Source organism: Schistocerca gregaria, chromosome 9 (genome assembly GCF_023897955.1).
Source record: "Schistocerca gregaria isolate iqSchGreg1 chromosome 9, iqSchGreg1.2, whole genome shotgun sequence".
Taxonomy (NCBI): Eukaryota; Metazoa; Arthropoda; class Insecta; order Orthoptera; family Acrididae; genus Schistocerca; species Schistocerca gregaria.
Window position 1 is genome coordinate 312,747 of NC_064928.1, and position 144,179 is coordinate 456,925.

The 144,179-nt window shown below is 42.0% G+C and overlaps 2 long non-coding RNA genes and 1 other non-coding gene across 3 annotated transcripts; 2 read left to right on the forward strand and 1 right to left on the reverse strand.

Annotated features, from left to right (window-relative positions):
- Positions 1-53,225: 53,225 nt before the first annotated feature.
- LOC126291648 (uncharacterized) lies at positions 53,226-69,324 on the reverse strand. The gene is made up of 2 exons (XR_007551833.1): positions 69,238-69,324; positions 53,226-53,688 (listed from the first exon to the last, which is right to left on the reverse strand). It is a non-coding gene; the product is annotated as an uncharacterized LOC126291648 (long non-coding RNA).
- Positions 69,196-85,021, forward strand: LOC126291647 (uncharacterized). Its single transcript, XR_007551832.1, has 2 exons — positions 69,196-69,286; positions 84,871-85,021. It is a non-coding gene; the product is annotated as an uncharacterized LOC126291647 (long non-coding RNA).
- A 26,523-nt stretch (positions 85,022-111,544) lies between these two features.
- Trnaa-ggc (transfer RNA alanine (anticodon GGC)) lies at positions 111,545-111,616 on the forward strand. The gene has a single exon. It is a non-coding gene; the product is annotated as a tRNA-Ala (tRNA).
- Positions 111,617-144,179: the final 32,563 nt, after the last annotated feature.

The window sequence follows — 144,179 nt, forward strand, 5'->3', positions numbered from 1 at the left end:
AAGCACAGGTGACATAGGTGCGAACACAGGAAGCTTGCAGACCCTCGCTGCCTGCAGACACCGAGCAGACACACTAGGAGGGCGGCCTAAGCCGTAGGCGAAATGTGCTCATTCGCTTTGGCGCGACGTCGAACTATAAATAATGCTGTCACTAGCGTGAGCGTCGTAGAAAGTCGGAAAAGTCGGCTGCGAGGGTGAGTGCCAAGTTTGGGGAGCGTTTCGTAGTAAGCGCTGTGCAATGGAGACGCGGAAACTTGTTGTGGCCCAGTGTTTTGCAGTTGGACGACAAGATTGGTAGAAAGTAGTAAAGAGCGAGGCACTGAGTTGGCATGAATAATGGAGTGCACAATGGGGCTCGAGATGTGTTTGTTACCTCAGGTGCTGTATGATTGTCGACAAGGAGTGAAAACAGAGCAATTTGTGATGGCTCTTTCAATTTAAGACGTTAAAAACAGACGGAATTTGCATTTGTAATGCCAGAGCATCGAAACTACTTGGAAGTTTTGTGTATATGAACGGGTCCGCGCCTTTGTACTCTGCTCCCTTCACCGCTACGAACCAACCAACCATCGTGTCAGTGCGCATCTGAGTCGCAAAGAATGGGGAATAGCGCAGATTGCTCGTGCATGAGGCGTAGCTCAGTTGGTAGAGCGTTCGCTTGGCATGTGAAAGGTCTAGGGTTCAAGCCGCGGCGCCTCCATTTTTTGTGGTCAGTGCATGGTAAGTGTTGGTCGCGGCGAACCTAAAGGCACGCAAGATGTTGCAAAGCCAGCGTCGCAGACTGATATGATGTATACTGACGTAAGGAGAGCAAGATGTAAGTGTGGGGACCGGCTGTTATCGAGGTGTCATCGAGTGCAGATCTGTCTTAGGTATCGCGGCTTAACCTCATTGAAGTCTAGAGGGTGGACAACACGTTGGTCTTACTCAGAGCGGTGTCCGAATTCTATTTTCGACGTTATACGTACCACTTTCATTGTGGCCAACTACGATTCGATACAGAATGCACGAAACCTGAAAGACACCCTAACGGATACATAGAGAGTAGTGTTTGTCTGCTGAATAATGGGAGTGCAAGGGTCTGTGTCGTCTATATGGCTGTATGTAGCACCATTAGTCTTCGGGGGGGCGGGCGTAGCTCAGATGGTAGAGCGCTCGCTTAGTATGCGAGAGGTACTGGGATCTATACCCAGTATCTCCAGAACTTTTAACACACCTACATGCGCACCTTGCCATGCAAGTGGAATAATTCACAACCAGCAGATGTGTCTAGGAAGATACAAGCGAATGATTAGCATCCATAATTGACAAGCGTGCTGTTATTAGTGCGCAGGAAGCACCCTCCTCCCACGCCTACACTTAATTTAGAAACACTACAAGTGTTCCCGTAAGATTCTGAAGCCTATGTCGGAAAGATCTGCCTTCCGCTGAGTTCACGTAAATCCCACTGCACATTCCTATTCTTTGCGTGCAGTCAGCTGCTACTGGTGTTGCTAGTTGTGACTGCTGATAACAGATGCCGTAGCAATGAATTCATGGAGTGAGTTGTATGTTTTGCGATAGTCTGTCTCTGACAAGCAGGCACAGGTGACATAGGTGCGAACACAGGAAGCTTGCAGACCCTCGCTGCCTGCAGACACCGAGCAGCCACACTAGGAGGGCGGCCTAAGCCGTAGGCGAAATGTGCTCATTCGCTTTGGCGCGACGTCGAACTATAAATAATGCTGTAACTAGCGTGAGCGTTGCGTGAGCTTCGTGGAAAGTCGGAAAAGTCGGCTGCGAGGGTGAGTGCCAAGTTTGGGGAGCGTTTCGTAGTATGCGCAGTGCAATGGAGACGCGGAAACTTGTTGTGGCCCAGTGTTTTGCAGTTGGACGACAAGATTGGTAGAAAGTAGTAAAGAGCGAGGCACTGAGTTGGCATGAATAATGGAGTGCACAATGGGGCTCGAGATGTGTTTGTTACCTCAGGTGCTGTATGATTGTCGACAAGGAGTGAAAACAGAGCAATTTGTGATGGCTCTTTCAATTTAAGACGTTAAAAACAGACGGAATTTGCATTTGTAATGCCAGAGCATCGAAACTACTTGGAAGTTTTGTGTATATGAACGGGTCCGCGCCTTTGTACTCTGCTCCCTTCACCGCTACAAACCAACCAACCATCGTGTCAGTGCGCATCTGAGTCGCAAAGAATGGGGAATAGCGCAGTTTGCTCGTGCATGGGGCGTAGCTCAGTTGGTAGAGCGTTCGCTTGGCATGTGAAAGGTCCAGGGTTCAAGCCGCGGCGCCTCCATTTTTTGTGGTCAGTGCATGGTAAGTGTTGGTCGCGGCGAACCTAAAGGCACGCAAGATGTTGCAAAGCCAGCGTCACAGACTGATATGATGTATACTGACGTAAGGAGAGCAAGATGTAAGTGTGGGGACCGGCTGTTATCGAGGTGTCATCGAGTGCAGATCTGTCTTAGGTATCGCGGCTTAACCTCATTGAAGTCTAGAGGGTGGACAACACGTTGGTCTTACTCAGAGCGGTGTCCGAATTCTATTTTCGACGTTATACGTGCCACTTTCATTTTGGCCAACTACGATTCGATACAGAATGTACGAAACCTGAAAGACACCCTAACGGATACATAGAGAGTAGTGTTTGTCTGCTGAATAATGGGAGTGCAAGGGTCTGTGTCGTCTATATGGCTGTATGTAGCACCATTAGTCTTCGGGGGGGCGGGCGTAGCTCAGATGGTAGAGCGCTCGGTTAGTATGCGAGAGGTACTGGGATCTATACCCAGTATCTCCAGAATTTTTAACACACCTACATGCGCACCTTGCCATGCAAGTGGAATAATTCACAACCAGCAGATGTGTCTAGGAAGATACAAGCGAATGATTAGCATCCACAATTGACAAGCGTGCTGTTATTAGTGCGCAGGAAGCACCCTCCTCCCACGCCTACACTTAATTTAGAAACACTACAAGTGTTCCCGTAAGATTCTGAAGCCTATGTCGGAAAGATCTGCCTTCCGCTGAGTTCACGTAAATCCCACTGCACATTCCTATTCTTTGCGTGCAGTCAGCTGCTACTGGTGTTGCTAGTTGTGACTGCTGATAACAGATGCCGTAGCAATGAATTCATGGAGTGAGTTGTATGTTTTGCGATAGTCTGTCTCTGACAAGCAAGCACAGGTGACATAGGTGCGAACACAGGAAGCTTGCAGACCCTCGCTGCCTGCAGACACCGAGCAGCCACACTAGGAGGGCAGCCTAAGCCGTAGGCGAAATGTGCTCATTCGCTTTGGCGCGACGTCGAACTATAAATAATGCTGTCACTAGCGTGAGCGTTGCGTGAGCTTCGTGGAAAGTCGGAAAAATCGGCTGCGAGGGTGAGTGCCAAGTTTGGGGAGCGTTTCGTAGTATGCGCAGTGCAATGGAGACGCGGAAACTTGTTGTGGCCCAGTGTTTTGCAGTTGGACGACAAGATTGGTAGAAAGTAGTAAAGAGCGAGGCACTGAGTTGGCATGAATAATGGAGTGCACAATGGGGCTCGAGATGTGTTTGTTACCTCAGGTGCTGTATGATTGTCGACAAGGAGTGAAAACAGAGCAATTTGTGATGGCTCTTTCAATTTAAGACGTTAAAAACAGACGGAATTTGCATTTGTAATGCCAGAGCATCGAAACTACTTGGAAGTTTTGTGTATATGAACGGGTCCGCGCCTTTGTACTCTGCTCCCTTCACCGCTACAAACCAACCAACCATCGTGTCAGTGCGCATCTGAGTCGCAAAGAATGGGGAATAGCGCAGTTTGCTCGTGCATGGGGCGTAGCTCAGTTGGTAGAGCGTTCGCTTGGCATGTGAAAGGTCCAGGGTTCAAGCCGCGGCGCCTCCATTTTTTGTGGTCAGTGCATGGTAAGTGTTGGTCGCGGCGAACCTAAAGGCACGCAAGATGTTGCAAAGCCAGCGTCACAGACTGATATGATGTATACTGACGTAAGGAGAGCAAGATGTAAGTGTGGGGACCGGCTGTTATCGAGGTGTCATCGAGTGCAGATCTGTCTTAGGTATCGCGGCTTAACCTCATTGAAGTCTAGAGGGTGGACAACACGTTGGTCTTACTCAGAGCGGTGTCCGAATTCTATTTTCGACGTTATACGTGCCACTTTCATTGTGGCCAACTACGATTCGATACAGAATGCACGAAACCTGAAAGACACCCTAACGGATACATAGAGAGTAGTGTTTGTCTGCTGAATAATGGGAGTGCAAGGGTCTGTGTCGTCTATATGGCTGTATGTAGCACCATTAGTCTTCGGGGGGGCGGGCGTAGCTCAGATGGTAGAGCGCTCGGTTAGTATGCGAGAGGTACTGGGATCTATACCCAGTATCTCCAGAATTTTTAACACACCTACATGCGCACCTTGCCATGCAAGTGGAATAATTCACAACCAGCAGATGTGTCTAGGAAGATACAAGCGAATGATTAGCATCCACAATTGACAAGCGTGCTGTTATTAGTGCGCAGGAAGCACCCTCCTCCCACGCCTACACTTAATTTAGAAACAGTACAAGTGTTCCCGTAAGATTCTCAAGCCTACGTCGGAAAGATCTGCCTTCCGCTGAGTTCACGTAAATCCCACTGCACATTCCTATTCTTTGCGTGCAGTCAGCTGCTACTGGTGTTGCTAGTTGTGACTGCTGATAACAGATGCCGTAGCAATCAATTCATGGAGTGAGTTGTATGTTTTGCGATAGTCTGTCTCTGACAAGCAAGCACAGGTGACATAGGTGCGAACACAGGAAGCTTGCAGACCCTCGCTGCCTGCAGACACCGAGCATCCACACTAGGAGGGCGGCCTAAGCCGTAGGCGAAATGTGCTCATTCGCTTTGGCGCGACGTCGAACTATAAATAATGCTGTCACTAGCGTGAGCGTTGCGTGAGCTTCGTGGAAAGTCGGAAAAGTCGGCTGCGAGGGTGAGTGCCAAGTTTGGGGAGCGTTTCGTAGTATGCGCAGTGCAATGGAGACGCGGAAACTTGTTGTGGCCCAGTGTTTTGCAGTTGGACGACAAGATTGGTACACAGTAGTAAAGAGCGAGGCACTGAGTTGGCATGAATAATGGAGTGCACAATGGGGCTCGAGATGTGTTTGTTACCTCAGGTGCTGTATGATTGTCGACAAGGAGTGAAAACAGAGCAATTTGTGATGGCTCTTTCAATTTAAGACGTTAAAAACAGACGGAATTTGCATTTGTAATGCCAGAGCATCGAAACTACTTGGAAGTTTTGTGTATATGAACGGGTCCGCGCCTTTGTACTCTGCTCCCTTCACCGCTACAAACCAACCAACCATCGTGTCAGTGCGCATCTGAGTCGCAAAGGATGGGGAATAGTTCAGTTTGCTCGTGCATGGGGCGTAGCTCAGTTGGTAGAGCGTTCGCTTGGCATGTGAAAGGTCCAGGGTTCAAGCCGCGGCGCCTCCATTTTTTGTGGTCAGTGCATGGTAAGTGTTGGTCGCGGCGAACCTAAAGGCACGCAAGATGTTGCAAAGCCAGCGTCACAGACTGATATGATGTATACTGACGTAAGGAGAGCAAGATGTAAGTGTGGGGACCGGCTGTTATCGAGGTGTCATCGAGTGCAGATCTGTCTTAGGTATCGCGGCTTAACCTCATTGAAGTCTAGAGGGTGGACAACACGTTGGTCTTACTCAGAGCGGTGTCCGAATTCTATTTTCGACGTTATACGTGCCACTTTCATTGTGGCCAACTACGATTCGATACAGAATGCACGAAACATGAAAGACACCCTAACGGATACATAGAGAGTAGTGTTTGTCTGCTGAATAATGGGAGTGCAAGGGTCTGTGTCGTCTATATGGCTGTATGTAGCACCATTAGTCTTCGGGGGGGCGGGCGTAGCTCAGATGGTAGAGCGCTCGCTTAGTATGCGAGAGGTACTGGGATCTATACCCAGTATCTCCAGAATTTTTAACACACCTACATGCGCACCTTGCCATGCAAGTGGAATAATTCACAACCAGCAGATGTGTCTAGGAAGATACAAGCGAATGATTAGCATCCACAATTGACAAGCGTGCTGTTATTAGTGCGCAGGAAGCACCCTCCTCCCACGCCTACACTTAATTTAGAAACAGTACAAGTGTTCCCGTAAGATTCTCAAGCCTATGTCGGAAAGATCTGCCTTCCGCTGAGTTCACGTAAATCCCACTGCACATTCCTATTCTTTGCGTGCAGTCAGCTGCTACTGGTGTTGCTAGTTGTGACTGCTGATAACAGATGCCGTAGCAATCAATTCATGGAGTGAGTTGTATGTTTTGCGATAGTCTGTCTCTGACAAGCAAGCACAGGTGACATAGGTGCGAACACAGGAAGCTTGCAGACCCTCGCTGCCTGCAGACACCGAGCAGCCACACTAGGAGGGCGGCCTAAGCCGTAGGCGAAATGTGCTCATTCGCTTTGGCGCGACGTCGAACTATAAATAATGCTGTCACTAGCGTGAGCGTTGCGTGAGCTTCGTGGAAAGTCGGAAAAGTCGGCTGCGAGGGTGAGTGCCAAGTTTGGGGAGCGTTTCGTAGTATGCGCAGTGCAATGGAGACGCGGAAACTTGTTGTGGCCCAGTGTTTTGCAGTTGGACGACAAGATTGGTACACAGTACTAAAGAGCGAGGCACTGAGTTGGCATGAATAATGGAGTGCACAATGGATCTCGAGATGTGTTTGTTACCTCAGGTGCTGTATGATTGTCGACAAGGAGGGAAAACGGAGCAATTTGTGATGGCTCTTTCAATTTAAGACGTTAAAAACAGACGGAATTTGCATTTGTAATACCAGAGCATCGAAACTACTTGGAAGTTTTGTGTATATGAACGGGTCCGCGCCTTTGTACTCTGCTCCCTTCACCGCTGCAAACCAACCAACCATCGTGTCCGTGAGCATCTGAGTCGCAAAGAATGGGGAATAGCGCAGTTTGCTCGTGCATGGGGCGTAGCTCAGTTGGTAGAGCGTTCGCTTGGCATGTGAAAGGTGCAGGGTTCAAGCCGCGGCGCCTCCATTTTTTGTGGTCAGTGCATGGTAAGTGTTGGTCGCGGCGAACCTAAAGGCACGCAAGATGTTGCAAAGCCAGCGTCACAGACTGATATGATGTATACTGACGTAAGGAGAGCAAGATGTAAGTGTGGGGACCGGCTGTTATCGAGGTGTCATCGAGTGCAGATCTGTCTTAGGTATCGCGGCTTAACCTCATTGAAGTCTAGAGGGTGGACAACACGTTGGTCTTACTCAGAGCGGTGTCCGAATTCTATTTTCGACGTTATACGTGCCACTTTCATTGTGGCCAACTACGATTCGATACAGAATGCACGAAACCTGAAAGACACCCTAACGGATACATAGAGAGTAGTGTTTGTCTGCTGAATAATGGGAGTGCAAGGGTCTGTGTCGTCTATATGGCTGTATGTAGCACCATTAGTCTTCGGGGGGGTGGGCGTAGCTCAGATGGTAGAGCGCTCGCTTAGTATGCGAGAGGTACTGGGATCTATACCCAGTATGTCCAGAATTTTTAACACACCTACATGCGCACCTTGCCATGCAAGTGGAATAATTCACAACCAGCAGATGTGTCTAGGAAGATACAAGCGAATGATTAGCATCCACAATTGACAAGCGTGCTGTTATTAGTGCGCAGGAAGCACCCTCCTCCCACGCCTACACTTAATTTAGAAACAGTACAAGTGTTCCCGTAAGATTCTCAAGCCTATGTCGGAAAGATCTGCCTTCCGCTGAGTTCACGTAAATCCCACTGCACATTCCTATTCTTTGCGTGCAGTCAGCTGCTACTGGTGTTGCTAGTTGTGACTGCTGATAACAGATGCCGTAGCAATCAATTCATGGAGTGAGTTGTATGTTTTGCGATAGTCTGTCTCTGACAAGCAAGCACAGGTGACATAGGTGCGAACACAGGAAGCTTGCAGACCCTCGCTGCCTGCAGACACCGAGCAGCCACACTAGGAGGGCGGCCTAAGCCGTAGGCGAAATGTGCTCATTCGCTTTGGCGCGACGTCGAACTATAAATAATGCTGTCACTAGCGTGAGCGTTGCGTGAGCTTCGTGGAAAGTCGGAAAAGTCGGCTGCGAGGGTGAGTGCCAAGTTTGGGGAGCGTTTCGTAGTATGCGCAGTGCAATGGAGACGCGGAAACTTGTTGTGGCCCAGTGTTTTGCAGTTGGACGACAAGATTGGTACACAGTACTAAAGAGCGAGGCACTGAGTTGGCATGAATAATGGAGTGCACAATGGATCTCGAGATGTGTTTGTTACCTCAGGTGCTGTATGATTGTCGACAAGGAGGGAAAACGGAGCAATTTGTGATGGCTCTTTCAATTTAAGACGTTAAAAACAGACGGAATTTGCATTTGTAATACCAGAGCATCGAAACTACTTGGAAGTTTTGTGTATATGAACGGGTCCGCGCCTTTGTACTCTGCTCCCTTCACCGCTGCAAACCAACCAACCATCGTGTCCGTGAGCATCTGAGTCGCAAAGAATGGGGAATAGCGCAGTTTGATCGTGCATGGAGCGTAGCTAAGTTGGTAGAGCGTTCGCTTGGCATGTGGAAGGTCCAGGGTTCAAACTGCGGCGCCTCCATTTTTTGTGGTCAGTGCATGGTAAGTGTTGGTCGCGGCGAACCTAAAGGCACGCAAGATGTTGCAAAGCCAGCGTCACAGACTGATATGATGTATACTGACGTAAGGAGAGCAAGATGTAAGTGTGGGGACCGGCTGTTATCGAGGTGTCATCGAGTGCAGATCTGTCTTAGGTATCGCGGCTTAACCTCATTGAAGTCTAGAGGGTGGACAACACGTTGGTCTTACTCAGAGCGGTGTCCGAATTCTATTTTTGACGTTATACGTGCCACTTTCATTGTGGCCAACTACGATTCGATACAGAATTCACGAAACCTGAAAGACACCCTAACGGATACATAGAGAGTAGTGTTTGTCTGCTGAATAATGGGAGTACAAGGGTCTGTGTCGTCTATATGGCTGTATGTAGCACCATTAGTCTTCCGGAGGGCGGTCGTAGCTCAGATGGTAGAGCGCTCGCTTAGTATGCGAGAGGTACTGGGATCAATACCCAGTGCCTCCAGAATTTTTAACACACCTACATGCGCACCTTGCCATGCAAGTGGAATAATTCACAACCAGCAGATGTGTCTAGGAAGATACAAGCGAATGATTAGCATCCACAATTGACAAGGGTGCTGTTATTAGTGCGCAGGAAGCACCATCCTCCCACGCCTACACTAAATTTAGAAACACTACAAGTGTTCCCGTAAGATTCTCAAGCCTATGTCGGAAAGATCTGCCTTGCGCCGAGTTCACGTAAATCCCACTGCACATTCCTATTCTTTGCGTGCAGTCAGCTGCTACTGGTGTTGCTAGTTGTGACTGCTGATAACAGATGCCGTAGCAATCAATTCATGGAGTGAGTTGTATGTTTTGCGATAGTCTGTCTCTGACAAGCAAGCACAGGTGACATAGGTGCGAACACAGGAAGCTTGCAGACCCTCGCTGCCTGCAGACACCGAGCAGCCAAACTAGGAGGGCGGCCTAAGCCGTAGGCGAAATGTGCTCATTCGCTTTGGCGCGACGTCGAACTATAAATAATGCTGTCACTAGCGTGAGCGTCGTGGAAAGTCGGAAAAGTCGGCTGCGAGGGTGAGTGCCAAGTTTGGGGAGCGTTTCGTAGTATGCGCAGTGCAATGGAGACGCGGAAACTTGTTGTGGCCCAGTGTTTTGCAGTTGGACGACAAGATTGGTACACAGTAGTAAAGAGCGAGGCACTGAGTTGGCATGAATAATGGAGTGCACAATGGGGCTCGAGATGTGTTTGTTACCTCAGGTGCTGTATGATTGTCGTCAAGGAGTGAAAACGGAGCAATTTGTGATGGCTCTTTCAATTTAAGACGTTAAAAACAGACGGAATTTGCATTTGTAATACCAGAGCATCGAAACTACTTGGAAGTTTTGTGTATATGAACGGGTCCGCGCCTTTGTACTCTGCTCCCTTCACCGCTACAAACCAACCAACCATCGTGTCCGTGCGCATCTGAGTCGCAAAGAATGGGGAATAGCGCAGTTTGCTCGAGCATGGGGCGTAGCTCAGTTGGTAGAGCGTTCGCTTGGCATGTGAAAGGTCCAGGGTTCAAGCTGCGGCGCCTCCATTTTTTGTGGTCAGTGCATGGTAAGTGTTGGTCGCGGCGAACCTAAAGGCACGCAAGATGCTGCAAAGCCAGCGTCACAGACTGATATGATGTATACTGACGTAAGGAGAGCAAGATGTAAGTGTGGGGACCGGCTGTTATCGAGGTGTCATCGAGTGCAGATCTGTCTTAGGTATCCCGGCTTAACCTCATTGAAGTCTAGAGGGTGGACAACACGTTGGTCTTACTCAGAGCGGTGTCCGAATTCTATTTTCGACGTTATACGTGCCACTTTCATTGTGGCCAACTACGATTCGATACAGAATGCACGAAACCTGAAAGACACCCTAACGGATACATAGAGAGTAGTGTTTGTCTGCTGAATAATGGGAGTGCAAGGGTCTGTGTCGTCTATATGGCTGTATGTTGCACCATTAGTCTTCGGGGGGGCGGGCGTAGCTCAGATGGTAGAGCGCTCGCTTAGTATGTGAGAGGTACTGGGATCTATACCCAGTGCCTCCAGAATTTTTAACACACCTACATGCGCACCTTGCCATGCAAGTGGAATAATTCACAACCAGCAGATGTGTCTAGGAAGATACAAGCGAATGATTAGCATCCACAATTGACAAGCGTGCTGTTATTAGTGCGCAGGAAGCACCCTCCTCCCACGCCTACACTTAATTTAGAAACAGTACAAGTGTTCCCGTAAGATTCTCAAGCCTATGTCGGAAAGATCTGCCTTCCGCTGAGTTCACGTAAATCCCACTACACATTCCTATTCTTTGCGTGCAGTCAGCTGCTACTGGTGTTGCTAGTTGTGACTGCTGATAACAGATGCCGTAGCAATCAATTCATGGAGTGAGTTGTATGTTTTGCGATAGTCTGTCTCTGACAAGCAAGCACAGGTGACATAGGTGCGAACACAGGAAGCTTGCAGACCCTCGCTGCCTGCAGACACCGAGCAGCCACACTAGGAGGGCGGCCTAAGCCGTAGGCGAAATGTGCTCATTCGCTTTGGCGCGACGTCGAACTATAAATAATGCTGTCACTAGCGTGAGCGTTGCGTGAGCTTCGTGGAAAGTCGGAAAAGTCGGCTGCGAGGGTGAGTGCCAAGTTTGGGGAGCGTTTCGTAGTATGCGCAGTGCAATGGAGACGCGGAAACTTGTTGTGGCCCAGTGTTTTGCAGTTGGACGACAACATTGGTACACAGTAGTAAAGAGCGAGGCACTGAGTTGGCATGAATAATGGAGTGCACAATGGGGCTCGAGATGTGTTTGTTACCTCTGGTGCTGTATGATTGTCGACAAGGAGTGAAAACGGAGCAATTTGCGACGGCTCTTTCAATTTAAGACGTTAACAACAGACGGAATTTGCATTTGTAATACCAGAGCATCGAAACTACTTGGAACTTTTGTGTATATGAACGGGTCCGCGCCTTTGTACTCTGCTCCCTTCACCGCTACAAACCAACAACCATCGTGCCCGTGCGCATCTGAGTCGCAAAGAATGGGGAATAGCGCCGTTTGCTCGTGCATGGGGCGTAGCTCAGTTGGTAGAGCGTTCGCTTGCCATGTGAAAGGTCCACGGTTCAAGCTGCTGCGCCTCCATTTTTTGTGGTCAGTGCATGGTAAGTGTTGGTCGGAGAGCAAGATGTAAGTGTGGGGACCGGCTGTTATCGAGGTGTCATCGAGTGCAGATCTGTCTTAGGTATCGCGGCTTAACCTCATTGAAGTCTAGAGGGTGGACAACACGTTGGTCTTACTCAGAGCGGTGTCCGAATTCTATTTTCGACGTTATACGTGCCACTTTCATTGTGGCCAACTACGATTCGATACAGAATGCACGAAACCTGAAAGACACCCTAACGGATACATAGAGAGTAGTGTTTGTCTGCTGAATAATGGGAGTGCAAGGGTCTGTGTCGTCTATATGGCTGTATGTAGCACCATTAGTCTACGGCCGCGGCGGGCGTACCTCAGATGGTAGAGCGCTCGCTTAGTATGCGAGAGGTACTGTGCTCAATACCCAGTGCCTCCACAATTTTTAACACACCTACATGCGCACCTTGCCATGCAAGTGGAATAATTCACAACCAGCAGATGTGTCTAGGAAGATACAAGCGAATGATTAGCAGCCACAATAGACAAGCGTGCTGTTATTAGTGCGCAGGAAGCACCCTCCTCCCACGCCTACACTTAATTTAGAAACACTACAAGTGTTCCCGTAAGATTCTCAAGCCTATGTCGGAAAGATCTGCCTTGCACTGAGTTCACGTAAATCCCACTGCACATTCCTATTCTTTGCGTGCAGTCAGCTGCTACTGGTGTTGCTAGTTGTGACTGCTGATAACAGATGCCGTAGCAATCAATTCATGGAGTGAGTTGTATGTTTTGCGATAGTCTGTCTCTGACAAGCAAGCACAGGTGACATAGGTGCGAACACAGGAAGCTTGCAGACCCTCGCTGCCTGCAGACACCGAGCAGCCACACTAGGAGGGCGGCCTAAGCCGTAGGCGAAATGTGCTCATTCGCTTTGGCGCGACGTCGAACTATAAATAATGCTGTCACTAGCGTGAGCTTCGTGGAAAGTCGGAAAAGTCGGCTGCGAGGGTGAGTGCCAAGTTTGGAGAGCGTTTCGTAGTTTGCGCAGTGCAATGGAGACGCGGAAACTTGTTGTGGCCCAGTGTTTTGCAGTTGGACGACAAGATTGGTACACAGTAGTAAAGAGCGAGGCACTGAGTTGGCATGAATAATGGAGTGCACAATGGGGCTCGAGATGTGTTTGTTACCTCAGGTGCTGTATGATTGTCGTCAAGGAGTGAAAACGGAGCAATTTGTGACGGCTCTTTCAATTTAAGACGTTAAAAACAGACGGAATTTGCATTTGTAATACCAGAGCATCGAAACTACTTGGAACTTTTGTGTATATGAACGGGTCCGCGCCTTTGTACTCTGCTCCCTTCACCGCTACAAACCAACCAACCATCGTGTCCGTGCGCATCTGAGTCGCAAAGAATGGGGAATAGCGCAGTTTGCTCGTGCATGGGGCGTAGCTCAGTTGGTAGAGCGTTCGCTTGGCATGTGAAAGGTCCAGGGTTCAAGCCGCGGCGCCTCCATTTTTTGTGGTCAGTGCATGGTAAGTGTTGGTCGCGGCGAACCTAAAGGCACGCAAGATGTTGCAAAGCCAGCGTCACAGACTGATATGATGTATACTGACGTAAGGAGAGCAAGATGTAAGTGTGGGGACCAGCTGTTATCGAGGTGTCATCGAGTGCAGATCTGTCTTAGGTATCGCGGCTTAACCTCATTGAAGTCTAGAGGGTGGACAACACGTTGGTCTTACTCAGAGCGGTGTCCGAATTCTATTTTCGACGTTATACGTGCCACTTTCATTGTGGCCAACTACGATTCGATACAGAATGCACGAAACCTGAAAGACACCCTAACGGATACATAGAGAGTAGTGTTTGTCTGCTGAATAATGGGAGTGCAAGGGTCTGTGTCGTCTATATGGCTGTATGTAGCACCATCACTCTTCGGGGGGGCGGGCGTAGCTCAGATGGTAGAGCGCTCGCTTAGTATGCGAGAGGTACTGGGATCTATACCCAGTGCCTCCAGAATTTTTAACACACCTACATGCGCACCTTGCCATGCAAGTGGAATAATTCACAACCAGCAGATGTGTCTAGGAAGATACAAGCGAATGATTAGCATCCACAATTGACAAGCGTGCTGTTATTAGTGCGCAGGAAGCACCCTCCTCCCACGCCTACACTAAATTTAGAAACAGTACATGTGTTCCCGTAAGATTCTCAAGCCTATGTCGGAAAGATCTGCCTTGCGCCGAGTTCACGTAAATCCCACTGCACATTCCTATTCTTTGCGTGCAGTCAGCTGCTACTGGTGTTGCTAGTTGTGACTGCTGATAACAGATGCCGTAGCAATCAATTCATGGAGTGAGTTGTATGTTTTGCGATAGTCTGTCTCTGACAAGCAAGCACAGGTGACATAGGTGCGAACACAGGAAGCTTGCAGACCCTCGCTGCCTGCAGACACCGAGCAGCCACACTAGGAGGGCGGCCTAAGCCGTAGGCGAAATGTGCTCATTCGCTTTGGCGCGACGTCGAACTATAAATAATGCTGTCACTAGCGTGAGCGTCGTGGAAAGTCGGAAAATTCGGCTGCGAGGGTGAGTGCCAAGTTTGGGGAGCGTTTCGTAGTATGCGCAGTGCAATGGAGACGCGGAAACTTGTTGTGGCCCAGTGTTTTGCAGTTGGACGACAAGATTGGTACACAGTAGTAAAGAGCGAGCCACTGAGTTGGCATGAATAATGGAGTGCACAATGGGGCTCGAGATGTAATTGTTACCTCAGGTGCTGTATGATTGTCGTCAAGGAGTGAAAACGGAGCAATTTGTGATGGCTCTTTCAATTTAAGACGTTAAAAACAGACGGAATTTGCATTTGTAATACCAGAGCATCGAAACTACTTGGAAGTTTTGTGTATATGAACGGGTCCGCGCCTTTGTACTCTGCTCCCTTCACCGCTACAAACCAACCAACCATCGTGTCCGTGCGCATCTGAGTCGCAAAGAATGGGGAATAGCGCAGTTTGCTCGAGCATGGGGCGTAGCTCAGTTGGTAGAGCGTTCGCTTGGCATGTGAAAGGTCCAGGGTTCAAGCTGCGGCGCCTCCATTTTTTGTGGTCAGTGCATGGTAAGTGTTGGTCGCGGCGAACCTAAAGGCACGCAAGATGTTGCAAAGCCAGCGTCACAGACTGATATGATGTATACTGACGTAAGGAGAGCAAGATGTAAGTGTGGGGACCGGCTGTTATCGAGGTGTCATCGAGTGCAGATCTGTCTTAGGTATCGCGGCTTAACCTCATTGAAGTCTAGAGGGTGGACAACACGTTGGTCTTACTCAGAGCGGTGTCCGAATTCTATTTTCGACGTTATACGTGCCACTTTCATTGTGGCCAACTACGATTCGATACAGAATGCACGAAACCTGAAAGACACCCTAACGGATACATAGAGAGTAGTGTTTGTCTGCTGAATAATGGGAGTGCAAGGGTCTGTGTCGTCTATATGGCTGTATGTAGCACCATTAGTCTACGGCCGCGGCGGGCGTACCTCAGATGGTAGAGCGCTCGCTTAGTATGCGAGAGGTACTGTGCTCAATACCCAGTGCCTCCACAATTTTTAACACACCTACATGCGCACCTTGCCATGCAAGTGGAATAATTCACAACCAGCAGATGTGTCTAGGAAGATACAAGCGAATGATTAGCAGCCACAATAGACAAGCGTGCTGTTATTAGTGCGCAGGAAGCACCCTCCTCCCACGCCTACACTTAATTTAGAAACACTACAAGTGTTCCCGTAAGATTCTCAAGCCTATGTCGGAAAGATCTGCCTTGCACTGAGTTCACGTAAATCCCACTGCACATTCCTATTCTTTGCGTGCAGTCAGCTGCTACTGGTGTTGCTAGTTGTGACTGCTGATAACAGATGCCGTAGCAATCAATTCATGGAGTGAGTTGTATGTTTTGCGATAGTCTGTCTCTGACAAGCAAGCACAGGTGACATAGGTGCGAACACAGGAAGCTTGCAGACCCTCGCTGCCTGCAGACACCGAGCAGCCACACTAGGAGGGCGGCCTAAGCCGTAGGCGAAATGTGCTCATTCGCTTTGGCGCGACGTCGAACTATAAATAATGCTGTCACTAGCGTGAGCTTCGTGGAAAGTCGGAAAAGTCGGCTGCGAGGGTGAGTGCCAAGTTTGGAGAGCGTTTCGTAGTATGCGCAGTGCAATGGAGACGCGGAAACTTGTTGTGGCCCAGTGTTTTGCAGTTGGACGACAAGATTGGTACACAGTAGTAAAGAGCGAGGCACTGAGTTGGCATGAATAATGGAGTGCACAATGGGGCTCGAGATGTGTTTGTTACCTCAGGTGCTGTATGATTGTCGTCAAGGAGTGAAAACGGAGCAATTTGTGACGGCTCTTTCAATTTAAGACGTTAAAAACAGACGGAATTTGCATTTGTAATACCAGAGCATCGAAACTACTTGGAACTTTTGTGTATATGAACGGGTCCGCGCCTTTGTACTCTGCTCCCTTCACCGCTACAAACCAACCAACCATCGTGTCCGTGCGCATCTGAGTCGCAAAGAATGGGGAATAGCGCAGTTTGCTCGTGCATGGGGCGTAGCTCAGTTGGTAGAGCGTTCGCTTGGCATGTGAAAGGTCCAGGGTTCAAGCCGCGGCGCCTCCATTTTTTGTGGTCAGTGCATGGTAAGTGTTGGTCGCGGCGAACCTAAAGGCACGCAAGATGTTGCAAAGCCAGCGTCACAGACTGATATGATGTATACTGACGTAAGGAGAGCAAGATGTAAGTGTGGGGACCAGCTGTTATCGAGGTGTCATCGAGTGCAGATCTGTCTTAGGTATCGCGGCTTAACCTCATTGAAGTCTAGAGGGTGGACAACACGTTGGTCTTACTCAGAGCGGTGTCCGAATTCTATTTTCGACGTTATACGTGCCACTTTCATTGTGGCCAACTACGATTCGATACAGAATGCACGAAACCTGAAAGACACCCTAACGGATACATAGAGAGTAGTGTTTGTCTGCTGAATAATGGGAGTGCAAGGGTCTGTGTCGTCTATATGGCTGTATGTAGCACCATCACTCTTCGGGGGGGCGGGCGTAGCTCAGATGGTAGAGCGCTCGCTTAGTATGCGAGAGGTACTGGGATCTATACCCAGTGCCTCCAGAATTTTTAACACACCTACATGCGCACCTTGCCATGCAAGTGGAATAATTCACAACCAGCAGATGTGTCTAGGAAGATACAAGCGAATGATTAGCATCCACAATTGACAAGCGTGCTGTTATTAGTGCGCAGGAAGCACCCTCCTCCCACGCCTACACTAAATTTAGAAACAGTACATGTGTTCCCGTAAGATTCTCAAGCCTATGTCGGAAAGATCTGCCTTGCGCCGAGTTCACGTAAATCCCACTGCACATTCCTATTCTTTGCGTGCAGTCAGCTGCTACTGGTGTTGCTAGTTGTGACTGCTGATAACAGATGCCGTAGCAATCAATTCATGGAGTGAGTTGTATGTTTTGCGATAGTCTGTCTCTGACAAGCAAGCACAGGTGACATAGGTGCGAACACAGGAAGCTTGCAGACCCTCGCTGCCTGCAGACACCGAGCAGCCACACTAGGAGGGCGGCCTAAGCCGTAGGCGAAATGTGCTCATTCGCTTTGGCGCGACGTCGAACTATAAATAATGCTGTCACTAGCGTGAGCGTCGTGGAAAGTCGGAAAATTCGGCTGCGAGGGTGAGTGCCAAGTTTGGGGAGCGTTTCGTAGTATGCGCAGTGCAATGGAGACGCGGAAACTTGTTGTGGCCCAGTGTTTTGCAGTTGGACGACAAGATTGGTACACAGTAGTAAAGAGCGAGCCACTGAGTTGGCATGAATAATGGAGTGCACAATGGGGCTCGAGATGTAATTGTTACCTCAGGTGCTGTATGATTGTCGTCAAGGAGTGAAAACGGAGCAATTTGTGATGGCTCTTTCAATTTAAGACGTTAAAAACAGACGGAATTTGCATTTGTAATACCAGAGCATCGAAACTACTTGGAAGTTTTGTGTATATGAACGGGTCCGCGCCTTTGTACTCTGCTCCCTTCACCGCTACAAACCAACCAACCATCGTGTCCGTGCGCATCTGAGTCGCAAAGAATGGGGAATAGCGCAGTTTGCTCGAGCATGGGGCGTAGCTCAGTTGGTAGAGCGTTCGCTTGGCATGTGAAAGGTCCAGGGTTCAAGCTGCGGCGCCTCCATTTTTTGTGGTCAGTGCATGGTAAGTGTTGGTCGCGGCGAACCTAAAGGCACGCAAGATGTTGCAAAGCCAGCGTCACAGACTGATATGATGTATACTGACGTAAGGAGAGCAAGATGTAAGTGTGGGGACCAGCTGTTATCGAGGTGTCATCGAGTGCAGATCTGTCTTAGGTATCGCGGCTTAACCTCATTGAAGTCTAGAGGGTGGACAACACGTTGGTCTTACTCAGAGCGGTGTCCGAATTCTATTTTCGACGTTATACGTGCCACTTTCATTGTGGCCAACTACGATTCGATACAGAATGCACGAAACCTGAAAGACACCCTAACGGATACATAGAGAGTAGTGTTTGTCTGCTGAATAATGGGAGTGCAAGGGTCTGTGTCGTCTATATGGCTGTATGTAGCACCATTAGTCTTCGGCCGGGGCGGGCGTACCTCAGATGGTAGAGCGTTCGCTTAGTATGCGAGAGGTACTGTGATCAATACCCAGTGCCTCCACAATTTTTAACACTCCTACATGCGCACCTTGCCATGCAAGTGGAATAATTCACAACCAGCAGATGTGTCTAGGAAGATACAAGCGAATGATTAGCAGCCACAATAGACAAGCGTGCTGTTATTAGTGCGCAGGAAGCACCCTCCTCCCACGCCTACACTTAATTTAGAAACACTACAAGTGTTCCCGTAAGATTCTCAAGCCTATGTCGGAAAGATCTTCCTTGCACTGAGTTCACGTAAATCCCACTGCACATTCCTATTCTTTGCGTGCAGTCAGCTGCTACTGGTGTTGCTAGTTGTGACTGCTGATAACAGATGCCGTAGCAATCAATTCATGGAGTGAGTTGTATGTTTTGCGATAGTCTGTCTCTGACAAGCAAGCACAGGTGACATAGGTGCGAACACAGGAAGCTTGCAGACCCTCGCTGCCTGCAGACACCGAGCAGCCACACTAGGAGGGCGGCCTAAGCCGTAGGCGAAATGTGCTCATTCGCTTTGGCGCGACGTCGAACTATAAATAATGCTGTCACTAGCGTGAGCTTCGTGGAAAGTCGGAAAAGTCGGCTGCGAGGGTGAGTGCCAAGTTTGGGGAGCGTTTCGTAGTATGCGCAGTGCAATGGAGACGCGGAAACTTGTTGTGGCCCAGTGTTTTGCAGTTGGACGACAAGTTTGGTACACAGTAGTAAAGAGCGAGGCACTGAGTTGGCATGAATAATGGAGTGCACAATGGGGCTCGAGATGTGTTTGTTACCTCAGGTGCTGTATGATTGTCGTCAAGGAGTGAAAACGGAGCAATTTGTGACGGCTCTTTCAATTTAAGACGTTAAAAACAGACGGAATTTGCATTTGTAATACCAGAGCATCGAAACTACTTGGAACTTTTGTGTATATGAACGGGTCCGCGCCTTTGTACTCTGCTCCCTTCACCGCTACAAACCAACCAACCATCGTGTCCGTGCGCATCTGAGTCGCAAAGAATGGGGAATAGCGCAGTTTGCTCGTGCATGGGGCGTAGCTCAGTTGGTAGAGCGTTCGCTTGGCATGTGAAAGGTCCAGGGTTCAAGCCGCGGCGCCTCCATTTTTTGTGGTCAGTGCATGGTAAGTGTTGGTCGCGGCGAACCTAAAGGCACGCAAGATGTTGCAAAGCCAGCGTCACAGACTGATATGATGTATACTGACGTAAGGAGAGCAAGATGTAAGTGTGGGGACCGGCTGTTATCGAGGTGTCATCGAGTGCAGATCTGTCTTAGGTATCGCGGCTTAACCTCATTGAAGTCTAGAGGGTGGACAACACGTTGGTCTTACTCAGAGCGGTGTCCGAATTCTATTTTCGACGTTATACGTGCCACTTTCATTGTGGCCAACTACGATTCGATACAGAATGCACGAAACCTGAAAGACACCCTAACGGATACATAGAGAGTAGTGTTTGTCTGCTGAATAATGGGAGTGCAAGGGTCTGTGTCGTCCATATGGCTGTATGTAGCACCATTAGTCTTCGGGGGGGCGGGCGTAGCTCAGATGGTAGAGCGCTCGCTTAGTATGCGAGAGGTACTGGGATCTATACCCAGTGCCTCCAGAATTTTTAACACACCTACATGCGCACCTTGCCATGCAAGTGGAATAATTCACAACCAGCAGATGTGTCTAGGAAGATACAAGCGAATGATTAGCATCCACAATTGACAAGCGTGCTGTTATTAGTGCGCAGGAAGCACCCTCCTCCCACGCCTACACTAAATTTAGAAACAGTACAAGTGTTCCCGTAAGATTCTCAAGCCTATGTCGGAAAGATCTGCATTGCACTGAGTTCACGTAAATCCCACTGCACATTCCTATTCTTTGCGTGCAGTCAGCTGCTACTGGTGTTGCTAGTTGTGACTGCTGATAACAGATGCCGTAGCAATCAATTCATGGAGTGAGTTGTATGTTTTGCGATAGTCTGTCTCTGACAAGCAAGCACAAGTGACATAGGTGCGAACACAGGAAGCTTGCAGACCCTCGCTGCCTGCAGACACCGAGCAGCCACACTAGGAGGGCGGCCTAAGCCGTAGGCGAAATGTGCTCATTCGCTTTGGCGCGACGTCGAACTATAAATAATGCTGTCACTAGCGTGAGCGTCGTGGAAAGTCGGAAAATTCGGCTGCGAGGGTGAGTGCCAAGTTTGGGGAGCGTTTCGTAGTATGCGCAGTGCAATGGAGACGCGGAAACTTGTTGTGGCCCAGTGTTTTGCAGTTGGACGACAAGATTGGTACACAGTAGTAAAGAGCGAGGCACTGAGTTGGCATGAATAATGGAGTGCACAATGGGGCTCGAGATGTGTTTGTTACCTCAGGTGCTGTATGATTGTCGTCAAGGAGTGAAAACGGAGCAATTTGTGATGGCTCTTTCAATTTAAGACGTTAAAAACCGACGGAATTTGCATTTGTAATACCAGAGCATCGAAACTACTTGGAAGTTTTGTGTATATGAACGGGTCCGCGCCTTTGTACTCTGCTCCCTTCACCGCTACAAACCAACCAACCATCGTGTCCGTGCGCATCTGAGTCGCAAAGAATGGGGAATAGCGCAGTTTGCTCGAGCATGGGGCGTAGCTCAGTTGGTAGAGCGTTCGCTTGGCATGTGAAAGGTCCAGGGTTCAAGCTGCGGCGCCTCCATTTTTTGTGGTCAGTGCATGGTAAGTGTTGGTCGCGGCGAACCTAAAGGCACGCAAGATGTTGCAAAGCCAGCGTCACAGACTGATATGATGTATACTGACGTAAGGAGAGCAAGATGTAAGTGTGGGGACCGGCTGTTATCGAGGTGTCATCGAGTGCAGATCTGTCTTAGGTATCGCGGCTTAACCTCATTGAAGTCTAGAGGGTGGACAACACGTTGGTCTTACTCAGAGCGGTGTCCGAATTCTATTTTCGACGTTATACGTGCCACTTTCATTGTGGCCAACTACGATTCGATACAGAATGCACGAAACCTGAAAGACACCCTAACGGATACATAGAGAGTAGTGTTTGTCTGCTGAATAATGGGAGTGCAAGGGTCTGTGTCGTCTATATGGCTGTATGTAGCACCATTAGTCTACGGCCGCGGCGGGCGTACCTCAGATGGTAGAGCGCTCGCTTAGTATGCGAGAGGTACTGTGATCAATACCCAGTGCCTCCACAATTTTTAACACACCTACATGCGCACCTTGCCATGCAAGTGGAATAATTCACAACCAGCAGATGTGTCTAGGAAGATACAAGCGAATGATTAGCAGCCACAATTGACAAGCGTGCTGTTATTAGTGCGCAGGAAGCACCCTCCTCCCACGCCTACACTTAATTTAGAAATAGTACAAGTGTTCCCGTAAGATTCTCAAGCCTATGTCGGAAAGATCTGCATTGCACTGAGTTCACGTAAATCCCACTGCACATTCCTATTCTTTGCGTGCAGTCAGCTGCTACTGGTGTTGCTAGTTGTGACTGCTGATAACAGATGCCGTAGCAATCAATTCATGGAGTGAGTTGTATGTTTTGCGATAGTCTGTCTCTGACAAGCAAGCACAGGTGACATAGGTGCGAACACAGGAAGCTTGCAGACCCTCGCTGCCTGCAGACACCGAGCAGCCACACTAGGAGGGCGGCCTAAGCCGTAGGCGAAATGTGCTCATTCGCTTTGGCACGACGTCGAACTATAAATAATGCTGTCACTAGCGTGAGCTTCGTGGAAAGTCGGAAAAGTCGGCTGCGAGGGTGAGTGCCAAGTTTGGGGAGCGTTTCGTAGTATGCGCAGTGCAATGGAGACGCGGAAACTTGTTGTGGCCCAGTGTTTTGCAGTTGGACGACAAGATTGGTACACAGTAGTAAAGAGCGAGGCACTGAGTTGGCATGAATAATGGAGTGCACAATGGGGCTCGAGATGTGTTTGTTACCTCAGGTGCTGTATGATTGTCGTCAAGGAGTGATAACGGAGCAATTTGTGACGGCTCTTTCAATTTAAGACGTTAAAAACAGACGGAATTTGCATTTGTAATACCAGAGCATCGAAACTACTTGGAACTTTTGTGTATATGAACGGGTCCGCGCCTTTGTACTCTGCTCCCTTCACCGCTACAAACCAACCAACCATCGTGTCCGTGCGCATCTGAGTCGCAAAGAATGGGGAATAGCGCAGTTTGCTCGTGCATGGGGCGTAGCTCAGTTGGTAGAGCGTTCGCTTGGCATGTGAAAGGTCCAGGGTTCAAGCCGCGGCGCCTCCATTTTTTGTGGTCAGTGCATGGTAAGTGTTGGTCGCGGCGAACCTAAAGGCACGCAAGATGTTGCAAAGCCAGCGTCACAGACTGATATGATGTATACTGACGTAAGGAGAGCAAGATGTAAGTGTGGGGACCGGCTGTTATCGAGGTGTCATCGAGTGCAGATCTGTCTTAGGTATCGCGGCTTAACCTCATTGAAGTCTAGAGGGTGGACAACACGTTGGTCTTACTCAGAGCGGTGTCCGAATTCTATTTTCGACGTTATACGTGCCACTTTCATTGTGGCCAACTACGATTCGATACAGAATGCACGAAACCTGAAAGACACCCTAACGGATACATAGAGAGTAGTGTTTGTCTGCTGAATAATGGGAGTGCAAGGGTCTGTGTCGTCCATATGGCTGTATGTAGCACCATTAATCTTCGGGGGGGCGGGCGTAGCTCAGATGGTAGAGCGCTCGCTTAGTATGCGAGAGGTACTGGGATCTATACCCAGTGCCTCCAGAATTTTTAACACACCTACATGCGCACCTTGCCATGCAAGTGGAATAATTCACAACCAGCAGATGTGTCTAGGAAGATACAAGCGAATGATTAGCATCCACAATTGACAAGCGTGCTGTTATTAGTGCGCAGGAAGCACCCTCCTCCCACGCCTACACTAAATTTAGAAACACTACAAGTGTTCCCGTAAGATTCTGAAGCCTATGTCGGAAAGATCTGCCTTGCGCCGAGTTCACGTAAATCCCACTGCACATTCCTATTCTTTGCGTGCAGTCAGCTGCTACTGGTGTTGCTAGTTGTGACTGCTGATAACAGATGCCGTAGCAATCAATTCATGGAGTGAGTTGTATGTTTTGCGATAGTCTGTCTCTGACAAGCAAGCACAGGTGACATAGGTGCGAACACAGGAAGCTTGCAGACCCTCGCTGCCTGCAGACACCGAGCAGCCACACTAGGAGGGCGGCCTAAGCCGTAGGCGAAATGTGCTCATTCGCTTTGGCGCGACGTCGAACTATAAATAATGCTGTCACTAGCGTGAGCGTCGTGGAAAGTCGGAAAATTCGGCTGCGAGGGTGAGTGCCAAGTTTGGGGAGCGTTTCGTAGTATGCGCAGTGCAATGGAGACGCGGAAACTTGTTGTGGCCCAGTGTTTTGCAGTTGGACGACAAGATTGGTACACAGTAGTAAAGAGCGAGCCACTGAGTTGGCATGAATAATGGAGTGCACAATGGGGCTCGAGATGTGTTTGTTACCTCAGGTGCTGTATGATTGTCGTCAAGGAGTGAAAACGGAGCAATTTGTGATGGCTCTTTCAATTTAAGACGTTAAAAACAGACGGAATTTGCATTTGTAATACCAGAGCATCGAAACTACTTGGAAGTTTTGTGTATATGAACGGGTCCGCGCCTTTGTACTCTGCTCCCTTCACCGCTACAAACCAACCAAAAATCGTGTCCGTGCGCATCTGAGTCGCAAAGAATGGGGAATAGCGCAGTTTGCTCGTGCATGGGGCGTAGCTCAGTTGGTAGAGCGTTCGCTTGGCATGTGAAAGGTCCAGGGTTCAAGCTGCGGCGCCTCCATTTTTTGTGGTCAGTGCATGGTAAGTGTTGGTCGCGGCGAACCTAAAGGCACGCAAGATGTTGCAAAGCCAGCGTCACAGACTGATATGATGTATACTGACGTAAGGAGAGCAAGATGTAAGTGTGGGGACCGGCTGTTATCGAGGTGTCATCGAGTGCAGATCTGTCTTAGGTATCGCGGCTTAACCTCATTGAAGTCTAGAGGGTGGACAACACGTTGGTCTTACTCAGAGCGGTGTCCGAATTCTATTTTCGACGTTATACGAGCCACTTTCATTGTGGCCAACTACGATTCGATACAGAATGCACGAAACCTGAAAGACACCCTAACGGATACATAGAGAGTAGTGTTTGTCTGCTGAATAATGGGAGTGCAAGGGTCTGTGTCGTCTATATGGCTGTATGTTGCACCATTAGTCTTCGGGGGGGCGGGCGTAGCTCAGATGGTAGAGCGCTCGCTTAGTATGTGAGAGGTACTCCAGAATTTTTAACACACCTACATGCGCACCTTGCCATGCAAGTGGAATAATTCACAACCAGCAGATGTGTCTAGGAAGATACAAGCGAATGATTAGCATCCACAATTGACAAGCGTGCTGTTATTAGTGCGCAGGAAGCACCCTCCTCCCACGCCTACACTAAATTTAGAAACAGTACAAGTGTTCCCGTAAGATTCTCAAGCCTATGTCGGAAAGATCTGCCTTGCGCCGAGTTCACGTAAATCCCACTGCACATTCCTATTCTTTGCGTGCAGTCAGCTGCTACTGGTGTTGCTAGTTGTGACTGCTGATAACAGATGCCGTAGCAATCAATTCATGGAGTGAGTTGTATGTTTTGCGATAGTCTGTCTCTGACAAGCAAGCACAGGTGACATAGGTGCGAACACAGGAAGCTTGCAGACCCTCGCTGCCTGCAGACACCGAGCAGCCACACTAGGAGGGCGGCCTAAGCAGTAGGCGAAATGTGCTCATTCGCTTTGGCGCGACGTCGAACTATAAATAATGCTGTCACTAGCGTGAGCGTCGTGGAAAGTCGGAAAAGTCGGCTGCGAGGGTGAGTGCCAAGTTTGGGGAGCGTTTCGTAGTATGCGCAGTGCAATGGAAACTCGGAAACTTGTTGTGGCCCAGTGTTTTGCAGTTGGACGACAAGATTGGTACACAGTAGTAAAGAGCGAGGCACTGAGTTGGCATGAATAATGGAGTGCACAATGGGGCTCGAGATGTGTTTGTTACCTCAGGTGCTGTATGATTGTCGACAAGGAGTGAAAACGGAGCAATTTGTGATGGCTCTTTCAATTTAAGACGTTAAAAACAGACGGAATTTGCATTTGTAATACCAGAGCATCGAAACTACTTGGAACTTTTGTGTATATGAACGGGTCCGCGCCTTTGTACCCTGCTCCCTTCACCGCTACAAACCAACCAACCATCGTGTCCGTGCGCATCTGAGTCGCAAAGAATGGGGAATAGCGCAGTTAGCTCGTGCATGGGGCGTAGCTCAGTTGGTAGTCCGTTCGCTTCGCATGTGAAAGGTCCAGGGTTGAAGCCGCGGCGCCTCCATTTTTTGTGGTCAGTGCATGGTAAGTGTTGGTCGCGGCGAACCTAAAGGCACGCAAGATGTTGCCAAGTCAGCGTCACAGACTGATATGATGTATACTGACGTAAGGAGAGCAAGATGTAAGTGTGGGGACCGGCTGTTATCGAGGTGTCATCGAGTGCAGATCTGTCTTAGGTATCGCGGCTTAACCTCATTGAAGTCTAGAGGGTGGACAACACGTTGGTCTTACTCAGAGCGGTGTCCGAATTCTATTTTCGACGTTATACGTACCAACTACGATTCGATACAGAATGCACGAAACCTGAAAGACACCCTAACGGATACATAGAGAGTAGTGTTTGTCTGCTGAATAATGGGAGTGCAAGGGTCTGTGTCGTCTATATGGCTGTATGTAGCACCAACAGTCTTCTGGGGGGCGGGCGTAGCTCAGATGGTAGAGCGCTCGCTTAGTATGTGAGAGGTACTGGGATCTATACCCAGTGCCTCCAGAATTTTTAACACACCTACATGCGCACCTTGCCGTGCAAGTGGAATAATTCACAACCAGCAGATGTGTCTAGGAAGATACAAGCGAATGATTAGCAGCCACAATAGACAAGCGTGCTGTTATTAGTGCGCAGGAAGCACCCTCCTCCCACGCCTACACTTAATTTAGAAACACTACAAGTGTTCCCGTAAGATTCTCAAGCCTATGTCGGAAAGATCTGCCTTGAGCTGAGTTCACGTAAATCCCACTGCACATTCCTATTCTTTGCGTGCAGTCAGCTGCTACTGGTGTTGCTAGTTGTGACTGCTGATAACAGATGCCGTAGCAATCAATTCATGGAGTGAGTTGTATGTTTTGCGATAGTCTGTCTCTGACAAGCAAGCACAAGTGACATAGGTGCGAACACAGGAAGCTTGCAGACCCTCGCTGCCAGCAGACACCGAGCAGCCACACTAGGAGGGCGGCCTAAGCCGTAGGCGAAATGTGCTCATTCGCTTTGACGCGACGTCGAACTATAAATAATGCGTAGCTCAGATGGTAGAGCGCTCGCTTAGTATGCGAGAGGTACTGGGATCAATACCCAGTGTCTCCAGAATTTTTAACACACCTACATGCGCACCTTGCCATGCAAGGGGAATAATTCACAACCAGCAGATGTGTCTAGGAAGATACAAGCGAATGATTAGCATCCACAATTGACTAGCGTGCTGTTATTAGTGCGCAGGAAGCACCCTCCTCCCACGCCTACACTTAATTTAGAAACAGTACAAGTGTTCCCGTAAGATTCTCAAGCCTATGTCGGAAAGATCTGCCTTGCACTGAGTTCACGTAAATCCCACTGCACATTCCTATTCTTTGCGTGCAGTCAGCTGCTACTGGTGTTGCTAGTTGTGACTGCTGATAACAGATGCCGTAGCAATCAATTCATGGAGTGAGTTGTATGTTTTGCGATAGTCTGTATCTGACAAGCAAGCACAGGTGACATAGGTGTGAACACAGGAAGCTTGCAGACCCTCGCTGCCTGCAGACACCGAGCAGCCACACTAGGAGGGCGGCCTAAGCCGTAGGCGAAATGTGCTCATTCGCTTTGGCGCGACGTTGAACTATAAATAATGCTGTCACTAGCGTGAGCGTCGTGGAAATTCGGAAACGTCGGCTGCGAGGGTGAGTGCCAAGTTTGGGGAGCGTTTCGTAGTATGCGCAGTGCAATGGAGAAGCTGAAACTTGTTGTGGCCCAGTGTTTTGCAGTTGGACGACAAGATTGGTACACAGTAGTAAAGAGCGAGGCACTGAGTTGGCATGAATAATGGAGTGCACAATGGGGCTAGAGATGTGTTTGTTACCTCAGGTGCTGTATGATTGTCGTCAAGGAGTGAAAACGGAGCAATTTGTGACGGCTCTTTCAATTTAAGACGTTAAAAACAGACGGAATTTGCATTTGTAATACCAGAGCATCGAAACTACTTGGAACTTTTGTGTATATGAACGGGTCCGCGCCTTTGTACTCTGCTCCCTTCACCGCTACAAACCAACCAACCATCGTGTCCGTGCGCATCTGAGTCGCAAAGAATGGGGAATAGAGCAGTTTGCTCGTGCATGGGGCGTAGCTCAGTTGCTAGAGCGTTCGCTTGGCATGTGAAAGATCCAGGGTTCAAGCCGCGGCGCCTCCATATTTTGTGGTCAGTGCATGGTAAGTGTTGGTCGCGGCGAACCTAAAGGCACGCAAGATGCAAAGCCAGCGTCACAGACTGATATGATGTATACTGACGTAAGGAGAGCAAGATGTAAGTGTGGGGACCGGCTGTTATCGAGGTGTCATCGAGTGCAGATCTGTCTTAGGTATCGCGGCTTAACCTCATTGAAGTCTAGAGGGTGGACAACACGTTGGTCTTACTCAGAGCGGTGTCCGAATTCTATTTTCGACGTTATACGTGCCACTTTCATTGTGGCCAACTACGATTCGATACAGAATGCACGAAACCTGAAAGACACCCTAACGGATACATAGAGAGTAGTGTTTGTCTTCTGAATAATGGGAGTGCAGGGGTCTGTGTCGTCTATATGGCTGTATGTAGCACCATTAGTCTTCGGGGGGCGGGCGTAGCTCAGATGGTAGAGCGCTCGCTTAGTGTGCGAGAGGTACTGGGATCAATACCCAGTGCCATCAGAATTTTTAACACACCTACATGCGCACCTTGCCATGGAAGTGGAATAATTCACAACCAGCAGATGTGTCTAGGAAGATACAAGCGAATGATTAGCATGCACAATTGACAAGCGTGCTGTTATTAGTGCGCAGGAAGCACCCTCCTCCCACGCCTACACTTAATTTAGAAATAGTACAAGTGTTCCCGTAAGATTCCCAAGCCTATGTCGGAAAGATCTGCATTGCACTGTGTTCACGTAAATCCCACTGCACATTCCTATTCTTTGCGTGCAGTCAGCTGCTACTGGTGTTGCTAGTTGTGACTGCTGATAACAGATGCCGTAGCAATCAGTTCATGGAGTGAGTTGTATGTTTTGCGATAGTCAGTCTCTGACAAGCAAGCACAGGTGACATAAGTGCGAACACAGGAAGCTTGCAGACCCTCGCTGCCTGCAGACACCAAGCAGCCACACTAGGAGGGCGGCCTAAGCCGTAGGCGAAATGTGCTCATTCGCTTTGGCGCGACGTCGAACTATAAATAATGCTGTCACTAGCGTGAGCGTCGTGGAAAGTCGGAAAAGTCGGCTGCGAGGGTGAGTGCCAAGTTTGGGGAGCGTTTCGTAGTATGCGCAGTGCAATGGAGACGCGGAAACTTGTTGTGGCCCAGTGTTTTGCAGTTGGACGACAAGATTGGTACACAGTAGTAAAGAGCGAGGCACTGAGTTGGCATGAATAATGGAGTGCACAATGGGGCTCGAGATGTGTTTGTTACCTCAGGTGCTGTATGATTGTCGTCAAGGAGTGAAAACGTAGCAATTTGTGACGGCTCTTTCAATTTAAGACGTTAAAAACAGACGGAATTTGCATTTGTAATACCAGAGCATCGAAACTACTTGGAACTTTTGTGTATATGAACGGGTCCGCGCCTTTGTACTCTGCTCCCTTCACCGCTACAAACCAACCAACCATCGTGTCCGTGCGCATCTGAGTCGCAAAGAATGGGGAATAGAGCAGTTTGCTCGTGCATGGGGCGTAGCTCACTTGGTAGAGCGTTCGCTTGGCATGTGAAAGGTCCAGGGTTCAAGCCGCGGCGCCTCCATTTTTTGTGGTCAGTGCATGGTAAGTGTTGGTCGCGGCGAACCTAAAGGCACGCAAGATGTTGCAAAGCCAGCGTCACAGACTGATATGATGTATACTGACGTAAGGAGAGCAAGATGTAAGTGTGGGGACCGGCTGTTATCGAGGTGTCATCGAGTGCAGATCTGTCTTAGGTATCGCGGCTTAACCTCATTGAAGTCTAGAGGGTGGACAACACGTTGGTCTTACTCAGAGCGGTGTCCGAATTCTATTTTCGACGTTATACGTGCCACTTTCATTGTGGCCAACTACGATTCGATACAGAATGCACGAAACCTGAAAGACACCCTAACGGATACATAGAGAGTAGTGTTTGTCTGCTGAATAATGGGAGTGCAGGGGTCTGTGTCGTCTATATGGCTGTATGTAGCACCATTAGTCTTCGGGGGGGGCGGGCGTAGCTCAGATGGTAGAGCGCTCGCTTAGTATGCGAGAGGTACTGGGATCAATACCCAGTGCCTTCAGAATTTTTAACACACCTACATGCGCACCTTGCCATGCAAGTGGAATAATTCACAACCAGCAGATGTGTCTAGGAAGATACAAGCGAATGATTAGCATCCACAATTGACAAGCGTGCTGTTATTAGTGCGCAGGAAGCACCCTCCTCCCACGCCTACACTTAATTTAGAAACAGTACAAGTGTTCCCGTAAGATTCTCAAGCCTATGTCGGAAAGAACTGCCTTGCACTGAGTTCACGTAAATCCCACTGCACATTCCTATTCTTTGCGTGCAGTCAGCTGCTACTGGTGTTGCTAGTTGTGACTGCTGAGAACAGATGCCGTAGCAATCAATTCATGGAGTGAGTTGTATGTTTTGCGATAGTCTGTCTCTGACAAGCAAGCACAAGTGACATAGGTGCGAACACAGGATGCTTGCAGACCCTCGCTGCCTGCAGACACCAAGCAGCCACACTAGGAGGGCGGCCTAAGCCGTAGGCGAAATGTGCTCATTCGCTTTGGCGCGACGTCGAACTATAAATAATGCTGTCACTAGCGTGAGCGTCGTGGAAAGTCGGAAAAGTCGGCTGCGAGGGTGAGTGCCAAGTTTGGGGAGCGTTTCGTAGTATGCGCAGTGCAATGGAGACGCGGAAACTTGTTGTGGCCCAGTGTTTTGCAGTTGGACGACAAGATTGGTACACAGTAGTAAAGAGCGAGGCACTGAGTTGGCATGAATAATGGAGTGCACAATGGGGCTCGAGATGTGTTTGTTACCTCAGGTGCTGTATGATTGTCGTCAAGGAGTGAAAACGGAGCAATTTGTGACGGCTCTTTCAATTTAAGACGTTAAAAACAGACGGAATTTGCATTTGTAATACCAGAGCATCGAAACTACTTGGAACTTTTGTGTATATGAACGGGTCCGCGCCTTTGTACTCTGCTCCCTTCACCGCTACAAACCAACCAACCATCGTGTGCGTGCGCATCTGAGTCGCAAAGAATGGGGAATAGCGCAGTTTGCTCGTGCATGGGGCGTAGCTCAGTTGGTAGAGCGTTCGCTTGGCATGTGAAAGGTCCAGGATTCAGGCCGCGGCGCCTCCATTTTTTGTGGTCAGTGCATGGTAAGTGTTGGTCGCGGCGAACCTAAAGGCACGCAAGATGTTGCAAAGCCAGCGTCACAGACTGATATGATGTATACTGACGTAAGGAGAGCAAGATGTAAGTGTGGGGACCGGCTGTTATCGAGGTGTCATCGAGTGCAGATCTGTCTTAGGTATCGCGGCTTAACCTCATTGAAGTCTAGAGGGTGGACAACACGTTGGTCTTACTCAGAGCGGTGTCCTAATTCTATTTTCGACGTTATACGTGCCACTTTCATTGTGGCCAACTACGATTCGATACAGAATGCACGAAACCTGAAAGACACCCTAACGGATACATAGAGAGTAGTGTTTGTCTGCTGAATAATGGGAGTGCAAGGGTCTGTGTCGTCTATATGGCTGTATGTAGCACCATTAGTCTTCGGGGGAGCGGGCGTAGCTCAGATGGTAGAGCGCTCGCTTAGTATGCGAGAGGTGCTGGGATCAATACCCAGTGCCTCCAGAATTTTTAACACACGTACATGCGCACCTTGCCATGCAAGTGGAATAATTCACAACCAGCAGATGTGTCTAGGAAGATACAAGCGAACGATTAGCATCCACAATTGACAAGCGTGCTGTTATTAGTGCGCAGGAAGCACCCTCCTCCCACGCCTACACTTAATTTAGAAACAGTACAAGTGTTCCCGTAAGATTCTCAAGCCTATGTCGGAAAGATCTGCCTTGCGCTGAGTTCACGTAAATCCCACTGCACATTCCTATTCTTTGCGTGCAGTCAGCTGCTACTGGTGTTGCTAGTTGTGACTGCTGATAACAGATGCCGTAGCAATCAATTCATGGAGTGAGTTGTATGTTTTGCGATAGTCTGTCTCTGACAAGCAAGCACAAGTGACATAGGTGCGAACACAGGAAGCTTGCAGACCCTCGCTGCCTGCAGACACCGAGCAGCCACACTAGGAGGGCGGCCTAAGCCGTAGGCGAAATGTGCTCATTCGCTTTGGTGCGACGTCGAACTATAAATAATGCTGTCACTAGCGTGAGCGTCGTGGAAAGTCGGAAAAGTCGGCTGCGAGGGTGAGTGCCAAGTTGGGGGAGCGTTTCGTAGTATGCGCATTGCAATGGAGACGCGGAAACTTGTTGTGGCCCAGTGTTTTGCAGTTGGACGACAAGATTGGTACACAGTAGTAAAGAGCGAGGCACTGAGTTGGCATGAATAATGGAGTGCACAATGGGGCTCGAGATGTGTTTGTTACCTCAGGTGCTGTATGATTGTCGTCAAGGAGTGAAAACGGAGCAATTTGTGACGGCTCTTTCAATTTAAGACGTTAAAAACAGACGGAATTTGGATTTGTAATACCAGAGCATCGAAACTACTTGGAACTTTTGTGTATATGAACGGGTCCGCGCCTTTGTACTCTGCTCCCTTCACCGCTACAAACCAACCAACCATCGTGTCCGTGCGCATCTGAGTTGGAAAGAATGGGGAATAGAGCAGTTTGCTCATGCATGAGGCGTAGCTCAGTTGGTAGAGCGTTCGCTTGGCATGTGAAAGATCCAGGGTTCAAGCCGCGGCGCCTCCATTTTTTGTGGTCAGTGCATGGTAAGTGTTGGTAGCGGCGAACCTAAAGGCACGCAAGATGTTGCAAAGCCAGCGTCACAGACTGATATGATGTATACTGACGTAAGGAGAGCAAGATGTAAGTGTGGGGACCGGCTGTTATCGAGGTGTCATCGAGTGCAGATCTGTCTTAGGTATCGCGGCTTAACCTCATTGAAGTCTAGAGGGTGGACAACACGTTGGTCTTACTCAGAGCGGTGTCCGAATTCTATTTTCGACGTTATACGTGCCACTTTCATTGTGGCCAACTACGATTCGATACAGAATGCACGAAACCTGAAAGACACCCTAACGGATACATAGAGAGTAGTGTTTGTCTGCTGAATAATGGTAGTGCAGGGGTCTGTGTCGTCTATATGGCTGTATGTAGCACCATTAGTCTTCGGGGGGGCGGGCGTAGCTCAGATGGTAGAGCGCTCGCTTAGTGTGCGACTGGTACTGGGATCAATACCCAGTGCCTTCAGAATTTTTAACACACCTACATGCGCACCTTGCCATGCAAGTGGAATAATTCACAACCAGCAGATGTGTCTAGGAAGATACAAGCGAATGTTTAGCATGCACAATTGACAAGCGTGCTGTTTTTAGTGCGCAGGAAGCACCCTCCTCCCACGCCTACACTTAATTTAGAAATAGTACAAGTGTTCCCGTAAGATTCTCAAGCCTATGTCGGAAAGATCTGCATTGCACTGAGTTCACGTAAATCCCACTGCACATTCCTATTCTTTGCGTGCAGTCAGCTGCTACTGGTGTTGCTAGTTGTGACTTTTGATAACAGATGCCGTAGCAATCAATTCATGGAGTGAGTTGTATGTTTTGCGATAGTCTGTCTCTGACAAGCAAGCACAAGTGACATAGGTGCGAACACAGGATGCTTGCAGACCCTCGCTGCCTGCAGACACCAAGCAGCCACACTAGGAGGGCGGCCTAAGCCGTAGGCGAAATGTGCTCATTCGCTTTGGCGCGACGTCGAACTATAAATAATGCTGTCACTAGCGTGAGCGTCGTGGAAAGTCGGAAAAGTCGGCTGCGAGGGTGAGTGCCAAGTTTGGGGAGCGTTTCGTAGTATGCGCAGTGCAATGGAGACGCGGAAACTTGTTGTGGCCCAGTGTTTTGCAGTTGGACGACAAGATTGGTACACAGTAGTAAAGAGCGAGGCACTGAGTTGGCATGAATAATGGAGTGCACAATGGGGCTCGAGATGTGTTTGTTACCTCAGGTGCTGTATGATTGTCGTCAAGGAGTGAAAACGGAGCAATTTGTGACGGCTCTTTCAATTTAAGACGTTAAAAACAGACGGAATTTGCATTTGTAATACCAGAGCATCGAAACTACTTGGAACTTTTGTGTATATGAACGGGTCCGCGCCTTTGTACTCTGCTCCCTTCACCGCTACAAACCAACCAACCATCGTGTGCGTGCGCATCTGAGTCGCAAAGAATGGGGAATAGCGCAGTTTGCTCGTGCATGGGGCGTAGCTCAGTTGGTAGAGCGTTCGCTTGGCATGTGAAAGGTCCAGGATTCAAGCCGCGGCGCCTCCATTTTTTGTGGTCAGTGCATGGTAAGTGTTGGTCGCGGCGAACCTAAAGGCACGCAAGATGTTGCAAAGCCAGCGTCACAGACTGATATGATGTATACTGACGTAAGGAGAGCAAGATGTAAGTGTGGGGACCGGCTGTTATCGAGGTGTCATCGAGTGCAGATCTGTCTTAGGTATCGCGGCTTAACCTCATTGGAGTCTAGAGGGTGGACAACACGTTGGTCTTACTCAGAGCGGTGTCCGAATTCTATTTTCGACGTTATACGTGCCACTTTCATTGTGGCCAACTACGATTCGATACAGAATGCACGAAACCTGAAAGACACCCTAACGGATACATAGAGAGTAGTGTTTGTCTGCTGAATAATGGGAGTGCAGGGGTCTGTGTCGTCTATATGGCTGTATGTAGCACCATTAGTCTTCGGGGGAGCGGGCGTAGCTCTGATGGTAGAGCGCTCGCTTAGTATGCGAGAGGTGCTGGGATCAATACCTAGTGCCTCCAGAATTTTTAACACACCTACATGCGCACCTTGCCATGCAAGTGGAATAATTCACAACCAGCAGATGTGTCTAGGAAGATACAAGCGAACGATTAGCATCCACAATTGACAAGCGTGCTGTTATTAGTGCGCAGGAAGCACCCTCCTCCCACGCCTACACTTAATTTAGAAACAGTACAAGTGTTCCCGTAAGATTCTCAAGCCTATGTCGGAAAGATCTGCCTTGCGCTGAGTTCACGTAAATCCCACTGCACATTCCTATTCTTTGCGTGCAGTCAGCTGCTACTGGTGTTGCTAGTTGTGACTGCTGATAACAGATGCCGTAGCAATCAATTCATGGAGTGAGTTGTATGTTTTGCGATAGTCTGTCTCTGACAAGCAAGCACAGGTGACATAGGTGCGAACACAGGAAGCTTGCAGACCCTCGCTGCCTGCAGACACCGAGCAGCCACACTAGGAGGGCGGCCTAAGCCGTAGGCCAAATGTGCTCATTCGCTTTGGCGCGACGTCGAACTATAAATAATGCTGTCACTAGCGTGAGCGTCCATCTTCGGCGTAACTCGAGAGGGTTGCGCCCTTCGATATTATTGTCGTTAATATCGAAGTGCTAGGAGTTTCAGTGATCGCTGCAGCTGCCGTTGTCCCGAGCCTTTGCCGCCGTTGGTCCCAGCCGCCGCTGCCGCCGCCGCCGGTTCCCACCGCCGCCGCCGCCGCCGCCGCCGGTCTCCCGCCGCCGCCGGTTGCCGCCATCGTATCAGGTTCCTGCCGCTGCTGCTGTTGCCGACCGCCGCCGACGCCGCCGCCGCCGCCGCCGCCGCCGCTGGCGCCGCATCTGGTTCCTGCCGCCGCTGCCGCTGCTCGCCGCCGACGCCGCCGCCGTTTCCCGCCGCCGCCGCCGGTTTCCGCCGCCGCCGCCGGTTCCCGCCGCCGCCGCCGCCGCCGCCGCCGCCGCCGCCGCCGCCGCCGGTCTCCCGCCGACGCCGCCGCCGGTTGCCACCACCGTATCCGGTTCCTGCCGCTGCTGCTTTTGCCGACCGCCGCCGCCGCCGCCGCCGCCGCCGCCGCCGCTCCCTGCCCGTCTTTCGTTCTGTCGTCTCTGCTTACGTCTTACCCTTCCTCTTCGTCAGTCTCTTGTCCTTGTCCTTTGACTGTCCCCTGTTATTTTCCCTCTTTTCCCCTCTCCCACTTATCCTCTCACCATGACAACCCCCACAACTACCGCCACTACCACTGCAATCGTGTACACGTCCCCCTCACTTGCTGCCACCACCATCACGTGGTGTGCTCAATCACCGCCTCCCCCATATATTCCCCCCTCCTCACTCTTCCCACCCCCGCTCCTTTTGTTGCTCCCTCCCCTGTTCCTACCCCCCATGCCTCACGTGACCCATTCCCTCCCCTCCCACATGTAACTCATGCCACCCCCGCCAGGGTTGTTGCCCGTCAGGCCACCACCCACGCCACACCATCATCATCGTCATCACCATCACCATCACCATCGCCCTCGCCATCGCCAGTGCCAACCACTGCCACTGCATCTTCTGTGGCGCCAGCTCCAGCTCCAGCGCCAGCACCAGCACCACCACCAGTGCCTGCACCGCCGGTGGGACCTGCCATCTCCCGCCATCTCCCGGTCGTCCCCATCCCCCACACCTCTTCCCATCCCTCTCCCGCTGTGAAACGTCCCAGCGGCACCCCAGCCTCTTCTGCTCCCAAGAAGTTGCAGACTCTCCCCCCTCCAACCCCCCAGGATGCCATGGATACCACCCCACCTGCCCTATCTACTCCCTCCTCTACCTCCCCCTCCTACAGGTACCTCCTTTCTCACCCTGATCCCTCTCTCCTGGAGGCCCGCAATCTTACCCTTCTCCTCCGCCAGCACTTCCCCGGAGCCCCGATGTCCCTTCTCACCCCCCGTCGGGACTCCGTCCTGATCACATCCCCCAGCCCCACCCTCCACTCCGACGTCCTCTCCCGCATTCCCCTCACCCGGTTTGGTCCCCATGCCTCCCTTGCCCCTGCTCCCTCCCCCTCCTCATCCCGACAACCCCAGCCGCCCCGTCGCCCACCGACCCTCACTGCCGTGATCACTCGGCTTAGCCCGATGATCACGGAGGAGGAGGTGTTGGCGGAGCTGAAGGCCCATCCCTATCTAGAGGTTCGAGCTGTCCGCCGGATTCACAATCCAGCCGGCCCCACCCGCCTCATGCGGGTGTTCTCCGAGCATGCTCCCTCCATAGACCTCCTCCTCAAGGAGGGTGCCCTCCTTTTCAACCGCCGTTATAAGGTCGACCCCTCCCGCTCCCTTCCACAGTCCATCCGCTGCCAGAGGTGCTTGCGCTATAATGCACATCCTACATCTGAGTGCGCGAGGCCCCCGTCTGCCCGCACTGCAAAGAAGCACACTTCCTCCGGCAGTGCCCCAACCTTCAGTCCCCCCCCTCCTGTAACACCTGAAACCTCCAACACCCAACCTACTCCCAAAAGTGCAAGGCCCGACCCCCTCCCTCCGCTCCTGAACTCACTGTCCCTGGCCGCCCCTTGGATGCCCCCACCCCTCCCGGCAATTCCCTCCGTCCCCCCCCCACAGCTGAGGACATCATCCGCTTTGTAACCGTTGTCCTTCAGAACATCCACCCCTTTCAGCGCCCCCACACCCTCCAGCAGATATCCCTTGCCGCCCGTTCCGTCTTCCAGCTCAACACTTACGCCACCTACTCCCATAACCAGGCCCATTTTACCTTCTCCCGTCTCGACACCCTCGTCTAAATTCCCACTATGGCGCGACAGCAACGTATCCTGTTTAACAACATCCGTTCCCTTCCTGTCAACAAGAATCTCCTTATGCATACCCTCACCACCCACCGCGTGGATGCCTTCCTCCTAAACGAAACATTTCTCCAGCCCCACCATACTGTCCATACCTCGCCCTACCTCCTTCACCGCTCTGACAACCCCCTCCCGATAGCGCGTGGCGGAGTTGCCATTGGCCACCATCGCCGGATCCCTGTTCGGCTCCAACCCCTCCTTCCCAACCCCACAGAACACCTGATCCTTAGTCTATTCTTCCCCGGCCTCACCGTTACCTGCGCCACCATCTATGTCCGCCCCTCTGCCCCTATTCCTTTTGACTTCCTTTCCCACATCGACCGTACCTTCTCCTCCTACGTGATTGCCGCAGATCTCAATATCCATAGTCGCTCCGCCACCCAGTTACGGCGGTGGCATCGGTTCCTCGCCACCATCCAAGGAGATGTCCTTCCTCTTCCCCAACACACCCGCCCTGAATCCAATACCACACCCGATGTCGTCCTAGCCTCCCCCAACCTCCTTGGCCGCATAGCGGTGGACGTCCTCGACCCTATTGGCAGTGACCATCTCCCTGTCCTTCTTACCATATCAGACGGTCGTCGCCCCCGTCCCGATCCTCGCCTTGACCCTCCCCCCAAGTATGTCCATGATTACTCCCGTGCCGACTGGAATGCATACCGGGATACCCTTACTACCCGAGTCGATAGCCACCCCCTCACCTACCACCGCCCACATGACATAACCCATGCTGCATCCTTTCTCCAGCAGACCATGTCTGAGGCCGTGGAGGCCCACATCCCTACCGTCGCCATCCACCCGCACCGTCCCACTTTACCCCCACAGGCCGTCCTCCTCCTTCGAGAATCCCGTCGTCTCTACCGTGCCTTCATCCACACGCGTGACCGGGACACACTACAACGCCACCGGCAACTCCAGAGACACATCCGGAACTTGCTCGCGGCTAAGAAACGCCGGGACTGGCGACAGACATGCACCCGTCTTAATGCTACCCTACCTATTAACTCATCCAAATACTGGTCAGCCTTCCGCCGCCTTACTGGATCAAAACCCCCCCCTTACTATCCTCTCCTTCATAATGACAATCCCTTTCCTGACAACCTTAGTAAGGCCTACCATTTTGCCTCCTACCTCACCGATGTCTTTACCATCCCTGACGATCCCCAGTTCGATTATTCCCTCTTCCCCGATGTCCGTGATCGAACTGACACCTCTATCCCTCCACTAGCTCCTGGCTTCCAGTACTTGGACAACATTACAGACACTGAACTCAATAACCCTATAACTACTCAAGACATCATCGATATACTCCGCACCAAACGCAACACTGCTCCTGGTCACGACCGTGTTACTTACCGTCACCTCCGTGAAGCTCCCGCCCCCTTCCTCTCCACCCTGGCCAGGCTGTACAATGTGGTCTTGTCCACCGGCTTCTACCCCGACCTGTGGAAAACCTCCCGGATCCTGATGTTCCTCAAACCCGATAAACCACCTTCCGCTGTCTCCTCCTACCGTCCTATAAGCCTTACCTCGGTCTTCAGCAAGGTCCTGGAATCCATTCTAACCCGCCGCATCCACCAGCATCTCCACCGGCACCGCTTCCTTCCCTCCACCCAATGTGGCTTTCGACCATCCTTCTCTGCCGATGACCTTCTCCTTCACCTCACTCACCTCCTCTCCGAACAACTCAACTCCCGTCGCTCCGCCATATTCCTCTCCCTTGACCTTGAACGCGCCTATGACCGTGTGTGGCATTCTGGTCTCCTCTTCAAGCTCCAAACCTTTGCTCTTCCTATTAACTACGTCTGATCGCCTCCTTCATTTCCCACCGCCCTTCCTATGTCACTATCCACAACACTGATTCCTACACCTTCTACCCCTCTGCCGGTGTGCCCCAAGGTTCCGTCCTTTCCCCTCTTCTTTACCTTCTTTATACGGCGGACATGCCTCCACCTGCACCCCCCCTTCACCTTCTCCATTACGCCGATGACACCGCCTTCCTTGCCCTTGCCCCCACCCTGCAACGCTCCCAACGCCTTCTCCAATCCCATCTGGACCGGTTCACCTCTTGGTGTAACCAGTGGTTGCTCAAGGTCAATCCTTCCAAGACCCAGGCAATCATCGTAGGCAAAACCACCCCTTCCTTCCGTCTCCTTGATTTCTATCTTACCATTTATGGCCGTCCTATTAACCTCACACCCACCCTCAAGTACCTTGGCGTCACCCTTGACCGTCGCCTCTCCTGGACCCCTCATCTCCAGACAATCCAAGCCAAGGCACGCTCCTGACTCCACCTCCTGAAGCTCCTTTCTGGCCGCACATGGGGTCTGGACCCCTCCACCGTCCTCCACACCTATAAATCTCTCATCCGCCCTATCCTCTGTTATGCCCATCCCGCCTGGATCTCTGCCCCGCCGACCTTTTACAAATCCCTTCAAATCCTTGAACGGCATGCACTCCGCCTCCCCTATCGCATCCGCCTCCCTTCCCCCACGCGGCTCCTCTATGAACTCATCAGCTTCCCACACCTCCTCCTCTTCCTCCAACGGATACGGATCCTCTACACCTCCCGCAAGCTGGATCCTCCCCACCCGCTTGTCTCTTCCATCCTCTCCCACCCCAACCCACTGCCGCGCCTGTACTCCTGTATCCCACCTGCTCTCCATCTTCACACTCTCCACACCCTCTCCCAAGGTGGCTTCCGCCGACTCCCCCTCCCGGATGATGCCCTCCTCCCCTCCATCTACCCCTCCTACCAACTTTGAGCCTTGCCTTCCCCTCTCCTCTCATTTTCCTGTGGGCACCCTCTCTCCCTTCTCTCCCTCCCTCTCTCCCTCCTTCCATCCTTACCTCCCCTCCCCCTATCCCTGGGCTTCCACCCCCCTCTTTTCGGTTTCTCCCCTCCTCCTCCCTGGCATCCTATCTCCCCCTCCCTCCTTCCCTCCCCCTGTTTTTTCCCTTGGCAGGCCCCCAGCTTTTCGGTGTGGACAGTGCCCCTGCAAGCGCCGAAGCCCATCTCCGCAGTGTCCGTGTCTTTCGTCCCGTCTGTGCCTCGAGTGTTTCTTCGTTTTCTGCTCCACCGTTCACCTGTGCTAGTGTTCTCTGTTCCGTGCTGTGCTGCCGGTTTTTTTTTTTTTTAAACTGAAACAGTGCTGCGTCGGTGAACGACTTCAATTCTTTTTATTCTCTGTTGTTTTCTGATATTTGTCCTCCATGTCTGTGTTTTGAGATTATGTCTTCCTGTTTTTATCTCTTGTATGGTTCTTGTGGCCGAAGAGCGGCATATTAGGCCGCTGCCGGCCTACATTTGTAGGTATAAAATGACAATAAAGGAAAAAAAAAAACGTGAGCGTCGTGGAAAGTCGGAAAAGTCGGCTGCGAGGATGAGTGCCAAGTTTGGGGAGCGTTTCGTAGTATGCACAGTGCAATGGAGACGCGGAAACTTGTTGTGGCCCAGTGTTTTGCAGTTGGACGACAAGATTGGTACACAGTAGTAAAGAGCGAGGCACTGAGTTGGCATGAATAATGGAGTGCACAATGGGGCTCGAGATGTGTTTGTTACCTCAGGTGCTGTATGATTGTCGTCAAGGAGTGAAAACGGAGCAATTTGTGACGGCTCTTTCAATTTAAGACGTTAAAAACAGACGGAATTTGCATTTGTGATACCAGAGCATCGAAACTACTTGGAACTTTTGTGTATATGAACGGGTCCGCGCCTTTGTACTCTGCTCCCTTCACCGCTACAAACCAACCAACCATCGTGTCCGTGCGCATCTGAGTCGCAAAGAATGGGGAATAGCGCAGTTTGCTCGTGCATGGGGCGTAGCTCAGTTGGTAGAGCGTTCGCTTGGCATGTGAAAGGTCCAGGGTTCAAGCTGCGGCGCCTCCATTTTTTGTGGTCAGTGCATGGTAAGTGTTGGTCGCGGCGAACCTAAAGGCACGCAAGATGTTGCAAAGCCAGCGTCACAGACTGATATGATGTATACTGACGTAAGGAGAGCAAGATGTAAGTGTGGGGACCGGCTGTTATCGAGGTGTCATCGAGTGCAGATCTGTCTTAGGTATCGCGGCTTAACCTCATTGAAGTCTAGAGGGTGGACAACACGTTGGTCTTACTCAGAGCGGTGTCCGAATTCTATTTTCGACGTTATACGTGCCACTTTCATTGTGGCCAACTACGATTCGATACAGAATGCACGAAACCTGAAAGACACCCTAACGGATACATAGAGAGTAGTGTTTGTCTGCTGAATAATGGGAGTGCAAGGGTCTGTGTCGTCTATATGGCTGTATGTAGCACCATTAGTCTTCGGGGGGGGGGGGGGGGGGGGGGGCGGGAGTAGCTCAGATGGTAGAGCGCTCGCTTAGTATGTGAGAGGTACTGGGATCAATACCCAGTGCCTCCAGAATTTTTAACACACCTACATGCGCACCTTGCCATGCAAGTGGAATAATTCACAACCAGCAGATGTGTCTAGGAAGATACAAGCGAATGATTAGCATCCACAATTGACAAGCGTGCTGTTATTAGTGCGCAGGAAGCACCCTCCTCCCACGCCTACACTTAATTTAGAAACAGTACAAGAGTTCCCGTAAGATTCTCAAGCCTATGTCGGAAAGATCTGCCTTGCGCTGAGTTCACGTAAATCCCACTGCACATTGCTATTCTTTGCGTGCAGTCAGCTGCTACTGGTGTTGCTAGTTGTGACTGCTGATAACAGATGCCGTAGCAATCAATTCATGGAGTGAGTTGTATGTTTTGCGATAGTCTGTCTCTGACAAGCAAGCACAAGTGACATAGGTGCGAACACAGGAAGCTTGCAGACCCTCGCTGCCTGCAGACACCGAGCAGCCACAAAGGGGGGCGGCCTAAGCCGTAGGCGAAATGTGTTCATTCGCTTTGGCGCGACGTCGAACTATAAATAATGCTGTCACTAGCGTGAGCGTTGCGTGAGCGTCGTGGAAAGTCGGAAAAGTCGGCTGCGAGGGTGAGTGCCAAGTTTGGGGAGCGTTTCGTAGTATGCGCAGTGCAATGGAGACGCGGAAACTTGTTGTGGCCCAGTGTTTTGCAGTTGGACGACAAGATTGGTACACAGTAGTAAAGAGCGAGGCACTGAGTTGGCATGAATAATGGAGTGCACAATGGGGCTCGAGATGTGTTTGTTACCTCAGGTGCTGTATGATTGTCGACAAGGAGTTAAAACGGAGCAATTTGTGACGGCTCTTTCAATTTAAGACGTTAAAAACAGACGGAATTTGCATTTGTCATACCAGAGCATCGAAACTACTTGGAACTTTTGTGTATATGAACGGGTCCGCGCCTTTGTACTCTGCTCCCTTCACCGCTACAAACCAACAAACCATCGTGTCCGTGCGCATCTGAGTCGCAAAGAATGGGGAATAGCGAAGTTTGCTCGTGCATGGGGCGTAGCTCAGTTGGTAGAGCGTTCTCTTGGCATGTGAAAGGTCCAGGGTTCAAGCCTCGGCGCCTCCATTTTTTGTGGTCAGTGCATGGTAAGTGTTGGTCGCGGCGAACCTAAAGGCACGCAAGATGTTGCAAAGCCAGCGTCACAGACTGATATGATGTATACTGACGTAAGGAGAGCAAGATGTAAGTGTGGGGACCGGCTGTCATCGAGGTGTCATCGAGTGCAGATCTGTCTTAGGTATCGCGGCTTAACCTCATTGAAGTCTAGAGGGTGGACAACACGTTGGTCTTACTCAGAGCGGTGTCCGAATTCTATTTTTGACGTTATACGTGCCACTTTCATTGTGGCCAACTACGATTCGATACAGAATGCACGAAACCTGAAAGACACCCTAACGGATACATAGAGAGTAGTGTTTGTCTGCTGAATAATGGGAGTGCAAGGGTCTGTGTCGTCTATATGGCTGTATGTAGCACCCTTAGTCTTCGGGGGGCGGGCGTAGCTCAGATGGTAGAGCGCTCGCTTAGTATGCGAGAGGTACTTGGATCAATACCCAGTGCCTCCAGTGCTCAATACCCAGTGCTGATATAGCAGCTCCTACTCTTGTTTCTGCTTTAGTTCATTCTTCTACTCTTGTTACTGCTGGTGTTTATTTATTAATTCGTTTTAGACCAATATTAGATACTTATAATTGTGGTTGATTTTTACTTTTAATTGGTTGTATAACTATATTTATGGCTGGATTGGGCGCTAATTTTGAATTTGATTTGATGAAGATTATTGCTCTTTCTACTTTAAGACAACTTGGTTTAATAATAAGAATTTTGGCTATGGGTTAATTAATTGTTTAATTGTTTAATTTTTTTTCTTTATTTTTTTTCTACTGGTTTAACTGCTTCTTATTCTTTTCGTTTGTTTTATTATTCAATATCTGGTGATAATAATTTTTATTCTAGATTTTCTTTTGATGATAAGCGTTATTATATTTCATTTGGAATAATTGGTCTATTGTTTGTTGCTGTTTTTGGTGGTAGTCTTTTATCTTGATTAATTTTTCCTATTCCTCATGTGATTGCTTTACCTTATTATTTAAAGTTTTTAACTATTACAGTTGTTATTTCAGGTGCTTATTTAGGTTATCTTATTTCTAATTTTGATTTTTCTCATAATTTATTTTCTTTAAGTATACTTTCTTTTGTCAGATTTGCTGGTTCTATATGATTTATACCTTTTCTTTCAACTAAGTTTATTAGATATATTCCTTTAAAAATAGGTTATTATTCATCTAAGTCATTTGATAATGGTTGGAGTGAATTACTTGGTGGTCAAGGTTTATATAGATTATTTATTTATTTAATTGGTTATATTCAAGGTTGATATGATTCTAATTTCAAGATTTATCTTTTAACTTTTATTTTTTGAATATTTATTTTGGTAATATTATTTTTCGTTTACTTAAATAGCTTATAATTAGAGCGTGACACTGAAGATGTTAAGGAAGTATTTTTACTTTTAGGTATTTATAAATATAGATATATTATTTTTACAGTGAAAATGTAATGTTTTATTTAAACTATATAAATTTTAGAAATGTTAACGGAGTGTAACCGCTAATATAAAAAGTTAGCAGCTTTCATATTGGCTTTACATTTCCTTAATTGGAACTATTATAGTTCAATTATATTATTAACAGTAATACGCCTCTTTTTGGCTTCAATTAATAAGAATAAGGGTAGTATATACCAATCTTCCAGGTCGAAACTGACTGCAATATTTCGCTTCTTATTCTATTTAAGGTTGATTGATATTATCAATACTTTTTGAATGCAACCCAAATGTTATGTTTAACTACAACCCTTTATTCTGCTCATTGTAATGCTCCTTGATTTCATTCATGGTATAGTCCACCTAGTAGAACTAGAATAAAAAATATTGTTGATACTGTTCAGATTATAATGTCTGATGTTCTAAAAATAATTACAATTGGTAGAATTTGTGCAATTTCTACATCAAAAATTAAAAAGATTACTGCGATTAGGAAGAATCGTAGTGAGAATGGTATTCGTGCTGATCTTTTTGGATCAAACCCACATTCAAATGGTGATCTTTTTTCTCGATCATTAATTAATTTTTTTGATAGTGTTGTTGCCAGGATTATAACAATTATTGGAATAATAAATCTAATGAAAACTCTTGTGGATAGAATTCGAATTGTTTTTCTTGATTTATATCAAGCTGTCTGATTGGAAGTCAAATGTACTATTTATACTAGAAAAACAATTATCTACCTCATCAATAAATAGAGATATATAAGAATAATCATACTACGTCTACGAAGTGTCAGTATCATGCTGCTGCTTCAAATCCAAAGTGGTGTCTTGGTGAGATTTGATTTATTGAGTGTCGAAGTAGACATGTTGATAAAAAGATTGTTCCAATAATTACGTGTAAACCATGGAATCCTGTTGCAACAAAGAATGTTGACCCATAAACTGCATCTGCAATGGTAAAAGGTGCTTCTCAATATTCATATGCTTGGAGTATTGTAAAGTATAGTCCTAATAACACTGTGAAGAATAATCCTTGTAGTGCTTGAGTATGATTAGATTCCATTAAACTATGATGTGCTCATGTTACTGTTACTCCTGATGCTAAAAGAATAGCTGTATTAAGTAATGGAATTTGTATAGGGTTAAAGGGTTGAATTCCTATTGGAGGTCATAGTATTCCTAGTTCAATTGTTGGTGCTAATCTTCTTCTAAAGAATGCTCAAAAAAAAGAAACGAAAAATAATACCTCTGATGCAATAAATAAAATTATTCCTTATCGTAATCCAATTGATACAAATCCTGTATGTAATCCTTGATATGTTCCTTCTCGTACTACATCTCGTCATCATTGAATTATGGTTAGTAGGGTAATTCCAAATCCAATTATAAATAAGTTAATATTAAATAGGTAGAATCATTTTGCTAGTCCTGATACTAGGACTATTGCTCCAATTGCTCCTGTTAATGGTCAAGGTCTATAGTCTACTAAGTGGAATGGGTGGTTTGAGTGAGTTGTTAACATAGGTTTAATATACTTCTCTAGAATATAGAGTTCTTAGAATTGAGAAAACATAGGCTTCAATTATTGCTACTGCTGATTCTAGAATTAATAGAAGTATTTGTCCAATAATTAGTAATGAGATTAAGTTTATTGCTATAGATGGTCCTGTGTTTCCTAATAAGGTTAATAATAAGTGTCCTGCAATTATATTTGCTGCTAACTGTACTGCTAATGTACCTGGTCGAATAACATTACTAATTGTTTCAATTAGTACTATAAATGATATTAATGCGTGCAGTGTACCTTGTGGTACAAGGTGTGTAAATATATGATTAGTATGTTTAATTCATCCAAATAATATAAATCTTAGTCATATAGGTAGGACAATTGCAAATGTTAATGCTAAATGTCTTGTTCTAGTAAAAATATAAGGGAATAATCCTATGAAATTGTTAAATAGTATTATAATAAGAATTGAGATGAAAATGAATGTTGTTCCATTAAATGATTTTGGTCCAAGTAGTGTTTTAAATTCATTATGTAAGGTTAAATTTAGTTTATTTCAGATAATGTTAATTCGTGATGGTGTAAGTCAAAATAGTGATGGGATTAATAATAGTCCTAGAAATGTTCTAGTTCAATTTAATGATAAATTAAAGATGTTAGTTGATTGGTCAAATGTTGAGAATAGATTTGTTATCATTTTCAATTTAAGTTTTTTATTTCAATTGTTCCTTTTTCTGCTCTTTTAATAAGGTTAGGTTTAAATGAGAAGAAGTTTATTTGATGAAACAAGATTAATGTAGCTGAAAATATAATGAATAGTGAGAATCATATAAGAGGGGATATTTGAGGGATTTGGATATAATTTCCCCATCAGAAGTAGTCGTTAATTTACTATTATTTGGTTTAAGAGACCATTACTTACTTTCAGTCATCTGATGAATTTAAAGGTGTACTAATTTTTTTAGTTACTTTAGATTGACACTCTAATGTTATTTATTTTAACTAACTCCTTAAATTATCTTAAATAATCACTTAATTTACTGAAGTTCTTTCAATTACAATTGGTATAAATCTGTGGTTTGCTCCACAGATTTCTGAGCATTGTCCAAAGAATAATCCAGGTCGATTTATTGTGAATGTTCCTTGATTTAACCGACCTGGCGTTGCATCAATTTTAACCCCTAATGCAGGAACTGCTCATGAGTGTAGAACATCTGATGCTCTTGTTAATACTCGTACTTCTGTATTTATTGGTAGGATTGTTCGGTTATCTACATCTAGCAGTTGAAATCCATCATTTTCTAGGTCTTGTTCTTGTGTTATATAAGTGTCAAATTCTACGTCTATGAAGTCTGAATATTCATATCTTCAATATCATTGTCGTCCAATGGTTTTAATTGTGATGATTGCATCTACTGAATCATCAAGTAAATATAATAGTCGTAATGATGGAAGAGCAATAAAAATGAATATAATTGCTGGTAAAGCTGTGCAGATTGTTTCAATTAAATGTCCATGAAGTATATTACGGTTAGTATAGGCAATAAATAATATATAACTTAAGGCATAACCTACAATTACTGTAATTAATAATAATACGACCATAGTATGATCATGAAAGAATGATAATTGTTCCATTAATGGTGAAGCTCCATCTTGAAGAGATAAATTTGATCATGTTGCCATTAATAAATATTTTCTAATAAAAGGTCAAACCTTTATTTGTAGAGCTTAAATCTACTGCACTAATCTGCCATATTAGAATCTAGAGATTAATGGTAATTCTGAGTAACTATGTTCTGCAGGAGGGTTATTTTGTAGTCATTCTGTTGATCTTCTTATGTTAGCTCTAAATATAATTGCTCGGTTTGTAACCATTCTTTCTCATATAATTACAATGAATATAATGATTCCTACAATAGAAATTGTAGACCATATTCTTGATACTACGTTTCATGATGTATATGCGTCTGGGTAGTCTGAGTATCGTCGAGGTATTCCTGCTAATCCTAGGAAGTGTTGAGGAAAGAATGTTAAGTTTACTCCAATGAATATAATTGTAAATTGGATTTTTCATCATGTATTATTTATAGTTAATCCTGTAAATAGTGGATATCATTGAATGACACCTCCTATAATTGCGAATACTGCTCCTATAGATAATACATAATGAAAGTGGGCTACTACATAATATGTATCATGTAATACAATATCAAGTGATGAATTTGCTAATACTAATCCTGTTAATCCACCAATTGTAAATAGGAAAATAAATCCTAGAACTCATAATAATGGTGGATTGAACTTGAATTTAGTTCCATATAATGTAGCTAATCATCTAAATACCTTAATTCCTGTAGGTACAGCAATAATTATTGTTGCTGATGAAAAATATGCTCGTGTGTCAACATCCATTCCTACTGTAAATATATGATGTGCTCATACAATAAATCCTATTAGTCCAATTGATAGTATAGCATAAATTATACCTAATGTTCCAAATGATTCAATTTTTCCTCTTTCTTGACATACAATATGTGAAATAATTCCGAACCCCGGTAGAATTAAAATATAAACTTCTGGGTGTCCAAAGAATCAAAATAGATGTTGATATAGAATTGGGTCACCCCCTCCTGCAGGGTCAAAGAATGATGTATTTAAATTTCGATCTGTTAATAATATAGTAATAGCTCCTGCTAAAACTGGAAGTGAAAGAAGGAGAAGTAATGCTGTAATAGCTACTGATCATACAAATAAAGGTGTTTGATCTAAAGTTATACTTTCTGATCGTATATTAATTGCTGTTGTAATGAAATTTACTGCACCAAGAATAGATGATACACCTGCTAAGTGTAGTGAAAAAATAGCTAGATCTACAGATGCACCCCCGTGTGCAATAGCTCCTGCTAGAGGAGGGTAAACTGTTCATCCTGTACCAGCACCATTATCTACTATAGAAGATGTAAGAAGAAGGGTTAGTGAAGGTGGTAGTAATCAAAAACTTGTATTATTTATTCGTGGAAATGCTATATCTGGTGCACCAATTATTAGTGGAACAAGTCAATTACCAAATCCACCAATTATAATAGGTATTACTATAAAGAAAATTATTACGAATGCGTGAGCTCTAATAATAACATTATAAATCTGGTCATCCCCAATTAGAGATCCGGGTTGACCAAGTTCTGCACGAATAAGTATTCTTATTGATGTTCCTACTATTCCTGCTCATGCTCCAAATAGAAAATATAAAGTACCAATGTCCTTATGGTTTGTTGAGAATAATCATTTTTGCGGTAAGATGGCTGAATTTTAGGTGGTAGACTGTAAATCTACTTATGAGATGTTTTCTCTCTTATCATATTTAGGTCTTATATTCAATTATGATTCTAGACTGCAATTCTAGAGGTGTAAAATTTTACTAAGGCCTAAAAGATTATTCTTTTAATTATAACTTTGAAGGTTATTAGTTTGATTAACTTAAGTCCTTAGTATAATGAAATTAAGGTTGATGTTGAAATCAATCCTATTGTTGAAATTATTACTGTTATAGGAAGAATGATTCTTGATTTTTGGGACTTTATCTTTATAGATCACGAATTTTCTGTGTATGATATAATTAGAGCTGAGAATCTAATACGTATATAGTAATAGAGTGTAATTGTAGTTAATACAACTATAATAGTTATAATAGTTGTTATATTGTTTTCTATTAACGATTGTATTACAATTCATTTTGGTAAGAATCCAAGGAATGGTGGTAGTCCACCTAAAGATAATAAAGATAAGAATATTATGAATTTAATTTCGGTTTTTATATTTCTGGCTGAATAAATTTGATTTATGAAAAATAAATTAATTTGCTTAATAATAAAACTATAATTAATCTTAATAGTGAGTAAATAATGAAGTATAGTTCTCAGATGTTTTCTCTGACTGTTAATGATCTAATTATTCAACCTAGATGTCTGATTGATGAATATGCTAAAAGTTGTCGTAAGGATGTTTGATTTAAACCTCCTATTGCCCCAATAATAATTCTTAAGATAATAATTGTTCAAATAAAAGTTCTTAATTGAATACAATAGGATAAGACCATTATTGGGGCGATTTTTTTGTCATGTTATTAATGTTAAACAATTATTTCATCTTGATGCTCCTATAACTTCTGGAAATCAGAAATGGAAAGGTGCAGCTCCAATCTTTAATAATAGTCTAGATCTAATTATTATTGATGGGATAAATTCTGTTTCCCATCCCATGGGATATTTTATTTGAATCAGCAAAATTGAAAATAATAATATTGTCGATGCTATTGCTTGGACAATAAAATATTTAATTGATGATTCGTTTATTATTATATTATTATTTCTTGTTAGGAGCGGAATAAATGAAAGTAAGTTGATCTCAAGTCCTATTCAAACCCCAAATCAGGAATTTGATGAAATGGATAGGATCGTTCCTATCATTAATGTTGATAGGAAGAGAAGTTTTGTAGAGTTGTTGGTCATTAAAAAGGAGAGGATTGATACCTCTATAAATGGGGTATGAACCCATTAGCTTGTTTAGCTTACCTTTTTACATTAAGGTGTATGATGCACGTTAGTTTTTGATACTAAAGGAGGTAGTTTAATTCTATCTTATGTAATTTTAATGAAGGTAATTTTATTTACTTTATTTACCCTATCAAGGTAACCCTTTAATCAGGCACTTCATTTATTTAATATATAAATCGAAAGTTTTTTTTGAAATTCTTTTATGTATTATTTTGTTTAATTAGAATTAATTTATCCTGCTCCTTTTATTTTTTATATATATATATAATAAATAATTTATATTAATATATTACATTTAATTAAAATTAGAAGACTATAAGTTCATCTTATTATTATTAATTGATTATTATAATACATTCATTTACCTAGGATTATAGCTACTTATGTTTTTAGCTTAAAATAGGTTATTATAATATAATATATATAATAATATGTAATTTAAAATTTAATATTATTATAAATGGATATAATAAATAAAATTATTAATTTTAAATATAAAATATTATAATAATATAAATAATTATATTAATTATAATAATATAATTAACATAATTTATCTGTAATTAGATTATTTAACTAATATATATATATAAGTTAACTTAATATAAAAAAGAATTCATATTAATAACATATTATATTAAATTACATAATTGTATAAAATATATTTATTATATTATTTAATCTTTCTTTATTTATTAGTGAGAAGAAAGATTAAATAAGAAAGAATATAATACATTTATTGCTATACATGTTCCATATTAATCTTTAATTATAGATAATAGAGAAGTTGTTGTGGTCATACAGTCGAGCGTTTCTTTTTTTTGTTAATGTTTGTGGTTTTTTTCTTTTTTTTCTCTAAATATTTGAATCTTTTATTTTTTCCTGATTTAATAAATTTAAAAATTTCTTATTATTTATTTTTAAAAGTTTTATTCTTGCTTGTTTATTCACTTTTTCTTTGTATTATATGTAAGTTTTGTTAGACTAAATGTTCTTTTTGCAGTAATTTGATTTAATTATCAAGTGATTTTGGATTTAGCAATTGATTTAGTATCGGCATAATTCGTGCCAGCAGCCGCGGTTATACGATTGATACAAGTGAATATTATTGGTTAAAACAGTTGTTTATACTATTAGGGTTGAAATATAAATTTGTAAGGTGAAATGTTAAAATTTATTTGTGGCCCTTTTTATGAATCTGTGAAATTTAAATAATAAACTAGTATTAGATACCCTATTATTTTAAATGTTAATTATATTTACCAGGGTACTATTAGTTAAGGTCTTTAAACCCAAAGAATTTGGCGGTATCTCATTCCATTCAGAGGAACCTACCCCATGATTGATAATACACGATTTACTCTACTTAATTTATTTGTTTGTATATCTCCGTTATCAGAGAATCTTTTTAGAGTTATAATTCTCAAGATTTATAATTATAACATATTTCAGGTCAAGGTACAGCTTATAGTTAAGAGGAGGTGGGTTACAATAGATTTTTGTTTATAACGGATTTGATAGTGAAATACTGTTAATGAAGGTGGATTTGATAGTAATTTAATTTATTTAATTTAACTGATATTGGCTCTGAGATGTGTACACATCGCCCGTCGTTATCATTATTGATTATTCTATTCTATTTTAAAGTAGCTTCAATTTAGATGAGATAAGTCGTAACATAGTAGATGTACTGGAAAGTGTATCTAGGAAGAGTTTCAAGATATAACTTATTAGTAAAGTGTTTCATTTACACTGAAAATTTTTCTGTGCAAATCAGGATATCTTGATTATTTATTTTATTATATTTATTTTTGTTTATTTAATTATTTAATATAAATAATTTTATAGTATTTTTGTCTTAGTATATTTTATAGAATTGATTTTTTAAATTATAGTGTATTGGTAATGTAAGTGTTTTATGAAATATTATTTTAAATTTTTTTATGTAGATTTTATTTATTGTACCTTTTGTATCAGGGTTTATCAAAATTTTAGTATTTATTTTACTTGTCTCGATTTGGGTTGATTTATAAATAATTTATAGTTAATGTATCATAATTATTATTAAATTATTTATAGAAATGACATGTTAATCGTTTCCCAAGATATCTAGTTTCTTAAGAAAAAATTTAATTTTTTAAAGTTATTTGTTTTTATTTAATTTTTTAAGTAAAAATATTAACTTATTTATTCTTTAAGGGATAAGCTTTGAAGTTAATAATCTATAATTGATTTTATAGAAATATAATAGTAAGCTTTAAACCAGCTATCTTTAAGATTACGTTTTAGTTCATTATATTTTATCTTGATTTTATAAATATTTTATGTTTTTTATTAAGATTATTAATTTAATTTTAAAATTTTTGTAATAATGATAGAATTAGTATATTTATTTGTATGAAATTTTTACCTTGTGAACTTATTATAAGGAACTAGGCAAAATTGATTTCCGCCTGTTTATCAAAAACATGTCCTCTTGTTTATACTTTGAGGTCTGGCCTGCTCACTGAGCGTATTTTTAGAGAGCCGCGGTATTTTGACCGTGCAAAGGTAGCATAATCATTAGTCTCTTAATTAGTGGCTGGAATGAATGGCTTGACGGGAAATCAACTGTCTCGTAATAAATTTTTGAACTTAACTTTTGAGTCAAAAGGCTTAAATTCTTCTTTAGGACGAGAAGACCCTATAGAGCTTGACCATTTTACTTTTATATAGTTTTTTGTTTGTCTTTCTATATTTAATGATGATTTTTGTTGGGGTGACATGAAGAATAGATAAACTCTTCATTATTATATCATTTATTTATGTTTGTTATTTTGATCCATAATTTATGATCATAAGATTAAGTTACCTTAGGGATAACAGCGTAATTGTTTTTGAGAGCTCATATCGACAAAGCAGATTGCGACCTCGATGTTGGATTAAGAAAAATTTTGGGTGCAGGAGCCCAATGATTAGGTCTGTTCGACCTTTAAATTCTTACTTGATCTGAGTTCAGACCGGCGTGAGCCAGGTCGGTTTCTATCCTAAGATTATTAATCCATATTAGTACGAAAGGACCATATGGTTAAAATATTTTTTGTTATATTGATTAATATTAATTTATTTACTATTTTGACAGATTAATGTGTTGAATTTAGAATTCGTTTATGTAGATTTTTTTCTACAAATAGTATTGATACTTTATGATTTATTTATATTTATTTTGAATTTTCTTTTATTGGTTATTTGTGTTTTAATTAGTGTTGCCTTTTTAACTTTATTAGAGCGTAAGGTTTTAGGTCATATTCAGATTCGAAAGGGTCCAAATAAGGTAGGTTTTGTTGGAATTCCTCAGCCATTTAGGGATGCTATTAAGTTAATTTGTAAGGAGCAGCCAATTCCTATTATATCTAATTACCTACTTTATTATTTTTCCCCTGTTTTTAATTTAATGATTTCTTTAGCCGTTTGAGTAATTTTTCCTTATTTAACTTCTATGTGTTCTTTTTCTTATGGATTTTTATTTTTTTTATGTTGTACTAGGTTAGGTGTTTATACTGTTATAATTGCTGGTTGATCTTCTAATTCAAATTATTCATTATTAGATAATCTTCGTTCTGTTGCTCAAACAATTTCTTATGAAGTTAGTTTAGCTTTAATTTTATTGTCTTTAATTATTTTAATTGGTAGTTTTAATATGTTTGATTTTATAAACTATCAGCTTTATTGTTGATTTATTATTATTTCTTTTCCTTTAGCTTTAGCTTGTTTTGCTTCTTGTTTAGCTGAAACTAATCGTACTCCTTTTGATTTTGCTGAAGGGGAATCTGAGTTAGTTTCAGGATTTAATATTGAGTATGGTGCGGGTGGTTTTACTTTAATTTTTTTAGCTGAATATACTAGAATTGTCTTCATAAGAATATTATTGGCTTTAATTTTTTTAGGTGGTGATTTTTATTCTTTTATATTTTTTATTAAGCTTGCTATTATATCTTTTGGTTTTATTTGGGTTCGTGGAACATTACCACGGTTTCGTTATGATAAATTAATGTACTTAGCTTGAAAAAGTTTTTTACCTTTATCTTTCAATTTTTTTATTTTCTTTGTTGGTTCAAAGATTTTATTTATATCATTTGTTACGTGAAATTTTTTGAGAAAAGTTAATAGAAGAGTTAAACTTCTAATTTTATGTTTTCAAAACATATGCTTTTCCTAAGCTAATTAACTTTATTGACTTAATTAATTTATCTCATGCGTTTGCGACATGGACATTAATTAAGAAATATGTAAAGTAGATAGTTGTTAAGATTTGACCTGTTATAATATAAGGTTCTTCAACAGGTCGTTTACCAATTCACGTTAGTAAGCATACAACAACTACTATAATTCAGAATAAAATTTGATTAATAGGGTAAAATTGAATGCCTCGGAATGGTGTTTTATTATAAAATGGTAAAATTATTAAGATTCTAATTGATAAAAGTAATGCAATAACACCTCCTAATTTATTAGGGATAGTAGATCGTAGAATTGCATATGCAAATAGGAAATATCACTCTGGTTGAATGTGAACTGGTGTTACTAATGGGTTGGCAGGTACAAAGTTATCTGGATCTCCTAATAGGTAAGGATTGATTAAACATAGTATAATTAATAATGATGTTATTATTACAAATGTAATAGAATCCTTAAAGGTAAAGTATGGATGGAATGGAATTTTTTCAATATCTCCTTTTAGTCCAAGAGGATTATTAGATCCTGTTTGGTGAAGAAAAAATAAATGAATTGCTGCTATAGCAGCAATAATAAATGGTAATACAAAATGGAATGTGAAGAATCGATTTAATGTTGGATTATCAACAGCGAATCCTCCTCATACTCATTGGACTAAATCTGTTCCTAAGTATGGGATTGATGATAATAAATTAGTAATTACTGATGCACCTGAAAATGATATTTGGCCTCAGGGTAAGACATATCCCATAAATTCAGTTGCTATAACTAAAAATAAAATCACTGTACCAATTATTCAGGTATGTATATATATATAAGATCCGTAGTAAATTCCCCTTCCTACATGTAAGTAAATACAAATAAAAAATATAGATGCTTCATTTGCATGTAAGGTTTGGATAATTAAACCATTATTTACGTCTCGGCAGATGTGTACTACACTACTGAATGCTATTTCAATATTTGATGTATAATGTATAGCTAAAAATAGTCCAGTTACGATTTGAATTACCAAACATAACCCTAATAGGGATCAAAAATTTCATCAAAATGAAATATTTGTTGGGGCAGGTAAGTCAATTAAAGAGTTATTAATAATTTTAATTAAAGGATGTCTTAATCGTAAGGGTTTATTCATTAGTAATTATCTTATTTTACGAATAGGTCCCTGATTAATATTAGTGATTTTAACAACTGGTAGTAGTGCTAAAAATAAATAAATTATTATTATTATTGTAATAATGAATGTTGGTCTGTTATATAATTTTTCTAAAGATATTGTTATTTCTTGATAATTGATTGAATTATCAATATTTATAGTTTTGGTGTTTTTGAAAAAGTCTATAAATATAGATATATCTAGAATAATTAATATTGATATGATAAATATTCACATTATTAATGTAATAATTATAGTAATTGATTTAGGCTGAAATATTTCGTTTGATGCAATTCTTGTAATGTAAATAAATAATACTAGTATACCACCAAGAAATGTTAAAAATAAAATATATGATAATCAATATCTTTCTATTATTGTTCCTGTTATTAATCCAACTAGGAAGGTTTGAAGGATAATAAAAAGCATTATTGATATTGGGTGTCTTAATTTAATTAAATTAATATTTATTACATTTGATAATGATATAATTATTATTATGATCATTTCAGGGGTTAGTTTATTTAAAATATCGGTTTTGGGGACCGATGATGGAAGCTTTTCCACCTCTGAAGTTTTAAAAGTGGGGGCTGGACCTATTTCCGGTTTACAAGACCGGCGTTTTTTTTAAACTATTAAAACTAATGTTTATATTCTCTATTTTTACTTCTTTATTGATTTATTTTGCTGGTGTTTATGTTTTTTCTTCTAAACGTAAACATTTATTAATGGTTCTTTTGAGATTAGAATATATTGTTCTTTCTTTATTTATATTAGTTATTGTTTTTCTTATTGAGTTTGATTATGATTATTATTTTCCTGTTATTTTTTTAGTTTTTTCTGTTTGTGAGGGTGCTTTAGGTCTTTCTATTTTAGTTTCAATAATTCGTTCTCATGGTAATGATTTTTTTAATTCTTTTGGTTTATCTTAATGTTAAAGTATTTATTTATAACTATTTTTTGATCCCTCTTTGTTTATTAAATAACTGTTGATGGTTGGTTCATTCTTTAATGTTTCTGTCGAGTTTTGTGTTTATAATTTGTGTTTATTCATATGCTGATTTGAATATAATAAGATATTATTTTGTATTGATTATTTTTCTTTTAGTTATATTTTGCTTAGTTTTTGGATTTGTTCTTTAATAATCACTGCTAGAGGTTCAGTTTATTTAAGTTCATATCATACTAATTTTTTTGATTTTAATAATTATGCTTTACTGTTCATTTGCTAGATTAAGTCTTCTTTCTTTTTATATTTTTTTGGGGGCTAGATTAGTTCCTACTTTACTTTTAATTTTGGGTTGGGGTTATCAACCTGAGCGTTTGCAGGCTGGTGTTTATTTAATTTTTTATACTTTGGTTGCTAGATTACCTTTATTATTAGTTTTATTTAAGGTTTATGATTTTTCTAATACTTTATGTTTTCCTTTATTAGTTGATTTTGGTTCTTATTATTTTATGTTTTATGTATTTATAATTTTGGTTTTTTTAGTTAAGATACCTATGTTTTTGGTTCATTTATGACTTCCTAAGGCTCATGTAGAGGCCCCTATTTCAGGTAGAATGATTCTTGCTGGTGTTTTATTAAAGTTAGGTGGTTATGGTATTTTTCGTGTTATAAAGGTTATTTCTTATTTGAGTTTAAAGTTTAATTATTTTTGATTATCTTTGGGTTTATCTGGGGGTGTTATTGTAAGATTTATTTGTTTTCGTCAGGTTGATTTAAAGTCTTTAATTGCATATTCTTCTGTTCTCTTTCTCTAATGGTTGGTCATGGTTTATGTTCTTCTGGTTTATTTTGTTTATATAATATTATTTATGAACGTTTAGGTAGACGAAGATTATTAATTAACAAGGGTATAATTAATTTGATGCCAAGAATGGCTTTATGATGATTTCTTTTAAGATCATCAAATATGGCTGCTCCTCCTTCTTTAAATTTGTTAGGTGAAATTAGATTATTAAATAGAATTATATCTTGATCTTCTTTTAGATTCTTTGCTTGATTTTTTTATCTTTTTTTAGTGCTGTTTATACTTTGTATATATATTCTTATTCTCAGCATGGAAATTATTATTCTGGTGTTTACACTTGTTCTCTTGGTTATTTTCGTGAATATCATCTTTTACTTTTACATTGATTGCCTTTAAATATTCTCTGTTTAAAGGGTGAATATTTCTTTGTTTAGTTTGCTTAAGTATTTTAATTAAAAATATTGTTTTGTGGAATCAATGATATGAAGTTTTTCATCTTAGGCCGTGAATTTATTTTCTATTTGTTCTTTGAGTTTTTTTTCTTTGTTTTTTTCGAGAACTATAATTTTTATTTTAGGTATTTATTATTTAATAATTGATTATAGAGTTTTTGTTGAGTGAGAGCTTTTCAATTTAAATGGTTCTATAGTTGTTATAACTTTAATTTTGGATTGAATATCTCTTATTTTTATATCTTTTGTTATATATATTTCTTCTTTGGTTATTTATTATAGAGAGGATTATATATCTGGTGAAAAGAATATAAATCGTTTTATTATTATTGTTTTAATATTTATTCTTTCTATAGGTTTTTTAATTATTAGTCCTAATTTAATTAGAATTTTATTAGGTTGAGATGGTTTAGGTTTAGTTTCTTATTGTTTAGTTATTTATTATCAAAATGTAAAATCTTATAGTGCTGGTATATTAACTGCACTTTCTAATCGTATTGGTGATGTTGCTATTTTAATTTCTATTGCATGAATGTTAAATTTTGGTGGTTGCAATTATATTTATTATTATGATTTTATTTCTAATTCTTTTGAAATAAAGCTCATTACTATATTAATTGTTTTAGCAGCTATAACTAAGAGAGCTCAGATTCCTTTCTCTTCATGACTTCCTGCTGCTATAGCAGCTCCTACTCCTGTTTCTGCTTTAGTTCATTCTTCTACTCTTGTTACTGCTGGTGTTTATTTATTAATTCGTTTTAGACCAATATTAGATACTTATAATTGAGGTTGATTTTTACTTTTAATTGGTTGTATAACTATATTTATGGCTGGATTGGGCACTAATTTTGAATTTGATTTGAAGAAGATTATTGCTCTTTCTACTTTAAGACAACTTGGTTTAATAATAAGAATTTTGGCTATGGGTTATCCAAAGCTTGCATTTTTTCATTTATTGGCTCATGCTTTATTTAAGGCATTATTATTTATATGTGCAGGTTCAATAATTCATAATTTGAAGGATTCTCAGGATATTCGTTTTATAGGATCAATTGTTAATTTCATACCTTTAACTTCAGTTTGTTTTAATGTTTCTAGTTTATCTTTGTGTGGAATACCTTTTTTAGCGGGATTTTATTCAAAGGATTTAATTCTTGAGATGGTTTGTTTAAGATGAATTAATTGTTTAATTTTTTTTCTTTATTTTTTTTCTACTGGTTTAACTGCTTCTTATTCTTTTCGTTTGTTTTATTATTCAATATCTGGTGATAATAATTTTTATTCTAGATTTTCTTTTGATGATAAGGGTTATTATATTTCATTTGGAATAATTGGTCTATTGTTTGTTGCTGTTTTTGGTGGTAGTCTTTTATCTTGATTAATTTTTCCTATTCCTCATGTGATTGCTTTACCTTATTATTTAAAGTTTTTAACTATTACAGTTGTTATTTTACGTGCTTATTTAGGTTATCTTATTTCTAATTTTGATTTTTCTCATAATTTGTTTTTTTAAGTATACTTTCTTTTGTCAGATTTGCTGGTTCTATATGATTTATACCTTTTCTTTCAACTAAGTTTATTAGATATATTCCTTTAAAAATAGGTTATTATTCATCTAAGTCATTTGATTTTGGTTGGGGTGAATTACTTGGTGGTCAAGGTTTATATAGATTATTTATTTATTTAATTGGTTATATTCAAGGTTGATATGATTCTAATTTCAAGATTTATCTTTTAACTTTTATTTTTTGAATATTTATTTTGGTAATATTATTTTTCGTTTACTTAAATAGCTTATAATTAGAGCGTGACACTGAAGATGTTAAGGAAGTATTTTTACTTTTAGGTATTTATAAATATAGATATATAATTTTTAAAGTGAAAATGTAATGTTTTATTTAAACTATATAAATTTTAGAAATGTTAACGGAGTTTAACCGCTAATATAAAAAGTTAGCAGCTTTCATATTGGCTTTACATTTCCTTAATTGGAACTATTATAGTTCAATTATATTATTAACAGTAATACGCCTCTTTTTGGCTTCAATTAATAAGAATAAGGGTAGTATATACCAATCTTCCAGGTCGAAACTGACTGCAATATTTCGCTTCTTATTCTATTTAAGGTTGATTGATATTATCAATACTTTTTGAATGCAACCCAAATGTTATGTTTAACTACAACCCTTTATTCTGCTCATTGTAATGCTCCTTGATTTCATTCATGGTATAGTCCACCTAGTAGAACTAGAATAAAAAATATTGTTGATACTGTTCAGATTATAATGTCTGATGTTTTAAAAATAATTACAATTGGTAGAATTAGTGCAATTTCTACATCAAAAATTAAAAAGATTACTGCGATTAGGAAGAATCGTAGTGAGAATGGTATTCGTGCTGATCTTTTTGGATCAAACCCATATTCAAATGGTGATCTTTTTTCTCGATCATTAATTAATTTTTTTGATAGTGTTGTTGCCAGGATTATAACAATTATTGGAATAATAAATCTAATGAAAACTCTTGTGGATAGAATTAGAATTGTTTTTCTTGATTTATATCAAGCTTTCTGATTGGAAGTCAAATGTACTATTTATACTAGAAAAACAATTATCTACCTCATCAATAAATAGAGATATATAAGAATAATCATACTACGTCTACGAAGTGTCAGTATCATGCTGCTGCTTCAAATCGAAAGTGGTGTCTTGGTGAGAATTGATTTATTGAGTGTCGAAGTAGACATGTTGATAAAAAGATTGTTCCAATAATTACGTGTAAACCATGGAATCCTGTTGCAACAAAGAATGTTGACCCATAAACTGCATCTGCAATGGTAAAAGGTGCTTCTCAATATTCATATGCTTGGAGTATTGTAAAGTATAGTCCTAATAACACTGTGAAGAATAATCCTTGTAGTGCTTGAGTATGATTAGATTCCATTAAACTATGATGTGCTCATGTTACTGTTACTCCTGATGCAAAAAGAATAGCTGTATTAAGTAATGGAATTTGTATAGGGTTAAAGGGTTGAATTCCTATTGGAGGTCATAGTATTCCTAGTTCAATTGTTGGTGCTAATCTTCTTCTAAAGAATGCTCAAAAAAAAGAAACGAAAAATAATACCTCTGATGCAATAAATAAAATTATTCCTTATCGTAATCCAATTGATACATATCCTGTATGTAATCCTTGATATGTTCCTTCTCGTACTACATCTCGTCATCATTGAATTATGGTTAGTAGGGTAATTCCAAATCCAATTATAAATAAGTTAATATTAAATAGGTGGAATCATTTTGCTAGTCCTGATACTAGGACTATTGCTCCAATTGCTCCTGTTAATGGTCAAGGTCTATAGTCTACTAAGTGGAATGGGTGGTTTGAGTGAGTTGTTAACATAGGTTTAATATACTTCTCTAGAATATAGAGTTCGTAGAATTGAGAAAACATAGGCTTGAATTATTGCTACTGCTGATTCTAGAATTAATAGAAGTATTTGTCCAATAATTAGTAATGAGATTAAGTTTATTGCTATAGATGGTCCTGTGTTTCCTAATAAGGTTAATAATAAGTGTCCTGCAATTATATTTGCTGCTAACCGTACTGCTAATGTACCTGGTCGAATAACATTACTAATTGTTTCAATTAGTACTATAAATGATATTAATGCGGGCGGTGTACCTTGTGGTACAAGGTGTGTAAATATATGATTAGTATGGTTAATTCATCCAAATAATATAAATCTTAGTCATATAGGTAGGGCAATTGCAAATGTTAATGCTAAATGTCTTGTTCTAGTAAAAATATAAGGGAATAAACCTATGAAATTGTTAAATAATATTATAATAAGAATTGAGATGAAAATGAATGTTGTTCCATTAAATGATTTTGGTCCAAGTAGTGTTTTAAATTCATTATGTAAGGTTAAATTTAGTTTATTTCAGATAATGTTAATTCGTGATGGTGTAAGTCAAAATAGTGATGGGATTAATAATAGTCTTAGAAATGTTCTAGTTCAATTTAATGATAAATTAAAGATGTTAGTTGATGGGTCAAATGTTGAGAATAGATTTGTTATCATTTTCAATTTAAGTTTTTTATTTCAATTGTTCCTTTTTCTGCTCTTTTAATAAGGTTAGGTTTAAATGAGAAGAAGTTTATTTGATGAAACAAGATTAATGTAGCTGAAAATATAATGAATAGTGAGAATCATATAAGAGGGGATATTTGAGGGATTTGGATATAATTTCCCCATCAGAAGTAGTCGTTAATTTACTATTATTTGGTTTAAGAGACCATTACTTACTTTCAGTCATCTGATGAATTTCAAGGTGTACTAATTTTTTTAGTTACTTTAGATTGACACTCTAATGTTATTTATTTTAACTAACTCCTTAAATTATCTTAGATAATCACTTAATAAATAAATTTACTGAAGTTCTTTCAATTACAATTGGTATAAATCTGTGGTTTGCTCCACAGATTTCTGAGCATTGTCCAAAGAATAATCCAGGTCGATTTATTGTGAATGTTCCTTGATTTAACCGACCTGGCGTTGCATCAATTTTAACCCCTAATGCAGGAACTGCTCATGAGTGTAGAACATCTGATGCTCTTGTTAATACTCGTACTTCTGTATTTATTGGTAGGATTGTTCGGTTATCTACATCTAGCAGTCGAAATCCATCATTTTCTAGGTCTTGTTCTGGTGTTATATAAGTGTCAAATTCTACGTCTATGAAGTCTGAATATTCATATCTTCAATATCATTGTCGTCCAATGGTTTTAATTGTGATTATTGCATCTACTGAATCATCAAGTAAATATAATAGTCGTAATGATGGAAGGGCAATAAAAATTAATGTAATTGCTGGTAAAGCTGTTCAGATTGTTTCAATTAAATGTCCATGAAGTATATTACGGTTAGTATAGGCAATAAATAATATATAACTTAAGGCATAACCTACAATTACTGTAATTAATAATAATATGACTATAGTATGATCATGAAAGAATGATAATTGTTCCATTAATGGTGAAGCTCCATCTTGAAGAGATAAATTTTATCATGTTGCCATTAATAAATATTTTCTAATAAAAGGTCAAACCTTTATTTGTAGAGCTTAAATCTACTGCACTAATCTGCCATATTAGAATCTAGAGATTAATGGTAATTCTGAGTAACTATGTTCAGTAGGAGGGTTATTTTGTAGTCATTCTGTTGATCTTCTTATGTTAGCTCTAAATATAATTGCTCGGTTTGTAACCATTCTTTCTCATATAATTACAATGAATATAATGATTCCTACAATAGAAATTGTAGACCCAATTCTTGATACTACGTTTCATGATGTATATGCGTCTGGGTAGTCTGAGTATCGTCGAGGTATTCCTGCTAATCTTAGGAAATGTTGAGGAAAGAATGTTAAGTTTACTCCAATGAATATAATTGTAAATTGGATTTTTCATCATGTATTATTTATAGTTAATCCTGTAAATAGTGGATATCATTGAATGACACCTCCTATAATTGCAAATACTGCTCCTATAGATAATACATGAAAGTGGGCTACTACATAATATGTATCATGTAATACAATATCAAGTGATGAATTTGCTAATACTAATCCTGTTAATCCACCAATTGTAAATAGGAAAATAAATCCTAGAGCTCATAATAATGGTGGATTGAACTTGAATTTAGTTCCATATAATGTAGCTAATCATCTAAATACCTTAATTCCTGTAGGTACAGCAATAATTATTGTTGCTGATGTAAAATATGCTCGTGTGTCAACATCCATTCCTACTGTAAATATATGATGTGCTCATACAATAAATCCTATTAGTCCAATTGATAGTATAGCATAAATTATACCTAATGTTCCAAATGATTCAATTTTTCCTCTTTCTTGACATACAATATGTGAAATAATTCCGAACCCCGGTAGAATTAAAATATAAACTTCTGGGTGTCCAAAGAATCAAAATAGATGTTGATATAGAATTGGGTCACCCCCTCCTGCAGGGTCAAAGAATGATGTATTTAAATTTCGATCTGTTAATAATATAGTAATAGCTCCTGCTAAAACTGGAAGTGAAAGAAGGAGAAGTAATGCTGTAATAGCTACTGATCATACAAATAAAGGTGTTTGATCTAAAGTTATACTTTCTGATCGTATATTAATTGCTGTTGTAATGAAATTTACTGCACCAAGAATAGATGATACACCTGCTAAGTGTAGTGAAAAAATAGCTAGATCTACAGATGCACCCCCGTGTGCAATAGCTCCTGCTAGAGGAGGGTAAACTGTTCATCCTGTACCAGCACCATTATCTACTATAGAAGATGTAAGAAGAGGGTTCATGAAGGTGGTAGTAATCAAAAACTTATATTATTTATTCGTGGAAATGCTATATCTGGTGCACCAATTATTAGTGGAACAAGTCAATTACCAAATCCACCAATTATAATAGGTATTACTATAAAGAAAATTATTACAAATGTGTGAGGTGTAATAATAACATTATAAATCTGGTCATCCCCAATTAGAGATCCGGGTTGACCAAGTTCAGCACGAATAAGTATTCTTATTGATGTTCCTACTATTCCTGCTCATGCTCCAAATAGAAAATATAAAGTACCAATGTCCTTATGGTTTGTTGAGAATAATCATTTTTGCGGTAAGATGGCTGAATTTTAGGTGGTAGACTGTAAATCTACTTATGAGATGTTTTCTCTCTTATCATATTTAGGTCTTATATTCAATTATGATTCTAGACTGCAATTGTAGAGTTGTAAAATTTTACTAAGGCCTAAAAGATTATTCCTTTAATTATAAGTTTGAAGGTTATTAGTTTGATTAACTTAAGTCCTTAGTATAATGAAATTAAGGTTGATGTTGAAATCAATCCTATTGTTGAAATTATTACTGTTATAGGAAGAATGATTCTTGATTTTTGGGACTTTATCTTTATAGATCACGAATTTTCTGTGTATGATATAATTAGAGCTGAGAATCTAATACGTATATAGTAGTAGAGTGTAATTGTAGTTAATACAACTATAATAGTTATAATAGTTGTTATATTGTTTTCTATTAACGATTGTATTACAATTCATTTTGGTAAGAATCCAAGGAATGGTGGTAGTCCACCTAAAGATAATAAAGATAAGAATATTATGAATTTAATTTCGGTTTTTATATTTCTGGCTGAATAAATTTGATTTATGAAAAATAAATTTATTTGCTTAAATAATAAAACTATAATTAATCTTAATAGTGAGTAAATAATGAAGTATAGTTCTCAGATGTTTTCTCTGACTGTTAATGATCTAATCATTCAGCCTAGATGTCTGATTGATGAATATGCTAAAAGTTGTCGTAAGGATGTTTGATTTAAACCTCCTATTGCCCCAATAATAATTCTTAATATAATAATTGTTCAAATAAAAGTTCTTAATTGAATACAATAGGATAAGACCATTATTGGGGCGATTTTTTGTCATGTTATTAATGTTAAACAATTATTTCATCTTGATGCTCCTATAACTTCTGGAAATCAGAAATGGAAAGGTGCAGCTCCAATCTTTAATAATAGTCTAGATCTAATTATTATTGATGGGATAAATTCTGTTTCCCATCCCATGGGATATTTTATTTGAATCAGCAAAATTGAAAATAATAATATTGTCGATGCTATTGCTTGGACAATAAAATATTTAATTGGTGATTCGTTTATTATTATATTGTTATTTCTTGTTAGGAGTGGAATAAATGAAAGTAAGTTGATCTCAAGTCCTATTCAAAAACCAAATCAGGAATTTGATGAAATGGACAGGATCGTTCCTATCATTAATGTTGATAGGAAGAGAAGTTTTGTAGAGTTGTTGGTCATTAAAAAGGAGAGGATTGATACCTCTATAAATGGGGTATGAACCCATTAGCTTGTTTAGCTTACCTTTTTACATTAAGGTGTATGATGCACGTTAGTTTTTGATACTAAAGGAGGTAGTTTAATTCTATCTTATGTAATTTTAAATGAAGGTAATTTTATTTACTTTATTTACCCTATCAAGGTAACCCTTTAATCAGGCACTTCATTTATTTAATATATAAATCGAAAGTTTTTCTTTGAAATTCTTTTATGTATTATTTTGTTTAATTGGAATTAATTTATCCTGCTCCTTTTATATATATATATATATATATATATATATATATATATATATATATATATATAATAAATAAATTATATTAATATATTACATTTAATTACAATTAAAAGATTATAAACTCATCTTATTATTATTAATTGATTATTATAATACATTCATTTACCTAGGATTATAGCTACTTATGTTATTAGCTTAAAATAGGTTATTATAATATAATATATATAATAATATGAAATTTAATATTTAATATTATTATAATTGGATATAATAATAAAATTATTAATTTTAAATATAAAATATTATAAATATATAAATAATTATATTAATTATAATAATATAATTAACATAAATTATCTATAATTAGATTATTTTACTAATATATATATAAGTTAACTTAATATAAAAAAAGAATTCATAATAATAACATATTATATTAAATTACATAATTGTATAAATATATTTATTATATTATTTAATCTCTCTTTATTTATTAGTGAAAAGAAAGATTAAATAAGAAAGAACATAATACATTTATTGCTATACATGTTCCATATTAATCTTTAATTATATATAATAGAGAAGTTGTTGTGGTCATACAGGGGAGCGTTTTTTTTGTTAATGTTTGTGGTTTTTTCTTTTTTTTAAATATTTGAATCTTTTATTTTTTCCTGTTTTAATAAATTTAAAAATTTCTTATCTTTTATTTTTAAAAGTTTTATTCTTGCTTGTTTATTCACTTTTTCTTTGTATGATATGTAAGTTTTGTTAGACTAAATGTTCTTTTTGCAGTAATTTGATTTAATTATCAAGTGATTTTGGATTTAGCAATTGATTTAGTATCGGCATAATTCGTGCCAGCAGCCGCGGTTATACGATTGATACAAGTGAATATTATTGGTTAAAACAGTTGTTTATACTATTAGGGTTGAAATATAAATTTGTAAGGCGAAATGTTAAAATTTATTTGTGGCCCTTTTTATGAATCTGTGAAATTTAAATAATAAACTAGGATTAGATACCCTATTATTTTAAATGTTAATTATATTTACCAGGGTACTATTAGTTAAGGTCTTTAAACCCAAAGAATTTGGCGGTATCTCATTCCATTCAGAGGAACCTACCCCATGATTGATAATACATTATTTACTCTACTTAATTTATTTGTTTGTATATCTCCGTTATCAGAGAATCTTTTTAGAGTTATAATTCTCAAGATTTATAATTATAAAATATTTCAGGTCAAGTTGCAGCTTATAGTTAAGAGGAGGTGGGTTACAATAGATTTTTGTTTATAACGGATTTGATAGTGAAATACTGTTAATGAAGGTGGATTTGATAGTAATTTAATTTATTAAATTTAACTGATATTGGCTCTGAGATGTGTACACATCGCCCGTCGCTCTCATTATTGATTATTCTATTCTATTTTAAAGTAGCTTCAATTTAGATGAGATAAGTCGTAACATAGTAGATTGACTGGAAAGTGTATCTAGGAAGAGTTTCAAGATATAACTTATTAGTAAAGTGTTTAATTTACACTGAAAATTTTTCTGTGCAAATCAGGATATCTTGATTATTTATTTTATTATTTTTATTTTTTGTTTCTTTAATTATTTAATATAAATAATTTTATTGTATTTTTGTCTTAGTATATTTTATAGAATTGATTTTTTAAATTTGAGTGTATTGGTAATGTAAGTGTTTTATGAAATATTATTTTAAATTTTTTTAAGTAGATTTTATTTATTGTACCTTTTGTATCAGGGTTTATCAAAATTTTAGTATTTATTTTACTTGTCTCGATTTGGGTTGATTTATAAATAATTTATAGTTAATGTATCATAATTATTATTAAATTATTTATAGAAATGAGATGTTAATCGTTTCCCAAGATATCTAGTTTCTTAAGAAAAAATTTAATTTTTTAAAGTTATTTGTTTTTATTTAATTTTTTAAGTAAAAATATTAACTTATTTATTCTTTAAGGGATAAGCTTTGAAGTTAATAACCTATAATTTATTTTATAGAAATATAATAGTAAGCTTTAAACCAGCTATCTTGAAGATTACATTTTAGTTCATTATTTTTTATTTTGATTTTATAAATATTTTAGGTTTTTTATTAAGATTATTAATTTAATTTTAAAATTTTTGTAATAATGATAGAATTTGTATATTTATTTGTATGAAATTTTTACCTTGTGAACTTATTATAAGGAACTAGGCAAAATTGATTTCCGCCTGTTTATCAAAAACATGTCCTCTTGTTTATACTTTGAGGTCTGGCCTGCTCACTGAGCGTATTTTTAAAGAGCCGCGGTATATTGACCGTGCAAAGGTAGCATAATCATTAGTCTCTTAATTAGTGGCTGGAATGAATGGCTTGACGAGAAATCAACTGTCTCTTAATAAATTTTTGAATTTAACTTTTGAGTCAAAAGACTTAAATTCTTCTTTAGGAAGAGACGACCCTATAGAGCTTGACATTTTACTTTTATATAGTTTTTTGTTTGTCTTTCTATATTTAATGATGATGTTTTGTTGGGGTGACATGAAGAATAGATAAACTCTTCATTATTATATCATTTATTTATGTTTGTTATTTTGATCCATAATTTATGATCATAAGATTAAGTTACCTTAGGGATAACAGCGTAATTGTTTTTGAGAGCTCATATCGACAAAGCAGACTGCGACCTCGATGTTGGATTAAGATAAATTTTGGGTGCAGGAGCCCAATGATTAGGTTTGTTCGACTTTTAAATTCTTACTTGATCTGAGTTCAGACCGGCGTGAGCCAGGTCGGTTTCTATCCTAAGATTATTAATCCATATTAGTACGAAAGGACCATATGGTTAAAATATTTTTTGTTATATTGATTAATATTAATTTATTTACTATTTTGACAGATTAATGTGTTGAATTTAGAATTCATTTATGTAGATTTTTTTCTACAAATAGTATTGATACTTTATGATTTAATTATATTTATTTTGAATTTTCTTTTATTGGTTATTTGTGTTTTAATTAGTGTTGCCTTTTTAACTTTATTAGAGCGTAAGGTTTTAGGTTATATTCAGATTCGAAAGGGTCCAAATAAGGTAGGTTTTGTTGGAATTCCTCAGCCATTTAGAGATGCTATTAAGTTAATTTGTAAGGAGCAGCCAATTCCTATTATATCTAATTACCTACTTTTTTATTTTTCCCCTGTTTTTAATTTAATGATTTCTTTAGCCGTTTGAGTAATTTTTCCTTATTTAACTTATATGTGTTCTTTTTCTTATGGATTTTTATTTTTTTATGTTGTACTACATTAGGTGTTTATACTGTTATAATTGCTGGTTGATCTTCTAATTCAAATTATTCATTATTAGGTTCTCTTCGTTCTGTTGCTCAAACAATTTCTTATGAAGTTAGTTTAGCTTTAATTTTATTGTCTTTAATTATTTTAATTGGTAGTTTTAAAATGTTTGATTTTATAAACTATCAGCTTTATTGTTGATTTATTATTATTTCTTTTCCTTTAGTTTAGCTTGTTTTGCTTCTTGTTTAGCTGAAACTAATCGTACTCCTTTTGATTTTGCTGAAGGGGAATCTGAGTTAGTTTCAGGATTTAATATTGAGTATGGTGCGGGTGGTTTTACTTTAATTTTTTTAGCTGAATATACTAGAATTGTCTTCATAAGAATATTATTGGCTTTAATTTTTTTAGGTGGTGATTTTTATTCTTTTATATTTTTTATTAAGCTTGCTATTATATCTTTTGGTTTTATTTGGGTTCGTGGAACATTACCACGGTTTCGTTATGATAAATTAATGTACTTAGCTTGAAAAAGTTTTTTACCTTTATCTTTCAATTTTTTTATTTTCTTTGTTGGTTCAAAGATTTTATTTATATCATTTGTTACGTGAAATTTTTTGAGAAAAGTTAATAGAAGAGTTAAACTTCTAATTTTATGTTTTCAAAACATATGCTTTTCCTAAGCTAATTAACTTTATTCCTTAATTAATTTATCTCACGCGTTTGCGACATGGACATTAATTAAGAAATATGTAAAGTAGATAATTGTTAAGATTTGACCTGTTATAATATAAGGTTCTTCAACAGGTCGTTTACCAATTCACGTTAGTAAGCATACAACAACTACTATAATTCAGAATAAAATTTGATTAATAGGGTAAAATTGTTGCCTCGGAATGGTGTTTTATTATAAAATGGTAAAATTATTAAGATTCTAATTGATAAAAATAATGCAATAACACCTCCTAATTTATTAGGGATAGATCGTAGAATTGCATATGCAAATAGGAAATATCACTCTGGTTGAATGTGAACTGGTGTTACTAATGGGTTGGCAGGTACAAAGTTATCTGGATCTCCTAATAGGTAAGGATTGATTAAACATAGTATAATTAATAATGATGTTATTATTACAAATGTAATAGAATCCTTAAAGGTAAAGTATGGATGGAATGGAATTTTTTCAATATCTCCATTTAGTCCAAGAGGATTATTAGATCCTGTTAGGTGAAGAAAAAATAAATGAATTGCTGCTATAGCAACAATAATAAATGGTAATACAAAATGGAATGTGAAGAATCGATTTAATGTTGCATTATCAACAGCAAATCCTCCTCATACTCATTGGACTAAATCTGTTCCTAAGTAAGGGATTGCTGATAATAAATTAGTAATTACTGTTGCACCTCAAAAAGATATTTGGCCTCAGGGTAAGACATATCCTATAAATGCAGTTGCTATAACTAAAAATAAAATCACTGTACCAATTATTCAGGTATGTATATATATATAAGATCCGTAGTAAATTCCCCGTCCTACATGTAAGTAAATACAAATAAAAGATATAGATGCTCCATTTGCATGTAAGGTTCGGATAATTCAACCATTATTTACGTCTCGGCAGATGTGTACTACATTACTGAATGCTATTTCAATATTTGATGTATAATGTATAGCTAAAAATAGTCCAGTTACGATTTGAATTACCAAACATAACCCTAATAGGGATCCAAAATTTCATCAAAATGAAATATTTGTTGGGGCAGGTAAGTCAATTAAAGAGTTATTAATAATTTTAATTAAAGGATGTCTTAATCGTAAGGGTTTATTCATTAGTAATTATCTTATTTTACGAATAGGTCCCTGATTAATATTAGTGATTTTAACAACTGCTAGTAGTGCTAAAAATAAATAGATTATTATTAATATTGTAACAATGAATGTTGGTCTGTTATATAATTTTTCTAAAGATATTGTTATTTCTTGATAATTGATTGAATTATCAATATTTATAGTTTCGGTGTTTTTGAAAAAGTCTATAAATATAGATATATCTAGAATAATTAATATTGATATGATAAATACTCACATTATTAATGTAATAATTATAGTAATTGATTTAGGCTGAAATATTTCGTTTGATGCAATTCTTGTAATGTAAATAAATAATACTAGTATACCACCAAGAAATGTTAAAAATAAAATATATGATAATCAATATCTTTCTATTATTGTTCCTGTTATTTATCCAACTAGGAAGGTTTGAAGGATAATAAAAAGCATTATTGATATTGGGTGTCTTAATTTAATAAAATTAATATTTATTACATTTGATAATGATATAATTATTATTTTGATCATTTCATGGGTAAGTTTATTTAAAATATCGGTTTTGGGGACCGATGATGGAAGCTTTTCCACCTCTGAAGTTTTAAAAGTGGGGGCTGGACTTATTTCCGGTTTACAAGACCGGCGTTTTTTTTTAAACCATTAAAACTAACGTTTATATTCTCTATTTTTACTTCTTTATTTATTTATTTTGCTGGTGTTTATGTTTTTTCTTCTAAACGTAAACATTTATTAATGGTTCTTTTGAGATTAGAATATATTGTTCTTTCTTAATTTATATTAGTTATTGTTTTTCTTATTGAGTTTAATTATGATTATTTTTTTCCTGTAATTTTTTTAGTTTTTTCTGTTTGTGAGGGTGCTTTAGGTCTTTTTATTTTAGTTTCAATAATTCGATCTCATGGTAATGATTTTTTAATTCTTATGGTTTATCTTTATGTTAAAGTATTTATTTATAACTATTTTTTTGATCCCTCTTTGTTTATTAAATAATTGTTGATGGTTGGTTCATTCTTTAATGTTTCTGTCGAGTTTTGTGTTTATAGTTTGTGTTTATTCATATGCTGATTTGAATATAATTAGATTTTATTTTGGTATTGATTATTTTTCTTTTAGTTTAATTTTGCTTAGTTTTTGGATTTGTTCTTTAATAATCACTGCTAGAGGTTCAGTTTATTTAAGTTCATATCATTCTAATTTTTTTGTTTTTATGGTTTTGATTTTAATAATTATGCTTTACTGTTCATTTGCTAGATTAAGTCTTCTTTCTTTTTGTATTTTTTTTGAGGCTAGATTAGTTATTACTTTACTTTTAATTTTGGGTTGGGGTTATCAACCTGAGCGTTTGCAGGCTGGTGTTTATTTAATTTTTTATACTTTGGTTGCTAGATTATCTTTATTATTAGTTTTATTTAAGGTTTACGATTTTTCTAATACTTTATATTTTCCTTTATTAGTTGATTTTGGTTCTTATTATTTTATGTTTTATGTATTTATAATTTTGGCTTTTTTAGTTAAGATACCTATGTTTTTGGTTCATGTAGAGGCCCCTATTTCAGGTAGAATGATTCTTGCTGGTGTTTTATTAAAGTTAGGTGGTTATGGTATTTTTCGTGTTATAAAGGTTATTTCTTATTTGGGTTTAAAGTTTAATTATTTTTGATTATCTTTGGGTTTATCTGGGGGTGTTATTGTAAGATTTATTTGTTTTCGTCAGGTTGATTTAAAGTCTTTAACTGCATATTCTTCTGTTGCTCATAAAAGAATGGTTATTGGTGGATTGATGACTATGAATTGATGAGGTTGTGTAGGTTCTCTTTCTCTAATGGTTGGTCATGGTTTATGTTGTTCTGGTTTATTTTGTTTATCTAATATTATTTATGAACGTTTAGGTAGACGAAGATTATTAATTAACAAGGGTATAATTAATTTGATGCCAAGAATGGCTTTATGATGATTTCTTTTAAGATCATCAAATATGGCTGCTCCTCCTTCTTTAAATTTGGTAGGTGAAATTAGATTATTAAATAGAATTATATCTTGATCTTCTTTTAGATTCTTTGCTTTGATTTTTTTATCTTTTTTTAGAGCTGTTTATACTTTGTATATATATTCTTATTCTCAGCATGGAAATTATTATTCTGGTGTTTATACTTGTTCTCTTGGTTATTTTCGTGAATATCATCTTTTACTTTTACATTGATTGCCTTTAAATATTCTCTGTTTAAAGGGTGAATATTTCTTTGTTTAGTTTGCTTAAGAATTTTAATTAAAAATATTGTTTTGTGGAATCAATGATATGAAGTTTTTCATCTTAGGCCGTGAATTTATTTTCTATTTGTTCTTTGAGTTTTTTTTCTTTGTTTTTTTCGAGAACTATAATTTTTATTTTAGGTATTTATTATTTAATAATTGATTATAGAGTTTTTGTTGAGTGAGAGCTTTTCAATTTAAATGGTTCTATAGTTGTTATAACTTTAATTTTGGATTGAATATCTCTTATTTTTATATCTTTTGTTATATATATTTCTTCTTTGGTTATTTATTATAGAGAGGATTATATATCTGGTGAAAAGAATATAAATCGTTTTATTATTATTGTTCTAATATTTATTCTTTCTATAGGTTTTTTAATTATTAGTCCTAATTTAATTAGAATTTTATTAGGTTGAGATGGTTTAGGTTTAGTTTCTTATTGTTTAGTTATTTATTATCAAAATGTAAAATCTTATAGAGCTGGTATATTAACTTCACTTTCTAATCGTATTGGTGATGTTGCTATTTTAATTTCTATTGCATGAATGTTAAATTTTGGTGGTTGAAATTATATTTATTATTATGATTTTATTTCTAATTCTTTTGAAATAAAGCTCATTACTATATTAATTGTTTTAGCAGCTATAACTAAGAGACCTCAGATTCCTTTTTCTTCATGACTTCCTGCTGCTATAGCAGCTCCTACTCCTGTTTCTGCTTTATTTCATTCTTCTACTCTTGTTACTGCTAGTGTTTATTTATTAATTCGTTTTAGACCAATATTAGATACTTATAATTGTGGTTGATTTTTACTTTTACTTGGTTGTATAACTATATTTATGGCTGGATTGGGCGCTAATTTTGAATTTGATTTGAAGAAGATTATTGCTCTTTCTACTTTAAGACAACTTGGTTTAATAATAAGAATTTTGGCTATGGGTTATCCAAAGCTTGCATTTTTTCATTTATTGGCTCATGCTTTATTTAAGGCATTAATATTTATAAGTGCAGGTTCAATAATTCATAATTTGAAGGATTCTCAGGATATTCGTTTTATAGGATAAATTGTTAATTTCATACCTTTAACTTCAGTTTGTTTTAATGTTTCTAGTTTATCTTTGTGTGGAATACCTTTTTTAGCGGAATTTTATTCAAAGGATTTAATTCTTGAGATGGTTTGTTTAAGATGAATTAATTGTTTAATTTTTTTTCTTTATTTTTTTTCTACTGGTTTAACTGCTTCTTATTCTTTTCCTTTGTTTTATTATTCAATATCTGGAAATAATAATTTTTATTCTAGATTTTCTTTTGATGATAAGGGTTATTATATTTCATTTGGAATAATTGGTCTATTGTTTGTTGCTGTTTTTGGTGGTAGTCTTTTATCTTGATTATTTTTCCTATTCCTCATGTGATTGCTTTACCTTATTATTTAAAGTTTTTAACTATTACAGTTGTTATTTTAGGTGCTTATTTAGGTTATCTTATTTCTAATTTTGATTTTTCTTATAATTTATTTTCTTTAAGTATACTTTCTTTTGTCAGATTTGCTGGTTCTATATGATTTATACCTTTTCTTTTAACTAAGATTATTAGATATATTCCTTTAAAAATAGGTTATTATTCATCTAAGTCATTTGATTATGGTTGGGGTGAATTACTTGGTGGTCAAGGTTTATATAGATTATTTATTTATTTAATTGGTTATATTCAAGGTTGATATGATTCTAATTTCAAGATTTATCTTTTAACTTTTATTTTTTTAATATTTATTTTGGTAATATTGTTTTTCGTTTACTTAAATAGCTTATAATTAGAGCGTGACACTGAAGATGTTAAGGAAGTATTTTTACTTTTAGGTATTTATAAATATAGATATATTATTTTTACAGTGAAAATGTAATGTTTTATTTAAACTATATAAATTTTAGAAATGTTAACGGAGTTTAACCGCTAATATAAAAAGTTAGCAGCTTTCATATTGGCTTTACATTTCCTTAATTGGAACTATTATAGTTCAATTATATTATTAACAGTAATACGCCTCTTTTTGGCTTCAATTAATAGGAATAAGGGTAGTATATACCAATCTTCCAGGTCGAAACTGACTGCAATATTTCGTTTCTTATTCTATTTAAGGTTGATTGATATTATCAATACTTTTTGAATGCAACCCAAATGTTATGTTTAACTACAACCCTTTATTCTGTTCATTGTAATGCTCCTTGATTTCATTCATGGTATAGTCCACCTAGTAGAACTAGAATAAAAAATATTGTTGATACTGTTCAGATTATAATGTCTGATGTTTTAAAAATAATTACAATTGGTAGAATTAGTGCAATTTCTACATCAAAAATTAAAAAGATTACTGCGATTAGGAAGAATCGTAGTGAGAATGGTATTCGTGCTGATCTTTTTGGATCAAACCCACATTCAAAACACTAGATCGCGTGTTGATCATTAATTAATTTTTTTGATAGTGTTGTTGCCAGGATTATAACAATTATTGGAATAATAAATCTAATGAAAACTCTTGTGGATAGAATTAGAATTGTTTTTCTTGATTTATATCAAGCTTTCTGATTGGAAGTCAAATGTACTATTTATACTAGAAAAACAATTATCTACCTCATCAATAAATAGAGATATATAAGAATAATCATACTACGTCTACGAAGTGTCAGTATCATGCTGCTGCTTCAAATCCAAAGTGGTGTCTTGGTGAGAATTGATTTATTGAGTGTCGAAGTAGACATGTTGATAAAAAGATTGTTCCAATAATTATGTGTAAACCATGGAATCCTGTTGCAACAAAGAATGTTGACCCATAAACTGCATCTGCAATGGTAAAAGGTGCTTCTCAATATTCATATGCTTGGAGTATTGTAAAGTATAGTCCTAATAACACTGTGAAGAATAATCCTTGTAGTGCTTGAGTATGATTAGATTCCATTAAACTATGATGTGCTCATGTTACTGTTACTCCTGATGCTAAAAGAATAGCTGTATTAAGTAATGGAATTTGTATAGGGTTAAAGGGTTGAATTCCTATTGGAGGTCATAGTATTCCTAGTTCAATTGTTGGTGCTAATCTTCTTCTAAAGAATGCTCAAAAAAAAGAAACGAAAAATAATACCTCTGATGCAATAAATAAAATTATTCCTCATCGTAATCCAATTGATACAAATCCTGTATGTAATCCTTGATATGTTCCTTCTCGTACTACATCTCGTCATCATTGAATTATGGTTAGTAGGGTAATTCCAAATCCAATTATAAATAAGTTAATATTAAATAGGTGGAATCATTTTGCTAGTCCTGATACTAGGACTATTGCTCCAATTGCTCCTGTTAATGGTCAAGGTCTATAGTCTACTAAGTGGAATGGGTGGTTTGAGTGAGTTGTTAACATAGGTTTAATATACTTCTCTAGAATATAGAGTTCTTAGAATTGAGAAAACATAGGCTTGAATTATTGCTACTGCTGATTCTAGAATTAATAGAAGTATTTGTCCAATAATTAGTAATGAGATTAAGTTTATTGCTATAGATGGTCCTGTGTTTCCTAATAAGGTTAATAATAAGTGTCCTGCAATTATATTTGCTGCTAACCGTACTGCTAATGTACCTGGTCGAATAACATTACTAATTGTTTCAATTAGTACTATAAATGATATTAATGCGGGCGGTGTACCTTGTGGTACAAGGAGTGTAAATATATGATTAGTATGGTTAATTCATCCAAATAATATAAATCTTAGTCATATAGGTAGGGCAATTGCAAATGTTAATGCTAAATGTCTTGTTCTAGTAAAAATATAAGGGAATAATCCTATGAAATTGTTAAATAATATTATAATAAGAATTGAGATGAAAATGAATGTTGTTCCATTAAATGATTTTGGTCCAAGTAGTGTTTTAAATTCATTATGTAAGGTTAAATTTAGTTTATTTCAGATAATGTTAATTCGTGATGGTGTAAGTCAAAATAGTGATGGGATTAATAATAGTCCTAGAAATGTTCTAAATCAATTTAATGATAAATTAAAGATGTTAGTTGATGGGTCAAATGTTGAGAATAGATTTGTTATCATTTTCAATTTAAGTTTTTTATTTCACTTGTTCCTTTTTCTGCTCTTTTAATAAGGTTAGGTTTAAATGAGAAGAAGTTTATTTGTTTAAACAAGATTAATGTCGCTGAAAATATAATGAATAGTGAGAATCATATAAGAGGGGATATTTGAGGGATTTGGATATAATTTCCCCATCAGAAGTAGTCGTTAATTTACTATTATTTGGTTTAAGAGACCATTACTTACTTTCAGTCATCTGATGAATTTAAAGGTGTACTAATTTTTTTAGTTACTTTAGATTGACACTCTAATGTTATTTATTTTAACTAACTCCTTAAATTATCTTAGATAATCACTTAATAAATAAATTTACTGAAGTTCTTTCAATTACAATTGGTATAAATCTGTGGTTTGCTCCACAGATTTCTGAGCATTGTCCAAAGAATAATCCAGGTCGATTTATTGTGAATGTTCCTTGATTTAACCGACCTGGCGTTGCATCAATTTTAACCCCTAATGCAGGAACTGCTCATGAGTGTAGAACATCTGATTCTCTTGTTAACACTCGTACTTCTGTATTTATTGGTAGGATTGTTCGGTTATCTACATCTAGCAGTCGAAATCCATCATTTTCTAGGTCTTGTTCTGGTGTTATATAAGTGTCAAATTCTACATCTATGAAGTCTGAATATTCATATCTTCAATATCATTGTCGTCCAATGGTTTTAATTATGATTATTGCATCTACTGAATCATCAAGTAAATATAATAGTCGTAATGATGGAAGGGCAATAAAAATTAATGTAATTGCTGGTAAAGCTGTTCAGATTGTTTCAATTAAATGTCCATGAAGTATATTACGGTTAGTATAGGCAATAAATAATATATAACTTAAGGCATAACCTACAATTACTGTAATTAATAATAATACGACCATAGTATGATCATGAAAGAATGATAATTGTTCCATTAATGGTGAAGCTCCATCTTGAAGAGATAAATTTGATCATGTTGCCATTAATAAATATTTTCTAATAAAAGGTCAAACCTTTATTTGTAGAGCTTAAATCTACTGCACTAATCTGCCATATTAGAATCTAGAGATTAATGGTAATTCTGAGTAACTATGTTCTGCAGGAGGGTTATTTTGTAGTCATTCTGTTGATCTTCTTATGTTAGCTCTAAATATAATTGCTCGGTTTGTAACCATTCTTTCTCATATAATTACAATGAATATAATGATTCCTACAATAGAAATTGTAGACCCAATTCTTGATACTACGTTTCATGATGTATATGCGTCTGGGTAGTCTGAGTATCGTCGAGGTATTCCTGCTAATCTTAGGAAATGTTGAGGAAAGAATGTTAAGTTTACTCCAATGAATATAATTGTAAATTGGATTTTTCATCATGTATTATTTATAGTTAATCCTGTAAATAGTGGATATCATTGAATGACACCTCCTATAATTGCAAATACTGCTCCTATAGATAATACATGAAAGTGGGCTACTACATAATATGTATCATGTAATACAATATCAAGTGATGAATTTGCTAATACTAATCCTGTTAATCCACCAATTGTAAATAGGAAAATAAATCCTAGAGCTCATAATAATGGTGGATTGAACTTGAATTTAGTTCCATATAATGTAGCTAATCATCTAAATACCTTAATTCCTGTAGGTACAGCAATAATTATTGTTGCTGATGTAAAATATGCTCGTGTGTCAACATCCATTCCTACTGTAAATATATGATGTGCTCATACAATAAATCCTATTAGTCCAATTGATAGTATAGCATAAATTATACCTAATGTTCCAAATGATTCAATTTTTCCTCTTTCTTGACATACAATATGTGAAATAATTCCGAACCCCGGTAGAATTAAAATATAAACTTCTGGGTGTCCAAAGAATCAAAATAGATGTTGATATAGAATTGGGTCACCCCCTCCTGCAGGGTCAAAGAATGATGTATTTAAATTTCGATCTGTTAATAATATAGTAATAGCTCCTGCTAAAACTGGAAGTGAAAGAAGGAGAAGTAATGCTGTAATAGCTACTGATCATACAAATAAAGGTGTTTGATCTAAAGTTATACTTTCTGATCGTATATTAATTGCTGTTGTAATGAAATTTACTGCACCAAGAATAGATGATACACCTGCTAAGTGTAGTGAAAAAATAGCTAGATCTACAGATGCACCCCCGTGTGCAATAGCTCCTGCTAGAGGAGGGTAAACTGTTCATCCTGTACCAGCACCATTATCTACTATAGAAGATGTAAGAAGAAGGGTTAGTGAAGGTGGTAGTAATCAAAAACTTATATTATTTATTCGTGGAAATGCTATATCTGGTGCACCAATTATTAGTGGAACAAGTCAATTACCAAATCCACCAATTATAATAGGTATTACTATAAAGAAAATTATTACGAATGCATGAGCTGTAATAATAAAATGATAAATCTGGTCATCCCCAATTAGAGATCCGGGTTGACCAAGTTCTGCACGAATAAGTATTCTTATTGATGTTCCTACTATTCCTGCTCATGCTCCAAATAGAAAATATAAAGTACCAATGTCCTTATGGTTTGTTGAGAATAATCATTTTTGCGGTAAGATGGCTGAATTTTAGGTGGTAGACTGTAAATCTACTTATGAGATGTTTTCTCTCTTATCATATTTAGGTGTTATATTCAATTATGATTCTAGACTGCAATTGTGGAGTTGTAAAATTTTACTAAGGCCTAAAAGATTATTCCTTTAATTATAACTTTGAAGGTTATTAGTTTGATTAACTTAAGTCCTTAGTATAATGAAATTAAGGTTGATGTTGAAATCAATCCTATTGTTGAAATTATTACTGTTATAGGAAGAATGATTCTTGATTTTTGGGACTTTATCTTTATAGATCACGAATTTTCTGTGTATGATATAATTAGAGCTGAGAATCTAATACGTATATAGTAGTAGAGTGTAATTGTAGTTAATACAACTATAATAGTTATAATAGTTGTTATATTGTTTTCTATTAACGATTGTATTACAATTCATTTTGGTAAGAATCCAAGGAATGGTGGTAGTCCACCTAAAGATAATAAAGATAAGAATATTATGAATTTAATTTCGGTTTTTATATTTCTGGCTGAATAAATTTGATTTATGAAAAATAAATTTATTTGCTTAAATAATAAAACTATAATGAATCTTAATAGTGAGTATATAATGAAGTATAGTTCTCAGATGTTTTCTCTGACTGTTAATGATCTAATTATTCAACCTAGATGTCTGATTGATGAATATGCTAAAAGTTGTCGTAAGGATGTTTGATTTAAACCTCCTTTTGCCCCAATAATAATTCTTAATATAATAATTGTTCAAATAAAAGTTCTTAATTGAATACAATAGGATAAGACCATTATTGGGGCGATTTTTTTGTCATGTTATTAATGTTAAACAATTATTTCATCTTGATGCTCCTATAACTTCTGGAAATCAGAAATGGAAAGGTGCAGCTCCAATCTTTAATAATAGTCTAGATCTAATTATTATTGATGGGATAAATTCTGTTTCCCATCCCATGGGATATTTTATTTGAATCAGCAAAATTGAAAATAATAATATTGTCGATGCTATTGCTTGGACAATAAAATATTTAATTGATGATTCGTTTATTATTATATTTTTATTTCTTGTTAGGAGCGGAATAAATGAAAGTAAGTTGATCTCAAGTCCTATTCAAACCCCAAATCAGGAATTTGATGAAATGGACAGCATCGTTCCTATCATTAATGTTGATAGGAAGAGAAGTTTTGTAGAGTTGTTGGTCATTAAAAAGGAGAGGATTGATACCTCTATAAATGGGGTATGAACCCATTAGCTTGTTTAGCTTACATTTTTACATTAAGGTGTATGATGCACGTTAGTTTTTGATACTAAAGGAGGTAGTTTATTTTTATCTTATGTAATTTTAATGAAGGTAATTTTATTTACTTTATTTACCCTATCAATGTAACCCTATAATCAGGCACTTCATTTATTTAATATATAAATCGAAAGTTTTTTTTTGAAATTCTTTTATGTATTATTTTGTTTAATTAGAATTAATTTATCCTGCTCCTTTTTTTTATATATATATATATATAATAAATAATTTATATTAATATATTACATTTAATTAAAATTAAAAGATTATAAGTTCATCTTATTATTATTAATTGATTATTATAATACATTCATATACCTAGGATTATAGCTACTTATGTTTTTAGCTTAAAATAGGTTATTATAATATAATATATATAATAATATGAAATTTAATATTTAATATTATTATAATTGGATATTATAAATAAAATTATTAGTCTTAAATATAAAATATTATAATAATATAAATAATTATATTAATTATAATAATATAATTAACATAAATCATCTATAATTAGATTATTTAACTAATATATATATATATAAGTTAACTTAATATAAAAAAAAGAATTCATATTAATAACATAGTATATAAAATTACATAATTGTATAAAATATATTTATTATAATATTTAATCTTTCTTTATTTATTAGTGAAAAGAAATATTAATTAAGAAAGAATATAATACATTTATTGCTATACATGTTCCATATTAATCTTTAATTATATATAATAGAGAAGTTGTTGTGGTCATACAGGGGAGCATTTCTTTTTTTTGTTAATGTTTGTGGTTTTTTCTTTTTTTTCTTTAAATATTTGAATCTTTTATTTTTTCCTGATTTAATAAATTTAAAAATTTCTTATTTTTTATTTTTAAAAGTTTTATTCTTGCTTGTTTATTCACTTTTTCTTTGTATTATATGTAAGTTTTGTTAGACTAAATGTTCTTTTTGCAGTAATTTGATTTAATTATCAAGTGATTTTGATTTAGCAATTGATTTAGTATCGGCATAATTCGTGCCAGCAGCCGCGGTTATACGATTGATACAAGTGAATATTATTGGTTAAAACAGTTGTTTATACTATTAGGCTTGAAATATAAATTTGTAAGGTGAAATGTTAACATTTATTTGTGGCCCTTTTTATGAATCTGTGAAATTTAAATAATAAACTAGGATTAGATACCCTATTATTTTAAATGTTAATCATATTTACCAGGGTACTATTAGTTAAGGTCTTTAAACTCAAAGAATTTGGCGGTATCTCATTCCATTCAGAGGAACCTACCCCATGATTGAAAATACACGATTTACTCTACTTAATTTATTTGTTTGTATATCTCCGTTATCAGAGAATCTTTTTAGAGTTATAATTCTCAAGATTTATAATTATAAAATATTTCAGGTCAAGGTGCAGCTTATAGTTAAGAGGAGGTGGGTTACAATAGATTTTTGTTTATAACGGATTTGATAGTGAAATACTGTTAATGAAGGTGGATTTGATAGTAAATTAATTTATTTAATTTAACTGATATTGGCTCTGAGATGTGTACACATCGCCCGTCGCTCTCATTATTGATTATTCTATTCTATTTTAAAGTAGCTTCAATTTAGATGAGATAAGTCGTAACATAGTAGATTGACTGGAAAGTGTATCTAGGAAGAGTTTCAAGATATAACTTATTAGTAAAGTGTTTAATTTACACTGAAAATTTTTCTGTGCAAATCAGGATATCTTGATTATTTATTTTATTATTTTTATTTTTTGTTTCTTTAATTATTTAATATAAATAATTTTATTGTATTTTTGTCTTAGTATATTTTATAGAATTGATTTTTTAAATTTGAGTGTATTGGTAATGTAAGTGTTTTATGAAACATTATTTTAAATTTTTTTAAGTAGATTTTATTTATTGTACCTTTTGTATCAGGGTTTATCAAAATTTTAGTATTTATTTTACTTGTCTCGATTTGGGTTGATTTATAAATAATTTATAGTTCATGTATCATAATTATTATTAAATTATTTATAGAAATGAGATGTTAATCGTTTCCCAAGATATCTAGTTTCTTAAGAAAAAATTTAATTTTTTAAAGTTATTTGTTTTTATTTAATTTTTTAAGTAAAAATATTAACTTATTTATTCTTTAAGGGATAAGCTTTGAAGTTAATAACCTATAATTTATTTTATAGAAATATAATAGTAAGCTTTAAACCAGCTATCTTTAAGATTACGTTTTAGTTCATTATTTTTTATTTTGATTTTATAAATATTTTAGGTTTTTTATTAAGATTATTAATTTAATTTTAAAATTTTTGTAATAATGATAGAATTTGTATATTTATTTGTATGAAATTTTTACCTTGTGAACTTATTATAAGGAACTAGGCAAAATTGATTTCCGCCTGTTTATCAAAAACATGTCCTCTTGTTTATACTTTGAGGTCTGGCCTGCTCACTGAGCGTATTTTTAAAGAGCCGCGGTATATTGACCGTGCAAAGGTAGCATAATCATTAGTCTCTTAATTAGTGGCTGGAATGAATGGCTTGACGAGAAATCAACTGTCTCTTAATAAATTTTTGAATTTAACTTTTGAGTCAAAAGGCTTAAATACTTCTTTAGGACGAGACGACCCTATAGAGCTTGACATTTTACTTTTATATAGTTTTTTGTTTGTCTTTCTATATTTAATGATGATGTTTTGTTGGGGTGACATGAAGAATAGATAAACTCTTCATTATTATATCATTTATTTATGTTTGTTATTTTGATCCATAATTTATGATCATAAGATTAAGTTACCTTAGGGATAACAGCGTAATTGTTTTTGAGAGCTCATATCGACAAAGCAGACTGCGACCTCGATGTTGGATTAAGAAAAATTTTGGGTGCAGGAGCCCAATGATTAGGTCTGTTCGACCTTTAAATTCTTACTTGATCTGAGTTCAGACCGGCGTGAGCCAGGTCGGTTTCTATCCTAAGATTATTAATCCATATTAGTACGAAAGGACCATATGGTTAAAATATTTTTTGTTATATTGATTAATATTAATTTATTTACTATTTTGACAGTTTAATGTGTTGAATTTAGAATTCATTTATGTAGATTTTTTTCTACAAATAGTATTGATACTTTATGATTTAATTATATTTATTTTGAATTTTCTTTTATTGGTTATTTGTGTTTTAATTAGTGTTGCCTTTTTAACTTTATTAGAGCGTAAGGTTTTAGGTTATATTCAGATTCGAAAGGGTCCTAATAAGGTAGGTTTTGTTGGAATTCCTCAGCCATTTAGAGATGCTATTAATTTAATTTGTAAGGAGCAGCTAATTCCTATTATATCTAATTACCAACTTTATTATTTTTCCCCTGTTTTTAATTTAATGATTTCTTTAGCCGTTTGAGTAATTTTTCCTTATTTAACTTATATGTGTTCTTTTTCTTATGGACTTTAATTTTTTTTCTTGTACTAGGTTAGACACTAGATCGCGTGTTATTGCTGGTTGATCTTCTAATTCAAATTATTCATTATTAGGTTCTCTTCGTTCTGTTGCTCAAACAATTTCTTATGAAGTTAGTTTAGCTTTAATGTTATTGTCTTTAATTATTTTAATTGGTAGTTTTAATATGTTTGATTTTATAAACTATCAGCTTTATTGTTGATTTATTATTATTTCTTTTCCTTTAGCTTTAGCTTGTTTTGCTTCTTGTTTAGCTGAAACTAATCGTACTCCTTTTGATTTTGCTGAAGGGGAATCTGAGTTAGTTTCAGGATTTAATATTGAGTATGGTGCGGGTGGTTTTACTTTAATTTTTTTAGCTGAATATACTAGAATTGTCTTCATAAGAATATTATTGGCTTTAATTTTTTTAGGTGGTGATTTTTATTCTTTTATATTTTTTATTAAGCTTGCTATTATATCTTTTGGTTTTATTTGGGTTCGTGGAACATTACCACGGTTTCGTTATGATAAATTAATGTACTTAGCTTGAAAAAGTTTTTTACCTTTATCTTTCAATTTTTTTATTTTCTTTGTTGGTTTAAAGATTTTATTTATCTCATTTGACTAGTGAAATTTTTTGAGAAAAGTTAATAGAAGAGTTAAACTTCTAATTTTATGTTTTCAAAACATATGCTTTTCCTAAGCTAATTAACTTTATTCCTTAATTAATTTATCTCATGCGTTTGCGACATGGACATTAATTAAGAAATATGTAAAGTAGATAATTGTTAAGATTTGACCTGTTATAATATAAGGTTCTTCAACAGGTCGTTTACCAATTCACGTTAGTAAGCATACAACAACTACTATAATTCAGAATAAAATTTGATTAAGAGGGTAAAATTGAATGCCTCGGAATGGTGTTTTATTATAAAATGGTAAAATTATTAAGATTCTAATTGATAAAAATAATGCAATAACACCTCCTAATTTATTAGGGATAGTAGATCGTAGAATTGCATATGCAAATAGGAAATATCACTCTGGTTGAATGTGAACTGGTGTTACTAATGGGTTGGCAGGTACAAAGTTATCTGGATCTCCTAATAGGTAAGGATTGATTAAACATAGTATAATTAATAATGATGTTATTATTACAAATGTAATAGAATCCATAAAGGTAAAGTATGGATGGAATGGAATTTTTTCAATATCTCCATTTAGTCCAAGAGGATTATTAGATCCTGTTTGGTGAAGAAAAATTAAATGAATTGCTGCTATAGCAGCAATAATAAATGGTAATACAAAATGGAATGTGAAGATTCGATTTAATGTTGCATTATCAACAGCGAATCCTCCTCATACTCATTGGAGTAAATCTGTTCCTAAGTATGGGATTGCTGATAATAAATTAGTAATTACTGTTGCACCTCAAAAAGATATTTGGCCTCAGGGTAAGACATATCCTATAAATGCAGTTGCTATAACTAAAAATAAAATCACTGTACCAATTATTCAGGTATGTATATATATATAAGATCCGTAGCAAATTCCCCGTCCTACATGTAAGTAAATACAAATAAAAAATATAGATGCTCCATTTGCATGTAAGGTTCGGATAATTAAACCATTATTTACGTCTCGGCAGATGTGTACTACACTACTGAATGCTATTTCAATATTTGATGTATAATGTATAGCTAAAAATAGTCCAGTTACGATTTGAATTACCAAACATAACCCTAATAGGGATCCAAAATTTCATCAAAATGAAATATTTGTTGGGGCAGGTAAGTCAATTAAAGAGTTATTAATAATTTTAATTAAAGGATGTCTTAATCGTAAGGGTTTATTCATTAGTAATTATCTTTTTTACGAATAGGTCCCTGATTAATATTAGTGATTTTAACAACTGCTAGTAGTGCTAAAAATAAATAGATTATTATTAATATTGTAACAATGAATGTTGGTCTGTTATATAATTTTTCTAAAGATATTGTTATTTCTTGATAATTGATTGAATTATCAATATTTATAGTTTCGGTGTTTTTGAAAAAGTCTATAAATATAGATATATCTAGAATAATTAATATTGATATGATAAATACTCACATTATTAATGTAATAATTATAGTAATTGATTTAGGCTGAAATATTTCGTTTGATGCAATTCTTGTAATGTAAATAAATAATACTAGTATACCACCAAGAAATGTTAAAAATAAAATATATGATAATCAATATCTTTCTATTATTGTTCCTGTTATTAATCCAACTAGGAAGGTTTGAAGGATAATAAAAAGCATTATTGATATTGGGTGTCTTAGTTTAATAAAATTAATATTTATTACATTTGATAATGATATAATTATTATTTTGATCATTTCAGGGGTTAGTTTATTTAAAATATCGGTTTTGGGGACCGATGAAGGAAGCTTTTCCACCTCTGAAGTTTTAAAAGTGGGGGCTGGACTTATTTCCGGTTTACAAGACCGGCGTTTTTTTTAAACTATTAAAACTAATGTTTATATTCTCTATTTTTACTTCTTTATTGATTTATTTTGCTGGTGTTTATGTTTTTTCTTCTAAACGTAAACATTTATTAATGGTTCTTTTGAGATTAGAATATATTGTTCTTTCTTTATTTATATTAGTTATTGTTTTTCTTATTGAGTTTGATTACGATTATTTTTTTCCTGATATTTTTTTAGTTTTTTCTGTTTGTGAGGGTGCTTTAGGTCTTTCTATTTTAGTTTCAATAATTCGTTCTCATAGTAATGATTTTTTTAATTCTTTTGGTTTATCTTAATGTTAAAGTATTTATTTATAACTATTTTTTTGATCCCTCTTTGTTTATTAAATAATTGTTGATGGTTGGTTCATTCTTTAATGTTTCTGTCGAGTTTTGTGTTTATAATTTGTGTTTATTCATATGCTGATTTGAATATAATTAGATATTATTTTGGTATTGATTATTTTTCTTTTAGTTTAATTTTGCTTAGTTTTTGGATTTGTTCTTTAATAATCAATGCTAGAGGTTCAGTTTATTTAAGTTCATATCATTCTAATTTTTTTGTTTTTATGGTTTTGATTTTAATAATTATGCTTTACTGTTCATTTGCTAGATTAAGTCTTCTTTCTTTTTATATTTTTTTGAGGCTAGATTAGTTCCTGCTTTACTTTTAATTTTGGGTTGGGGTTATCAACCTGAGCGTTTGCAGGCTGGTGTTTATTTAATTTTTTATACTTTGGTTGCTAGATTACCTTTATTATTGGTTTTATTTAGGGTTTACGATTTTTCTAATACTTTATATTTTCCTTTATTAGTTGATTTTGGTTCTTATTATTTTATGTTTTATGTATTTATAATTTTGGCTTTTTTAGTTAAGATACCTATGTTTTTGGTTCATTTATGACTTCCTAAGGCTCATGTAGAGGCCCCTATTTCAGGTAGAATGATTCTTGCTGGTGTTTTATTAAAGTTAGGTGGTTATGGTATTTTTCGTGTTATAAAGGTTATTTCTTATTTGGGTTTAAAGTTTAATTATTTTTGATTATCTTTGGGTTTATCTGGGGGTGTTATTGTAAGATTTATTTGTTTTCGTCAGGTTGATTTAAAGTCTTTAACTGCATATTCTTCTGTTGCTCATAAAAGAATGTTTATTGGTGGATTGATGACTATGAATTGATGAGGTTGTGTAGGTTCTCTTTCTCTAATGGTTGGTCATGGTTTATGTTGTTGTGGTTTATTTTGTTTATGTAATATTATTTATGAACGTTTAGGTAGACGAAGATTATTAATTAACAAGGGTATAATTAATTTGATGCCAAGAATGGCTTTATGATGATTTATTTTAAGATCATCAAATATGGCTGCTCCTCCTTCTTTAAATTTGGTAGGTGAAATTAGATTATTAAATAGAATTATGTCTTGATCTTCTTTTAGATTCTTTGCTTTGATTTTTTTATCTTTTTTTTGAGCTGTTTATACTTTGTATATATATTCTTATTCTCAGCATGGAAATTATTATTCTGGTGTTTATACTTGTTCTCTTGGTTATTTTCGTGAATATCATCTTTTACTTTTACATTGATTGCCTTTAAATATTCTCTGTTTAAAGGGTGAATATTTCTTTGTTTAGTTTGCTTAAGAATTTTAATTAAAAATATTGTTTTGTGGAATCAATGATATGAAGTTTTTCATCTTAGGCCATGAATTTATTTTCTATTTGTTCTTTGAGTTTTTTTTCTTTGTTTTTTTTCGAGAACTATAATTTTTATTTTAGGTATTTATTATTTAATAATTGATTATAGAGTTTTTGTTGAGTGAGAGCTTTTCAATTTAAATGGTTCTATAGTTGTTATAACTTTAATTTTGGATTGAATATCTCTTATTTTTATATCTTTTGTTATATATATTTCTTCTTTGGTTATTTATTATAGAGAGGATTATATATCTGGTGAAAAGAATATAAATCGTTTTATTATTATTGTTTTAATATTTATTCTTTCTATAGGTTTTTTAATTATTAGTCCTAATTTAATTAGAATTTTATTAGGTTGAGATGGTTTAGGTTTAGTTTCTTATTGTTTAGTTATTTATTATCAAAATGTAAAATCTTATAGTGCTGGTATATTAACTGCACTTTCTAATCGTATTGGTGATGTTGCTATTTTAATTTCTATTGCATGAATGTTAAATTTTGGTGGTTGCAATTATATTTATTATTATGATTTTATTTCTAATTCTTTTGAAATAAAGCTCATTACTATATTAATTGTTTTAGCGGCTATAACTAAGAGAGCTCAGATTCCTTTCTCTTCATGACTTCCTACTGCTATAGCAGCTCCTACTCCTGTTTCTGCTTTAGTTCATTCTTCTACTCTTGTTACTGCTGGTGTTTATTTATTAATTCGTTTTAGACCAATATTAGATACTTATAATTGTGGTTGATTTTTACTTTTAATTGGTTGTATAACTATATTTATGGCTGGACTGGGCGCTAATTTTGAATTTGATTTGAAGAAGATTATTGCTCTTTCTACTTTAAGACAACTTGGTTTAATAATAAGAATTTTGGCTATGGGTTATCCAAATATCAATTTGGTAGAGCGCTCGCTTAGTATGCGAGAGGTACTGGGATCAATACCCAGTGCCTCCAGGATTTTTAACACACCTACAGGCGCACCTTGCCATGCAAGTGGAATAATTCACAACCAGCAGATGTGTCTAGGAAGATACAAGCGAATGATTAGCATCCACAATTGACAAGCGTGCTGTTATTAGTGCGCAGGAGGCACCCTCCTCCCACGCCTACACTTAATTTAGAAACAGTACAAGTGTTCCCGTAAGATTCTCAAGCCTATGTCGGAAAGATCTGCCTTGCGCTGAGTTCACGTAAATCCCACTGCACACTCCCATTCTTTGCGTGCAGTCAGCTGCTACTGGTGTTGCTAGTTGTGACTGCTGATAACAGATGCCGTAGCAATCAATTCATGGAGTGAGTTGTATGTTTTGCCATAGTCTGTCTCTGACAAGCAGGCACAGGTGACATAGGTGCGAACACAGGAAGCTTGCAGACCCTCGCTGCCTGCAGACACCGAGCAGACACACTAGGATGGCGGCCTAAGGCGTAGGCGAAACGTGCTCATTCGCTTTGGCGCGACGTCGAACTATAAATAATGCTGTCACTAGCGTGAGCGTTGCGTGAGCGTCGTGGAAAGTCGGGAAAGTCGGCTGCAAGGGTGAGTGCCAAGTTTGGGGAGCGTTTCGTAGTATGCGCAGTGCAATGGAGACGCGGAAACTTGTTGTGGCCCAGTGTTTTGCAGTTGGACGACAAGATTGGTACACAGTAGTAAAGAGCGAGGCACTGAGTTGGCATGAATAATGGAGTGCACAATGGGGCTCGAGATGTGTTTGTTACCTCAGGTGCTGTATGATTGTCGACAAGGAGTGAAAACGGAGCAATTTGTGACGGCTCTTTCAATTTAAGACGTTAAAAACAGACGGAATTTGCATTTGTAATACCAGAGCATCGAAACTACTTGGAACTTTTGTGTATATGAACGGGTCCGCGCCTTTGAACTCTGCTCCCTTCACAGCTACAAACCAACAACCATCGTGTCCGTGCGCATCTGAGTCGCAAAGAATGGGGAATAGCGCAGTTTGCTCGTGCATGGGGCGTAGCTCAGTTGGTAGAGCGTTTGCTTGGCATGTGAAAGTTCCAGGGTTCAACCCGCGGCGCCTCCATTTTTTGTGGTCAGTGCATGGTAAGTGTTGGTCGCGGCGAACCTAAAGGCACGCAAGATGTTGCAAAGCCAGCGTCACAGACTGATATGATGTATACTGCCGTAAGGAGAGCAAGATGTAAGTGTGGGGACCGGCTGTTATCGAGGTGTCATCGAGTGCAGATCTGTCTTAGGTATCGCGGCTTAACCTCATTGAAGTCTAGAGGGTGGACAACACGTTGGTCTTACTCAGAGCGGTGTCCGAATTCTATTTTCGACGTTATACGTGCCACTTTCATTGTGGCCAACTATGATTCGATACAGAATGCACGAAACCTGAAAGACACCCTAACGGATACATAGAGAGTAGTGTTTGTCTGCTGAATAATGGGAGTGCAAGGGTCTGTGTCGTCTATATGGCTGTATGTAGCACCATTAGTCTTCTGGGGGGCGGTCGTAGCTCAGATGGTAGAGCGCTCGCTTAGTATGCGAGAGGTACTGGGATCAATACCCAGTGCCTCCAGAATTTTTAACTCACCTACATGCGCACCTTGCCATGCAAGTGGAATAATTCACAACCAGCAGATGTGTCTAGGAAGATACAAGCGAATGATTAGCATCCACAATTGACAAGCGTGCTGTTATTAGTGCGCAGGAAGCACCCTCCTCCCACGCCTACACTTAATTTAGAAACAGTACAAGTGTTCCCGTAAGATTCTCAAGCCTATGTCGGAAAGATCTGCCTTGCGCTGAGTTCACGTAAATCCCACTGCACATTCCTATTCTTTGCGTGCAGTCAGCTGCTACTGGTGTTGCTAGTTGTGACTGCTGATAACAGATGCCGTAGCAATCAATTCATGAAGTGAGTTGTATGTTTTGCGATAGTCTGTCTCTGACAAGCAAGCACAGGTGACATAGGTGCGAACACAGGAAGCTTGCAGACCCTCGCTGCCTGCAGACACCGAGCAGCCACACTAGGAGGGCGGCCTAAGCCGTAGGCGAAATGTGCTTATTCGCTTTGGCGCGACGTCGAACTATAAATAATGCTGTCACTAGCGTGAGCGTCGTGGAAAGTCGGAAAAGTCGGCTGCGAGGGTGAGTGCCAAGTTTGGGGAGCGTTTCGTAGTATGCGCAGTGCAATGGAGACGCGGAAACTTGTTGTGGCCCAGTGTTTTGCAGTTGGACGACAAGATTGGTACACAGTAGTAAAGAGCGAGGCACTGAGTTGGCATGAATAATGGAGTGCACAATGGGGCTCGAGATGTGTTTGTTACCTCAGGTGCTGTATGATTGTCGACAAGGAGTGAAAACGGAGCAATTTGTGACGGCTCTTTCAATTTAAGACGTTAAAAACAGACGGAATTTGCATTTGTAATACCAGAGCATCGAAACTACTTGGAACTTTTGTGTATATGAACGGGTCCGCGCCTTTGTACTCTGCTCCCTTCACCGCTACAAACCAACCAACCATCGTGTCCGTGCGCATCTGAGTCGCAAAGAATGGGGAATAGAGCAGTTTGCTCGTGCATGGGGCGTAGATCAGTTGGTAGAGCGTTCGCTTGGCATGTGAAAGGTCAAGGGTTCAAGCCGCGGGGCCTCCATTTTTGTGGTCAGTGCATGGTAAGTGTTGGTCGCGGCGAACCTAAAGGCACGCAAGATGTTGCAAAGCCAGCGTCACAGACTGATATTATGTATACTGACGTAAGGAGAGCAAGATGTAAGTGTGGGGACCGGCTGTTATCGAGGTGTCATCGAGTGCAGATCTGTCTTAGGTATCGCGGCTTAACCTCATTGAAGTCTAGAGGGTGGACAACATGTTGGTCTTACTCAGAGCGGTGTCCGAATTCTATTTTCGACGTTATACGTGCCACTTTCATTGTGGCCAACTACGATTCGATACAGAATGCACGAAACCTGAAAGACACCCTAACGGATACATAGAGAGTAGTGTTTGTCTGCTGAATAATGGGAGTGCAAGGGTCTGTGTCGTCTATATGGCTGTATGTAGCACGATTAGTCTTCGGGGGGGGCGGGCGTAGCTCAGATGGTAGAGCGCTCGCTTAGTGTGCGAGAGGTACTGGGATCAATACCCAGTGCCTCCAGAATTTTCAACACACCTACATGCGCACCTTGCCATGCAAGTGGAATAATTCACAACCAGTAGATGTGTCTAGGAAGATACAAGCGAATAATTAGCATCCACAATTGACAAGCGTGCTGTTATTAGTGCGCAGGAAGCACCCTCCTCCCACGAATACACATAATTTAGAAACAGTACAAGTGTTCCCGTAAGATTCTCAAGCCTATGTCGGAAAGATCTGCCTTCCGCTGAGTTCACGTAAATCCCACTGCACATTCCTATTCTTTGCGTGCAGTCAGCTGCTACTGGTGTTGCTAGTTGTGACTGCTGATAACAGATGCCGTAGCAATCAATTCATGGAGTGAGTTGTATGTTTTGCCATAGTCTGTCTCTGACAAGCAAGCACAGGTGACATAGGTGCGAACACAGGAAGCTTGCAGACCCTCGCTGCCTGCAGACACCTAGCAGCCACACTAGGAGGGCGGCCTAAGGCGTAGGCGAAACGTGCTCATTCGCTTTGGCGCGACGTCGAACTATAAATAATGCTGTCACTAGCGTGAGCGTTGCGTGAGCGTCGTGGAAAGTCGGGAAAGTCGGCTGCAAGGGTGAGTGCCAAGTTTGGGGAGCGTTTCGTAGTATGCGCAGTGCAATGGAGACGCGGAAAATTGTTGTGGCCCAGTGTTTTGCAGTTGGACGACAAGATTGGTACACAGTAGTATAGAGCGAGGCACTGAGTTGGCATGAATAATGGAGTGCACAATGGGGCTCGAGATGTGTTTGTTACCTCTGGTGCTGTATGATTATCGACAAGGAGTGAAAACGGAGCAATTTGTGACGGCTCTTTCAATTTAAGACGTTAAAAACAGACGGAATTTGCATTTGTAATACCAGAGCATCGAAACTACTTAGAACTTTTGTGTAAATGAACGGGTCCGCCCCTTTGTACTCTGCTCCCTTCACCGCTACAAACCAACCAACCATCGTGTCCGTGCGCATCTGAGTCGCAAAGAATGGGGAATAGCGCAGTTTGCTCGTGCATGGGGCGTAACTCAGTTGCTAGAGCGTTCGCTTGGCATGTGAAAGGTCCAGGGTTCAAGCCGCGGCGCCTCAATTTTTTGTGGTCAGTGCATGGTAAGTGTTGGTCGCGGCGAACTTAAAGGCACGCAAGATGTTGCAAAGCCAGCGTCACAGACTGATATGATGTATACTGACGTAAGGAGAGCAAGATGTAAGTGTGGGGACCGGCTGTTATCGAGGTGTCATCTGTCTTAGGTATCGCGGCTTAACCTCATTGAAGTCTAGAGGGTGGACAACACGTTGGTCTTACTCAGAGCGGTGTCCGAATTCTATTTTCGACGTTATACGTGCCACTTTCATTTTGGCCAACTACGATTCGATACAGAATGCACGAAACCTGAAAGACACACTAACGGATACATAGAGAGTAGTGTTTGTCTGCTGAATAATGGGAGTGCAAGGGTCTGTGTCGTCTATATGGCTGTATGTAGCACCATTAGTCTTCTGGGGGGCGGTCGTAGCTCAGATGGTAGAGCGCTCGCTTAGTATGCGAGAGGTACTGGGATCAATACCCAGTGCCTCCAGAATTTTTAACTCACCTACATGCGCACCTTGCCATGCAAGTGGAATAATTCACAACCAGCAGATGTGTCTAGGAAGATACAAGCGAATGATTAGCATCCACAATTGACAAGCGTGCTGTTATTAGTGCGCAGGAAGCACCCTCCTCCCACGCCTACACTTAATTTAGAAACAGTACAAGTGTTCCCGTAAGATTCTCAAGCCTATGTCGGAAAGATCTGCCTTGCGCTGAGTTCACGTAAATCCCACTGCACATTCCTATTCTTTGCGTGCAGTCAGCTGCTACTGGTGTTGCTAGTTGTGACTGCTGATAACAGATGCCGTAGCAATCAATTCATGAAGTGAGTTGTATGTTTTGCGATAGTCTGTCTCTGACAAGCAAGCACAGGTGACATAGGTGCGAACACAGGAAGCTTGCAGACCCTCGCTGCCTGCAGACACCGAGCAGCCACACTAGGAGGGCGGCCTAAGCCGTAGGCGAAATGTGCTTATTCGCTTTGGCGCGACGTCGAACTATAAATAATGCTGTCACTAGCGTGAGCGTCGTGGAAAGTCGGAAAAGTCGGCTGCGAGGGTGAGTGCCAAGTTTGGGGAGCGTTTCGTAGTATGCGCAGTGCAATGGAGACGCGGAAACTTGTTGTGGCCCAGTGTTTTGCAGTTGGACGACAAGATTGGTACACAGTAGTAAAGAGCGAGGCACTGAGTTGGCATGAATAATGGAGTGCACAATGGGGCTCGAGATGTGTTTGTTACCTCAGGTGCTGTATGATTGTCGACAAGGAGTGAAAACGGAGCAATTTGTGACGGCTCTTTCAATTTAAGACGTTAAAAACAGACGGAATTTGCATTTGTAATACCAGAGCATCGAAACTACTTGGAACTTTTGTGTATATGAACGGGTCCGCGCCTTTGTACTCTGCTCCCTTCACCGCTACAAACCAACCAACCATCGTGTCCGTGCGCATCTGAGTCGCAAAGAATGGGGAATAGAGCAGTTTGCTCGTGCATGGGGCGTAGATCAGTTGGTAGAGCGTTCGCTTGGCATGTGAAAGGTCAAGGGTTCAAGCCGCGGGGCCTCCATTTTTGTGGTCAGTGCATGGTAAGTGTTGGTCGCGGCGAACCTAAAGGCACGCAAGATGTTGCAAAGCCAGCGTCACAGACTGATATTATGTATACTGACGTAAGGAGAGCAAGATGTAAGTGTGGGGACCGGCTGTTATCGAGGTGTCATCGAGTGCAGATCTGTCTTAGGTATCGCGGCTTAACCTCATTGAAGTCTAGAGGGTGGACAACATGTTGGTCTTACTCAGAGCGGTGTCCGAATTCTATTTTCGACGTTATACGTGCCACTTTCATTGTGGCCAACTACGATTCGATACAGAATGCACGAAACCTGAAAGACACCCTAACGGATACATAGAGAGTAGTGTTTGTCTGCTGAATAATGGGAGTGCAAGGGTCTGTGTCGTCTATATGGCTGTATGTAGCACGATTAGTCTTCGGGGGGGGCGGGCGTAGCTCAGATGGTAGAGCGCTCGCTTAGTGTGCGAGAGGTACTGGGATCAATACCCAGTGCCTCCAGAATTTTCAACACACCTACATGCGCACCTTGCCATGCAAGTGGAATAATTCACAACCAGTAGATGTGTCTAGGAAGATACAAGCGAATAATTAGCATCCACAATTGACAAGCGTGCTGTTATTAGTGCGCAGGAAGCACCCTCCTCCCACGAATACACATAATTTAGAAACAGTACAAGTGTTCCCGTAAGATTCTCAAGCCTATGTCGGAAAGATCTGCCTTCCGCTGAGTTCACGTAAATCCCACTGCACATTCCTATTCTTTGCGTGCAGTCAGCTGCTACTGGTGTTGCTAGTTGTGACTGCTGACAACAGATGCCGTAGAAATCAATTCATGGAGTGAGTTGTATGTTTTGCGATAGTCTGTCTCTGACAAGCAAGCACAGGTGACATAGGTGCGAACACAGGAAGCTTGCAGACCCTCGCTGCCTGCAGACACCTAGCAGCCACACTAGGAGGGCGGCCTAAGCCGTAGGCGAAATGTGCTCATTCGCTTTGGCGCGACGTCGAACTATAAATAGTGCTGTCACTAGCGTGAGCGTCGTGGAAAGTCGGAAAAGTCGGCTGCGAGGGTGAGTGCCAAGTTTGGGGAGCGTTTCGTAGTATGCGCAGTGCAATGGAGACGCGGAAAATTGTTGTGGCCCAGTGTTTTGCAGTTGGACGACAAGATTGGTACACAGTAGTATAGAGCGAGGCACTGAGTTGGCATGAATAATGGAGTGCACAATGGGGCTCGAGATGTGTTTGTTACCTCTGGTGCTGTATGATTATCGACAAGGAGTGAAAACGGAGCAATTTGTGACGGCTCTTTCAATTTAAGACGTTAAAAACAGACGGAATTTGCATTTGTAATACCAGAGCATCGAAACTACTTAGAACTTTTGTGTAAATGAACGGGTCCGCCCCTTTGTACTCTGCTCCCTTCACCGTTACAAACCAACCAACCATCGTGTCCGTGCGCATCTGAGTCGCAAAGAATGGGGAATAGCGCAGTTTGCTCGTGCATGGGGCGTAACTCAGTTGCTAGAGCGTTCGCTTGGCATGTGAAAGGTCCAGGGTTCAAGCCGCGGCGCCTCAATTTTTTGTGGTCAGTGCATGGTAAGTGTTGGTCGCGGCGAACTTAAAGGCACGCAAGATGTTGCAAAGCCAGCGTCACAGACTGATATGATGTATACTGACGTAAGGAGAGCAAGATGTAAGTGTGGGGACCGGCTGTTATCGAGGTGTCATCTGTCTTAGGTATCGCGGCTTAACCTCATTGAAGTCTAGAGGGTGGACAACACGTTGGTCTTACTCAGAGCGGTGTCCGAATTCTATTTTCGACGTTATACGTGCCACTTTCATTTTGGCCAACTACGATTCGATACAGAATGCACGAAACCTGAAAGACACACTAACGGATACATAGAGAGTAGTGTTTGTCTGCTGAATAATGGGAGTGCAAGGGTCTGTGTCGTCTATATGGCTGTATGTAGCACCATTAGTCTTCTGGGGGGCGGTCGTAGCTCAGATGGTAGAGCGCTCGCTTAGTATGCGAGAGGTACTGGGATCAATACCCAGTGCCTCCAGAATTTTTAACTCACCTACATGCGCACCTTGCCATGCAAGTGGAATAATTCACAACCAGCAGATGTGTCTAGGAAGATACAAGCGAATGATTAGCATCCACAATTGACAAGCGTGCTGTTATTAGTGCGCAGGAAGCACCCTCCTCCCACGCCTACACTTAATTTAGAAACAGTACAAGTGTTCCCGTAAGATTCTCAAGCCTATGTCGGAAAGATCTGCCTTGCGCTGAGTTCACGTAAATCCCACTGCACATTCCTATTCTTTGCGTGCAGTCAGCTGCTACTGGTGTTGCTAGTTGTGACTGCTGATAACAGATGCCGTAGCAATCAATTCATGAAGTGAGTTGTATGTTTTGCGATAGTCTGTCTCTGACAAGCAAGCACAGGTGACATAGGTGCGAACACAGGAAGCTTGCAGACCCTCGCTGCCTGCAGACACCGAGCAGCCACACTAGGAGGGCGGCCTAAGCCGTAGGCGAAATGTGCTTATTCGCTTTGGCGCGACGTCGAACTATAAATAATGCTGTCACTAGCGTGAGCGTCGTGGAAAGTCGGAAAAGTCGGCTGCGAGGGTGAGTGCCAAGTTTGGGGAGCGTTTCGTAGTATGCGCAGTGCAATGGAGACGCGGAAACTTGTTGTGGCCCAGTGTTTTGCAGCTGGACGACAAGACTGGTACACAGTAGTAAAGAGCGAGGCACTGAGTTGGCATGAATAATGGAGTGCACAATGGGGCTCGAGATGTGTTTGTTACCTCAGGTGCTGTATGATTGTCGACAAGGAGTGAAAACGGAGCAATTTGTGACGGCTCTTTCAATTTAAGACGTTAAAAACAGACGGAATTTGCATTTGTAATACCAGAGCATCGAAACTACTTGGAACTTTTGTGTATATGAACGGGTCCGCGCCTTTGTACTCTGCTCCCTTCACCGCTACAAACCAACCAACCATCGTGTCCGTGCGCATCTGAGTCGCAAAGAATGGGGAATAGAGCAGTTTGCTCGTGCATGGGGCGTAGATCAGTTGGTAGAGCGTTCGCTTGGCATGTGAAAGGTCAAGGGTTCAAGCCGCGGCGCCTCCATTTTTGTGGTCAGTGCATGGTAAGTGTTGGTCGCGGCAACCTAAAGGCACGCAAGATGTTGCAAAGCCAGCGTCACAGACTGATATTATGTATACTGACGTAAGGAGAGCAAGATGTAAGTGTGGGGACCGGCTGTTATCGAGGTGTCATCGAGTGCAGATCTGTCTTAGGTATCGCGGCTTAACCTCATTGAAGTCTAGAGGGTGGACAACATGTTGGTCTTACTCAGAGCGGTGTCCGAATTCTATTTTCGACGTTATACGTGCCACTTTCATTGTGGCCAACTACGATTCGATACAGAATGCACGAAACCTGAAAGACACCCTAACGGATACATAGAGAGTAGTGTTTGTCTGCTGAATAATGGGAGTGCAAGGGTCTGTGTCGTCTATATGGCTGTATGTAGCACGATTAGTCTTCGGGGGGGGCGGGCGTAGCTCAGATGGTAGAGCGCTCGCTTAGTGTGCGAGAGGTACTGGGATCAATACCCAGTGCCTCCAGAATTTTCAACACACCTACATGCGCACCTTGCCATGCAAGTGGAATAATTCACAACCAGTAGATGTGTCTAGGAAGATACAAGCGAATAATTAGCATCCACAATTGACAAGCGTGCTGTTATTAGTGCGCAGGAAGCACCCTCCTCCCACGAATACACATAATTTAGAAACAGTACAAGTGTTCCCGTAAGATTCTCAAGCCTATGTCGGAAAGATCTGCCTTCCGCTGAGTTCACGTAAATCCCACTGCACATTCCTATTCTTTGCGTGCAGTCAGCTGCTACTGGTGTTGCTAGTTGTGACTGCTGACAACAGATGCCGTAGAAATCAATTCATGGAGTGAGTTGTATGTTTTGCGATAGTCTGTCTCTGACAAGCAAGCACAGGTGACATAGGTGCGAACACAGGAAGCTTGCAGACCCTCGCTGCCTGCAGACACCTAGCAGCCACACTAGGAGGGCGGCCTAAGCCGTAGGCGAAATGTGCTCATTCGCTTTGGCGCGACGTCGAACTATAAATAATGCTGTCACTAGCGTGAGCGTCGTGGAAAGTCGGAAAAGTCGGCTGCGAGGGTGAGTGCCAAGTTTGGGGAGCGTTTCGTAGTATGCGCAGTGCAATGGAGACGCGGAAAATTGTTGTGGCCCAGTGTTTTGCAGTTGGACGACAAGATTGGTACACAGTAGTATAGAGCGAGGCACTGAGTTGGCATGAATAATGGAGTGCACAATGGGGCTCGAGATGTGTTTGTTACCTCTGGTGCTGTATGATTATCGACAAGGAGTGAAAACGGAGCAATTTGTGACGGCTCTTTCAATTTAAGACGTTAAAAACAGACGGAATTTGCATTTGTAATACCAGAGCATCGAAACTACTTAGAACTTTTGTGTAAATGAACGGGTCAGCCCCTTTGTACTCTGCTCCCTTCACCGCTACAAACCAACCAACCATCGTGTCCGTGCGCATCTGAGTCGCAAAGAATGGGGAATAGCGCAGTTTGCTCGTGCATGGGGCGTAACTCAGTTGCTAGAGCGTTCGCTTGGCATGTGAAAGGTCCAGGGTTCAAGCCGCGGCGCCTCAATTTTTTGTGGTCAGTGCATGGTAAGTGTTGGTCGCGGCGAACTTAAAGGCACGCAAGATGTTGCAAAGCCAGCGTCACAGACTGATATGATGTATACTGACGTAAGGAGAGCAAGATGTAAGTGTGGGGACCGGCTGTTATCGAGGTGTCATCGAGTGCAGATCTGTCTTAGGTATCGCTGCTTAACCTCATTGAAGTCTAGAGGGTGGACAACAAGTTGGTCTTACTCAGAGCGGTGTCCGAATTCTATTTTCGACGTTATACGTGCCACTTTCATTGTGGCCAACTACGATTCGATACAGAATGCACGAAACCTGAAAGACACCCTAACGGATACATAGAGAGTAGTGTTTGTCTGCTGAATAATGGGAGTGCAAGGGTCTGTGTCGTCTATATGGCTGTATGTAGCACCATTAGTCTTCGGGGAGGTCGGCGTAGCTCAGATGGTAGAGCGCTCGCTTAGTGTGCGGGAGGTACTGGGATCAATACCCAGTGCCTCCAGAATTTTTAACACACCTACATGCGCACCTTGCCATGCAAGTGGAATAATTCACAACCAGCATATGTGTCTAGGAAGATACAAGCGAATGATTAGCATCCACAATTGACAAGCGTGCTGTTATTAGTGCGCAGGAAGCACCCTCCTCCCACGCCTACACTTAATTTAGAAACAGTACAAGTGTTCCCGTAAGATTCTCAAGCCTATGTCGGAAAGATCTGCCTTGCGCTGAGTTTACGTAAATCCCACTGCAAATTCCTATTCTTTGCGTGCAGTCAGCTGCTACTGGTGTTGCTAGTTGTGACTGCTGATAACAGATGCCGTAGCAATCAATTCATGGAGTGAGTTGTATGTTTTGCGATAGTCTGTCTCTGACAAGCAAGCACAGGTGACATAGGTGCGAACACAGGAAGCTTGCAGACCCTCGCTGCCTGCAGACACCTAGCAGCCACACTAGGAGGGCGGCCTAAGCCGTAGGCGAAATGTGCTCATTCGCTTTGGCGCGACGTCGAACTATAAATAATGCTGTCACTAGCGTGAGCGTCGTGGAAAGTCGGAAAAGTCGGCTGCGAGGGTGAGTGCCAAGTTTGGGGAGCGTTTCGTAGTATGCGCAGTGCAATGGAGACGCGGAAACTTGTTGTGGCCCAGTGTTTTGCAGTTGGACGACAAGATTGGTACACAGTAGTAAAGAGCGAGGCACTGAGTTGGCATGAATAATGGAGTGCACAATGGGGCTCGAGATGTGTTTGTTACCTCAGGTGCTGTATGATTGTCGACAAGGAGTGAAAACGGAGCAATTTGTGAGGGCTCTTTCAATTTAAGACGTTAAAAACAGACGGAATTTGCATTTGTAATACCAGAGCATCGAAACTACTTGGAACATTTGTGTATATGAACGGGTCCGCCCCTTTGTACTCTGCTCCCTTCACCGCTACAAACCAACCAACCATCGTGTCCGTGCGCATCTGAGTCGCAAAGAATGGGGAGTAGCGCAGTTTGCTCGTGCATGGGGCGTAGCTCAGTTGGTAGAGCGTTCGCTTGGCATGTGAAAGGTGCAGGGTTCAAGCCGCGGCGCATCCATTTTTTGTGGTCAGTGCATGGTAAGTGTTGGTCGCGGCGAACCTAAAGGCACGCAAGATGTTGCATAGCCAGCGTCACAGACTGATATGATGTATACTGACGTAAGGAGAGCAAGATGTAAGTGTGGGGACCGGCTGTTATCGAGGTGTCATCGAGTGCAGATCTGTCTTAGGTATCGCGGCTTAACCTCATTGAAGTCTAGAGGGTGGACAACAAGTTGGTCTTACTCAGAGCGGTGTCCGAATTCTATTTTCGACGTTATACGTGCCACTTTCATTGTGGCCAACTACGATTCGATACAGAATGCACGAAACCTGAAAGACACCCAAACGGATACATAGAGAGTAGTGTTTGTCTGCTGAATAATGGGAGTGCAAGGGTCTGTGTCGTCTATATGGCTGTATGTAGCACCATTAGTCTTCGGGGAGGCGGGCATAGCTCAGATGGTAGAGCGGTCGCTTAGTGTGCGGGAGGTACTAGGATCAATACCCAGTGCCTCCAGAATTTTTAACACACCTACATGCGCACCTTGCCTTGCAAGTGGAATAATTCACAACCAGCAGATGTGTCTAGGAAGATACAAGCGAATGATTAGCAGCCACAATTGACAAGCGTGCTGTTATTAGTGCGCAGGAAGCACCCTCCTCCCACGCCTACACTTAATTTAGAAACAGTACAAGTGTTCCCGTAAGATTCTCAAGCCTATGTCGGAAAGATCTGCCTTGCGCTGAGTTCACGTAAATCCCACTGCACATTCCTATTCTTTGCGTGCAGTCAGCTGCTACAGGTGTTGCTAGTTGTGACTGCTGAAAACAGATGCCGTAGGAATCAATTCATGGAGTGAGTTGTATGTTTTGCGATAGTCTGTCTCTGACAAGCAAGCACAGGTGACATAGGTGCGAACACAGGAAGCTTGCAGACCCTCGCTGCCTGCAGACACCGAGCAGCCACACTAGGAGGGCGGCCTAAGCCGTAGGCGAAATGTGCTCATTCGCTTTGGCGCGACGTCGAACTATAAATAATGCTGTCACTAGCGTGAGCGTCGTGGAAAGTCGGAAAAGTGCGAGGGTGAGTGCCAAGTTTGGGGAGCGTTTCGTAGTATGCGCAGTGCAATGGAGACGCGGAAACTTGTTGTGGCCCAGTGTTTTGCAGTTGGACGACAAGATTGGTACACAGTAGTAAAGAGCGAGGCACTGAGTTGGCATGAATAATGGAGTGCACAATGGGGCTCGAGATGTGTTTGTTACCTCAGGTGCTGTATGACTGTCGACAAGGAGTGAAAACGGAGCAATTTGTGACGGCTCTTTCAATTTAAGACGTTAAAAACAGACGGAATTTGCATTTGTAATACCAGAGCATGGAAACTACTTGGAACTTTTGTGTATATGAACGGGTCCGCCCCTTTGTACTCTGCTCCCTTCACCGCTACAAACCAACCAACCATCGTGTCCGTGCGCATCTGAGTCGCAAAGAATGGGGAATAGCGCAGTTTTCTCGTGCATTGGGCGTAGCTCAGTTGTTGCGAGTCAGCCGCCGAGCGGGACGGACGTGTGGCGGAGCTGGACGTCTGGCTGTAGTAAACACAGGCTGAGTCGCTGCGTTTGAGGTTAGTGGTGCTGCTAAGCCGCTATTCGTGTTGCACTTGTATTCATGAAGTTCTAGAATGAATAGGTCGAATTATTTGAGGAAAGACACAATCAAGTGCACTTTCGATCGAAATTTCGTTCGACCTAAAGCATTTGAAATTAAAGCATGGTTTATCGACAAAGTATTGATTAACGGTGATGATGTTGTCGGAGTTTATCTCTCGTTTGTGACAAATGCTGTGTATCTGAAGATGAAAAGTCCAGAATTATGTAGTTCCATTGTGGATCGTTGCGGAGGTAGCGTGAAGTTTAATCATTCTGATGGGAATGTGAGTGACGTTGCTGTTAGTCATGCTGGGTACGGGATTCGTACGATCAGAGTGTTTGAGCTCCCTTTTGAAATTCCGCCCGAAGAACTTAATGTTGCCCTTCGGCCTTATGGCAGAATTATTTCCAATGTGGCAGAAAGGTGGTCTGAAGCTCATATGTTTCCTGTCTTGAACGGCGTAAGGCAAATTAAGATTGAATTACAGAAGCATGTCCCCTCTTATCTTAATATTTGTGGGTATCGTGCTTTGATTATTTATGATGGGCAATCGCGGACTTGCGCTTTATGCAATTCCACGGAACACATTCGTGCAGAATGTTCACGGAGGCGTGTCCCGCAGTTACCGCGTGACGAGATGCCGAGTTCCGGCCCTGTTGTTGGTATGAAGTTGTCATACGCTGCCGCTGCTGACTTCCGCAGCCGAGGCGAGTCGGTGCCGCCTGTGCGCGGGGAGCCTGCTGCCTCGCGGGCGGTTGTCGATGATACTCCGGCTTCAAGCTCTAGATTTGCGGATGGTCTGCCGATCAGCTCCGCGCCCCTCGAATCTATGCCGACGCCAACTTTTTCCAACTCTCCCACTGTGGTTGCTCGTTCTTCCGTGGACTCGGACGAAGATCCCCAAATACCCGCAACGGAGGTTTCCTTGCGTCGTCAGGATTCCCACCAACGTGAGGATATTGCCACTAGCTTCCGAGGAGTGGACGCTCCAGGCATCCACTCTGCGGGAACTATGAACGAAGATAGCAATCTGGACATTGGTTTCACGTTGGCGCCCACAGAAGACACTTGCGTCAAGGAAACCACAACGAGCGATAGTGTAGAATTGGAGACTGGGTTGCTACCAGTGGGAGCCATGGAAAAAGATGCGCCTCCTTCTGCCGTTGTGGAATGCGATACGCGGACTTTTGTCCGAAAAAAGGAACAGGCGACGTCAGACGTATCATACGGTACTTCTCCTGACAGGTCGCAAACTTCATCTCCTGCTAGATCGCCGAAGAGATCTTCGAAGAAAGGCAAGAAGAGGAGATTGGCACACAAAGCAGCAGAGAGTTTAGCTCCTGCATTGCGGGAAAAGTTAAAACATTTACGGGATAATGAACGACTACGAGAATAATGCCCAGTAGCACGAGTTAACGAGTGTACTGAAGCGGAGATGAGTCGTGCCGATGCAGATGATCTTCAACAACAACCTCGCGCACCGCTTGGCGTCGCAGGTTTGCAGACCGGCACTACTATGGATTTAGACCGAACTGTCTCAGGAAAAGGACTTGATTGGGCCGATGCCCAAGAAGATCGCACCGACCACGGAATGGAGATGGACCTGACACATGCTAGTGGCATTAAATTTTTTTTTTAATGTCTCTTTTTCTTTCTGACAGACAGAATGGAATGGTACAGACGTGACTCTGCATGGGGTATACTTCATTAGCCAATTTCTTTTACCTGCACCTATGCCAACGGAACTGACATATAATGTGACCACGATCAATGTAAATCGGATTCGCAGTGAAACGAAAGTCGCTTCTTTAAAAGATTTCCTTTACCAGTCGGATACTGATATAGCCCTCCTACAGGAATTTAATGTCCACAACTTTTATGTCCCAGGTTTTCAAGAGATTTTAAATATTGCACCGGAAGCCACATGTGGGACTGCGATCCTTGTCAAAGATGGTATTGATGTGAAGGATATCTGTCTGTTAGAAAATGGGAGGGGCATCAGTTGTAAAATCTTTACTACTACTGTTTTAAATGTATATGTCCCCTCTGGTAACAACGCTAGAGATGATAGGGCTAATTTTTTTAAGAACGATATGGTCTATTTACTTAAGGGGAATCCGGCGGAAGCTTTAATCGGTGGTGACTTTAATTGTGTACTTCACAAAAAGGATCAGCGACCAAATTTTAACTTCTCCAGGGAACTGGCGGCTTTGGTGACAAACATGAAGTGGACAGACGTGTGGGAAAGCAAATACCCCACGTTAGTCAAATTTACGTACATCAGTAGTCGCTCGCAAAGCAGAATAGACAGAATATACGTCACAGCAAACCTGGAAAATAAAATCAGTAGTATCGAAGCAATTCCCACTACCTTTTCGGACCATCTCGCAGTGAAATGCAGCATTCGGTTTCAGACGCAAGGAACGTATTGGGGTCGCCCCTTATGGAAGCTGAATACCCATATGTTGTTCGAGGGTGCCCTATCAAGAACAGTAGCGGAGGTATGGCAGGCTGCTCTACGTATGCGCCATAAATACAGCTCTCGCCTTGCGTGGTGGACCTCATGTGCTAAAAAGAAATTGAGATCATCCCTAATAGCTTACGGGAGGGAGCGAGCGATGTGGTCTCGCAATACCGTTGAATTTTACTATACATGCTTAAGGGAACTATCAGCTCAGCAGATGACTGATGAGGTTTTTCATTGAAATAAAGAAGATCAAGGCTCACCTCATAAGTCTCAAGCGACAACAGCTGGAGGGTTTAAAAATTAAATCTCGTGTCCCGACAACGGTGGAGGACGAAAACGCATCGCTGTACCACTTACTCGAACATGAAAGAAATAGAAGACGAGCGTTTATTGCTTGTCTTAGAGTGGGCGATAACCGGGTGCTGACGGAACACTCTGACATTTTAAATGCAGTTTATGGATTTTATCGTACGTTATATACTGATACCCGGTATAATCTAGACTGTGCGAACGATTTGCTACGAACTACAGGTATCGACAACGTTATCAATGACGAGGACAATGTGTCCCTTACCACTGCGATCACATGTGAGGAGGTGTTTGATATACTTAAATATTCGCCTACCCGTAAGTCCCCAGGGCCTGATGGCTTGCCTGTAGAGTTTTATTGTAAATTTTGGCCTCTCATCGGTAATCAATTCACAGAAGTGATAAATGAAGTGTTGCAAGGTGTTACTGTTCCACGCGAGTTCAAAGCAAGCGTAACTGTGCTAATACCAAAGGGAAGGAACGCGACAGTTAAAGATCTCAATCAATTGAGACCAATATGTTTGATGAACTCGGATTATAAAATAATTGCACGTGTACTGAAGGAAAGACTGAGACCTCTAATGGAGAAGATCATAGGTGACCACCAAACCTGTCTCTCGGGGCGGAATATTTTTAAAACTGTTTGTGAATATAGGGATGTCTCTGCAATTTTTGCAACATCATCCTCACCAGGAGGCCTTGCCTTTATCGACTTCTCAAAGGCTTTTGACAGGGTCAACCACTTATTTTTGTTCAGAACGTTGACCTATGTGGGTTTTAGTCAACATTTTGTGCAAGTTTTAATTAACATTGTTGAAGGCATCCAAACACAAGTGTCTGTAAATGGGCATTTCACTCCACCCATTGAAATTCGCAACGGCGTCCCGCAGGGAAGTCCGTTGTCAATGCTCCTGTATGTTGTTGCACTGGAGCCTTTACTAAGGAGACTCGATGTCGATCTTGAGGGCATCACGATATCTGGCGTTAACAACGTCACCAATGCATATGCTGATGACGTTGGAGTGGTTATTCGTAGTAACGAAGATTTAGAGAAATTAACTACGAATATTCAGATCTTTTGTGAAGCTACAGGCGCTAGGGTTAACGAGGTGAAGAGTTCGTTTTTAAATCTTAAAGGTCTTCAAGATGTCCGTTTGGAATGGGCACGCTCCGTCGATCGTCACACCGCTCTGGGTGTCACCTTTTACCGATGTCCGCTTCAGACCATGACCTACAATTGGAAGAAAGTACTGGATACAATCAGAGGAGCCACAATACTCAATCAGACCAGACATCTGAACATTAAACAACGAATCAGAATAATTAATTGGTCCATTTTATCAAAAGCTATATATATAGGTCAAATATTGCCAGTTTCGAAACCCATTGCCAAACGTATAATGAGTATCATTTGCCGATTTATATGGACAGGGAATATTTTTAGAGTAGCAGTCGGTACAGTTACGTTACCTTCCGCTGAAGGTGGCCTAGGTTTAACAGATATATGGCGGAAGACTACGGCGTTATATATAAAGAGGACCCTACAAATTATAGAAAAACATCCACATAGTATTACAGCCAGGCTGTATCGACTCCTACAGCCAGAAAATTTACGTCCACCCATAAATATAGGCGGAATTAATTATAAATTGAAATATATTCGCCAGTTCTTTTTAGAGATTAGCTACATGGACAGTATTGTCACGAATCCACAATCAAGGAATTGCAGGAAATTAATGGAACTCTTAACAACGAAAGAACATGTCAACAAAATGGAGTGCAGATATCCCGACAAAGACTGGAAAAGAATTTGGAAAAATATTAGTAATCGTGAACTGTCTTCCGACATTCAGGCAACCTGGTACCGAGTTGTTAATAACGTAGTTTCCACTAACGAAAAGTTGCACTCCATTGGTCTTAGTGACACGATTGTGTGCACCCGATGTGACGCAGTTGACACATTGATCCACCGCTTTCTCTGTGGCGGATACGCCGAAATATGGAGGGGACTCCAACGGCGGGTAGCCTTTATAACCAGAACTGTTAGTACTGAGATCAATGTTGAAAAATTACTCTTCCCCGATGGTGTTTTCTTCCCTGTCCAGAAAACCACTGCTGTGTTGTGGTTGTTTGGCAATTATGTACATTACGTTATATCTGAACACGGCAATGACCGTGTTTTAGAATACGAATTATACGAACGAGCAAAATATTATCAGATATGTACGCGCAGGGACCACACAAAAACTTTTGATAACATGTTACACATTCTGTTTCAGAGACAAGGGATTGGATAAACATCTTAATAGCCCTCGTCTACGAAAAATGTAGTCACAGGCCAAAGTAGGGGATCGCTGTTGAGGGTGAAGTACGGTGGGGACTTCGTGTGCCCCAGGGCCGCTACGGTAGCCGTGAAGGCCTCGGACAGAACCCCGAAACGGCACTGCGGCTTCACACTTACTGCTGGATGAACCCCATATCTCCAGCAACTACTTTCATCTATGATGATTTTCCAGAATCTCGGTAATATCGGAAGGTGGTTTCGTTGCACACAATGCAGTGGAAGCTTCTTGCACGTGTTCCTCAGTTACAATCTTTCTATTTTTGTTTAATTTTTTTCAGTATGAAGCAAGAGTGACAATTTATTAATTCCCAAGAAGCCTTAATTTTTCAATTTTCAGTTCTACGGAGGAGAAGCCTCACATGGCGAAGAAGCCAAACATCATTTCATTTCCTTAACTGTCACAGTAAATTTGAAAAAAAAAATCAGTCGATATAGCATAGAAGCTCGCCGAAGAAGGCATAAAAGGAGAGCGAATGGATGGGCTGTGTGGGGAGAAGGGAGGCCCAAAAAAAAAAAAAATAATAAAAAAAAAAGTTGGTAGAGCGTTCGCTTGGCATGTGAAAGGTCCAGGGTTCAACCCGCGGCGCCTCCATTTTTCGTGGTCAGTGCATGGTAAGTGTTGGTCGCGGCGAACCTAAAGGCACGCAAGATGTTGCAAAGCCAGCGTCACAGACTGATATGATGTATACTGACGTAAGGAGAGCAAGATGTAAGTGTGGGGACCGGCTGTTATCGAGGTGTCATCGAGTGCAGATCTGTCTTAGGTATCGCGGCTTAACCTCATTGAAGTCTAGAGGGTGGACAACACGTTGGTCTTACTCAGAGCGGTGTCCGAATTCTATTTTCGACGTTATACGTGCCACTTTCATTTTGGCAACTACGATTCGATACAGAATGCACGAAACCTGAAAGACACCCTAACGGATACATAGAGAGTAGTGTTTGTCTGCTGAATAATGGGAGTGCAAGGGTCTGTGTCGTCTATATGGCTGTATGTAGCACCATTAGTCTTTGGGGGGGCGGGCGTAGCTCAGATGGTAGAGCGCTCGCTTAGTATGCGAGAGGTACTGGGATCAATACCCAGTGTCTCCAGAATTTTTAACACACCTACTTGCGCACCTTGCCATGCAAGAGGAATAATTCACAGCCAGCAGATGTGTCTAGGAAGATACAAGCGAATGATTAGCATCCACAATTGACAAGCGTGCTGTTATTAGTGCGCAGGAAGCACCCTCCTCCCACGCCTACACTTAATTTAGAAACAGTACAAGTGTTCCCGTAAGATTCTCAAGCCTATGTCGGAAAGATCTGCCTTGCGCTGAGTTCACGTAAATCCCACTGCACATTCCTATTCTTTGCGTGCAGTCAGCTGCTACTGGTGTTGCTAGTTGTGACTGCTGATAACAGATGCCGTAGCAATAAATTCATTGAGTGAGTTGTATGTTTTGCGATGGTCTGTCTCTGACAAGCAAGCACAGGTGACATAGGTGCGAACACAGGAAGCTTGCAGACCCTCGCTGCCTGCAGACACCGAGCAGCCACACTAGGAGGGCGGCCTAAGCCGTAGGCGAAATGTGCTCATTCGCTTTGGCGCGACGTCGAACTATAAATAATGCTGTCACTAGCGTGAGCGTCGTGGAAAGTCGGAAAAGTCGGCTGCGAGGGTGCGTGCCAAGTTTTGGGAGCGTTTCGTAGTATGCGCAGTGCAATGGAGACGCGGAAACTTGTTGTGGCCCAGTGTTTTGCAGTTGGACGACAAGATTGGTTCACAGTAGTAAAGAGCGAGGCACTGAGTTGGCATGAATAATGGAGTGCACAATGGGGCTCGAGATGTGTTTGTTACCTCAGGTGCTGTATGATTGTCGACAAGGAGTTAAAACGGAGCAATTTGTGACGGCTCTTTCAATTTAAGACGTTAAAAACAGACGGAATTTGCATTTGTAATACCAGAGCATCGAACTACTTGGAACTTTTGTGTATATAAACGGGTCCCCGCCTTTGTACTCTGCTCCCTTCACCGCTACAAACCAACAACCATCGTGTCCGTGCGCATCTGAGTCGCAAAGAATGGTCAATAGCGGAGTTCGCTCGTGCATGTGGCGTAGCTCAGTTGGTAGAGCGTTCGCTTGGCATGTGAAAGGTCCAGGGTTCAAGCCACGGCGCCTACATTTTTTGTGGTCAGTGCATGGTAAGTGTTGGTCGCGGCGAACCTAAAGGCACGCAAGATGTTGCAAAGCCAGCGTCACAGTGTGATGTGATGTATACTGACGTAAGGAGAGCAAGATGTAAGTGTGGGGACCGGCTGTTATCGAGGTGTCATCGAGTGCAGATCTGTCTTAGGTATCGCGGCTTAACCTCATTGAAGTCTAGAGGGTGGACAACACGTTGGTCTTACTCAGAGCGGTGTCCGAATTCTATTTTCGACGTTATACGTGCCACTTTCATAATGGCCAACTACGATTCGATACAGAATGCACGAAACGTGAAAGACACCCTAACGGATACATAGAGAGTAGTGTTTGTCTGCTGAATAGTGGGAGTGCAAGGGTCTGTGTCGTCTATATGGCTGTATGTAGCACCATTAGTCTTTGTTGGGGCGGGCGTAGCTCAGATGGTAGAGCGTTCGCTTAGTATGCGAGAGGTACTGGGATATATACCCAGTGCCTCCACAATTTTTAACACACCTACATGCGCACCTTGCCATGCAAGTGGAATAATTCACAACCAGCAGATGTGTCTAGGAAGATACAAGCGAATGATTAGTATCCACAATTGACAAGCGTGCTGTTATTAGTGCGCAGGAAGCACCCTCCTCCCACGCCTACACTTAATTTAGAAACAGTACAAGTGTTCCCGTAAGATTCTCAAACCTATGTCGGAAAGATCTGCCTTGCGCTGAGTTCACGTAAATCCCACTGCACATTCCTATTCTTTGCGTGCAGTCAGCTGCTACTGGTGTTTCTAGTTGAGACTGCTGATAAAAGATGCCGTAGCAATCAATTCATGGAGTGAGTTGTATGTTTTGCGATAGTCTGTCTCTGACAAGCAAGCACAGGTGACATAGGTGCGAACACAGGAAGCTTGCAGACTCTCGCTGCCTGCAGACACCGAGCAGACACACTAGGAGGGCGGCCTAAGCCGTAGGCGAAATGTGCTCATTCGCTTTGGCGCGACGTCGAACTATAAATAATGCTGTCACTAGCGTGAGCGTCGTGGAAAGTCGGAAAAGTCGGCTGCGAGGGTGAGTGCCAAGTTTGGGGAGCGTTTCGTAGTATGCGCAGTGGAATGGAGACGCGGAAACTTGTTGTGGCCCAGTGTTTTGCAGTTGGACGACAAGATTGGTACACAGTAGTAAAGAGCGAGGCACTGAGTTGGCATGAATAATGGAGTGCACAATGGGGCTCGAGATGTGTTTGTTACCTCAGGTGCTGTATGATTGTCGACAAGGAGTGAAAACGGAGCAATTTGTGACGGCTCTTTCAATTTAAGACGTTAAAAACAGATGGAATTTGCATTTGTAATACCAGAGCACGGAAACTACTTGGAACTTTTGTGTATATGAACGGGTCCGCGCCTTTGTACTCTGCTCCCTTCACCGCTACAAACCAACCAACCATCGTGTCCGTGCGCATCTGAGTCGCAAAGAATGGGGAATAGCGCAGTTTGCTCGTGCATGGGGCGTAGCTCAGTTGGTAGAGCGTTCGCTTGGCATGTGAAAGGTCCAGGGCTGAAGTCGCGGCGCCTCCATTTTTGTGGTCAGTGCATGGTAAGTGTTGGTCGCGCCGAACCTAAAGGCACGCAAGATGTTGCAAAGCCAGCGTCACAGACTGATATGATGTATACTGACGTAAGGAGAGCAAGATATAAGTGTGGGGACCGGCTGTTATCGAGGTGTCATCTGTCTTAGGTATCGCGGCTTAACCTCATTGAAGTCTAGAGGGTGGACAACACGTTGGTCTTACTCAGAGCGGTGTCCGAATTCTATTTTCGACGTTATACGTGCCACTTTCATTGTGGCCAACTACGATTCGATACAGAATGTACGAAACCTAAAAGACACACTAACGGATACATAGAGAGTAGTGTTTGTCTGCTGAATAATGGGAGTGCAAGGGTCTGTGTCGTCTATATGGCTGTATGTAGCACCATCAGTCTTCGGGGGGGCGGGCGTAGCTCAGATGGTAGAGCGCTCGCTTAGTATGCGAGAGGTACTGGGATCAGTATCCAGTGCCTCTAGAATTTTTAACACACCTACATGTTCACCTTGCCATGCAAGTGGAATAACTCACAACCAGCAGATGTGTCTAGGAAGATACAAGCGAATGATTAGCATCCACAATTGACAAGCGTGCTGTTATTAGTGCGCAGGAAGCACCCTCCTCCCACGCCTACACTTAATTTAGAAACAGTACAAGTGTTCCCGTAAGATTCTCAAGCCTATGTCGGAAAGATCTGCCTTGCGCTGAGTTCACGTAAATCCCACTGCACATTCCTATTCTTTGCGTGCAGTCAGCTGCTACTGGTGTTGCTAGTTGTGACTGCTGATAACAGATGCCGTAGCAATCAATTCATGGAGTGAGTTGTATGTTTTGCGATAGTCTGTCTCTGACAAGCAAGCACAGGTGACATAGGTGCGAACACAGGAAGCTTGCAGACCCTCGCTGCCTGCAGACACCGAGCAGCAACACTAGGAGGGCGGCCCAAGCCGTAGGCGAAATGTGCTCATTCGCTTTGGCGCGACGTCGAACTATAAATAATGCTGTCACTAGCGTGAGCGTCGTGGAAAGTCGGAAAAGTCGGCTGCGAGGGTGAGTGCCAAGTTTGGGGAGCGTTTCGTAGTATGCGCAGTGCAATGGAGACGCGGAAACTTGTTGTGGCCCAGTGTTTTGCAGTTGGACGACAAGATTGGTACACAGTAGTAAAGAGCGAGGCACTGAGTTGGCATGAATAATGGAGTGCACAATGGGGCTCGAGATGTGTTTGTTACCTCAGGTGCTGTATGATTGTCGACAAGGAGTGAAAACGGAGCAATTTGTGACGGCTCTTTCAATTTAAGACGTTAAAAACAGACGGAATTTGCATTTGTAATACCAGACCATCGAAACTACTTGGAACTTTTGTGTATATGAACGGGTCCGCGCCTTTGTACTCTGCTCCCTTCACCGCTACAAGCCAACCAACCATCGTGTCCGTGCGCATCTGAGTCGCAAAGAATGGGGAATAGCGCTGTTTGCTCGTGCATGGGGCGTAGCTCAGTTGGTAGAGCGTTCGCTTGGCATGTGAAAGGTCCAGGGCCCAAGCCGCGGCGCCTCCATTTTTTGTGGTCAGTGCATGGTAAGTGTTGGTCGCGGCGAACCTAAAGGCACGCAAGATGTTGCAAAGCCAGCGTTACAGACTGATATGATGTATACTGACGTAAGGAGAGCAAGATGTAAGTGTGGGGACCGGCTGTTATCGAGGTGTCATCTGTCTTAGGTATCGCGGCTTAACCTCATTGAAGTCTAGAGGGTGGACAACACGTTGGTCTTACTCAGAGCGGTGTCCGAATTCTATTTTCGACGTTATACGTGCCACTTTCATTTTGGCCAACTACGATTCGATACAGAATGCACGAAACCTGAAAGACACCCTAACGGATACATAGAGAGTAGTGTTTGTCTGCTGAATAATGGGAGTGCGAGGGTCTGTGTCGTCTATATAGCTGTATGTAGCACCCTTAGTCTTTGGGGGGGCGGGCGTAGCTCAGATGGTAGAGCGCTCGCTTAGTATGCGAGAGGTACTGGGATCAATACCCAGTGTCTCCAGAATTTTTAACACACATACATGCGCACCTTGCCATGCAAGAGGAATAATTCACAACCAGCAGATGTGTCTACGAAGATACAAGCGAATGATTAGCATCCACAATTGACATGCGTGCTGTCATTAGTGCGCAGGAAGCACTCTCCTCCCACGCCTACACTTAATTTAGAAACAGTACAAGTGTTTCCGTAAGATTCTAAAGCCTATGTCGGAAAGATCTGCCTTGCGCTGAGTTCACGTAAATCCCACTGCACATTCCTATTCTTTGCGTGCAGTCAGCTGCTACTGGTGTTGCTAGTTGTGACTGCTGATAACAGATGCCGTAGCAATCAATTCATGGAGTGAGTTGTATGTTTTGCGATAGTCTGTCTCTGACAAGCAAGCACAGGTGACATAGGTGCGAACACAGGAAGCTTGCAGACCCTCGCTGCCTGCAGACACCGAGCAGCCACACTAGGTGGGCGGCCTAAGCCGTAGGCGAAATGTGCTCATTCGCTTTGGCGCGACGTCGAACTATAAATAATGCTGTCACTAGCGTGAGCGTCGTGGAAAGTCGGAAAAGTCGGCTGCGAGGGTGAGTGCCAAGTTTGGGGAGCGTTTCGTAGTATGCGCAGTGCAATGGAGACGCGGAAACTTGTTGTGGCCCAGTGTTTTGCAGTTGGACGACAAGATTGGTACACAGTAGTAAAGAGCGAGGCACTGAGTTGGCATGAATAATGGAGTGCACAATGGGGCTCGAGATGTGTTTGTTACCTCAGGTGCTGTATGATTGTCGACAAGGAGTGAAGACGGAGCAATTTGTGACGGCTCTTTCAATTTAAGACGTTAAAAACAGACGGAATTTGCATTTGTAATACCAGAGCATCGATACTACTTGGAACTTTTGTGTATATGAACGGGTCCGCGCCTTTGTACTCTGCTCCCTTCACCGCTACAAACCAACCAACCATCGTGTCCGTGCGCATCTGAGTCGGAAAGAATGGGGAATAGCGCAGTTTGCTCGTGCATGGGGCGTAGCTCAGTTGGTAGAGCGTTCGCTTGGCATGTGAAAGGTCCAGGGCTGAAGTCGCGGCGCCTCCATTTTTTGTGGTCAGTGCATGGTAAGTGTTGGTCGCGCCGTACCTAAAGGCACGCAAGATGTTGCAAAGCCAGCGTCACAGACTGATATGATGTATACTGACGTAAGGAGAGCAAGATGTAAGTGTGGGGACCGGCTGTTATCGAGGTGTCATCTGTCTTAGGTATCGCGGCGTAAACTCATTGAAGTCTAGAGGGTAGACAACACGTTGGTCTTACTCAGAGCGGTGTCCGAATTCTATTTTCGACGTTATACGTGCCACTTTCATTGTGGCCAACTACGATTCGATACAGAATGCACGAAACGTGAAAGACACTCTAACGGATACATAGAGAGTAGTGTTTGTCTGCTGAATAATGGGAGTGCAAGGGTCTGTGTCGTCTATATGGCTGTATGTAGCACCATTGGTCTTCGGGGGGGCCTGCGTAGCTCAGATGGTAGAGCGCTCGCTTAGTATGCGAGAGGAACTGGGATCAATACCCAGTGCCTGCAGAATTTTTAACACACCTACATGCGCACCTTGCCATGCAAGTGGAATAATTCACAACCAGCAGATGTGTCTAGGAAGATACAAGCGAATGATTAGCATCCACAATTGACAAGCGTGCTGTTATTAGTGAGCAGGAAGCACCCTCCTCCCACGCCTACACTTAATTTAGAAACAGTACAAGTGTTCCCGTAAGATTCTCAAGCCTATGTCGGAAAGATCTGCCTTGCGCTGAGTTCACGTAAATCCCACTGCACATTCCTATTCTTTGCGTGCAGTCAGCTGCTACTGGTGTTGCTAGTTGTGACTGCTGATAACAGATGCCGTAGCAATCAATTCATGGAGTGAGTTATATGTTTTGCGGTAGTCTGTCCCCGACAAGCAAGCACAGGTGACATAGGTGCGAACACAGGAAGCTTGCAGACCCTCGCTGCCGGCAGACACCGAGCAGCCACACTAGGAGGGCGGCGTAAGCCGTAGGCGAAATGTGCTCATTCGCTTTGGCGCGACGTCGAACTATAAATAATGCTGTCACTAGCGTGAGCGTCGTGGAAAGTCGGAGAAGTCGGCTGCGAGGGTGAGTGCCAAGTTTGGGGAGCGTTTGTAGTATGCACAGTGCAATGGAGACGCGGAAACTTGTTGTGGCCCAGTGTTTTGCAGTTGGACTACAAGATTGGTACACAGTAGTAAAGAGCGAGGCACTGAGTTGGCATGAATAATGGAGTGCACAATGGGGCTCGAGATGTGTTTGTTACCTCAGGTGCTGTATGATTGTCGACAAGGAGTGAAAACGGAGCAATTTGTGACGGCTCTTTCAATTTAAGACGTTAAAAACAGACGGAATTTGCATTTGTAATACCAGAGCATCGAAACTACTTGGAACTTTTGTGTATATGAACGGGTCCGCGCCTTTGTACTCTGCTCCCTTCACCGCTACAAACCAACCAACCATCGTGTCCGTGCGCATCTGAGTCGCAAAGAATGGGGAATAGCGCAGTTTCTTCGTACATGGGGCGTAGCTCAGTTGGTAGAGCGTTCGCTTGGCATGTGAAAGGTCCAGGGTTCAAGCCGCGGCGCCTCCATTTTTTGTGGTCAGTGCATGGTAAGTGTTGGTCGCGGCGAACCTAAAGGCACGCAAGATGTTGCAAAGCCAGCGTCACAGACTGATATGATGTATACTGACGTAAGGAGAGCAAGATGTAAGTGTGTGGACCGGCTGTTATCGAGGTGTCATCTGTCTTAGGTATCGCGGCTTAACCTCATTGAAGTCTAGAGGGTGGACAACACGTTGGTCTTACTCAGAGCGGTGTCCGAATTCTATTGTCGACGTTATACGTGCCACTTTCATTGTGGCCAACTACGATTCGATACAGAATGCACGAAACCTGAAAGACACCCTAACGGATACATAGAGAGTAGTGTTTGTCTGCTGAATAATGGGAGTGCAAGGGTCTGTGTCGTCTATATGGCTGTATGTAGCACCATTAGTCTTCGGGGGGCGGGCGTAGCTCAGATGGTAGAGCGCTCGATTAGTATGCGAGAGGTAATGGGATCAATACCCAGTGCGTCCAGAATTTTTAACACACCTACATGCGCAACTTGCCATGCAAGTGGAATAATTCACAACCAGCAGATGTGTCTAGGAAGATACAAGCGAATGATTAGCATCCACAATTGACAAGCGTGCTGTTATTAGTGCGCAGGAAGCACTCTCCTCCCACGCCTACACTTAATTTAGAAACAGTACAAGTGTTCCCGTAAGATTCTCAAGCCTATGTCGGAAAGATCTGCCTTGCGCCGAGTTCACGTAAATCCCACTGCACATTCCTATTCTTTGCGTGCAGTCAGCTGCTACTGGTGTTGCTAGTTGTGACTGCTGATAACAGATGCCGTAGCAATCAATTCATGGAGTGAGTTGTATGTTTTGCGATAGTCTGTCTCTGACAAGCAAGCACAGGTGACATAGGTGCGAACACAGGAAGCTTGCAGACCCTCGCTGCCTGCAGACACCGAGCAGCCACACTAGGAGGGCGGCCTAAGCCGTAGGCGAAATGTGCTCATTCGCTTTGGCGCGACGTCGAACTATAAATAATGCTGTCACTAGCGTGAGCGTCGTGGAAAGTCGGAAAAGTCGGCTGCGAGGGTGAGTGCCAAGTTTGGGGAGCGTTTCGTAGTATGCGCAGTGCAATGGAAACGCGGAAACTTGTTGTGGCCCAGTGTTTTGCAGTTGGACGACAAGATTGGTACACAGTAGTAAAGAGCGAGGCACTGAGTTGGCATGAATAATGGAGTGCACAATGGGGCTCGAGATGTGTTTGTTAACTCAGGTGCTGTATGATTGTCGACAAGGGTGAAAACGGAGCAATTTGTGACGGTTCCTTCAATTTAAGACGTTAAAAACAGACGGAATTTGCATTTGTAATTCCAGAGCATGGAAACTACTTGGAACTTTTGTGTATATGAACGGGTCCGCGCCTTTGTACTCTGCTCCCTTCACCGCTACAAACCAACCAACCATCGTGTCCGTGCGCATCTGAGTCGCAAAGAATGGGGAATAGCGCAGTTCGCTCGTGCATGGGGCGTAGCTCAGTTGGTAGAGCGTTCGCTTGGTATGTGAAAGGTCGAGGGTTCAAGCCGCGGCGCCTCCATTTTTTGTAGTCAGTGCATGGTAAGTGTTGGTCGCGGCGAACCTAAAGGCACGCAAGATGTTGCAAAGCCAGCGTCACAGACTGATATGATGTATACTGACGTAAGCAGAGCAAGATGTAAGTGTGGGGACCGGCTGTTATCGAGGTGTCATCGAGTGCAGATCTGTCTGTCTTAGGTATCGCGGCTTAACCTCATTGAAGTCTAGAGGGTGGACAACACGTTGGTCTTACTCAGAGCGGTGTCCGAATTCTATTTTCGACGTTATACGTGCAACTTTCATTGTGGCCAACTACGATTCGATACAGATTGCACGAAACCTGAAAGACACCCTAACGGATACATAGAGATTAGTGTTTGTCTGCTGAATAATGGGAGTGCAAGGGTCTGTGTCGTCTATATGGCTGTATGTAGCACCATTATTCTTCGGGGGGGCGGGCGTAGCTCAGATGGTAGAGCGCTCGCTTAGTATGCGAGAGGTACTGGTATCAATATCCAGTGCCTCCAGAATTTTTAACACACCTACATGCGCACCTTGCCATGCAAGAGGAATAATTCACAACCAGCAGATGTGTCTAGGAAGATACAAGCGAATGATTAGCATCCACAATTGACAAGCGTGCTGTTATTAGTGCGCAGGAAGCACCCTCCTCCCATGCCTACACTTAATTTAGAAACAGTACAAGTGTTCCTGTAAGGTTTTCAAGCCTATGTCGGAAAGATCTGCCTTGCGCCGAGTTCACGTAAATCCCACTGCACATTCCTATTCTTTGCGTGCAGTCAGCTGCTACTGGTGTTGCTAGTTGTGACTGCTGATAACAGATGCCGTAGCAATCAATTCATGGAGTGAGTTGTATGTTTTGCGATAGTCTGTCTCTGACAAGCAAGCACAGGTGACATAGGTGCGAACACAGGAAGCTTGCAGACCCTCGCTGCCTGCAGACACCGAGCAGCCACACTAGGAGGGCGGCCTAAGCGTTTGGCGAAATGTGCTCATTCGCTTTGGCGCGACGTCGAACTATAAATAATGCTGTCACTAGCGTGAGCGTTGCGTGAGAGTCGTGGAAAGTCGGAAAAGTCGGCTGCGAGGGTGAGTGCCAAGTTTGGGGAGCGTTTCGTAGTATGCGCAGTGCAATGGAAACGCGGAAACTTGTTGTGGCCCAGTGTTTTGCAGTTGGACGACAAGATTGGTACACAGTAGTAAAGAGTGAGGCACTGAGTTGGCATGAATAATGGAGTGCACAATGGGGCTCGAGATGTGTTTGTTAACTAAGGTGCTGTATGATTGTCGACAAGGAGTGAAAACGGAGCAATTTGTGAGGGCTCTTTCAATTTAAGACATTAAAAACAGACGGAATTTGCATTTGTAATACCAGAGCATCGGAACTACTTGGATGTTTTGTGTATATGAACGGGTCCGCGCCTTTGTACTCTGCTCCCTTCACCGCTACAAAAAAACCAACCATCGTGTCCGTGCGCATCTGAGTGGCAAAGAATGGGGAATAGCTCAGTTTGCTCGTGCATGGGGCGTAGCTCCGTTGGTAGAGCGTTCGCTTGGCATGTGAAAGGTCCAGGGTTCAAGCCGCGGCGCCTCCATTTTTTGTGGTCAGTGCATGGTAAGTGTTGGTCGCGGCGAACCTAAAGGCACGCAAGATGTTGCAAAGCCAGCGTCACAGACTGATATGATGTATACTGACGTAAGGAGAGCAAGATGTAAGTGTGTGGACCGGCTGTTATCGAGGTGTCATCTGTCTTAGGTATCGCGGCTTAACCTCATTGAAGTCTAGAGGGTGGACAACACGTTGGTCTTACTCAGAGCGGTGTCCGAATTCTATTGTCGACGTTATACGTGCCACTTTCATTGTGGCCAACTACGATTCGATACAGAATGCACGAAACCTGAAAGACACCCTAACGGATACATAGAGAGTAGTGTTTGTCTGCTGAATAATGGGAGTGCAAGTGTCTGTGTCGTCTATATGGCTGTATGTAGCACCATTAGTCTTCGGGGGGGCGGGCGTAGCTCAGATGGTAGAGCGCTCGATTAGTATGCGAGAGGTAATGGGATCAATACCCAGTGCGTCCAGAATTTTTAACACACCTACATGCGCACCTTGCCATGCAAGTGGAATAATTCACAACCAGCAGATGTGTCTAGGAAGATACAAGCGAATGATTAGCATCCACAATTGACAAGCGTGCTGTTATTAGTGCGCAGGAAGCACCCTCCTCCCACGCCTACACTTAATTTAGAAACAGTACAAGTGTTCCCGTAAGATTCTCAAGCCTATGTCGGAAAGATCTGCCTTGCGCCGAGTTCACGTAAATCCCACTGCACATTCCTATTCTTTGCGTGCAGTCAGCTGCTACTGGTGTTGCTAGTTGTGACTGCTGATAACAGATGCCGTAGCAATCAACTCATGGAGTGAGTTGTATGTTTTGCGATAGTCTGTCTCTGACAAGCAAGCACAGGTGACATAGGTGCGAACACAGGAAGCTTGCAGACCCTCGCTGCCTGCAGACACCGAGCAGCCACACTAGGAGGGCGGCCTAAGCCGTAGGCGAAATGTGCTCATTCGCTTTGGCGCGACGTCGAACTATAAATAATGCTGTCACTAGCGTGAGCGTCGTGGAAAGTCGGAAAAGTCGGCTGCGAGGGTGAGTACCAAGTTTGGGGAGCGTTTCGTAGTATGCGCAGTGCAATGGAAACGCGGAAACTTGTTGTGGCCCAGTGTTTTGCAGTTGGACGACAAGATTGGTACACAGTAGTAAAGAGCGAGGCACTGAGTTGGCATGAATAATGGACTGCACAATGGGGCTCGAGATGTGTTTGTTACCTCAGGTGCTGTATGATTGTCGACAAGGAGTGAAAACGGAGCAATTTGTGACGGGTCTTTCAATTTAAGACGTTAAAAACAGACGGAATTTGCATTTGTAATACCAGAGCATCGAAACTACTTGGAACTTTTGTGTATATGAACGGGTCCGCGCCTTTGTACTCTGCTCCCTTCACCGCTACAAACCAACCAACCATCGTGTCCGTGCGCATCTGAGTCCCAAAGAATGGGGAATAGCGCAGTTTGCTCGTGCATGGGGCGTAGCTCAGTTGGTAGAGCGTTCGCTTGGCATGTGAAAGGTCCAGGGTTCAAGCCGCGGCGCCTCCGTTTTTTGTGGTCAGTGCATGGTAAGTGTTGGTCGCGGCGAACCTAAAGGCACGCAAGATGTTGCAAAGCCAGCGTCACAGACTGATATGATGTATACTGACGTAAGGAGAGCAAGATGTAAGTGTGGGGACCGGCTGTTATCGAGGTGTCATCGAGTGCAGATCTGTCTTAGGTAACGCGGCTTAACCTCATTGAAGTCTAGAGGGTGGACAACACGTTGGTCTTACTCAGAGCGGTGTCCGAATTCTATTTTCGACGTTATACGTGCCACTTTCATTGTGGCCAACTACGATTCGATACAGAATGCACGAAACCTGAAAGACACCCTAACGGATACATAGAGAGTAGTGTTTGTCTGCTGAATAATGGGAGTGCGAGGGTCTGTGTCGTCTATATAGCTGTATGTATCACCCTTAGTCTTTGGGGGGGCGGGCGTAGCTCAGATGGTAGAGCGCTCGCTTAGTATGCGAGAGGTACTGGGATCAATACCCAGTGTCTCCAGAATTTTTAACACACATACATGCGCACCTTGCCATGCAAGAGGAATAATTCACAACCAGCAGATGTGTCTACGAAGATACAAGCGAATGATTAGCATCCACAATTAACATGCGTGCTGTCATTAGTGCGCAGGAAGCACTCTCCTCCCACGCCTACACTTAATTTAGAAACAGTACAAGTGTTCCCGTAAGATTCTCAAGCCTATGTCGGAAAGATCTGCCTTGCGCCGAGTTCACGTAAATCCCACTGCACATTCCTATTCTTTGCGTGCAGTCAGCTGCTACTGGTGTTGCTATTGTGACTGCTGATAACAGATGCCGTAGCAATCAATTCATGGAGTGAGTTGTATGTTTTGCGATAGTCTGTCTCTGACAAGCAAGCACAGGTGACGTAGGTGCGAACACAGGAAGCTTGCAGACCCTCGCTGACTGCAGACACCGAGCAGCCACACTAGGAGGGCGGCCTAAGCAGTAGGCGAAATGTGCTTATTCGCTTTGGCGCGACGTCGAAATATAAATAATGCTGTCACTAGCGTGAGCGTCGTGGAGAGTCGGAAAAGCCGGCTGCGAGGGTGAGTGCCAAGTTTGGGGAGCGTTTCGTAGTATGCGCAGTGCAATGGGAACGCAGAAACTTGTTGTGGCCCAGTGTTTTGCAGTTGGACGACAAGATTGGTACACAGTAGTAAAGAGCGAGGCACTGAGTTGGCATGAATAATGGACTGCACAATGGGGCTCGAGATGTGTTTGTTACCTCAGGTGCTGTATGATTGTCGACAAGGAGTGAAAACGGAGCAATTTGTGACGGCTCTTTCAATTTAAGACGTTAAAAACAGACGGAATTTGCATTTGTAATACCAGAGCATCGAAACTACTTGGAACTTTTGTGTATATGAACGGGTCCGCGCCTTTGTACTCTGCTCCCTTCACCGCTACAAACCAACCAACCATCGTGTCCGTGCGCATCTGAGTCCCAAAGAATGGGGAATAGCGCAGTTTGCTCGTGCATGGGGCGTAGCTCAGTTGGTAGAGCGTTCGCTTGGCATGTGAAAGGTCCAGGGTTCAAGCCGCGGCGCCTCCGTTTTTTGTGGTCAGTGCATGGTAAGTGTTGGTCGCGGCGAACCTAAAGGCACGCAAGATGTTGCAAAGCCAGCGTCACAGACTGATATGATGTATACTGACGTAAGGAGAGCAAGATGTAAGTGTGGGGACCGGCTGTTATCGAGGTGTCATCGAGTGCAGATCTGTCTTAGGTATCGCGGCTTAACCTCATTGAAGTCTACAGGGTGGACAACACGTTGGTCTTACTCAGAGCGGTGTCCGAATTCTATTTTCGACGTTATACGTGCCACTTTCATTGTGGCCAACTACGATTCGATACAGAATGCACGAAACCAGAAAGACACCCTAACGGATACATAGAGAGTAGTGTTTGTCTGCTGAATAATGGGAGTGCAAGGGTCTGTGTCGTCTATATGGCTGTATGTAGCACCATTAGTCGTCGGGGGGCGCGGGCGTAGCTCAGATGGTAGAGCGCTCGCTTAGTATGCGAGAGGTACTGGGATCAATACCCAGTGTCTCCAGAATTTTTAACACACCTACATGCGCACCTTGCCATGCAAGAGGAATAATTCACAACCAGCAGATGTGTCTAGGAAGATACAAGCGAATGATTAGCATCCACAATTGACAAGTGTGCTGTTATTAGTGCGCAGGAAGCACCCTCCTCCCACGCCTACACTTAATTTAGAAACAGTACAAGTGTTCCCGTAAGATTCTCAAGCCTATGTCGGAAAGATCTGCCTTGCGCCGAGTTCACGTAAATCCCACTGCACATTCCTATTCTTTGCGTGCAGTCAGCTGCTACTGGTGTTGCTAGTTGTGACTGCTGATAACAGATGCCGTAGCAATCAATTCATGGAGTGAGTTGTATGTTTTGCGATAGTCTGTCTCTGACAAGCAAGCACAGGTGACATAGGTGCGAACACAGGAAGCTTGCAGACCCTCGCTGCCTGCAGACACCGAGCAGCCACACTAGGAGGGCGGCCTAAGCCGTAGGCGAAATGTGCTCATTCGCTTTGGCGCGACGTCGAACTATAAATAATGCTGTCACTAGCGTGAGCGTCGTGGAAAGTCGGAAAAGTCGGCTGCGAGGGTGAGTACCAAGTTTGGGGAGCGTTTCGTAGTATGCACAGTGCAATGGAGACGCGGAAACTTGTTGTGGCCCAGTGTTTAGCAGTTGGACTACAAGATTGGTACACAGTAGTAAAGAGCGAGGCACTGAGTTGGCATGAATAATGGAGTGCACAATGGGGCTCGAGATGTGTTTGTTACCTCAGGTGCTGTATGATTGTCGACAAGGAGTGAAAACGGAGCAATTTGTGACGGCTCTTTCAATTTAAGACGTTAAAAACAGACGGAATTTGCATTTGTAATACCAGAGCATGGAAACTACTTGGAACTTTTGTGTATATGAACGGGTCCGCGCCTTTGTACTCTGCTCCCTTCACCGCTACAAACCAACCAACCATAGTGTCCGTGCGCATCTGAGTCGCAAAGAATGGGGAATAGCGCAGTTTGCTCGTGCATGGGGCGTAGCTCAGTTGGTAGAGCGTTCGCTTGGCATGCGAAAGGTCCAGGGTTCAAGCCGCGGCGCCTCCATTTTTTGTGGTCAGTGCATGGTAAGTGTTGGTCGCGGCGAACCTAAAGGCACGCAAGATGTTGCAAAGCCAGCGTCACAGACTGATATGATGTATACTGACGTAAGGAGAGCAAGATGTAAGTGTGGGGACCGGCTGTTATCGAGGTGTCATCGAGTGCAGATCTGTCTTAGGTATCGCGGCTTAACCTCATTGAGGTCTAGAGGGTGGACAACACGTTGGTCTTACTCAGAGCGGTGTCCGAATTCTATTTTCGACGTTATACGTGCCACTTTCATTGTGGCCAACAACGATTCGATACAGAATGCACGAAACCTGAAAGACACCCTAACGGATACATAGAGAGTAGTGTTTGTCTGCTGAATAATGGGAGTGCAAGGGTCTGTGTCGTCTATATGGCTGTATGTATCACCATTAGTCTTCAGGGGGGCGGGCGTAGCTCAGATGGTAGAGCGCTCGCGTAGTATGCGAGAGGTACTGGGATCAATACCCAGTGTCTCCAGAAATTTTAACACACCTACATGCGCACCTTGCCATGCAAGAGGAATAATTCACAACAAGCAGATGTGTCTAGGAAGATACAAGCGAATGATTAGCATCCACAATTGACAAGCGTGCTGTTATTAGTGCGCAGGAAGCACCCTCCTCCCACGCCTACACTTAATTTAGAAACAGTACAAGTGTTCCCGTAAGATTCTCAAGCCTATGTCGGAAAGATCTGCCTTGCGCCGAGTTCACGTAAATCCCACTGCACATTCCTATTCTTTGCGTGCAGTCAGCTGCTACTGGTGTTGCTAGTTGTGACTGCTGATAACAGATGCCGTAGCAATCAATTCATGGAGTGAGTTGTATGTTTTGCGATAGTTTGTCTCTGACAAGCAAGCACAGGTGACATACGTGCGAACACAGGAAGCTTGCAGACCCTCGCTGCCTGCAGACACGGAGCAGCCACACTAGGAGCGCGGCCTAAGCCGTAGGCGAAATGTGCTCATTCGCTTTGGCGCGACTTCGAACTATAAATAATGCTGTCACTAGCGTGAGCGTCGTGGAAAGTCGGCTGCGAGGGTGAGTGCCAAGTTTGGGGAGCGTTTCGTAGTATGCGCAGTGCAATGGAAACGCGGAAACTTGTTGTGGCCCAGTGTTTTGCAGTTGGACGACAAGATTGGTACACAGTAGTAAAGAGTGAGGCACTGAGTTGGCATGAATAATGGAGTGCACAATGGGGCTCGAGATGTGTTTGTTAACTAAGGTGCTGTATGATTGTCGACAAGGAGTGAAAACGGAGCAATTTGTGAGGGCTCTTTCAATTTAAGACGTTAAAAACAGACGGAATTTGCATTTGTAATACCAGAGCATCGGAACTACTTGGAAGTTTTGTGTATATGAACGGGTCCGCGCCTTTGTACTCCGCTCCCTTCACCGCTACAAAAAAACCAACCATCGTGTCCGTGCGCATCTGAGTCGCAAAGAATGGGGAATAGCACAGTTTGCTCGTGCATGGGGCGTAGCTCAGTTGGTAGAGCGTTCGCTTGGCATGTGAAAGGTCCAGGGTTCAAGCCGCGGCGCCTCCATTTTTTGTGGTCAGTGCATGGTAAGTGTTGGTCGCGGCGAACCTAAAGGCACGCAAGATGTTGCAAAGCCAGCGTCACAGACTGATATGATGTATACTGACGTAAGGAGAGCAAGATGTAAGTGTGGGGACCGGCTGTTATCGAGGTGTCATCGAGTGCAGATCTGTCTTAGGTAACGCGGCTTAACCTCATTGAAGTCTAGAGGGTGGACAACACGTTGGTCTTACTCAGAGCGGTGTCCGAATTCTATTTTCGACGTTATACGTGCCACTTTCATTGTGGCCAACTACGATTCGATACAGAATGCACGAAACCTGAAAGACACCCTAACGGATACATAGAGAGTAGTGTTTGTCTGCTGAATAATGGGAGTGCGAGGGTCTGTGTCGTCTATATGGCTGTATGTAGCACCCATAGTCTTTGGGGGGGCGGGCGTAGCTCAGATGGTAGAGCGCTCGCTTAGTATGCGAGAGGTACTGGGATCAATAATCAGTGTCTCCAGAATTTTTAACACACATACATGCGCACCTTGCCGTGCAAGAGGAATAATTCACAACCAGCAGATGTGTCTACGAAGATACAAGCGAATGATTAGCATCCACAATTGACATGCGTGCTGTCATTAGTGCGCAGGAAGCACTCTCCTCCCACGCCTACACTTAATTTAGAAACAGTACAAGTGTTCCCGTAAGATTCTCAAGCCTATGTCGGAAAGATCTGCCTTGCGCCGAGTTCACGTAAATCCCACTGCACATTCCTATTCTTTGCGTGCAGTCAGCTGCTACTGGTGTTGCTATTGTGACTGCTGATAACAGATGCCGTAGCAATCAATTCATGGAGTGAGTTGTATGTTTTGCGATAGTCTGTCTCTGACAAGCAAGCACAGGTGACGTAGGTGCGAACACAGGAAGCTTGCAGACCCTCGCTGCCTGCAGACACCGAGCAGCCACACTAGGAGGGCGGCCTAAGCCGTAGGCGAAATGTGCTTATACGCTTTGGCGCGACGTCGAACTATAAATAATGCTGTCACTAGCGTGAGCGTCGTGGAAAGTCGGAAAAGCCGGCTGCGAGGGTGAGTGCCAAGTTTGGGGAGCGTTTCGTAGTATGCGCAGTGCAATGGGAACGCAGAAACTTGTTGTGGCCCAGTGTTTTGCAGTTGGACGACAAGATTGGTACACAGTAGTAAAGAGCGAGGCACTGAGTTGGCATGAATAATGGAGTGCACAATGGGGCTCGAGATGTGTTTGTTAACTAAGGTGCTGTATGATTGTCGACAAGGAGTGAAAACGGAGCAATTTGTGAGGGCTCTTTCAATTTAAGACGTTAAAAACAGACGGAATTTGCATTTGTAATACCAGAGCATCGAAACTACTTGGAACTTTTGTGTATATGAACGGGTCCGCGCCTTTGTACTCTGCTCCCTTCACCGCTACAAACATACCAACCATAGTGTCCGTGCGCATCTGAGTCGCAAAGAATGGGGAATAGCGCAGTTTGCTCGTGCATGGGGCGTAGCTCAGTTGGTAGAGCGTTCGCTTGGCATGTGAAAGGTCCAGGGTTCAAGCCGCGGCGCCTCCATTTTTTGTGGTCAGTGCATGGTAAGTGTTGGTCGCGGCGAACCTAAAGGCACGCAAGATGTTGCAAAGCCAGCGTCACAGACTGATATGATGTATACTGACGTAAGGAGAGCAAGATGTAAGTGTGGGGACCGGCTGTTATCGAGGTGTCATCGAGTGCAGATCTGTCTTAGGTATCGCGGCTTAACCTCATTGAGGTCTAGAGGGTGGACAACACGTTGGTCTTACTCAGAGCGGTGTCCGAATTCTATTTTCGACGTTATACGTGCCACTTTCATTGTGGCCAACAACGACTCGATACAGAATGCACGAAACCTGAAAGACACCCTAACGGATACATAGAGAGTAGTGTTTGTCTGCTGAATAATGGGAGTGTAAGGGTCTGTGTCGTCTATATGGCTGTATGTATCACCATTAATCTTCAGGGGGGCGGGCGTAGCTCAGATGGTAGAGCGCTCGCTTAGTATGCGAGAGGTACTGGGATCAATACCCAGTGTCTCCAGAAATTTTAACACACCTACATGCGCACCTTGCCATGCAAGAGGAATAATTCACAACAAGCAGATGTGTCTAGGAAGATACAAGCGAATGATTAGCATCCACAATTGACAAGCGTGCTGTTATTAGTGCGCAGGAAGCACCCTCCTCCCACGCCTACACTTAATTTAGAAACAGTACAAGTGTTCCCGTAAGATTCTCAAGCCTATGTCGGAGAGATCTGCCTTGCGCCGAGTTCACGTAAATCCCACTGCACATTCCTATTCTTTGCGTGCAGTCAGCTGCTACTGGTGTTGCTAGTTGTGACTGCTGATAACAGATGCCGTAGCAATCAATTCATGGAGTGAGTTGTATGTTTTGCGATAGTTTGTCTCTGACAAGCAAGCACAGGTGACATAGGTGCGAACACAGGAAGCTTGCAGACCCTCGCTGCCTGCAGACACGGAGCAGCCACACTAGGAGGGCGGCCTAAGCCGTAGGCGAAATGTGCTCATTCGCTTTGGCGCGACGTCGAACTATAAATAATGCTGTCACTAGCGTGAGCGTCGTGGAAAGTCGGAAAAGCCGGCTGCGAGGGTGAGTGCCAAGTTTGGGGAGTGTTTCGTAGTATGCGCAGTGCAATGGAAACGCGGAAACTTGTTGTGGCCCAGTGTTTTGCAGTTGGACGACAAGATTGGTACACAGTAGTAAAGAGCGAGGCACTGAGCTGGCATGAATAATGGAGTGCACAATGGGGCTCGAGATGTGTTTGTCAACTAAGGTGCTGTATGATTGTCGACAAGGAGTGAAAACGGAGCAATTTGTGACGGCTCTTTCAATTTAAGACGTTAAAAACAGACGGAATTTGCATTTGTAATACCAGAGCATCGAAACTACTTGGAACTTTTGTGTATATGAACGGGTCCGCGCCTTTGTACTCTGCTCCCTTCACCGCTACAAACCAACCAACCATCGTGTCCGTGCGCATCTGAGTCGCAAAGAATGGGGAATAGCGCAGTTTGCTCGTGCATGGGGCGTAGCTCAGTTGGTAGAGCGTTCGCTTGGCATGTGAAAGGTCCAGGGTTCAAGCCGCGGCGCCTCCATTTTTTGTGGTCAGTGCATGGTAAGTGTTGGTCGCGGCGAACCTAAAGGCACGCAAGATGTTGCAAAGCCAGCGTCACAGACTGATATGATGTATACTGACGTAAGGAGAGCAAGATGTAAGTGTGGGGACCGGCTGTTATCGAGGTGTCATCGAGTGCAGATCTGTCTTAGGTATCGCGGCTTAACCTCATTGAAGTCTAGAGGGTGGACAACACGTTGGTCTTACTCAGAGCGGTGTCCGAATTCTATTTTCGACGTTATACGTGCCACTTTCATTGTGGCCAACTACGATTCGATACAGAATGCACGAAACCTGAAAGACACCCTAACGGATACAGAGAGAGTAGTGTTTGTCTGCTGAATAATGGGAGTGCAAGGGTCTGTGTCGTCTATATGGCTGTATGTAGCACCATTAGTCTTCGGGGGGGGGGGGGGGGGGGCGGGCGTAGCTCAGATGCTAGAGCGCTCGCTTAGTATGCGAGAGGTACTGGGATCAATACCCAGTGTCTCCAGAATTTTTAACACACCTACATGCGCACCTTGCCATGCAAGAGGAATAATTCACAACCAGCAGATGTGTCTATGAAGATACAAGCGAATGATTAGCATCCATAATTGATGAGCGTGCTGTTATTAGTGCGCAGGAAGCACCCTCCTCCCACGCCTACACTTAATTTAGAAACAGTACAAGTGTTCCCGTAAGATTCTCAAGCCTATGTCGGAAAGATCTGCCTTGCGCTGAGTTCACGTAAATCCCACTGCACATTCCTATTCTTTGCGTGCAGTCAGCTGCTACTGGTGTTGCTAGTTGTGACTGCTGATAACAGATGCCGTAGCAATCAATTCATGGAGTGAGTTGTATGTTTTGCGATAGTTTGTCTCTGACAAGCAAGCACAGGTGACATACGTGCGAACACAGGAAGCTTGCAGACCCTCGCTGCCTGCAGACACCGAGCAGCCACACTAGGAACGCGGCCTAAGCCGTAGGCGAAATGTGCTCATTCGCTTTGGCGCGACGTCGAACTATAAATAATGCTGTCACTAGCGTGAGCGTCGTGGAAAGTCGGCTGCGAGGGTGAGTGCCAAGTTTGGGGAGCGTTTCGTAGTATGCGCAGTGCAATGGAAACGCGGAAACTTGTTGTGGCCCAGTGTTTTGCAGTTGGACGACAAGATTGGTACACAGTAGTAAAGAGTGAGGCACTGAGTTGGCATGAATAATGGAGTGCACAATGGGGCTCGAGATGTGTTTGTTAACTAAGGTGCTGTATGATTGTCGACAAGGAGTGAAAACGGAGCAATTTGTGAGGGCTCTTTCAATTTAAGACGTTAAAAACAGACGGAATTTGCATTTGTAATACCAGAGCATCGGAACTACTTGGAAGTTTTGTGTATATGAACGGGTCCGCGCCTTTGTACACTGCTCCCTTCACCGCTACAAAAAAACCAACCATCGTGTCCGTGCGCATCTGAGTCGCAAAGAATGGGGAATAGCTCAGTTTGCTCGTGCATGGGGCGTAGCTCAGTTGGTAGAGCGTTCGCTTGGCATGTGAAAGGTCCAGGGTTCAAGCCGCGGCGCCTCCATTTTTTGTGGTCAGTGCATGGTAAGTGTTGGTCGCGGCGAACCTAAAGGCACGCAAGATGTTGCAAAGCCAGCGTCACAGACTGATATGATGTATACTGACGTAAGGAGAGCAAGATGTAAGTGTGGGGACCGGCTGTTATCGAGGTGTCATCGAGTGCAGATCTGTCTTAGGTAACGCGGCTTAACCTCATTGAAGTCTAGAGGGTGGACAACACGTTGGTCTTACTCAGAGCGGTGTCCGAATTCTATTTTCGACGTTATACGTGCCACTTTCATTGTGGCCAACTACGATTCGATACAGAATGCACGAAACCTGAAAGACACCCTAACGGATACATAGAGAGTAGTGTTTGTCTGCTGAATAATGGGAGTGCGAGGGTCTGTGTCGTCTATATGGCTGTATGTAGCACCCTTAGTCTTTGGGGGGGCGGGCGTAGCTCAGATGGTAGAGCGCTCGCTTAGTATGCGAGAGGTACTGGGATCAATACCCAGTGTCTCCAGAATTTTTAACACACATACATGCGCACCTTGCCGTGCAAGAGGAATAATTCACAACCAGCAGATGTGTCTACGAAGATACAAGCGAATGATTAGCATCCACAATTGACATGCGTGCTGTCATTAGTGCGCAGGAAGCACTCTCCTCCCACGCCTACACTTAATTTAGAAACAGTACAAGTGTTCCCGTAAGATTCTCAAGCCTATGTCGGAAAGATCTGCCTTGCGCCGAGTTCACGTAAATCCCACTGCACATTCCTATTCTTTGCGTGCAGTCAGCTGCTACTGGTGTTGCTATTGTGACTGCTGATAACAGATGCCGTAGCAATCAATTCATGGAGTGAGTTGTATGTTTTGCGATAGTCTGTCTCTGACAAGCAAGCACAGGTGACGTAGGTGCGAACACAGGAAGCTTGCAGACCCTCGCTGCCTGCAGACACCGAGCAGCCACACTAGGAGGGCGGCCTAAGCCGTAGGCGAAATGTGCTTATACGCTTTGGCGCGACGTCGAACTATAAATAATGCTGTCACTAGCGTGAGCGTCGTGGAAAGTCGGAAAAGCCGGCTGCGAGGGTGAGTGCCAAGTTTGGGGAGCGTTTCGTAGTATGCGCAGTGCAATGGGAACGCAGAAACTTGTTGTGGCCCAGTGTTTTGCAGTTGGACGACAAGATTGGTACACAGTAGTAAAGAGCGAGGCACTGAGTTGGCATGAATAATGGAGTGCACAATGGGGCTCGAGATGTGTTTGTTAACTAAGGTGCTGTATGATTGTCGACAAGGAGTGAAAACGGAGCAATTTGTGAGGGCTCTTTCAATTTAAGACGTTAAAAACAGACGGAATTTGCATTTGTAATACCAGAGCATCGAAACTACTTGGAACTTTTGTGTATATGAACGGGTCCGCGCCTTTGTACTCTGCTCCCTTCACCGCTACAAACATACCAACCATAGTGTCCGTGCGCATCTGAGTCGCAAAGAATGGGGAATAGCGCAGTTTGCTCGTGCATGGGGCGTAGCTCAGTTGGTAGAGCGTTCGCTTGGCATGTGAAAGGTCCAGGGTTCAAGCCGCGGCGCCTCCATTTTTTGTGGTCAGTGCATGGTAAGTGTTGGTCGCGGCGAACCTAAAGGCACGCAAGATGTTGCAAAGCCAGCGTCACAGACTGATATGATGTATACTGACGTAAGGAGAGCAAGATGTAAGTGTGGGGACCGGCTGTTATCGAGGTGTCATCGAGTGCAGATCTGTCTTAGGTATCGCGGCTTAACCTCATTGAGGTCTAGAGGGTGGACAACACGTTGGTCTTACTCAGAGCGGTGTCCGAATTCTATTTTCGACGTTATACGTGCCACTTTCATTGTGGCCAACAACGACTCGATACAGAATGCACGAAACCTGAAAGACACCCTAACGGATACATAGAGAGTAGTGTTTGTCTGCTGAATAATGGGAGTGTAAGGGTCTGTGTCGTCTATATGGCTGTATGTATCACCATTAGTCTTCAGGGGGGCGGGCGTAGCTCAGATGGTAGAGCGCTCGCTTAGTATGCGAGAGGTACTGGGATCAATACCCAGTGTCTCCAGAAATTTTAACACACCTACATGCGCACCTTGCCATGCAAGAGGAATAATTCACAACAAGCAGATGTGTCTAGGAAGATACAAGCGAATGATTAGCATCCACAATTGACAAGCGTACTGTTATTAGTGCGCAGGAAGCACCCTCCTCCCACGCCTACACTTAATTTAGAAACAGTACAAGTGTTCCCGTAAGATTCTCAAGCCTATGTCGGAAAGATCTGCCTTGCGCCGAGTTCACGTAAATCCCACTGCACATTCCTATTCTTTGCGTGCAGTCAGCTGCTACTGGTGTTGCTAGTTGTGACTGCTGATAACAGATGCCGTAGCAATCAATTCATGGAGTGAGTTGTATGTTTTGCGATAGTTTGTCTCTGACAAGCAAGCACAGGTGACATACGTGCGAACACAGGAAGCTTGCAGACCCTCGCTGCCTGCAGACACGGAGCAGCCACACTAGGAGGGCGGCCTAAGCCGTAGGCGAAATGTGCTCATTCGCTTTGGCGCGACGTCGAACTATAAATAATGCTGTCACTAGCGTGAGCGTCGTGGAAAGTCGGAAAAGCCGGCTGCGAGGGTGAGTGCCAAGTTTGGGGAGTGTTTCGTAGTATGCGCAGTGCAATGGAAACGCGGAAACTTGTTGTGGCCCAGTGTTTTGCAGTTGGACGACAAGATTGGTACACAGTAGTAAAGAGCGAGGCACTGAGCTGGCATGAATAATGGAGTGCACAATGGGGCTCGAGATGTGTTTGTCAACTAAGGTGCTGTATGATTGTCGACAAGGAGTGAAAACGGAGCAATTTGTGACGGCTCTTTCAATTTAAGACGTTAAAAACAGACGGAATTTGCATTTGTAATACCAGAGCATCGAAACTACTTGGAACTTTTGTGTATATGAACGGGTCCGCGCCTTTGTACTCTGCTCCCTTCACCGCTACAAACCAACCAACCATCGTGTCCGTGCGCATCTGAGTCGCAAAGAATGGGGAATAGCGCAGTTTGCTCGTGCATGGGGCGTAGCTCAGTTGGTAGAGCGTTCGCTTGGCATGTGAAAGGTCCAGGGTTCAAGCCGCGGCGCCTCCATTTTTTGTGGTCAGTGCATGGTAAGTGTTGGTCGCGGCGAACCTAAAGGCACGCAAGATGTTGCAAAGCCAGCGTCACAGACTGATATGATGTATACTGACGTAAGGAGAGCAAGATGTAAGTGTGGGGACCGGCTGTTATCGAGGTGTCATCGAGTGCAGATCTGTCTTAGGTATCGCGGCTTAACCTCATTGAAGTCTAGAGGGTGGACAACACGTTGGTCTTACTCAGAGCGGTGTCCGAATTCTATTTTCGACGTTATACGTGCCACTTTCATTGTGGCCAACTACGATTCGATACAGAATGCACGAAACCTGAAAGACACCCTAACGGATACAGAGAGAGTAGTGTTTGTCTGCTGAATAATGGGAGTGCAAGGGTCTGTGTCGTCTATATGGCTGTATGTAGCACCATTAGTCTTCGGGGGGGGGGGGGGGGGGGGGCGGGCGTAGCTCAGATGCTAGAGCGCTCGCTTAGTATGCGAGAGGTACTGGGATCAATACCCAGCGCCTCCAGAAATTTTAACACACCTACATGCGCACCTTGCCATGCAAGAGGAATAATTCACAACAAGCAGATGTGTCTAGGAAGATACAAGCGAATGATTAGCATCCACAATTGACAAGCGTGCTGTTATTAGTGCGCAGGAAGCACCCTCCTCCCACGCCTACACTTAATTTAGAAACAGTACAAGTGTTCCCGTAAGATTCTCAAGCCTATGTCGGAAAGATCTGCCTTGCGCCGAGTTCACGTAAATCCCACTGCACATTCCTATTCTTTGCGTGCAGTCAGCTGCTACTGGTGTTGCTAGTTGTGACTGCTGATAACAGATGCCGTAGCAATCAATTCATGGAGTGAGTTGTATGTTTTGCGATAGTTTGTCTCTGACAAGCAAGCACAGGTGACATACGTGCGAACACAGGAAGCTTGCAGACCCTCGCTGCCTGCAGACACGGAGCAGCCACACTAGGAGGGCGGCCTAAGCCGTAGGCGAAATGTGCTCATTCGCTTTGGCGCGACGTCGAACTATAAATAATGCTGTCACTAGCGTGAGCGTCGTGGAAAGTCGGAAAAGCCGGCTGCGAGGGTGAGTGCCAAGTTTGGGGAGTGTTTCGTAGTATGCGCAGTGCAATGGAAACGCGGAAACTTGTTGTGGCCCAGTGTTTTGCAGTTGGACGACAAGATTGGTACACAGTAGTAAAGAGCGAGGCACTGAGCTGGCATGAATAATGGAGTGCACAATGGGGCTCGAGATGTGTTTGTCAACTAAGGTGCTGTATGATTGTCGACAAGGAGTGAAAACGGAGCAATTTGTGACGGCTCTTTCAATTTAAGACGTTAAAAACAGACGGAATTTGCATTTGTAATACCAGAGCATCGAAACTACTTGGAACTTTTGTGTATATGAACGGGTCCGCGCCTTTGTACTCTGCTCCCTTCACCGCTACAAACCAACCAACCATCGTGTCCGTGCGCATCTGAGTCGCAAAGAATGGGGAATAGCGCAGTTTGCTCGTGCATGGGGCGTAGCTCAGTTGGTAGAGCGTTCGCTTGGCATGTGAAAGGTCCAGGGTTCAAGCCGCGGCGCCTCCATTTTTTGTGGTCAGTGCATGGTAAGTGTTGGTCGCGGCGAACCTAAAGGCACGCAAGATGTTGCAAAGCCAGCGTCACAGACTGATATGATGTATACTGACGTAAGGAGAGCAAGATGTAAGTGTGGGGACCGGCTGTTATCGAGGTGTCATCGAGTGCAGATCTGTCTTAGGTATCGCGGCTTAACCTCATTGAAGTCTAGAGGGTGGACAACACGTTGGTCTTACTCAGAGCGGTGTCCGAATTCTATTTTCGACGTTATACGTGCCACTTTCATTGTGGCCAACTACGATTCGATACAGAATGCACGAAACCTGAAAGACACCCTAACGGATACATAGAGAGTAGTGTTTGTCTGCTGAATAATGGGAGTGCTAGGGTCTGTGTCGTCTATATGGCTGTATGTAGCACCATTAGTCTTTGGGGTGGCGGCCGTAGCTCAGATGGTAGAGCGCTCGCTTAGTATGCGAGAGGTACTGGGATCAATACCCAGTGTCTCCAGAATTTTTAACACACCTACATGCGCACCTTGCCATGCAAGAGGAATAATTCACAACAAGCAGATGTGTCTAGGAAGATACAAGCGAATGATTAGCATCCACAATTGACAAGCGTGCTGTTATTAGTAAGCAGGAAGCACCCTCCTCCCACGCCTACACTTAATTTAGAAACAGTACAAGTGTTCCCGTAAGATTCTCAAGCCTATGTCGGAAAGATCTGCCTTGCGCCGAGTTCACGTAAATCCCACTGCACATTCCTATTCTTTGCGTGCAGTCAGCTGCTACTGGTGTTGCTAGTTGTGACTGCTGAAAACAGATGCCGTAGCAATCAATTCATGGAGTGAGTTGTATGTTTTGCGATAGTCTGTCTCTGACAAGCAAGCACAGGTGACATAGGTGCGAACACAGGAAGCTTGCAGACCCTCGCTGCCTGCAGACACGGAGCAGCCACACTAGGAGGGCGGCCTAAGCCGTAGGCAAAATGTGCTCATTCGCTTTGGCGCGACGTCGAACTATAAATAATGCTGTCACTAGCGTGAGCGTCGTGGAAAGTCGGAAAGGTCGGCTGCGAGGGTGAGTGCCAAGTTTGGGGAGCGTTTCGTAGTATGCGCAGTGCAATGGAAACGCGGAAACTTGTTGTGGCCCAGTGTTTTGCAGTTGGACGACAAGATTGGTACACAGTAGTAAAGAGCGAGGCACTGAGTTGGCATGAATAATGGAGTGCACAATGGGGCTCGAGATGTGTTTGTTAACTAAGGTGCTGTATGATTGTCGACAAGGAGTGAAAACGGAGCAATTTGTGACGGCTCTTTCAATTTAAGACGTTAAAAACAGACGGAATTTGCATTTGTAATACCAGAGCATCGAAACTACTTGGAACTTTTGTGTATATGAACGGGTCCGCGCCTTTGTACTCTGCTCCCTTCACCGCTACAAACCAACCAACCATCGTGTCCGTGCGCATCTGAGTCGTAAAGAATGGGGAATAGCGCAGTTTGCTCGTGCATGGGGCGTAGCTCAGTTGGTAGAGCGTTCGCTTGGCATGTGAAAGGTCCAGGGTTCAAGCCGCGGCGCCTCCATTTCTTGTGGTCAGTGCATGGTAAGTGTTGGTCGCGGCGAACCTAAAGGCACGCAAGATGTTGCAAAGCCAGCGTCACAGACTGGTATGATGTATACTGACGTAAGGAGAGCAAGATGTAAGTGTGGGGACCGGCTGTTATCGAGGTGTCATCGAGTGCAGATCTGTCTTAGGTATCGCGGCTTAACCTCATTGAAGTCTAGAGGGTGGACAACACGTTGGTCTTACTCAGAGCGGTGTCCCAATTCTATTTTCGACGTTATACGTGCCACTTTCATTGTGGCCAACTACGATTCGATACAGAATGCACGAAACCTGAAAGACACCCTAACGGATACAGAGAGAGTAGTGTTTGTCTGCTGAATAATGGGAGTGCAAGGGTCTGTGTCGTCTATATGGCTGTATGTAGCACCATTAGTCTTCGGGGGGGGGGGCGAGCGTAGCTCAGATGGTAGAGCGCTCGCTTAGTATGCGAGAGGTACTGGGATCAATACCCAGTGTCTCCAGAATTTTTAACACACCTACATGCGCACCTTGCCATGCAAGAGGAATAATTCACAACCAGCAGATGTGTCTAGGAAGATACAAGCGAATGATTAGCATCCACAATTGACAAGCGTGCTGTTATTAGTGCGCAGGAAGCACCCTCCTCCCACGCCTACACTTAATTTAGAAACAGTACAAGTGTTCCCGTAAGATTCTCAAGCCTATGTCGGAAAGATCTGCCTTGCGCCGAGTTCACGTAAATCCCACAGCACATTCCTATTCTTTGCGTGCAGTCAGCTGCTACTGGTGTTGCTAGTTGTGACTGCTGATAACAGATGCCGTAGCAATCAATTCATGGAGTGAGTTGTATGTTTTGCGATAGTTTGTCTCTGACAAGCAAGCACAGGTGACATACGTGCGAACACAGGAAGCTTGCAGACCCTCGCTGCCTGCAGACACGGAGCAGCCACACTAGGAGCGCGGCCTAAGCCGTAGGCGAAATGTGCTCATTCGCTTTGGCGCGACTTCGAACTATAAATAATGCTGTCACTAGCGTGAGCGTCGTGGAAAGTCGGCTGCGAGGGTGAGTGCCAAGTTTGGGGAGCGTTTCGTAGTATGCGCAGTGCAATGGAAACGCGGAAACTTGTTGTGGCCCAGTGTTTTGCAGTTGGACGACAAGATTGGTACACAGTAGTAAAGAGCGAGGCACTGAGCTGGCATGAATAATGGAGTGCACAATGGGGCTCGAGATGTGTTTGTCAACTAAGGTGCTGTATGATTGTCGACAAGGAGTGAAAACGGAGCAATTTGTGACGGCTCTTTCAATTTAAGACGTTAAAAACAGACGGAATTTGCATTTGTAATACCAGAGCATCGAAACTACTTGGAACTTTTGTGTATATGAACGGGTCCGCGCCTTTGTACTCTGCTCCCTTCACCGCTACAAACCAACCAACCATCGTGTCCGTGCGCATCTGAGTCGCAAAGAATGGGGAATAGCGCAGTTTGGTCGTGCATGGGGCGTAGCTCAGTTGGTAGAGCGTTCGCTTGGCATGTGAAAGGTCCAGGGTTCAAGCCGCGGCGCCTCCATTTTTTGTGGTCAGTGCATGGTAAGTGTTGGTCGCGGCGAACCTAAAGGCACGCAAGATGTTGCAAAGCCAGCGTCACAGACTGATATGATGTATACTGACGTAAGGAGAGCAAGATGTAAGTGTGGGGACCGGCTGTTATCGAGGTGTCATCGAGTGCAGATCTGTCTTAGGTATCGCGGCTTAACCTCATTGAAGTCTAGAGGGTGGACAAATCGTTGGTCTTACTCAGAGCGGTGTCCGAATTCTATTTTCGACGTTATACGTGCCACTTTCATTGTGGCCAACTACGATTCGATACAGAATGCACGAAACCTGAAAGACACCCTAACGGATACATAGAGAGTAGTGTTTGTCTGCTGAATAATGGGAGTGCTAGGGTCTGTGTCGTCTATATGGCTGTATGTAGCACCATTAGTCTTTGGGGTGGCGGGCGTAGCTCAGATGGTAGAGCGCTCGCTTAGTATGCGAGAGGTACTGGGATCAATACCCAGTGTCTCCAGAATTTTTAACACACCTACATGCGCACCTTGCCATGCAAGAGGAATAATTCACAACAAGCAGATGTGTCTAGGAAGATACAAGCGAATGATTAGCATCCACAATTGACAAGCGTGCTGTTATTAGTAAGCAGGAAGCACCCTCCTCCCACGCCTACACTTAATTTAGAAACAGTACAAGTGTTCCCGTAAGATTCTCAAGCCTATGTCGGAAAGATCTGCCTTGCGCCGAGTTCACGTAAATCCCACTGCACATTCCTATTCTTTGCGTGCAGTCAGCTGCTACTGGTGTTGCTAGTTGTGACTGCTGAAAACAGATGCCGTAGCAATCAATTCATGGAGTGAGTTGTATGTTTTGCGATAGTCTGTCTCTGACAAGCAAGCACAGGTGACATAGGTGCGAACACAGGAAGCTTGCAGACCCTCGCTGCCTGCAGACACGGAGCAGCCACACTAGGAGGGCGGCCTAAGCCGTAGGCAAAATGTGCTCATTCGCTTTGGCGCGACGTCGAACTATAAATAATGCTGTCACTAGCGTGAGCGTCGTGGAAAGTCGGAAAGGTCGGCTGCGAGGGTGAGTGCCAAGTTTGGGGAGCGTTTCGTAGTATGCGCAGTGCAATGGAAACGCGGAAACTTGTTGTGGCCCAGTGTTTTGCAGTTGGACGACAAGATTGGTACACAGTAGTAAAGAGCGAGGCACTGAGTTGGCATGAATAATGGAGTGCACAATGGGGCTCGAGATGTGTTTGTTAACTAAGGTGCTGTATGATTGTCGACAAGGAGTGAAAACGGAGCAATTTGTGACGGCTCTTTCAATTTAAGACGTTAAAAACAGACGGAATTTGCATTTGTAATACCAGAGCATCGAAACTACTTGGAACTTTTGTGTATATGAACGGGTCCGCGCCTTTGTACTCTGCTCCCTTCACCGCTACAAACCAACCAACCATCGTGTCCGTGCGCATCTGAGTCGTAAAGAATGGGGAATAGCGCAGTTTGCTCGTGCATGGGGCGTAGCTCAGTTGATAGAGCGTTCGCTTGGCATGTGAAAGGTCCAGGGTTCAAGCCGCGGCGCCTCCATTTTTTGTGGTCAGTGCATGGTAAGTGTTGGTCGCGGCGAACCTAAAGGCACGCAAGATGTTGCAAAGCCAGCGTCACAGACTGGTATGAAGTATACTGACGTAAGGAGAGCAAGATGTAAGTGTGGGGACCGGCTGTTATCGAGGTGTCATCGAGTGCAGATCTGTCTTAGGTATCGCGGCTTAACCTCATTGAAGTCTAGAGGGTGGACAACACGTTGGTCTTACTCAGAGCGGTGTCCCAATTCTATTTTCGACGTTATACGTGCCACTTTCATTGTGGCCAACTACGATTCGATACAGAATGCACGAAACCTGAAAGACACCCTAACGGATACAGAGAGAGTAGTGTTTGTCTGCTGAATAATGGGAGTGCAAGGGTCTGTGTCGTCTATATGGCTGTATGTAGCACCATTAGTCTTCGGGGGGGGGGGGGGGGGGGGCGGCGAGCGTAGCTCAGATGGTAGAGCGCTCGCTTAGTATGCGAGAGGTACTGGGATCAATACCCAGTGTCTCCAGAATTTTTAACACACCTACATGCGCACCTTGCCATGCAAGAGGAATAATTCACAACCAGCAGATGTGTCTAGGAAGATACAAGCGAATGATTAGCATCCACAATTGACAAGCGTGCTGTTATTAGTGCGCAGGAAGCACCCTCCTCCCACTCCTACACTTAATTTAGAAACAGTACAAGTGTTCCCGTAAGATTCTCAAGCCTATGTCGGAAAGATCTGCCTTGCGCCGAGTTCACGTAAATCCCACTGCACATTCCTATTCTTTGCGTGCAGTCAGCTGCTACTGGTGTTGCTAGTTGTGACTGCTGATAACAGATGCCGTAGCAATCAATTCATGGAGTGAGTTGTATGTTTTGCGATAGTCTGTCTCTGACAAGCAAGCACAGGTGACATAGGTGCGAACACAGGAAGCTTGCAGACCCTCGCTGCCTGCAGACACCCAGCAGCCACACTAGGAGGGCGGCCTAAGCCGTAGGCGAAATGTGCTCATTCGCTTTGGCGCGACGTCGAACTATAAATAATGCGGTCACTAGCGTGAGCGTCGTGGAAAGTCGGAAAAGTCGGCTGCGAGGGTGAGTGCCAAGTTTGGGGAGCGTTTCGTAGTATGCGCAGTGCAATGGAGACGCGGAAACTTGTTGTGGCCCAGTGTTTTGCAGTTGGACGACAAGATTGGTACACAGTAGTAAAGAGCGAGGCACTGAGTTGGCATGAATAATGGAGTGCACAATGGGGCTCGAGATGTGTTTGTTACCTCAGGTGCTGAATGATTGTCGACAAGGAGTGAAAATGGAGCAATTTGTGACGGCTCTTTCAATTTAAGACGTTAAAAACAGACGGAATTTGCATTTGTAATACCAGAGCATCGAAACTACTTGGAACCTTTGTGTATATGAACGGGTCCGCGCCTTTGTACTCTGCTCCCTTCACCGCTACAAACCAACCAACCATCGTGTCCGTCTGCATCTGAGTCGCAAACAATGGGGAATAGCGCAGTTTGCTCGTGCATGGGGCGTAGCTTAGTTGGTAGAGCGTTCGCTTGGCATGTGAAAGGTCCAGGGTTCAAGCCGCGGCGCCTCCATTTTTTGTAGTCAGTGCATGGTAAGTGTTGGTCGCGGCGAACCTAAAGGCACGCAAGATGTTGCAAAGCCAGCGTCACAGACTGATATGATGTATACTGACGTAAGGAGAGCAAGATGTAAGTGTGGGGACCGGCTGTTATCGAGGTGTCATCGAGTGCAGATCTGTCTTAGGTATCGCGGCTTAACCTCATTGAAGTCTAGAGGGTGGACAACACGTTGGTCTTACTCAGAGCGGTGTCCGAATTCTATTTTCGACGTTATACGTGCCACTTTCATTGTGGCCAACTACGATTCGATACAGAATGCACGAAACCTGAAAGACACCCTAACGGATACATAGAGAGTAGTGTTTGTCTGCTGAATAATGGGAGTGCAAGGGTCTGTGTCGTCTATATGGCTGTATGTAGCACCATTAGTCTTTGGGGGGGCGGGCGTAGCTCAGATGGTAGAGCGCTCGCTTAGTATGCGAGAGGTACTGGGATCAATACCCAGTGTCTCCAGAATTTTTAACACACCTACTTGCGCACCTTGCCATGCAAGAGGAATAATTCACAACCAGCAGATGTGTCTAGGAAGATACAAGCGAATGATTAGCATCCACAATTGACAAGCGTGCTGTTATTAGTGCGCAGGAAGCACCCTCCTCCCACGCCTACACTTAATTTAGAAACAGTACAAGTGTTCCCGTAAGATTCTCAAGCCTATGTCGGAAAGATCTGCCTTGCGCCGAGTTCACGTAAATCCCACTGCACATTCCTATTCTTTGCGAGCAGTCAGCTGCTACTGGTGATGCTAGTTGTGACTGCTGAAAACAGATGCCGTAGCAATCAATTCATGGAGTGAGTTGTATGTTTTGCGATAGTCCGTCTCTGACAAGCAAGCACAGGTGACATAGGTGCGAACACAGGAATCTTGCAGACACTCGCTGCCTGCAGACACCGAGCAGCCACACTAGGAGGGCGGCCTAAGCCGTAGGCGAAATGTGCTCATTCGCTTTGGCGCGACGTCG